Source organism: Epinephelus lanceolatus, chromosome 4, assembly GCF_041903045.1.
Source record: "Epinephelus lanceolatus isolate andai-2023 chromosome 4, ASM4190304v1, whole genome shotgun sequence".
Taxonomy (NCBI): domain Eukaryota; kingdom Metazoa; phylum Chordata; class Actinopteri; order Perciformes; family Serranidae; genus Epinephelus; species Epinephelus lanceolatus.
This window is the reverse complement of record NC_135737.1, coordinates 7,009,898-7,154,076: the sequence shown is the minus strand read 5'-3', so window position 1 is coordinate 7,154,076 and position 144,179 is coordinate 7,009,898.

Below are 144,179 nucleotides of genomic sequence, written 5' to 3'. Positions count from 1 at the left end.
AAATGACAGGTCCACTTGCAATTAGATTACCTGTTACAATAAATCTCAATTGTCCTAGAATAGGCTCTAAAAGAAAAAAGATTTACATACAAAACTTACCATAGTGTGTACATTCCAGTGAAGCAAAAAATATTCAATCTATAAAAACTGCAATTTCATATTTTAGTTTTTTGTCAAACTACTGTTTGCAATGTCAATAATGAACTTCCACACCCAATACAAGAACAGTTTTAAGTTTTTTTGTGTGCGTGCTTTAAATATGCTTTTGATAACATTAGCCACATGCTGCACTCCGCCTCCCCCTTTTTACTGCATTCACCTCCCTACACTGTTGCACAAGCGGTTGCCATGTCCAACCTGTATCCAGGTGTTTTTATACATCCACGGCCCGCACACATGCATGCAGTGACAGGGTTTACTGTTAGCATCACATGACTAATGTAAGCTAATAGTTATTAATAGGTTAAATGACACAGTTGGGCTGCTTGGTTCCCCTGTTTTGGTGTTTGTTTGCTTAGCACTTCAGTGTTGGATGTCAGCCACTGCTGCTGTATTAGCTTGTGCTAACTGGGAGACATTGAACTGACAGCACTGTGACTGACCCTACATTCAATCATGAGTGAGTAATTTGTGCATTACTCACATAGTTTGGAAAGCTGCAATCACGTGACAAGTGAGCTAATGGGGGTAAACAAGAAAGTGGTCCAGAGTGGTCCTGTAAGGAGGCAGGTTGGGGCGGTGGATGGGTCACAAAACCATGGACTTTCCCCTGGGAATTTCCCACAGATACTCATGTTCCGGACCATGCGAACTTTGAGTCATTTGAAGGCACGTCCTCACCATGTTTGTTTTCCTACACCTAACCTCCGTAACTTTACATTAATTTAGTAACTTCATGGTTAGAAGGAAACGTCATTCGTGGGGCACTAATTTGTAGGAGTTCATACAAACCATTGTATAACCATATGTTGCACAAAGATACCACATGATACCAACATTGTTATCCTGCTGGCTCACAAGCCTTTTTAGAACTGAACCTCAGAGATAAACAAAAAATATTCATTCAAAAATGTTTAAATTATTAATTCCTCACAATATTTTATGATTGTTATTATTATTATTAGTGGTAGTATTTTTAGGAAAGGTGATACTTTTATTTCACATCTTTCCAAAATGACTCTGGATTTATTATTATTTTTTTCTATTATTCATCTACATAAAAAAAAAAAAAATATCAAGAAGACCTTTAACCTCTGTCCTCCAACCCTGAACTTCACACAATAACTGGTCTTCTGCAAGCTGCACACTTGAGATGATGAATGCTGGAAATGATAGTGGCCTTTTTAAATGCAAGGAGCAGAAAAGGGCATTCCAGGGACAGAGTTTTTATCTTATTTTATTTTTAAATAAAGCAGGTAAATAATGCCTCCATCCATCAGTCTGTGTCATTGTCCAACTCAGCTCCAACCTTTTCATTTCTAATAGGCCAGAAAAGCCAAGAGACTGACTTCAGTGTCAACAAAGATAAACATATCCCTGTGCAGTATTATATGTTGTACCGCAGCTGTACACATTTGTCAGATTCTCTGGAAGGCTAGGATTTGATTTTTAGAAAAGTTCCTGAGCATAAGAGCAGAGCCCGGTGGAATAAAGTCTGCTGCTCTCCTGCACATGACATTGCACATAAATATTCAATAAATTAGCTGCAGCCGTTTTATAGATTGATCAGTCATCTCGGGCACACTGTGACGGGCAATGCTGGGGCTGAAATATTAATGCTGACAAATTAGGGATTTCTGAGTAAATGATGTCACATTGCACGGCTTCACTCAAATTGACTCCCTGGCATGAGGGCACATTTGCCAGCTCGGTAATATACTCGCCTCCCCAACTTCCCCCCCTTCCCCTTCCCCTTCCCTCCTCTTGTCTCTAACCCCCCCATATCCTCCCTCCCTCTCGCTCCTGCCTCAAAATGACATTCATTATTTTATCGTTAAGCAGGAGTCATTCTTTTCCTGCAGCCCAGGAACTAAGAGAAAGGAGGAGGGGAGAAAATGAAGTACTGAAAGGCCAAATCTTAGCTCAGCCAGGTTTCACGGTGGCAATTGGAGCTCTTCTCTTTGTGACCCGCGACCCCTGGTGAAAATGGCAGTGTGTTGTGCTGCGGAGGCAGGAATGTGACAGACTCTCCAGGGAAATACAGCTGCATGTATGAGGCAGAGCCTGCTGGGTCAGGACAGAGGGAAGGGACTGTCTGTCAAAGTGTCCGCGAGGATTTCAGACAGCTCCAATCATGGACGGCCAGAATCACGCCTCAGCTCACTCATAGATATGTTGGTATGGTTCGCAGTAGAGCTCTGTGCAGGACTGTTTCTTAATCCCACTCCTACCCGCTTCCACTGGATCTCTGACCATTACTGCCAGCACCTGCAATGTGTGAGTCTGCTCTCTCCTGCAGCCCTCCATCGGGTGAGGGGTGGGTGCTCAGGTCGGGTCGGTGAGTAGGGTTGGGTATCATTTGGATTTTAATTATTCTGATTCTGCTTATTGATTCTGGTTCTTAAGGAGTCTTGATTTCAATTCTTTGTCACTGTGTCACATGCTTGTTTTGCAAAATAAATATAAACTTTTACACAAATCATATTCATTCATACTCATATTTGTAATTGTCTTCACATAGCTTATGGAACCTGTAAAATAATTTCATACAGTTTAATTTGAGTGCTGTTATTAAATAGTATTAGGGTTGAGCCAAATACTCAGATGAAACAAGTACCCTTGACAGATAATATGAAAACGATTATTAAGGTGGAGTATGAGTAAAATGTGTCAATATCTGTATTTGTGATGATGGAAAATTCTCATTTGGGTAGCTGTGTTCAATCTCTTACTCTTGTGATCAAACATGATCTGAAGCGTAAATCTGAGATTGTTCTGTAAATACGTTTTAAATAAATAGTAAATATAGCAACTTCTGATCAACCCATATTCATTTCAGGCTTAAAATGACAATGACAATGACAAATGACAATGACTTCTGGTTCGGGTCCACCCACTTCAGATATAAACCCCACCCACTCTGAGTACAGATACCGATACAGATTGTTGGTTAAACAGAACTTTCTTCAACAGATAGAGATGCAGATATAGATAATGGTGTACTTGCTCATGCTTAAATAATATGATCCACTAATAATTTGTTTCATCTGCTTTCGTCTGGCAGAACAGCACCATGGGCAGGATGGGTGTGACATTTTGACACCATGTTTTGCATGTGACCCACAGCAGGAGGTTTAAAAGCTGCTAGTGGCAGTTAGTGGAGGACGAGATCAGCCGCCATATAACAAAGACAGTAAATGACTGTTACTAACATGTTAATACCAGTGTCCTTGTTGATAAAGCACTGCCAATGCCAATGTTACATGTCATACAACAGGCTGACACTGTTTTGTTAAATGTCACAGCTCTTTTGATTTTGCAATGCCTTTCTAAAATCACACACTGGAGCGACATGATGCCACTTTCATTTGGTTCTGTGTAAAAATGCAAAGGAAGCATAAAGAATCTACTTAGTAGTGGCCCTATAGCTCAATCTCTGTGTAAAAAGAGCTTTTGTCTCACAGTCCCTGGAATGTGAGTATAGCACGCTGCCCAAAGACTTGTTACTTCATGAAAGAAATGGAGGTCTGTCCTAAATAGCACAAGCTACAAGTTGAAAGGTGAAAGAACATTCATTGCATCTTGGAGAAAAACATAAGACTGGATTGAAAATGATGACTAGAGTTCTAAGAGTATGGCTTAGTACATAGTGTGCTGTAGGGAGGGTATGGTTGAGCGTGACAGAGCAGGATTGTCAACTTGGTGACTTTATCTCTAGATCTTGCAGATTTTTAGATACTCTTTGTGACTTTTTCTCTGAAAATTCTGAAATTTAGCAACTTTTTAAGACCATCAAGGAAAAAACAAGAAATTTGTTCAAATATATGATATTGTAAATCATTCCCATGCATGCTGCTCAAAGTAGTTGCATTCCATGACTTTGGAGATGCCTCTCTTTGCACTGAGTTCAGTTGTTGTGATTTTCTGTGGTCACATTGGCACTGTCGCTCTCTGGATTGGAGGCACAAGAAAGCTTTCAATCCATTCAGATATTTTGTTGAGCATTTTTCTGTTGAATTTAATTTAGCCAAGTTGTAAAATGCTTCCATTATCCTAAAGGATTGAGTGATGGCACTGTGGGGTTTGCGATGTCACCAATGTGAATCACCACATGACATCATCTGGCAACTTTTAGCGACTTGTAGAGCTGGTGCTAGCTGCTTTCAAAAGAAAAGAGTTGGCAACACTGAGAGAATGTTGCCAACACTCAAGGAACAATAGGTAATAGATGTCAAAGTTATTAGCAACCTGAGACAAGAGATGGCACATAAGTATTGCTTTGCTTTAAATAGGAGATCTCAAAAAGGTTAGGAACCACTGATCTCGACAGAAAATTTTAATGCAACACTATTCAATATTTTCAATGAGCAAACTGGTCAAGTGACAATTTAAAATGTGAAAAGGGTCACTTTTGGAGATGGTACCCTGCAGTCGCCCTGAGCTCTTTTTAGCCCCAACACGCAATGGCAGGGCCCAGTTTCCACCAAACACTTACGGTATAGTACCTCTGGAACTAAAAGTAACCCTTCAGACATGGCACCTAGACCCTAGGTCTGTTAAGCGTTTCCACCGCAAACAGTACTCTAATATGTGGGTGGGATTGTTGTCACTCACTGCTCTGTCCAATACTCGCTGTATTTCCTCATCACCGGTGACACAGACTAAAGTGTGCACCTCATGTATCATCCACAGAACGGGGTTGCACGCCAACATTTTCAGAACAAAACAGAACAGTAAGAGTGAGCATTTCTCTTGATAGGATATTTAAAAATTGCTGGTCTGTGCATTGAGTCCCTCTCAGGAAAGCACAGGGGTTTAACGCTGCTGTAACCCACAGGAATGATGCTCCACAACACTTTTTTTTTCTCCAAGTGAGGATTAGAATATATGCAGTTCACATAATCAGGTTGAAATTAATATATATTTTTAACGCTTGAAGATCCACTCATTACTAAAAGTGCATTTCATCCAAGAGACAATAAAAACTAATGGAACAATCAAAGTTGTTGCCAACCGGCAGTCTGCCCAGTGCATTTAGTTTTGTTTTTTTTGTTGTTGTCTTTTTTTCTCATTCTACAGCTGCTGTGCAGGGCAGCAACACATCCTTTCATTTCATAGTTATAGTTCATTAATATATGTAAAACTGGCCATGGTATGAGCAGGGGTTACTTAAGCCTTAAAACCAGCCACAACTCAGCACTAAGCAAGAGTGACCATCTGCTATTAATCAATCAACAGATCTGTATGCTAAGTACAGAGGGGTGACCAAAAATGAGGATGGTATGGAGTGGTTACATTGGTACCCTCCACAACTTTTTACAGTGGAAACGGAAAAAAGCATACCGAACTGAAATGAACTGTACCATACCAGACTGCTTGGTGGAAATAGGGCTTTACTGCCCTCATCTCTCCAGTAGTAACTTTCTGATAAACCCACTGCACACTACATGCCCAGCACCAAACAGCAAGATGTATAAATTCATAACTGATCGGTAACTTCCTAAGGCTACAATAAAATAAACACGAATTGTTGTTTTTGTGAGGATACAATGTCATATGCTTGTTATTGTGGTTAAGGCAAAAGGTTGAGTTTTACTTACTTTAATGTTTAAAAATGCATAGGTTGATAAATAAAGTCATTAAAATATCAATTAATACTATTTACATAGATATGATTGACTATCCCATGACTCTCTCTAAACCTAAATATAGTAGTATGTTTTTTTTAAACTGATTATTGTTTTTATGTTTTCTGATGGCAAAAAAATCTGGCAAAATACCACCAGCTGCGTCATTATACTGTATATGATCACATGATTATTTTTGCACAAAGTATGTCCCCACCTCACTGAGGGAATGTTGTGTGTTATGTAACGCTGCTGAGTAAGACATACAGCCCACCTTCATATTTACTTATGCATGGCTTCTACAATTTACCCTTGTGGTTTTCCAGACGACAGAGAGAAAGGCCCTGCTCAGCAATAAGCCTCAGCTCATCTGCTGCTAGTCAGCTTGTAATGAATGAGGCCTGTGTCTCAGATCAATACTATCTGTGAGGAATCACCAGCAGGCCGGACAGCCCCACATGAGCTGCTCACTGCTTTCTGTAAGTGTGTGTATATATGTGTGTGTGTGTGTGTGTGTGTGTGGGCTACTCATTTATGGTACCTCTCATGTATGGGATGGCTGTTCCTTGTTTGTGGCTTTTGTCAGCACTGCATATAAACTTGGGTGGGGTGGTCCCACATTATATGGGTGTTCAGTAATCAGAAGAATGTACTGAAGGTCTGACAGACAGATTACTCGTTATTTTGGAGTGGAAACATGATGAGTGGAACAGAACGCTTTTCTCATAGCTATGAATGTAACTGAATACGTTATTTTATATATATATGTATATATCTATACTTATATATATATATATATATATACATATACATATATATATATATATATATATATATATATATATATATACATATATACTTTATTAATCCCCCCTCATGCACAAACAGGACCTATACATGCACAGAGTGAGGGGGCTGCCATGGACAGGCGCCCTGGGTGGTTGGGGGGTTCGGTGCCTTGCTCAAGGGCACCTCGGCAGTGCCCAGGAGGTGCCCCATATGGTCCGGATGGGGACTTGAGCAGACAACCCTCCGGTTCCCAACCCAAGTCCCTATGGACTGAGCTACTGCCGCCCCATTTACTACACATTATTGAAAAGTGATCGCTTTATTCTATATTAACTTCACTGAGTCAGCGCACAGTGGGCAGCTGGCTGAGTGCTGACTATTCCCGACCATCACTCTTGCATCGGGGAGAAGGAGGCATCATGTGCAGAAGTAGTGAAACAAAAGTCTGATGTAGCAGCTGGATTTCTTTTTAACTCCCCGGAAATTATGCATCAACATGGCACTTAGAACCTGTAGATTTTAGCTATAGGCCTATCTGTTAATTTCCTGCATTTAAAAAAAACCCTGTCAAAATATTGAAAAGAAAAAACAACATTTTATGTCATAATATTTCAGTCAATAATTAACCGTTTCGCATGTAACATGCTGTATGTATCATCATGAGGTTTCATGGAATTTTGACTTAGCAACCACTTACACCCTATCGAGTATTTAATGCTTATTTAAAGAGATGGAAATAGAAACAGCTGGGAAATAAATGTGGCATTAGGAAATGAAAGTGTCCTGAATCAGATAAATGTGGAATTATGTAATAGAAGTCTTCTGAAAGAAATGCAAGTAGTCCTTTAAAAAACATCCTTTAAAATTCATTCACTTGTTTTCAATAATCACTTATCCTGTTAGGGGTCGCCTATCCCAGCTGGCGTTGGGTGAGAGGCGGGTACACTCTGGACAGGTCACCAGGCTATCACAGGGCTGACACATAGAGACAGACAACCATTCACACTCACATTCACAGCTATGGGTAATTTTAGAGTCACCAATTAACCTGCATGTCTTTGGACTGTGAGAGGAAGCAAGAGTATTCAGAGAAAACCCACGCTGACACGCAGAGAACATGCAAACATGCGGAGCGTGAACTGGTGGCATGAGAGGTGCTAGTTCACCTCCTGGGCACTGCCGAGGTGCCCTTGAGCAAGGCACCGAACCCTTTGTGCATGTATAGGTCCTGTTTGTACATGTGTGTGTCTCTCAGACCTGTGTGTTAATGACAAAAGGGTGAGAAAACTGAATTTCCACTCAGGGGGATTAATAAAATATAGAAAAAAAAAAAAAAAATTAACACCCACTTCTGGTTTTCTATCGTAATACAGTTACAGAGACAGATAATTTTGTAGGTTGAACAGATACAGATACAGACACAGATACCGATAATAACGTCTCTACATGGCAGTACTACTTTAATCAAAAACTGTTCCTTAAGGCAAATCTAAAAATCTCTCTTTATGCTACAGTTCAAAATTGTGCTAGACTTTCTGTTTCCTTTGCAGTTGTGTAAAGACAAAAAATAACTCTCCCAAAACCCTGATGATGACACACAAAGGCCAGGTAACCAAAAAGGCCTTTTCTTATCAAATGAACATTGCTCCTATTCTTTGAGTGTCTAAAGTCGCTCTTTTTTTGTATTTGAAGATTTCAAACATTTTTCTTCATAGCCACCAGCTTTTAATGAATGCATCCTAAGGCTTTCCCCATTCAGGACACTGCTATTTCTCTGGACTTAACTCACTTGTATTCAATAATAGTGTAGCTCAAAATAAGAAAATATTGCTCTTGTTGTTTTGCATATAAAGTAAGAAGTTATAGTATCAGCCTTCCCAGTACTAGACCCTTGTGGCTGCCTTCACAAGCTCCTGTAATTCAAACGAAATATACCTGCTCAGTAGAGGCTCCAGTCTGTTCTGAAAACTGGCCTGATTGAAAGAATTCCAGGTAGAATTAAATACAGTCTTTGCAGTCTGCACAGCTTTGTTTATCATTAAAGCTTAATGAAGTTTAATGTTTCTAAGGTTGTATCTCTGTGAGTGAGTTTGAATTTGACCAGGGGCATAAATATAGACAGTGCAGGGAATGCGGTTGCATATATAAACATATATATATATATATATACATATATATATACATATATATCATCACTCACATACACGTGATTTCACAACCGTATGATATGAGTTATTCATCCGTATGATGTGAGTTATTCGTGTGTATGAAGGGAGTAAACACAAAATCTAGCGTTTAAAGGCGCTGTATGTAAGAATGTGGCAAAAACGGTTACTGCACTCAAATTCAAAATACTGCCATGAGTCATGTCTGCCCCCCCTCCCCTACAGATTCGAGGTAGATTCGCTGGAGAGTGATTTGTTTGCCCATGGGCGGCTGCCGTGGCAGGGCCGCGTCGCCGCGTCCTTGATCTTCGGTTTTCCAGCGGACCATTCGAGCAAGTCCGGCTTCTCTGCTGCTAATGCTGCTGCCGGGATACAGCTCATGAGGAGCCGGCTGCTAATGCTATGTACCGGGACACTGCTAATGCTGCTTGCCGTGCTGCTATAGACTGAGACTCTTCTGACTGCGTGACTGGTAGACGGCGGTGGGTGGCGCAACAGGCCAAAACACAAATTCAAAACATAAACATGATTTGTGGACCGTAAACATTTTTTTAAAATGTGAATATTCTGGCTGTACTATTGTTGACGGTGAGATCAGTATGTTATATCAACATTATTCCTTAGTCTCTGTGACATATTAGGAGGATTTTACAACTATTTGCTTTAGATTTCTTACATATAGCTCCTTTAATCTTGTGGGAGTAACATAATGCGAAAATTTGCATTGTGTTTGGTGTGAACAAAACATAAAAATAATACCAGTTGACCATTAAAAAAGGACGTTACATGCGGTGGTGCAGTGTATATGGGGTATACCCACCCCTTTTTCTGGGTCTTTACCCAGCCCACCTCTCAGCCAAAAAGCAACATACAGGAGGGTATTCCCACTTCCTCCTTGGTAACCCAACCATTTACCCACCTCACCAGCTACCACTGCATCACTAGTAGTGTGGCTCAAATTGTTAACAAAGACACAAACCCTTCCAAAATTAGGGGTTTAATTCTCGCCTGTTCACCAGTCCTAAAACAATGTATAGAGTAGAACAGTGTGTGGCGATTTTCAGTGGTATTTGTATGTGGAGTGTGTCCTCTGACCCAGCTCTGGCTTCTACAGATGACTTCTACCTCAAAAATGTCAGGAGAAGTTAAAAAGGAAGGGGAAACTGTCTGTGGTCCATCTATCAGCCGTGGTGATGAATAGAAATGGAATATCCCGCCACCTCGATCCCTCAACACACACTTTTCTCTCTCTCCTCCCTGTTCTTAATGCAATCACTTGGCTACACCGCCGTCTGTCCTTTTTTTTTTTTGATGCCAGCCCGTTTTTGTAAGCAAATTACTCCGTCAGAACCCGGTGGCGCCTGTCCATCATGCTGAAGAAGGAGGTGGAATGTTGCTCAGACAGCTGACTGACAAGGAGGCACACACGGGGAAAAACAAGATGAGGTAGAGGATGAACAGAGCGAGGGATGGAGATAGAACTGAGGGAGGAGGAGGAGGAGGAGGGGGAGGAGGAGGAGAGGATAAGAAATGGAAGGACACGATGATGTAGAGGGCAAGAGCACGAGAGATAGGAAACAGGTTGAAGTGAAAGGGGGTAAAGGAGGGGGGAAAAAAGTGGGTCTCCTTTTTTAGTGGAGTGTCCCCTGGGTGTGGCAGTATCAAGTCAATCTGGGGGGCTAATTCGTGTCAGGGTTTGAATCCTATCTCCTTGAGAGGCAAGCAGAAGGTTGATAAAAATTTAAGTGGAATTGAAGTTGGATGCACAAGAGGATAGGGGGCACAACAATGGTGTGGGGGAGGGGAGGAGAGCAGTCTGCTCCCCCTCTGATGGTCTCTCTATCCACTCCCAATACCTCTGACCTTGCCCAAAGTGTCCCTGCCACTCATACTGTAACTTCCTCACTCTTTTAAAGCTGGGGTAAGCAGAAATCTGAAAAAGGACAAAAAATTGCGGAGTTTGAAAACACCCTCCTCCTGCAGCTCTTCCCTGTCTGTCCTTAGGCCCTCCCACCAGGTAATTATGGGCATATGCACATGCCCAGCCCCTTCTTGCCCTGCTTTTCTCTCTTTCTCTCTGTTTAGTACACCACAAACAAGACAAGAATTAGCTAGCTAGCCACCCGACGGTCTCTCCACCTCACTCTCAACTGCTGTGGTCTGCTTCGTTTGGAGGAAAGCAGACAGTCTGAAGACTGTTGGCAGCTATAGCAACTCAAATTTGGCCAGCGCAAGCCCCCCAGTGCCAGGTGTCACAACAGACTGGTGACCAATGGCAGCGCCGGGTCTAAAGTGTGCAACAGCAGTAACAGAAAGTTTGCAGATCTGGCAGGGAGTCAGGGCTGTCTGGTCCTCTGGAGCTGGCTGAATTTTGGTTGCTGTGGCTTCTGACTGCTGCCCTCTCTCCTCTCAATGGGGTGGTCTGTGGTGGCGGGAGGTGAGGTGGAGGACACACTGTGATTCAAGGCTCTAGTTTACGTTACCTATATGAACTTGAAGCTGCAGCTGTGAACCTTTGGCTCTGGTTAGAAGAAGGTTAAATTATTATTCTCAATCTCTGAAACACTTTGACAATAAATGAAAGGCATGTCAATATTGGCAGACTTTCTTTTGATAAGTCCATTTTACCTTTTGGGTTGCTTTGCAGTGTAGGCAGTTGTTTCCAATGCTTGAATAACAACTTCCTCTGGAGGATTAACCACCATTGAAACAGGCCTTCACTAAAGGTATGTCCATATGCATCTGCATTTGTACAACAGCCAGTAGAAATGCCCTCTCTCTGAAATGACCTGTGATTGGCCAGAGTCTCCAGTCAAGGGCTAGATTTTCTAAAGCCTGAAAACAGGGCCAAGAGGAGGTGCAGAAATTTCTTAGTCTAATTGATTTACAATATGCTCAAAGTATATCATGAGTTTTTTACCCCCAAAGAAGTCAAATAAAACAGCCTACCTCAGCTTTAAAGGAAAACTATACTATATTACAACACAGGTTTTTGCAGAGCTGGGGCAGTTCAGTTCCATCTCTATAAACTCACAATAGTAATGTCTGAGATATAGCAATGACAACATTCCTATAACAGTCTGACAGTGCAAGAGTGGTTAGACAAACATTTCAGATTCAAGAGAATTTGAAAACCAAATTGAAATGGTAAACCTTCACAAGAAGTGATATTTTGGATAATCACAAAAACAGACATACTATTCTGGCTAACTTTACAGTATTTCTCATATCCTCTGTGACCACATGGGTAACGCTCCTTTAATTATGGAAACTAAGACATAATGAGTGAGTAGGTGTTTGAAGATAAGACGGCTTTCCCATCTTGTCAGTCCTCAAAGACAGAACCTTTTGTCAGCCAGCTAGTCAGTCTTATGATGTGAAAATGCTGGAGCAAGGGTGAGCTGATATGAATATTGTAGAATTGTAGGGTGAAACAAGTTCTTGCAACCTCAAAAGGGTGATCACTGAGACAGTGTCAATGACATGTCATTGGGCAGAGGATTTGTTAAGTCCAACTTGTCTGAAGCTCTTACGACAGGCTAATTTACCATGCCCACCTACAAAGAGAAGCCACTCATATGTTAGAGCCCTCGTGATTGGAAACAGAGTTACTTGCATGAGCTGTGGTTTTCTTAAGAAGAGCACAGAGATGCCAAACCCCACATCATCACCAGCTGTTGTGCAACATTCATTTGAGAATTCAAGTTAGTTTTGCGTTGTTTGTTGTGACCTTTCAGTATGCATCAGATTAGATGGGTGTAAAACCCACGCTGACACAGGGAGAACTTGCAAACTCTTTTATTATTATGTTATATTTGTGATATGGTCCACATGAAGTCTGAGTTAAGTGTCAGTCATTTATGCTGTATTTATGGGCAGACCCCCCCTGACCCCTCAATGTTGACTCCATGGGTACAGCTTTGGTACAACTGAGTGAATGATCATAAAAGGAAAGACAAAAAAGTGGCAGCTGATCAATAGATGTTGCATGTGGCCCCCACCAGCCAGTCACCAAGCTTAATAAATTATTATGAAATATTAAAAATGATGTCTTGGCCAGGACACTCTTGAAAAAGAGATTTTTAATCTCAAGATTTTTTGTTCTTCTGGTTAAATAAAGGTTAAATAAAGTCAATAGATAAAGTGCACATAAATAAATGAATAAATAAATAAATATGCCAATGAAATATATTCTAAAATAAATAAAGAAAAAAATGTAAATATACATCCCAATATAGTCAGTTTAGTTCAATGAATATTGTTGTTTCAAAGGACTGCTTTTGTTTCTTTTTCTTTTGTTTTTTTTTTTCATAATTTTAAATGTATTTTCTTCAGGGGACTTTATTTCCTTAAGCCACATTTATTTCCCAACTCTTTTTATTTTCGTCTGTTTAATTAACCATCACATACTTTGTGGGGTGTGAATGGATGCTTAGTCAAAATTTCATGGCCTATACATACAGCATATTACATGTTAAACAATTAAATACTGACTGAAATACAAGGTAAAATGTGTTTGTTTTTTCAATATTCTAACTTTTCCCCCCTTTTTTTAATGGAGGAAATAGTCACAGCTAAAATGCACGGGTTTTAAGCGTCATTTTGATGTATAATTTGTGGGGGTTTAAAAGAAATCCAACTGCCACTCTAGGCTTTGTCTTGCTACTCCTGCACATGACTCCTCCTTGTTCTTAATCCAACAGTTTTAGCCTGAATGGCCATCTCTTAGCCCGCTGCCCGTTGTGCGCTGACTTGGTTCGGGGTAACTACAGAAAATAGAGATTACTTTTCAGTTTGTAGTGACTAAAAAAAAGTGAAATCGAAGTCATATGTTGCAACCCAAATGGGCATTTTTATCTTGTGGACATTCACAACATGATCTATTTGAAAACACATAATGACTGATGTACGGACGTATCAATCATGGCTGTTTTTTTTTTTTTTCTAAATACTAACTAGCAACTTAGGATAGAATAATGGGTGTCTTATCTGTCATCTGCTAACAGGTATGGGCTTCCAAAATAACTGTAAGTGATGGCTTTGTCCCAGATCTTATTCCACAAGCTCTACCCTCCATCCTTCCCTCCGTCCCTTTCCTTCCTCTTTTCCCCAAACAACCCCCCACCCTCTGACACTCCTTCTGAGCTGTGTTAATACCGGATTCCGCCTCCAAATCACCTAAAAAAAAAAAGCAGAAAATTAAGCACTTGAATTTGGATTCAGACATGCACAAGACCTGTGAATGGAAAGGATGGGAGGGGCAGATGGGATCTTTTTTAGGGAATTTATGTATATTTTCTAAGGCTTTCAAAAAAGCATAGCAGACATCTACAATGTCTTGTTCACAGTGCTATGATGCCTGACCTGGATTTTCTATAAAGCTCTGGAGGCGCTGTAGTGTTGAGCTGGTGACCAAGAAAAAGCCAAAAACACATCAAGAGATGAAGGTCGGTAGGGCATTGTCCAGACAGACCTTTCACACCTAAATGCTTGACCTTTAGCAGTTCTCAAAAATGGATCAAACTAATTAAGTTAGTCTGTCACTTTCATGCACTCAAATAGAACCCCATCCTCCCACCCCACAAACAGCCATACACATTGTGATTAGCACTGTCTCATTGCAGTTCCCAATACAGAAAATCCACCACACACACACACACACTTTCCATGTCTAAAACCAAAGCTCACACCAATTTGGATCTGGGTGTCACCATAGTAGCATTTGTATTGACAAAATCCTTTTTTAAAATTACGTAATGCAAATACCTCTGTGGTATTTTGCTATTTCCCTCATTTCAGTGCAGATGGGAATGTGTGTGGAAATATCAGACAGTCTCATGTTTTTCTTATTAATAAGGGCAGATTAAGAGATTTGCCATTTGATGCTCAAGCCCACAACTGTCAAAACAGCAGGCAGGAAAAGCGAGTTCTTTTCTCCCCTCTGGAACAGCCCCCACTAAGAATACATGAATACAGATCTGTGTGAGTGGGCATATTTATGAGAGATAAATGCGTTTTTGGGGCGTGTGAGTGTGACTGCATATTTGTATGCATTTTAGGATTAAAATGATGGATATCAGTCAGTGATACAAGACTCATGCTGATTTGGTTAAAAAGAATACGATTTCCCTCCAATTTTTGTTGATTTTCAGATGTTGTGATCAATGTCACAGATCCAACTAGATCCAAGAAGAATACTGATCTGCATGTTTCTACTGAAGGTTCATCTGTGAAGAAGAGCAGCTGTCTGGTGTCTGTCTACACTAAGAAGCGCTAGGAACGCACAACCCGCTTGTCTCGCCACAACCTTTGAACTTCTCCGCTGTACAAATGTCTTCAGCTGCCAATGTCACGTCTGAGGCTGGCAGCATCGGTTTTGTCTCGGACGTCATTCTTTCCCCACTGCCCACGGCAACCCCACCATCCCAACCCCCACATCACCACCTCAACAAAGCCAGACAAATGATTTCGATTTGTCCTCTGCAGTCCGGGGAAGAAGTTATCGATACAATCCGCCAAATGATGTCAAGGATTTGTCAGCAAAGCTTATGAATGACAAAAACAGCCCACCTCCTTCCACTCCCCTCCCTCCCCCGCTCAACCTAAAAACACCTCCACTGCAGGCCAAGAAGATTGAGAGCCAGGAAACTTTATTGATTTCTTCTCCCTGCATCCTCACCCTCACCTTCTTAAATAGAAGCTCAAGCTACAAAGGCCAGAGCAGCAGCTTTTGTGTGCTAAAATGTGGCTAAAAGCTTTCTGGAAGGTTGAGGGAAGGGATTGAATTGGATACTGCATCTAATGCTGCCTCCAGCAGATGGGCTTTACAGCCGACTGAAGGAAGGGGGCCGTGTTTGGATGGCAAGCTGGCTGACTGGTTGTTTGACTGGCTGGCTGACATCTCTGCATCCCCTCCTTCCTTTAGCCTGGGTTGTTTGTGAAAAAGATCAGTCGGATGGTGGGTAAATAGATCAACTTTGTGTTGCTGACAAAAGAGGGTATTGGAAGGGCAGTGGGCTGAGCTGATGCCATTGAGAAGCGGCCTGACAGAAGGGTGTGATGCCAAAGATGGTATGTCTGGCTGGGAGTGGACGTGCTAAATGAAAGCTGTCGGACGGTGCAGAAATGGAGAACAAATAAAATGAGGGAGGAGAGGCGTGGAGCATGTGAATGCCAAAAGTGGACGTATAATGAGAGCAATCAAAGAGAAGAGCAATTCTGTGGTTTACAATAAAAAAAAATAAAAAAAACATACAAAAGATACAAAGATTATTTAGACGTAAGCCCTCAGTATGTTTCAAATGAAGTATGTTAGTAAGTTTATGTGTAGTCCTTTAGGCCCATGGTCACACAAGGAGCTATCAGAGTGTGTTGTCATGATGAAAGGCATGTTGCAATGATTAAACTCAGTTGCATGACAAAAACTGAGCTCTGATGGCCTGTTTGACTCAAAACATGTATATCTGCAATGGAGCCAAGTGTGCAGCAGATGCCTTGATATCTTTTGATTTACACCACATTTGGCTTTGAACACGTTTATGACTTGGAGAAGGATTTTTTTGAGGGAAGCAGCTTGATATTGAAAGCAAAATAAACATTTATTTATGCATTTATTCTTTATCTGTTATCACTTATCCTGTCAAGGGTCAAGGGGGAAAGAAACAAGAAGTTTTTTTCTATTTGGGCCTCTACAGCATGATGGCTAATTCAGAGGCCAACAAATTTAATGTCAAAGAAGTGATGTCACCAGTGTCAAAGCCAATGCAAAAGCGACACAAATTTAAATTTTCATTTAAAATAAATTATAACTCCAAACTTGGTCAGCTTGGTCAGTGGCCCTTCATGTCATACCCCTCCAGCATCAGTTTTATACACTCAGGGACAGCGTGTTAATTTACGCTTTACCATGTGTCTTTTTGAAATAAACTTGTGTTTTCACAGAAAATGTAAAGTTTCTTCTCATTACATGCACAGTCTCTTCTAAAAATAAACTTAGATAATAGGTAAAAAAAAAAAAAAAAAATTATACTTTTTAGGTTCATTTTGTTAGGTTCAGGCAACACATTCTCACCCCGACCTTGTCACATATCGACGTTTGGTCATTGACTTCCCATGTTGAGTGATGATGTACAAGGTACCCTGGGTGTATTGGTTGTCAATGTTCTGGGACACTGTGTCACTGTCTGTTTCAAAATACACTTCAGTTTTCACAGTAAATGTACAGTTTGCATACGATCTCTTTCAAAATAAAGGCACTAGTACAAGTAATACCGACATACTGACTTCTACAAGTTGTAGAAGTTTTTTTTCCTTAAACAACAAATGTACAAGCTTACATTTTGCCGACACCCACGTGGTTGGGTTTAGGCAACAAAAGCACATGGTTGGGTCCAGGAAAAAAGAACACCGGCCTCTCTAGTGAAAGTCGGTTAACTTTAGTTTTTGTCCTGCCACGTTGCCCCCGACGCCGCCAGGTGTCATTAAACAATGGTGGCGACTGGCTGCATATCATGCCAACATGAAAGGACAGCTTTTTTCGTTGGTGTTTAATGCCAGAAGTCACTAACCAAGTGCTGGTTTTCTACGATTTCAAAATGAGACCTGGTTGGTTTACACAACAAAAGCAGGTATCTAGGTTTTGAAAAAAAACCTTATGGTTTGGCTTATAATAAGTATGTTTGTTACTAACATACATCAAAGTAATGTCATGTGACATACATCACTAGTGTAGCATGCTACACATACTAGCAGACCATGTTGTTATTAGAATAACTTGATTGACTTTTTTGTACAGGAAATAAACAACACATTCCTGGATGAAAGTCCAGAGTTTGTCTGACCCATCCACCTACCCTCTCACCCTCTACCCTCTCACCCTACATGGACTTTCTTGCTCTTTATACCATGATAGTTGCTTGGAGCTTCAAAAAATGCTGCCACCCATCTCACACTGCCGCTACAGGGTGTCACTGTGCATTGGTATCTGATGCTGAGGGCCACTGATCAAGTGTAAGTTTTTGATGAGTTAGGAGTGAGACCAGGTTGTGATAATTACTTAAACTGAAATGCCCTTTTCTTTCTTTTTTAAATCGTTAAAGTTTCTGTCATGTTTAGGTCCTCATATGTATTAAAAAGGAACTCCACAGACTTTACACACAAAGTTCAACTTACTAAAAAACACTCAGCCTGTGAAAACAGTTGCATAATAACTGGAGACCACACATGTATAACAGAAGATCAGGATATCTCTGCATCAATTTTCCACTTTCTTTACCCCCCCAAAAATTTATACATCTGTCTCTTATCAGTCCCCTAACTTTAGTGCAACACTAAATTTATTGAGTACCCTTCTGGTAATCCATTAAGTAATCTGTACTTTTATCAACAACAATTAGGTAATTGCATCTTTGATATATATCTGGCCAAGACAATATAAGGGTAGACATAAATCATGACAACAATAAAAAAAGAAAATTCTAGTCTTATTTATCCATCACATCTATATGTTAACATACAAAAGTCTCAGTGGAAAATATTGTTTTGGCATGTCTTTGTGTTTTCAGTTTCCACAGTTTATATCTTTTTTTCCTCTTGCAGCACTGTCCTCCCTCACTGAGATCTGAACTGTGAGAGCTTTGGATGAGGAGTGTTTGTTACAAAATAGAGTACAGAGTTGAAAAGTCAGACAGTTCAGTGGCTGGCCAAGTAATTGTCGAGTCATTGCTATTGATCAACCCTCCCTGAAAGAGCACCTTTAATGCACCTTTAACCTAAAACCAAAGGGGGATCCAAAATCTTGAAAATAAGGGAGAAAATATGTATTGAAGACACACAGTCGTGCCCTCGTTCACCCACCTCCCCACTTGGCCTCGTCCTCTCTGCATCGCAGGAGAACACACAAGGACTCCCATCTCCTGAGGTAAGCTCTTTGGCAAACATAGTGCTGATTAAAACAAACAGGCCGGCGAGCCCCGCTGCTGGGGAGGACAGGGCAAACAAGACTGGTGCAGCAGGAGGCCCGGAGATGGCATGAACCAGACTGCAGCGCAAAGAGCAGAGCAAAGACAAAGCTTCCTGTCAGAGGTGTCAGCACAGAGGCAGAGAGTACAACCTCAGTGCTGCGCGGACTTCACCAACAGCAACACCAATTTTAAGCTGATTTTTGAGTTGGTTTGTCTACCTTCACCCATATACCATGGAGATGAATGCAATTTTATTTATGGTGTATACAGCACTTATTAATATCATCATTACCAAAACTTTAACAGCTGTGTTTCCTTTCATAAACAATGTTCACTTTCAACAATTTTCATTTCTTTATAGAAATAGTCCTTATGATAGCATATTCTGTGAATTATCCAAAGTAACTGAGGGACTGTTTTGAAAGTCACTTTACTAATGAATTAATTTTACTAATGAAAAATGTTTTTAAAGGCTGTGAGCAAAACTAACACATTTCCATTCACCCCCTTTGTATTTTTTCTTTATTTACAAGGAAAGTAAATATGCACAGATGTGTGCATAGTTTGACTGACAGGTGATCTCTGTGATATGCGGGACAAAACTAACACAGCAGTGTAGGCTCAAAAGGGAAAGAAAGAAAAATAAAATTAAGTGACAACCTGTTCTCATTCTGAAGTCGTCAAATACCGCCACTCGGTCAGTGATTTCCGCATCAGACAGCGAAGAGCCATCCTTTTGCAGTGGAATGATTTGCTGCCAAATGGCATCAATTTGAAACACGATTAGAAAAAAAAGTCACAGCTGAAAGTCTCTTATAGGACAGGCAGGAGGGGTGGATGGGTGCAAGAAACATCAGACTTTCACCCAGGAGTCCGGTGTTTGCTTCTTGTATAAATTTTGAGCCAAACCATGATGTTTTTTTCAACACATTCTCACACCAACCTGGTCACATATTGATGTTTGGTCATGGACTTTCCACGTGCAAGGTACCCTGGGTGTGATGGTTGTTGACAGTCTGGGATGTCCTGTCAATGTCAGCCTGTTAAATGCATTGTATGTTTTCACAATACAGTTTTCACAGGAAATGTACAGTTTGCATACAGTCTAAATAAATGCACTACACTGGTACAACACCTTGAATTGATGTTTTTAGCCCTCAGCCTTTATCAAATGCACGTGAGTACATTTACTTCCACAACCTTTACTTCTGTTGTTGTCCCACCATGTTTTCCCTAAACAATATCATGCTGATGTTAAAGGACAGCTTTTTTTTTGGTCAGTGTCTGATGCCGCAAGTTACTGACGAAGCGCTGGTATTTGACAACTTCAGAGTGAGATCAGGTTTTTTTTTCTAAACCTAACCATATGCATTTGTTCCACAATGAAATAACCATAACCACAAGGTGTTTTACTGATGTTGTAAGTTTATTTTAAAAAAGACTGTATCCATCTAAAGAGCAGAAACTGTACATTTTCTGTGAAAACAGAAGTGTATTTTGAAAAGATACAATGCATGTTACAGGTGTAAATTGATGCCACATCTCAGAATGTCAACAACAGATGCACCCAGGATACCTAGCCTGTCATATGTAGACATCAAAAGTCCATGGACTAAACAACAATATGTGATGAAAATATGTTAAATATGAATGTAGCAGCATTTTTATTGTTTTAAAAAAATATCTGATTTCTCTAGTAAGATTGATGAACAACACACTTAACCTGATTTAACTTTTTATAGACTTGTTTAAGACCCCTTGTATAAAGCACCTATTTCCAAACTTTGAAAATTATTGTTTTACTAAATTATCTTAACTCAAGTTCCATTTATTAGATTAAAAAACCCAAATAGTAAGTGAATGTGCAAACTCCATACACCATGTGATCTGGTTGAAAACTCTGGAAAAAGCAAATAAGCGCTCATAGTTTGAGCTGGACCATCACATGTGCCTTTTTTTTTTCTTTTTTTTTGGCTGCTTAATGTTTTGTAAAATAAATCAAATGTCAAAAGATATCAAAATAAAATAAAGTACAATTTGATACGTCACGTTAAATAGTTTGATTATGAGATGCAATATTCATTTACATTTAAGTGAAATTATAGCAAGTCACAGTAACCACAGTCAAGTTTGGGCAGCAGTTGGTCCATGTACAGGGGTCAGCATTATCTAAACACAATTTATTTTATTTTTTTGTCAAACGAAATTGCAGTAAATTAGATATACATCACTCATCACTCACTAAATGTACTAATTGAGAGCAGACTCTGAAGCATGAAAATTAAAAAGTTTCCACTACAATGATATGTACAAAACTATACATTTGAAAAACAGCTCCTTTCCAGACAGCTATATATGCTGTTTGCATGCCAGACAGATGAACTTGGAGTCCATGTTTGGAAAAAGAGGTCGAGTTCCCCTCTCAATGGCTGTAGTTTCTCAGTGTACTCAGTGGTTTAAGTGTCAGCTTAAAAGAGCCCAGAATCCTGCCAAGACTAAGTAACGGATCTCCAGGCATTTAAGAAGCATGTGAAATCTTCCTCCATGTTCTCATTCTGCTCTAATTCAATTAGGCTCTGCTCCAAACAAGCCTGGGACCACAGATTCTTTTCTCACTTTTACTTCTGAAGAGGAGCATCAGGCAGTTGCCGGGGTGTCAGGACTAAACATACACCTCATCACTTCAGCCTCTCCATGTCCTCGCTGCATGCTAACACCCTTATAAGCATCAGATGCTGCAGCGGTCGGCCAGGATCCCATGACATCAGCCAGGCCAAAAAGTCAACAGAGCAGCTCTGCAGTGCTCTGGAGAAACTACTGTTATTGGTTGTCTTTTATCCATGATGATGATGTCATACCATCACCATGTCACCATCAGGACTGTCACAGAGCAGTTGTGGCTACACTGAACTTGAAGGTCCAGTGTGTAGGATCTAGGGGCATCTAGTGGCAGAAATGGTAAATAATATTTATAACAATGTTTTAATTAGTTTATAAAGACCTGAAAATAGGAATTGTTGTGTTTTTGTTAACTTAGAATAAGCTGTTTATATGTATTTATGGAGCCTACCATGGTTTTCTACAGTAGCCCAGAACAGACAAACCAAACACTGGCTCTAGATAGGACCATTTACGTTTTTTGCGTCGGCCGCCATAGTTCTCCTACACACTTGGCACAGGTTTCAGTTGGTTGCAATCTGCAACCTCACTACTAGATCCCACAAAATCCTACACACTGGATCTTTAACATACTGTAACACACAGAAGAGCACAAAATTCTGCAAGTACCAAAAGGCAGTAATTGAACAGCAAGAGAAGAAAGTAAGCTATAAGCTATATTCCCGTAGGTATAAAAATACACATTTTATACCAGAGGAGATGTAATGTGCTTCACAGAAACGAAAAAAAAGAACAATAAACATCTATAGACACAGATATATTAACAGACAAACACAACAAAACAAAACAAAAAACAATAACTAATGAAACCTATCAAATTACTAGGAGAAAATATGTTGCTGTTGTTGTGCTAGGGCACATTTAATTTCAATTCAGTTTTATTTCAGTTTTATTTATAAAGCACAATATCACAAATTACAATTTGCCTCACAGGGCTTTACAGCATACGACATCCCTCTGTCCTTAGGACCCTCACAGCGGATAAGGAAAAACTCCCCAAAAAATCCCTTTAATGGGGAAAACGGTTGAAACCTCACTTTAATGAAGTCTAGTAAAGTATTCCAGCATGTAGGACAATAAACCATGGACCAAAGCTGGACCATGTTGTGGTTCAGTTGGAGACACTTTCTATCTAGGAATTAAATTAATAAAGATGCAGTGAGGGTCTTCTGGATAACTAAACATCTATGAAAATTAAATCTTCATTAGAGCCAACAATAGCAAAAAAAAGCACATAAGGTGGAGGTAGGGTGGTGCAGGAGCAATCGTTAGTGGCGTGTGTATATTAGCAGAGTAATACTAAGAAGTGTCAGGTTGTAAAGGCCACACTGTACACATGCACCGTGCATGTGTACAGTGATGGATGTCACCAGTCAACTGGTAACCAAACAGCTGGTGTACCATGAATGAAGCAGCTGGCGCCAATCAGCTATTGCATGCATGGGCCTGGACTAACAGGAGGCTCTATTCTTACATTTCATTTAAGTAAAAACAAATGAACAAGCAAACAAAAAACAAACAAAATGTCTGTTAGTTATTCCTAAACTGACTCATTTAGAATACAGTGAACTTATTTTCATGTTCAAAAAAACAGTTTGAGATGATCTGAGCTTTGTGACATGCCACATTATCCTGCTGGAAGTAGCCATCAGAAGATGGGTGTACTGTGGTCATAAAGGGTGGACACAGTCAGCAACAATATTCAGGTAGGCTGTGGCTTTTAAACGATATTCAATTGGTACTAATAGGCCCAAAGTGCACCAAGAAAATATGCGCTACCCCATTGTACCACCAGCCTGAACCACTGGAGGCACCACAAGGCAGGATGGATCCATGTTGTTTACGCCAAATTCTGACCCTACCAACTGAATGTTGCAACAGAAAAGAAGAACAAGGTCCGAGCCATCAACACATACGCCCCTCCAGTCATCAGATACCCTGCTGGTATAATAAGCTGGCCAAAGAAGGAGATAGAAGCCACTGATAATCAAGACAAGGAAGCCTCTCACAATGCATGGAGGGTTTCATCCCAAGTCCAGCACCCTGAGACTGTACACTACATGTAGTGAGGGGGGCAGAGGACTGGTGAGCGTCAGAGCCGCTGTCCAAAACGAAACAACCAAGATATAGGAATATATCAGGAAGATGGCCCCCAAAGATGAACTGCTATGTGAATACCTCAGGCAGCAGAAACCCAATAATGCAGATGAGGGGAATAAACCATCATGGAAGGACAAGCCCCTGCACAGCAGGTACAACCGACAGATTGAAGAAGTGGCCAACATCAGGAAATCCTACCAGTGGCTGGAAAAGGCTAGACTTAAAGACAGCACAGAAGCACTGATCATTCCAGCATAGGAACAGGCACTTAGTACAAGATCAAAAGAAGCAGGGGTCTACTACACCAGACAGGACCCCAGGTGCAGGCTGTGCAAAGATTCTCCTGCGACAGTTTAGCACATAATACTTCCAGACTTCCAGATCTAGACTGACAAACTGGTGATGGCTAACCAACCGGAAATCATGTTGATCGACAAACAACAGTAGACGGCAGTGGTGATACATGTAGCAATCCTGAGCAACAGCAACATCAGGAAGAAGGAACACAAGAAGCTGGAAAAATAGCAAGGGATGAAAGAGGAGCTAGAAAAGCTGTGGGGAGTAAAGGCAACAGTGGTGCCAGTGGTAACTGCAGCACTGGGGGCTGCAATTATATATGTGTATATGTATATATATATATATATATATATATATATATATATATATCAAAAGTTGTTTCTAAAAGTCTGTTTATACTGAAGAAGTTATGTGCATAAAGGAAGGAAAAAAACTCTTGCCCTTCAAGTTGCTGCAGAGGATTAATTCCTCTTTAAAGGAAAATTGAAAGTTTATTTCAACCTGTCTCCTATCGTCCTAAATTTGTTTCAAGTGACCAGTGACACAGAAATAATAGTTAGCATGTTAGCCGTTAGCTTAGATACAGCCGAAGCGTCAGACCTGTTAAAACGTAGGTGAACGGGCATCCTTTCAAGTGCAAAGTTAGTCCACTAAACAAGCTTTTTTTCTACAAAGACCGCCTCATATCGTTAGGATAAATGTCAGAGAACATACAGAAAACGACATGTAAACATGTTGTCTTACCTTACCAGTGTGCTGCCATGTTTGTTTATCCCTCTAGCTCTGCTTTCCAAAGCGCGGCTAGCCAATCAGTGAGCCCTGTGAGCCTTAATTGATCAGCCCCTTAGCGCAGGTTCCTGTCACGTCAGTATGACCAGAGATATTGGATAAAGGAGATACCCCACCGTAGGCTTATCCATTGTTAAGAAAATGGTTACTCTTACTGTCTCCTAAGTGGGCGTGGTTAGCTCTCCCTCCAATCAGAGCCTGTTCTGCAGTTTTAGTGTCAGAACGTTGGTAAAATGTGTGGCTTGTGGAAAATGAACCCAATATTTACTTTAGTGACTATAGGGCGAAAGAATTGACCATAAATTGTGATCACATTCATTTTCCTCATTGATGACAATACATTCAGAGCTGCCGCAAGTCTCCTACAGGGGCGTGGCGCTGACATCACTGAATCAGGAAATGAGCTGAGTGGGGTATCTCGCTTTATCCAATATCTCTGGTATGACAACTCCGTTATACGGAAATGAATCCCGTGCTGGCGAGTGTGCCGTTAATCCGATACACAGAGAGACTGAATTTATTATCAGGGTAAGAGATGAAAATGACCTTCTGAACAAAGCTGTATTAATTCTTGATGATGTTAAACAGTTGCTGATCGCTATACTGTTACATTTAAACCTTGTAGAGCAGTGTGAGAGACCAGGTGATTTTTCACTGATCTGCCGAGGTGAAATGCTGTAAACCTCATTCATGCATTGACTCAGCGGTGAGTGAAAACACTGTAAACCTGTTAGGTTGACTCTAAGGCAGCTGACATTCATGTCAGGTTGACTGTAAAGTAGCCGATATTTATGTTAAAAGGTGCTAATGATGCTAGCTACCTGATACTGTGTTTTGTGATGCTAAAGGCCTGTTAGCTTGGGCCTAGCCACTTAGCTGGCATAATTATTTGGTGTTCTGTGAAAGCTACAGAGACACTGACTATTTTGGTTATTTGTTACAAAGGAAGAGGTTATTTTTCTCAACTACTGGTTACTGCAGATGTCAAAAAATATGACTGTGAAACTATTTGATTTATTCATGTTTATTTCATGTTTATGGTAATTAAAGAGGGTAAAATGTAGTGCATTTTCTCACTGTTACAGGTGCAGGGAGAGATAGCTAAGCACGTTGAGCCTTAATGCCTCGTAAGTTACCATGAATGTTCATTGCACTTAATGCAGTTTTGACCAAATTAAAGGGTACGTCATGATATTTTTATTTTGTTGTAAAATGATCTTGTGTTAGTTACTAGTGTAACCACAGTACTGTGAATGCTTGAACATGATTATAAGAAGCACTTTGAATGTATTTATAGTTTCACAACTGCAAATGAACACTTGAGCTAAAGGCATATTTTTGTTGTACAACTAAACCATGATTATTTGAACTGGTTAAAACAAAATAGAGTGTATTTAATTTGTTATAATTCAAGGAAAGATAGAAAATGAACATGATTTATACAGACAGCGTATGAATTTAACGAGCCATTTGGATCTCATCTGACCTGCCTATAGGTCAGGGTTTTTTTTGGTGACGCCATTAAAAGGGGGTTGCTGCCACATCACACCGTCCATTGGAGCACATCCTGCCGGGCTTGTGTGAGGTTTCAGGCCCCCAGATCCAGAGACAATTCCCAGATTCCAGGAATTCCCAGTGTGAACTGGGTGGCGAGCCGAACCAAACCACTGGTACTGAACCTAGAGACGTGTGAAGGACTTCCTGATCCCCCTCCCTCACGGATTGCGTGGTAGGACAAAAATAAACACAGACACACTGACACTGATTGGAAAAGGGCCCCAACTCAAGAAAGACTAACTTGGACACAGAGGGTTTTATTTTGCCGGCTTTATTATTTTAGTTTGGTTTTCCATTCATTGTTTTTTCAACAAGTGTTTTATTTTCATTGTCTTATTAACCTGTAATAACAAGTGGCCACAAAACTAATTGTTGCCTGTGTCATTATTGATGTTCAAAATACTGGCTCTTAAAAGCTTAGTGTCTTCTGATACTGGTCCAGCTATTACTATTGACTATTACCTACCTGTGCTCTATTACTACGTCGTAACAAAGGGTTACATAGGGATGTCCTGGGTATTGGCGCCGATCATGTTATTTCTACAAAATTGGAATCGGTAATAAAGATCGGAGGAATCAAAACAACAATAATGGCCAGGTTTGTATGTATGCGTACGTCCGCAAGCCCTGTGAGCGCAAAGCAGGACTCCGCTCCACGCACCAGTGTCACACAAAAGACTGCTCGGCATGTATTTTTCACATTGTGGTGATTTTTCACGGACATTGTTACAGGAAACTACAACGCGGAAGTGCGCTCAACTATGGAAGCCCGAATGACTGCTGACATTCCTCGCGGAGTCCACTACGCTTATAGTACGCCCGAGTCTGTGAGCACCTGTGTCTGCCTCTTTGCCAAGCGCACAGCGAGTAGGAGAGAGAGGGGGGTGGGGGTGGGGCGGGGACTGAGCTAGGGGGTACGAGTGCGCCTGCGCCGAGGCCTCTACTGTAGCCTGGGAAGTCGATAATGGCAGACAATTTAGTCTTGAAGAAATCAAAGAATGTGCCACTATGGCAACACTTTGGCTTTGAGCCAGACGAAGGAGGCAACCCTTGTTTGCACTAATTGAGTAAGCTGCAAAATGTATTTGTAAGGAATAAAAGAAACAACATGTTACTGTCACTCTGTTGTCCTAAGGTCGTTTCGTATTTTAAATTAGTCAATTGCACCCCCAAGTGGCGAAAATCCGGTATTACCAACTTGATACGGTTTTTCACAAAAACCGGACCTTTTTTTTTTTTTTCTCATATTGACCCAACCCTAATGATTGTTGGTATGTTGTTCACTGTTGCCTCCGCTTTCCAATGTATAAAGTGTGGCGATCCTGTATATTTTAGAAATATATCTTTTTTCTAAGAGAATCAACCGATGGCTTGCTCACCTCCAGACACTGAGGTACCTTTAGACACACCCACCGGTGCTATCGGCCAGTGGGATAGCTCGATCAGCTGAGCCCAGGTAGACCGGCCCCTACATTATGCCTCTCCTGGCAGTATGAGGAGAGTCGCCGGCGAGTGAGAAATGAGCCATTAGTCCTCTGTGTATTCGGCCTACCACGGCATTTTACACCGCTCAAAGTCCACAAAATAGGTGCGCTTCCCTGTGGAATATCATCCATCCGGCCACCGGCTTCACAACAGAGATACCGCCACAGATATTAAGGGACCCTACGGAGCATCCACGCCCGAAAACAACGCCGGATCGTTACGGCATTCATCCACGGTCCTGTGAGTTGGCAAAAGCTGGAGGTTACTTTTCATTTCATTATTCCTTAATTGGAACCTTCGGGCCGGGTTGATTTATTGTTTTGAAACTGAACTGAGTCAGAGCAAACAGTGGATTTCCTTTACCTCCTTGTTTGCGGGAAAACCTGGGGTGGAGTTTTCTTTTGTTTAGCGAATTGTGTGGATTGAACTGAATTGAACTGTGAACTGTGTGTTATTTGGAAATCCCGGAGTGGAGTTTTTTGTTTGAACTGGATTGAACTGACTGAACGGAATGGAACATTTCTTTTCTTTGGTGAAAAAAATATATACTTTCTTGAAACTGATTACTGTTGTATTTGTATTTTTGTATAGTATAGTATAATTCTTTTGTTCTACAGAAACCAGGTAAAAACAATTTAATTTTGGTGTTTTAAGGGACCTGTTTTATGGGTTTTATGGTTTCTTTGTGGGGTTTGACTGAGTAAAAAAGAAATTTGTTTCATGTGTCAAACTGCTACAGAAGATATCTAGGCCTATTTTGTTTGTTGAAGACAAGAAGAAGATATTGAATTTGTTTACATTTTGTGCTGCTGAACCACTGATAAGCTTTTTGGATACTGTCTAAATAAAAAAACAAACCTTATGGGACAACTTGGATGGATTCTTTTTTTGTTTTGTTTTTTTTCTTTCTTAAAGCTTTGCAAAGTATCCGATCAGACTCAGTATCGGACTCGGTTTCAAAATAAAGGACTTGTATCGGATCGGATTCATACTTTTTGAATATATATATTCAAAAAGTATGAATCCGATCCGATACGAGACAGACGTAACCGGGGGTTTGCCATTCAGCAGGTAGTTAATAGTGGAAAAGAAAAGTCTGGGATTGTGTTTATTAATTGATATGAGATTGGCAAAATATGCAGCTCTGGTTTTCTTTATATTGGAGTTAAGGGAAGACAGAAGCTCAGACCAATGCAAATGATGGACCATTAACCGAGTTTTTCGCCAGCAGCATTTAGCCCGCCTACATTCTCTCCGTAGAGTATGGATGTCCTCATTTATCCAAGGGGTAAGGTTTATGGCTGAAGCAGATTTATTTCTAACAAGCAAACTTCATTGAAGTGATTAACCTGATCATCAACGGATTACATTAGCGTGAGATCTTGGCACTGTTCTGTAAAAATTTGTAAGAATTTTACCACTGAATGTTCATTGAATACACGAGAGGGGAAAGTACGCTTGTTAGGTAAAGAATCTGCCAGAAGGACTGTCTCAGAAATAATACAACTATGATCAGAGGTCAAATCTTTTATTGATATGGCACTAGGAGCTATATCCAATGGAAAGACAAGGTCCAGGGTATGGCCACAGTTGTGTGTGGGTCCAGTAACATGCTGAATTAAATTAAGAGAATCAGTAATATTTAAAAATGCCAGTGCAAAGTTATCTGTGGGATCATCCACGTGAATGTTAAAATCACCAACCAAAATAACACGGTCATGACTGATTATAATAGAAGGCATGAAGTCTGAGAATTCTGAGAGAAAATTGTTATCTGGTTTAAGAGGGTGGTATAAAACAGTGCAGCAGACAGGTTTAGAAGAGGCAATGTTAAAAGCAAGGACCTCAAAACTCTTGAATACACCAACCTTAACGTGAAAGCGCTTAAAATCATTTAAGTGAAAGTGACGGTGCGACCGTGCATAGCATGCGTAATGACGGTCCACACAAAGCAGCACATGACATCAATAATACTCGGACATTGCCTCACCGCAGTCGGGTTAGACAGATAGACACAGTTCAGGTGCATATGAAACTGTTCACAACAAGGTCTGTGGAGTAACCCGGTCATGATTTCTGGAAAGACATTGCTGTTGAGTTTGTTTTTTTGTTTGTTTTCGGTGCTTTGAGCACAACAAGCTGAGTGTGATTTGGTTAATTATATTAAAGAGAAGGCAGACATCTCTACAGTCGATATCTCCAACAATCGGCAACTCACACCAAAACAATCTAGATTGATAAATAGCACTACAGGTAAGAGGAAAAATATGTGTTTTTGATTTTGGGGTGAACTGTCCCTTTAAAGAATTAGTAGATTAGTTTAACACTCCTTTTCTCCTTCTGAGATATTTGATTAGTGATGTAATGGCTATTAGGCTGAAATGGTCTTTGTCAAGTCAAGGACTGGAGGCTGTGTGATAGTGAGTCTCAGCAGTAATCCCCACTGGGAGTGACATCCAGAGGAATAGCTACAAAATACTAGAAGCCCCTCTGACCTTAGCTGACACCTTCTGTTGACCTTGGTTTGACTTTAGAGTGAAGTCCCTGAGCTTTCTAACAGGAGCCCAGCTCCATAACACACATTCTCTCATCCATTCCTCTCTCTTTCATTTCACTCTCCTTTCCCCATTAAATACACCCCCCTTCATATTTACAGAGGCTTACGAACAAGGCCAGGGCACATGGCTTCTCCTCCTTGGATACCCAATCTGCCTGCCACTTATCTGAGGGATTACTGCAGTAACGGGGCCAGCTACCGCAGATTAGAGACAAAGGCCAAATTAAAACAGGGCCTATCAACAAACACCGGGACAAGATGACAGGGAGGTGATCCAATTACACTGATAACCCAGCGATCCCCCGCGTGCTGCAGGAGACACTGGAACAAACAGAGGTAAACAGATATACACTCACACACAGCAGCACATGTCGATAGAGATGCATACACATGCATGTGGACACATTGACAAGTGCCGGTCAGTTGACAAACAGAGTAGCATTGCAATACACCTGTAGACAATTACAAGGTTTTGTGTTATCCATTGAAACAAAGTGCTCATTACTGTCACGGTTAACAGTGGGTGTAGCATCACCATTTTCTGAGACAAGGTTTTTGGATTTGGCTGGGTTTGAGAAAGGGAAAAGAATTGTTGGTGGCTGTTGATGGATGACAGTGGTAGACTGGGAGACCTGTCAATCAAAACAATATCTTCTTAAAGAGACTATTTTTCTTGGAATGGCTGCCAAGACTTCCATTAGAGGTGAAGGGAAAACTCCATCTAGTCATGAAGATCATGCCATTGAAAGCTCTAGGACAACTAAGAAATGGACCTTGGGCAAAGATACTGTTCTCAGCCTTTAGGACTGGCTTCAGTTACTTGGTAGAATCCAAGCTCCCAGGAGCAGGGCGGTGTGGTGGCCATGATCAGCATTAAAACCTTTTTTCTTGTACATGAGGACATTATTTTACACCCATGCAAAGTGGTGCATAGCACAGAGCAACTGTCATTGCTAGTTTTAGACAGATACAGTTGTCATTTTCACAGTCTGCAACCAATTCATGTGTACTTGTGCCTATCTGTGCTCCCATGGTCATGGAGGTGTTAAAATGAGGTGTGGTCAGGCAAATTGTTGTTTTATTGCTATTTTGAGGCAACCTAAAGTGATTGTTACAATGACCAACAAAAACCTGTGTAAGTCAGAATGGCGCAGTATTTTCCTGAACATGCAAACCCTCTGCTTGTTATACGCCCAGGGATGTGCAGATGGGTTTCAGGTGGGTGAAATAATACAACATTATTGAGAAAATATTAACATTCTTTAAAATGTGAACATAGCAGAGAGTAGAGCAGAGCTGCTATCTGACTCCCCATTAAGAAAAATTAAAATAGAGCCCATTCATTCATCTTTTCTGTAACCGCTTATCCTGTTGGGGGTCGCGAGGCAGCTGGAGCCTATCCCTGCCGACACTTAGCAAGAGGCAAGGTACACCCTGTACACGTCACTAGACTTCTCAGGGCTAACACAAAGAGACAACCATTCATACTCACATTCACACCTACGGACAATTTAGAGTCACCAAGTAACCTATCCCCAACCTGCTGGTCTTTGGATGGTAAAGGAAAACTGAATACCCTGGAGAAAAGCCACACTGACACAGGGAGAACATGTAAACTCTGCACAGGAGGGCTCCCTGACCCCAAGATTCACACCCCCACCCTGGATTGGAACCGGGAACCCTCTTGCTGTGAGGTGACAATGCGTACCACTGTACCACCGTGCCGCCAACATAGGACATTGGTAAAGTGGCTGTGCTTGAGTGCGAGTGAGAGTCAGAGACATTTGTGATTACATGGTACAAAACAAGCAGCGAGTCTATGAAAGCGGAGAGAAAACATCAGAGTCAAAGAAGTCTACCTGACAGTAAGAACAGCAGAAGACAAGAAGAGGACGGAAGTCCGTTGAACAGTAAAAGCAATAGTAAAAGCATATAGAAAATGCAACAGAATGGACTCAGACTGCAGAGTGCATTTATATCAGACAGTAAGTAAGAAGTGAGTAAAGAAGGAAGAAGCCTCAAAATGTCTCACAAAAAAACAGAATTTGCCATTGACGAGACTTTCCGTTATTTATGACACAACGCTTTTCCGCCATTGACAAGATATTCCGGCAATCCGTGTTTTCACCGTTATAAGATAGGAGATGCTGTTACATATCTTGTGTAATAGAACAGTACTGCCATGTCCAAAAACAAATGAAGAAGAAGATCTGCTGGAAACTGGAAGAAAATGTTTACAGAAATGTAGCAGCCTGTAAAGTGCACGAATATGCTGTGGAGATGTTGATGGACTCAGACAATTCATGTTTTGATCTAAATTCTGAATATAATGTGGATGATGAAGCTAACGAGTTTGGTGGGATGAAACGGTGGCAGTGACACACAGACAGAGGACACCACAGACCACAGAGGAGAGGGGGACAACACAACACCGAATGATCAATGAACGTGGTAACGTGTGCGAATTTGTGTTGGATATAACATGAACCATTGTATGAGTTTACATTGTATGATTAGGCAAAGCTCATATTTTAGCTTAAAATACCCAGTTTTGGTGTCTTGGTAAATCTTTTCATGCCTAAAAAGCTGCTGGAAACACAGCGATAGGTCACTAAATCACAACCAATTGTTGTTTGTTGGTCTCCAACAGTGGCCTGCAGTGGTCTGCAGCTTGCCAGGCATCTAGCTTTGGTGACACGTCATCCACCGTCCCCTCTCCAAATTACAACTTAAGCTAATATATCATAGCACTTTAAAAATGCTGATATGATAGGTATGAACCATGCAACTGAAATGTATTTGTGGTTTGCAGAAGTGTACAATCTTCTGGCCACTAGGACAATTTTTTGTGGATACCAACGATTCCAAGGGCAACACGCTCCAAAGATCTATGCAGTAGTTATTGTTTCAGGAATGTTGTTGTGTTTTTTAAGATTTTTTTGGGGAGGCTTTAATGGACAGGACAATGTCAAAGGGGGAGAGAGAGAGGAGATGACATGCAGGAAAGGGCTGCAGGATGGAGTCAAACCCGAGGGCGGTGCAACAAGGACAATGTCTTTGTACATGGGACGCCTGCTCTATCCACTAAGCCACCGATGCTCCATTTCAGGAATGTAATTGCTTGTAATACAACTCTTACTATAAGACTTTTTCTTTGGAAAATTAATTGGAACACCCTCGCAACTGAGATAACATCCTCAGGAAAAAAAACAAAAACAAAACAAAACAAAACAAAACAAAAAAACAGGAAGCTTGAGTTCTGCTCCAATGGAATCTCAGCATTTCATTACACAACTGTAAGACTCTAGAAAATGCACTTTGAGTCACTGGTGATATCTTAATAAGATACGAAAACACTGACACACAGCGTCATTACATGAGGATACAGAGTGTTCATGGGGGCTAAAAGGCAAATGTGATGAGACGAGGGAAACGACAAGATCAGCAATGATGACGGATAGAAAGGAAACTAAAAATAGCATAAGGTGAGATAATAGATAATACAGTGTCAAATAAGCAAATGACAGTAATTTATAACAAGGAGCTTCTTAAAAATGAAATAAATTGTCTTTGCAGTTTTTTTTCATCACTGCACTGTAATGACAGTGTCATATCTTTGACTCCAGCTCTAATGGAAAAGCCACAATCCAGGAACTAACTATGAAATGAGTGACAAGGAAGTATGAGCTCACCGTGGCCCCGACACTGCCCTCAGCGCCGACAGCAGACAGCCACCAACCTCCAACTCTCCTCTCGGCCAATCGCGGGCTAGCTCATTACTGCCGCAGCCCCATTGTGTTAATTGAAGCCACGCTAACTACACTGTTCCTCCCGCTCTATAAAAGCAGAAGACTCGTCACCCTCTCTGGCTGCTTCTCCCTCCAGCTACACAGGTAATTGAATTGTGGCAGGTCTCTCAGTAAGCTGGCTTGTTTTAATAACTTCACTAGATTATGTTTAATAAGTGTGCCTTAAACGGTCTTTTCGTCAGGCCAGGGAGGATGAGGAAGGTCAAATGTGATAATAGAAATGAGGAAAAGGGCCATTTTCCTGGCCCTGCTCTAGGGACAGATGTAATCACCGCAGCCTATCACCTTGTCTGTACAGTGTGAGGTTCAACTGTGGGCCACAATGCCAGAATGCCAGAGACTGTAGAGTTAAGGTACATCAGCGCCTATACAGAGATGAAGTTACAGGGAAAAAGAAGACACTTATCCTGATTCCACAAGCTGTCCTTGTCTGTATGTCTAGCATCATACTAGCTATCATGCCTGCCATGTGCTAGGTAAGTATCCAGCTCTGCAGGGGAAGTCCAACAGTAAATGCTATGAGAGGGCTCTAAAGGTAAAGTTACAAAAAAATGAAATATTTACGGTTACAATATTGTAACCGTAGTTCTATTAGAACAGGCTCCGCTCTCCTCTGGACTCTATGGGTAACACTCGTCTAATCATGAGCACAAATATTTGCAAACTGAGAAAAGCATAAATGTAGCTGGATAACTAGGACATGCCTACCCTAATACATGAGGACCCCTTGGTATAAAAGAAGGCCGATTCCCACTGTCAGACATCATAAAAAATATAATAAAAATAAAAGACTAATTTAATTTAAACATGTCATTACTGGAATTCAGTGCATTTTTATATACAGTAGAGATAGGGCTTTATGGGGACACTGTTATCTGTTGTTCAGTCCTCAGGTCAGATTGTCAGATCAACACTGAGTTAACTGTGACCTGATGATGATGTCAGAGCAAATGTTGGGAACAGTGATGTGACTACAATTTATTCTATGGGAAACAAGAATTCCTCTGTTGAGATATTTTATTCAAAACCAAGAATGTTAACCTCTGTCTGGAGAGGTAGCAAGGAAATGTCAGATCACCAGAGTTAGTAGGATTCCTCTGGACTGAGAATGTTTGTCAAAAAATCATGTTTAAAAACAAACAACGCATCCTATATTTCAGTCTGGTCCAAAGCGGTGAACCAACAAGGCCTGTCATATTGATGTAAAAAATATAATTTTAATATTAGTGAAAAAAAAAACAAAGTTGCTATGGAAATAACAAAGGCACAGAAAACAATTTTGAGCTCTTTCCTCAAATTCCTTTGACAGTGCAAAATGCTTACATTTCCACAGTACTTACTGTATAGGTACTTTGGGCACAGCTGTTTTAAGTCATTTTCATGTCATACTAACATGTTCTCATTTCCAATTCATCAAATATCGTTGCTTTGTCTGTGGACTTTCACATCTGCATGTGATGCGCTAGGAAACCCTAATGTGTCCACGATGCTGTGTCAATTTACACTTGTTACATGCATTGTGTCTTTTCAAAATGCACTTCTGTTTTCAAGAAATGTACAGTTTCTGCTTGTTAGATGCATACATTATTTTTCAAAATATACTCAACGTCTGTGAAACACCTCATATTTAACATTTATTTCCTTGTGCAACAAAAGTGCGAGGTTAGGTTTAGACAAGAAAAGCATGTGGTTAGGTTTAGAAAAAAATATTATGGTTTGGCTCAACATTCACACTGGAAGCAAACAGCAGGACTCCAGGTGAAAGTCCAGGCTTATTGGACCAATCCACCTCACATCCCACCCGTCCAGCTCCTTATATTATGTTGTTTTGGGTGGAGTTACAAACTGCCACCAACTGGTGCATTTCACAACACTGCCAAAGGTGCCTTTGTGCATCAGTGTCAACAACTGCCACTGCCAGTGCGTATTATGTTGCTGCAATCGGTGCAAATAGGTACCTAACATCTAGATCAGTGACAAAACAGCAGTATTTGACGAGGTTGGAATAAGAACTGGCTGGTCATACAGGAGGTGAGAGGCCACAAAAATGTAAGATACTTTAAGACTGACAGAAAGATAGCCTACAGTATGTAGAAAATGGAATTAGAAACATGTTTTTTTGTTTTGTCTCGTTTTTCTTAAGATTACCCAAAAGTTGCTCCAGCTATGATTGTTTTGACTGGCTCTGTGCATTTTAAGGTCATCTGAAAGTTTAAAGGTTCAAAGAGCAGACTGGGATCAAGTCTTATCAGTCCAGGCTGATGGTTTGGTTTCACTGATAGCTTTGTGGCTGCTTGGCCAGACACAGCTGTATTGGAAGGCGGGACCAGAAGAGGCAGCAATAGGTCAAAGGTCACACTGCTGAACAAATAAAAGATACAGGTTTCCTGTTTCAAGTTGGCTCTAACTTTGAGGTGTTGAAAAATGAGAGATACACTGAGAGATTAAAAAATTGAATTGATTTTGAAAAAAGAAAGCAGCATAGTGTGATGTCTTGGGCAGAGGGGGACAAATGAAGAGACTATTCAGACAGTGAAATAGAATGGGGGAGACAAATCTGCGGTGGGGGAGGCAGGCTACAGACAGAGATGCATAGGGAATGTAAGTGAGCTGATCAGCAGTCAGTGGGGCCGCATGGCCAACACCGACAGCAGCACCACTGTCACACAGACGCCTATTTGCATAATATTGTGTGTTCTCAGACGAGTGACGGATAGTGCAAGTAGTTATCTGTAGGAGCAGGACATACATGTTACCCTGTGTGTGTGTGTGCGTGTGTGTGTGTATGTGTGTGTGTGTGTGTGTGTGTGTGTGTGTGTGTGTCTTTTCTGGCCGCCTCTTCCTGTCACCTCGCTGGACAGGTGGCATCCCCTAGCCCTGTGATTAGCGTGTCAACGTCTTAACATGTCGATGGGAGCACCGCTGCAGTCATCTACATTCATATATAAATGTAAATTCAAACCCTCCCACCTTCACACACCTGCACCGCGTAGTCTGACAGTTCAGGATTGATTTGGCCGCTTCCCATCCGCCGAGACAGCTGCGAAACGGGCGCCAGGATCGCCTCGGACACCGGCAAACAATCACAAGACGCTTCAAATCGTCAACAGGGACGGGGAGCCGGGGAAGGAAATGACAGTCACAAAATGTCCCAATCAAGAAAACTTTGTATGAAAGCCATCCAGGAAACTTTTGACCCCTTATTTCTTCTTTCATATTCTAATGACGTGTCTGTGTGGATGAGTCCTCATCAGGGCTCCAAGGAAAATGACAGGCCTCATCAGATTCTAGGAGTGACCACTTTGTCAATGCACACACACTGATTTGGGATTGGGTTTGGATTGTGGGAAAACACACTTCATGTAGCCATCGCTGATTTTTTTTCTCCGAGTGGTAAAGAGGTTTTAATTTCCTTTTTTTTCCACAGGGAGTTCTCAACTTAGGCTTTCAGCTTTGAATCTGTACTGCCAACACAATCAGGTTGTTCGGATAAAAAATATTCAATTTATTTTCATCACAACTTGGCATATTTAAGTCTTTGTTTAGGTTTAAAAATAGCATCTGATGCAATCAATGCATTAAATGATCCATTAGTATTGACCTAAACAAAACCTATTAATATTTAACATGCAGTAAACTTTACTGTGGTCTTCGATATGAAAAAATAGTCACTGTTTTGGTGAAGGCAAGTACAACAATTGGCCACAGGTTGATGTAGGTGGTGTTAGAGTAAAGGTCTCAAATAATCCAAGTTTCAAAAGTGTTCATCAAGTTTCTAGCACTAATATGCTAAAAGATGCGTGTGGCAGTTATGCAGTTTTTGTACATGTACGGATGTTACAAGCAGAAAGGTTATATGCCACTTGTGACATTTTATCATGTCACTAACCTAATAAAATACAATTTTTTCCAAGATTTATTTAAATCTGATGTTGTGCCCATTGACAGCTATCAGTGACCACAATAAACAATCAAACATCAGAGTTTGTTGGCAGGACTGAGAGGGTTGTTACTTACCTACATACCTTGGAGAGCTAACAAAGCAATGTTAATGTAAAATAGCAAAAGAAAAATAGCCAGGGGGTGCCCACTAACTCAGTGGGTAGAGCGGGCGCCCCATGTACACATGCAATGTCCTTGTCCCAGCGGCCATGGGCTCGATTCCAGCCCACAGCCCTTTGATGCATGTCGTGCCCTCTTGCTTCCCCCTCACACTTCTGCCAGTCCTGTCATGAAAGGCCAAAAAGCCAAAAAATAATTTAAAAAAAAAAGAAAAGAAAAATGGCCAGCAAACTGGCAACAAGCATGCGTGAGATGGATGCAGTATAGGCTGTTGTAAGTCAGCTTACAATAATAACATCTCTGGATCATAGACTGTAGAAAAAGATGGACATCATGACAGCTCCCTAAAGGGAAGCCAAAACATCTCAGTCTCCCCTTGGTGCATGTATAGATCATAAAGCCCACCCCCTCCTCCATAGCAGATGAGACATGGGCAATGGCGGTTTGGCCATCGGGACGTTCGGGACAAATCCCGATGGGCCGGTCACCAAGTAGGCCGGTGTGGGCCGGTGAGGCTGGCCCGGTGGTCAAAGAGACATGGAGAATGAAGAAGAAGAAAAAGACAAGTGAATGTCAAGCTAGTTGCTACCTGTCAGTACTGTAATGCGCGTCCCTCCCGTGTTGTTTGTTTGCAGTGAGAAAATACTACAAGAAAAGGCAGCAAAGTGCTCCAGAATAGCCGCAGCGTTGGTTGACGGGCTGAGGCTGCTGGTGTTGCTAACGACAGAGATAGAGCTGGAGCCAACAGTGCCATTATAGCAGGTGCATTAACGTTAGCCAACGTTAGTGAGTGTGTAATGTGCAAAGTTGACTATGGCAAATTGCGTATTTCTTCTAGCCTACTAGGTATTACATTCAGTCATTATAATTTAAAGCTGTACTAAAAGAAAATATGTGCTTGCTTTTTTCCTGTGGATGCATGTAATTAACATTAGGTGGTGCTCCCAGTCCCAAGGACAATGAAGCTGAGGGACGGACTAACCCCAGTCGTGATGAGGAGGAGGATGAGACCAGAAATATGACAGGTGCAATGTGAAGGCATAGCCTACTATGCATTACATTTTAGCCAGAGGAAAACCTTTTTAGTAGTACTAAGTGGGATTTTTTTTGTTGTAGTAATAAGTTGACTAAAAGTTGTTTATAGGGCCTATTGCCCAATTTATACCTCCTTAGTTCATGGCTGTGAGCCATGGAGATATAAATTGGGCTGGGCAGGGCAGACAGTTATATTGTGCATAAAATTAGATGCATTAGGATAGAGTCATATGCTCTTATCTTACTATATAATGACGAAAACTCTGTTGTCTGTGTGTCTGTTCCACGTTTTTCTCCTCATTGACTTGGTCAATCCATGTGAAATTTGGCGCAGTGGTAGAGGGTCATGGGAGGATGCGAATGAAGCAATGTTACAGCAATTGGCCAAAGGGGGGCGCTATAGCAACTGACTGAAATTGCAAACTTTGAATGGGCATATCTTATGTCCCGTATGTTGTAGAGACATGAAACTTTGCACAGACATGCCTCTCCTCATGAGGAACACATTTGCCTCAAGAACCCATAACTTCCAGTTATATAGATTTTTCGCCATTTAGAATTTTTTGAAAAACGCTTTAAATCAATCTCGAAAGTTTGACCGATCTGCATGAAACTCAGTGAACATAATCTAGGGACCAATATCTAAAGTTCCCTCTTGGCAAAAGTTGGAAAACTTACTAAAACTGAGCTTCTATAAGGCAATGAATATTGCGGAGGGCGTGGCTCATCACATAAAGGTGTATAACATCTCAAGGGTTTCACCGATCATGACGCAACTTTGTAGGCATATGACCACACATAATCTGAGGGGACCCCTCCATTATTGACCCCATCAAACAAAATGGGGGTGCTAGAGAGCTAATTTCTTATCTAGGCCTAACCGCCATATCGATTTTTACTAAACTTGGTAGATATGTAGAACAGGACGCCTCAAGGTGACTGGAGAAATTTAACTCTAATTGGCAACTGGGTGGCGCTACAACAACAGAAAAATGCTTAAAAATGGCTAAAATCCAACCGATCGCTGTGGCTCCCCCTGTGGCCCAATGTTTTTTAAACACTTTGCAATTTCCTATGACCTGTATCCCAAACACACACCATGTGAAACTGTACGTGGGCAACTGTGCACTCAATGAGTATGGACTAGTTTTAAGTTAAATAATAAGCACATAGCCATTTGTGGCCAATTCATTATTGCATTTATTTGATAGTCTGGAATTAAACAATAACTGCTGATTTTCTCATCGAATTGATTCTGAGGACAGCGGTTGTGTGGTGTGTACAAGTATATATAGGATTACAGGTAGAAACGTGGTGGCGAGTGTGTGGGCCGGTGTGCCCGAATGTCCCGGGCTGAATTTGTATCCCAGTCCGCCCCTGGACATGGGCCTTGCTATAAGCTCTAAGCACATGTCAAATACATTTTGCTATGTTTGTCAGTTGGTGTGCTTGCAGTCAATGGCGCTGCTTGGGATAGGGTTGAATGGGTGTTTGGGTGGGAACTCGACCTTGCAGAGATCGCTACTGTACAGACTCTGATTTCAACTCTGATGTCCAAATAAACACAGGCTGGCAGTGGCCATACCTGGGATATTTTGGCTTCATTTTTGTACAGTGGGGGTAAAATGAAGACACACTGTAAATGTATTTGGAGTGCACTTGTATAGCTCCTTTCTAGTCCTCTGACAACTCAGAATGCTTTTTAGACTACATGTCACATTCACCCATTCACACATTCACTCACACAGTCACACACTGTTGGCCAAAGCTACAATACATGGTACCACCTGCTACCCAGTAACCATTCACACGCACACACACCGATGGAACTGCCAACAGGAGCAATCTGGGGTTCAGTATCTTGCCCAAGGATACTTCGAATGTGGGCTGGAGGAGCCGGGGATCGAACAGCTGATGTTCGGATAAGTCGATGACCCGCTCTACCTCTTAGCCGCAGCCCCGCCCTCATCCATCTTTAAATACAGTCAATGCTCTGGATTCTGCATATTTCTTCTATCAATATGAAAAACTTTAAGTTAACTTTTCACGGAAACCACACATTCTTACTCCGTCCTCGTCACATATTGACGTTTATTCATGGACCTTCCATGTCGAGATATGACATGCAAGGTACCTTGGGTGTGTTGGTTGTTAACGTTTTGGGATGCCGTGTCAATTTCAGCTTGTTACATGCATGCATTGCCAGACACTGCTACCACAGTCCATGTGTTGACTAAAAATGATGCTGACTGGATGAATTAGTTAGGACAAAATTGGCTAACATAAGCCCGATGAGAATTCAGTTGTCTAGATATTTCAGTCTGGAGCAAAGTGTTGGACCAGTGACTGACTGACATTGATATTCCTAGTATCCCATCACTACTGTGGCTAAGAACATAAGGATGGCATTCATTTTTAACTGATTGCAGGAGTTTTGGTTTGTATGTGCACTTTCACATAAACGTCAGCAGAGATAGAGGATAAGTCTGAGTGGAGGGAGGCGGTCAGAGGGTCAGTCCAGAGTGATTATGGACGACCTCATGGAGGTTGTGTTAGGGTGGGGGTCGGTGCAAGACAGGAGATGAACCCGGCTTGGCCTCTTCCTGCCACTGACCTGGACGCACATGTTAGTTTAGATGTGATTGCCTCTGGAATTGCAGGCACTTACCAGGTGAACCCTCCACTGCCTCGGTAAGCCCAGGGTGTATTACACACCTACTGGAGATAGAAATACATCGAAAGTCATTGAATGCTGACCTCTTGGGATGTGCATATATATATGTGTGTGTGTGTGTGTGTGTGTGTGTGCGTGCGTGCGTGCGTGTGTGTGCGTGTGGAGGGGGTGGGCAGGTTTGACTTTCACAGCAAAAAGCCAGATGCAGTGATACATTCATCCTGTTGATTGCTATTGAATGTGACTTTGCTGGAAAGCTTTTTTGTTAACTCTGTCTAAATGCATCCGATCTATCAGCCCTGTGGTGGCGTTAAAGGAACAGTCCTGGCACAATGTTTTTTACTGAGTCAACAGACAATATTGATATTTTTCATTTCTTCTTTGTCTTGAACTTAAGAGATACTCCCTGCTTTTCTCCAGTGATTTTCTCAATGCCCCCCTCTCCGTCATCTTTGCACACAGAAATTACCTTAAATGTGTGTTCAGGCTGAACATGAAGCAAATTTTTGGAGTCGTGCACATTTAAAGTAAATGCAAAGACACAAATACATGTATATACATTTGCGCTGGAATAGACAAATTAAAGCAAAGGTGTACGCACATGAGTTGAAAGTGTTTAAATTTGCATGTTTTCCCAGGCTCTGTAACTTATCTGCATGTATCCCCAGGCAAGTCTGAATATACTTGAGCTGTCATACCTCACACACAACACATACGATAGAAAACTGGTACATATTTAAAAGATACCTTATACAACACACTTGATCCTGCAGTTTTTAGAAAAGATTTAACATCTTTATACAATTGGGATACTGCTGTGCTTCACTGGATTTTCACTCAGGTGAAAGACACCATCTTACCTATAGACATGTAAAGATATGTAAGTGTTCAAAAGTATTTTGGGCATTGTCTCATGACACTTCTGTTGGGTAATGTGCAACATTAAAATACATTAAACTCGATTTAAATTGCAGAGGACAAGATTTATGTAGCATAATCATTTTCAAGACATGAAAAAAGTATTGGTCAAGGGTGAATTTGAGAAGGGTAGACTAAAAAAATGTCATCCTTAGGCCACTGTGCTAATAGGGCAGAAAACTGAGCCTACAGTGCATCAAAATGTTTGACTGTAAACAGTACTGTAAACATATACATGCAAATTCTTGCTAAATAAATCTTCAATGTTCATGAAAAAAAAATGACTAAATTCTAGAGTCATGGTAGATGATGTGTAGATTGGATGTGTAGATTGAGGCAGATTTCAGAATTTTATCTCAAAAACTGAATTTTTGACAGCATTTTGAATTTTGCTCTAATGTGAACAAATGGAGTCAGTGTAAAAATGGTAATTTTGAACATCAGTTTTTCACTTATGGAGCAAATCAATCATTGTTACAAACAAATTACCAACATCTCCATGCTGTCTAGATGCAATATGTGTATTTTCAGATTTTTGTCTTAAAGGGATAGTGCACCCAAAAATGAAAATTCAGCCATTATCTACTCACCCATATGCTGATGGAGGCCCTGGTGAAGTTTTAGAGTCCTCACATCCCTTGCAGCGGGGGAGCGGCGCAGCACACCTAATGGTAGACGGCACCCCAGACTAACGTCCAAGAACACAAAACTAAATCCACAAAGTATCTCCATACTGCTACTACTGCTGCATACTGTGATCCAAGTGTGCTGCAGCTCCGACATAAAAAGCTGTTTCAAAAAACGTCATATGAACTCTGTTTTTAGCCTCACTGTAGCCTGTAGCTCTGACTGCTTCTCTGTGCTCCGCGTTCACGTGTGCACGCTCAGGGTGATCGGTGATGCACGGTCTCTGAAGAGCAGCAGTCTCGTCAGTACTGATGTCCAGATTCTCAAGTGCAGGCATCGCCAATTCCCAGTCTGAGCAGCAAAGACTTTCCTCATCCGTTGGCATTGCTTTGTATTGCTCAAACAAATACGGCTCAACAAAGAAATGCTGTTCCTCCTCAATTTCAAAGTCTTCAGACATGTTGGGCTGTCCTTTGCTAAAAGACCGTAGTGCAAATTATCTTTTAGCTACTGTGGTTACTGTTGTCTCCCCCTGCAGTGCACGTGTCACGTGATGTAAACACGGGTGAGCAAAGCTCATGCTTTCGGTGGTCTTGCGCGGGCGCGCACACGTGAACACAGAGCACAGAGAAGCAGTCAGAGCTACAGGCTACAGTGAGGCTAAAAACAGAGTTCATATGACGTTTTTCGAAACAACTTTCGCCGATCTCCGCAAGGGATGTGAGGACTCTAAAACTTCACCAGGGCCTCCATCAGCATATGGGTGAGTAGATAATGGCTGAATTTTTATTTTTGGGTGCACTATCCCTTTAACAACTGAATTTTTCACAGTGGTTTCAAATCTGCCTTTCCATGCACAGATGGCTGCTTTCCTACACAACAGTGAATGGCTTACTCAATTCGTGAAGCCACTGTTGACTTGCTACTTGCCAATTAGCTCAGAGCTGTAGATGACCGTCTTAGGTTCCAGAGGTTGCGAGTTTGAGCCTCAGCTGGTGCAGAATCCACATTGTAATGTAATCATCTTCTTGTGCTCCAGCTTATTGCTTAAAATTGCCTGAGTGTGACTGATCACTGTGCAGCATCTTCAAGTCTTTTTTCTGCTAGAAAATCTGCCTTCTCATGCTTGAAAATAAACCAAACTTTGCACAAAGGTCCAGTGTCAATACTTCAGTGTGAAAAAATCTGAGGCTTCTCACTTTGCACATAGCGCAACTAGTTAAACATCAGTTTTTCACTTATGAAGCAAATCAATCATTGTTACAAACAAATTACCAACATCTCCATGCCGTCTAGATGCAATATGTGTATTTTCAGATTTTTGTTTCGATAACTGAATTTTTTACAATGGTTTGAAATCTGCTTTTCCATGCATGGACGGCTGCTAAACCTGCACGTCTGGCTTAGTCAGTTTGTGAAGCTACACATGAATTGTCACTGACTAATTAGCTCAGTGAGATATAAACTGATTCTTAGTCTCAGAGGTTGTGAGTTTAAGCCTCAGCTGATGCAAAAGGCAGATTGTGTTGCTAAATTCCTAAATGTCTTCCAGTTTTTCTGCTTGTTGCTCAGAATTGCCTAAAAATGCCCGGACCCGACCCATCGCTGCGCACCAGCTATAATTTGTATTGAAGCTGCTGAATTACAATAATTTTTTGTTGAATATCTTTAAATACGAGCACAATAAGTATCCATTGGTATTTTACAGAAATGTATTGTGGTCGGGGACAAAAAGCCTCTCAAGCAGTATTTTACATGAAGAAGGCAGATTGATGCCGTACCTACAGCATAGGCTCTGCCTTGACACCGGGCCTACATAGTAACCTACGCCATAGTCTCACATGCACCTCTAGAGAAATGTAACTACATGTTGTGCAAACATAGACTTCCTGTCTATTTTTTTAAGCTGAAAACCATTTCCCTCAGTGGAAATGTTTTTTTTTTTCACAGATAAGAAACAATGTATTATGAAGATAATAAAGCCCCCACAGAAAAGCATTTTAAGTCTTGTGTGTGATTTATCCTGACTTCTTATGAGTATAGGAAATCTCTGCTAGTTGCAAAGCTAAGTTACACACTTTAAAATGCCATATGCTTGTGCTAATAACATTAGCATGTTGCATTTGTTTGGAAAACGTGTTTAGTATAACAGAGTTGTTTTATTGTTTTTTGGTGAACCTTGTGAGTTGTACTGGAGATGGATTTTGTGACATTACTTTTGTTAATAGTTGCTGTTGAGCCTGGCTTCATATGACTAGAAATCTCAGCCAGTCGCTAAGTTACTTTCTACAATGGAAAATGCCATAGGCTTGTACTAATAACATTAGCATGCTTCATTTGTGAAGAAAATGCGTCCCGCAAAAGACAAGGGCTTTGTATGTGAGTTACTGTGAAGCCAATTTGTGTACTTTTAATTTAAACTGTCGCTATTTAGCCATGTTTAATGGGTGTTTTGGGTGTGTTAGCACAGCCATCGGTGACCCTCTTTACAGAAACCCTGCCACCAACTAGTGTTTTGGGGATGTAACTGCAGAGTGACACAGACACACGTCAGCACAAGTATAAATGCTCACAACAGCGAAGGCCACATGCGTAGGCTCTGCACAGAGCTGATGCGCAAGTGTAAATCTGCCTTTAGCCTTCACAAGTGCATCAATATTCCTTGTGCAAAGTTAACCAGTGGGCTGGACTGGACCCTTTGCTGGTCTGGTTTTGGCATGTGAGCTGTATGTTTGACACCCCTAATCTGCGGTGTTCATGGGGAGTTGGTTTGTTTACATTTTTTTCCGAAAAAGCATAATGAGGAGAAAACTAGTTTCATGCTGTCAGTGATTGCTTGTTTGTTGTTGTTGCTGTTTGTTTGGTTGTTTGTCTTTTTTAGTAACAGCACTTTTTTTACTCACTGACAAGCTGAGGCAATTTACAACTATTACTACACTGTAAATCCCAATTTGCTCACCTAACTTAAAAAGAATTTGCAGCTTGCACTCAAAAATTTAATTTAAGTACCAGAGTTGGGTATAACGCGTTACAAAGTAAGCTTTAGAGTACTTTGATTACTTTTTGCAGTAACGAGTAACCTAACGCATTAGTTTGCTGTTTGAGTAATCAAATACTTGAGTACATTTTCAAACAAGACATCAGTTACTTCCATTACTTTTAGAACGCTGGTCCTTCAGCATCGAAACAGCAACGACTGTGGTTTGGTTCTAATAACAGAGATAACGTTAAACCTATCAGTCTGAAAGAAGCCACGGACCTTGTGGCTCGCTACGTGGTTGAAGAAATGCTGCCATTGTCTATGGTGGAGTCTCAATAGGTGGAGTAGGACTTGCTGACAGACATATTTCAGACTCAGGACTTGCATTATGCCTGGTACACGCTACACGCTGGTACTCACCAATTATCCCCGGTCGTCTTTCACGGCGTGTGTGATGTCATCGGGTTATTCTTGTCCTATTTTTATTTTACTATTATTTGAGTTACTGTGTGTGTTCATGTGCCAGCCGACATGTTGTTGTAGTCACCTAAAAGCGTCAGCAGATGGCAGGAGCTACATTTGAAGCGCCAGACGTAAACTATCAAGCTACTGTATCTTCCACAGGAAGTTCTGACAAATGTTTCAGAATAAAAGCCTATTTAGGAAATGGAGGGATTCTCTAGCCGAGGTTATAAGGGGCTTTTAATTTGAAACAAGTGTTGAGTTTGTGATGGCTGTGATGGGAGAATTGGATCTCAGTGAAGGGCAAGTGGTCCATAACTTTAATTTTGGAGACAAAAAAATGTAGGCTTAGCGCCCTGTGGTCCATTGCCCAATAGGAAATGTAGAATACTCAAAAGTACTTTAAAAGTACTTGAGTTACTTTTCTCAGGGAGTAACACAGTAGAGTAAGTGGTTACTTTTTTAGAAAGTAACGCAGTAACATACTTTGATTACTTTTTAAGTAACCCTTACCCAACACTGCTAACTACAACACAGTAATGTAAAAGTTTTGAGTACACCAGACATAAAATAAATGTGTTACATGACCCATGTCTGACAGGAATTTTATATCCATTTAACATAACGTTTTGTTGATGTTTGAGCATTTTTTTTCTGTCATATGAACATCAAACCATTGAGTACACATTTTAGAACCATATTTTAATTTCACTGAACTATAAAAATATGTCAAGTGCACAATGATAGTGTTGTTAATTGGCCTGAAAGTAATTAAGCTAAGTCAGTATTATGTATTTTAGTCAAATTAACTCAAAACTAAAAAAAAAATGTTGACGTAACATAAAAAAATTACATTAACCTCACAAGGGAGTTTTTATGTCAACTTGAGATAAGATTTATTTATTTTGACAGCCCGGGACGTCTGTGTTGATTTCACATTCATGGATCATGGATGGATTGGGGTTTAAAGTGTGCTACGACTACTACTACTACTACTAATAATAATAAATTAGATTTATATAGCACCTTTCAAGATAACAAACACTACTTCACAGAGTGTAAAAAAATAAGTAAAATAATAAATTGAAAAACTAAAATCAAAACAAGAACAGAAATAATAATAGCAATGATTGTCAGAGATGAGTACTATGCTAGATGCAGCAAGCCTTGAACAAGTGGGTTTTTCAGCATTTTTTGTAATTGTCCAGAGATGAGGCTCTGCAGATCTCATTCAAAACTAAATCAAAACCATACATGTGAAGCATGGAACAATTCAAAATACCCATATTAGAAGCATGCCTTTTCCTAGCCTTCATGTTAAGACTTTTACTGAAATAGAATTTAGACCGTGTAAACCAAATATTTCATGCAAGATATTGCTGCTGTCCAGCAAATACCAATCCATGTTAACACTTCAGTTCAAGGATGACTGACATTTGTCTGTTTCACTGAAGAGCCAAAATTGTGGAGACATGAATTATGGGTGCATGATGCCTATCACACCACATGTGGATGTTTCTTCATTTCTGTTTTCCTCCTTCCATCTCCAGTTGTATGTATAAAAGATTATATTCTACATATATTAAAAACAACCAATAATTTATGGTTTTATGCCATAATTAACAAATTAATATGGTTGTCAGTTTACGGTAAATATAAAAAAGAACCCTCCACACACACACAAACACACACACACACACAAATTTTCACCAAGCAGAATGTGTGTGTGTGTGTGTGTGTGTGTGTATGTGTGTGAGAGAGAGAGCTACTACAGCCACTCCAATTAAAAAACATGGGCAGGGAAGAGGAATGTGCAGGTTTTTCCTTAGAGACCAGAGTCAATACAAACACTGAATGACACGCTGATGCAGGCAAGGAGCTCACTGCACTGATGCACATGCAGCCACACACACACACACACACACACACACACACACACACGAATGAACATGTGCACAAACAAACCAGTCAGCAAAACAAGTTAAAAATACACACAGACCCTATCTCTCAGAAGAGATAGAAAAAGCCCATCAGGCGTGTTTTTTTTTTTTTTTTGTCTCTTTTTTTTTATCTTTTCTTCTGCATCTTGTGACCAGCCTAATTGAGTTGTAAATCATCAAAATAACAAGTTGATTTCATACTGAGATGTCAGAACATTTCTTGACAAAGCCGGGGAAAGGCATAATTACAGAGGAAATTAAAAAGTGTGCCCAAATGTGCTGTTGCAAACAGAAACAACAAACATATTACATTCCCCCTGCAGGCTACATCAACACTAACTGTACAGTACGCTGCATTCAGTAATAATGCATTTAATTAGCTATTCCATTCTTCAGTAGCTTCTTTGAATGGGTTATGAAATGGTTTAATTAGAGAAGAATGTAAAAATACATTTGAATTGTTATTTTTTTCTCCAAACTGTGTGTGCTTTCCAGAGTGAGTATTGATGGGAGCAGATGGTATCGGCAAGCTGCATCAGTGGCCAGCGGTGTGTGTGTGTGTGTGTGTGTGTGTGTGTGTGTGCGTGTGACAGGGCTAGTTTCAATTCATACTCTCCCTGCACCTTTGATAGTCAAGTGGATTACACCTTGTGTTCAAACAGAAAGGGAGGAAAGAAAAGCGGCAGAACACAAAATGGAATTAGGAGGCTGCTTATAGGCCCTGATTCATTTATTGTTAACTCCTTCCAGTTCATTAAGCCTAATCCCTGTTAGGATGGTGAGTAACAGAGGACCTGAATGGGCCCAGGCTGGCTGAGGGGGGGGGGGGGGACATGTGCACCTATTGTGGTCCTCTCTTGGGTTAATCCTAGTCCCTGTGGTGTGTTTGTGTGTTTGTGTGTGTGTGAGATGGGGGAGAGAGAGGGAGTCAGATGGACAAGGGGGTGAGCCCTTTTCTCCCGCTGTACCGCTGTCTGGGTGGGTGTCCAGTCCCACCCTCCACCCTGAGGGGTTTTTTAACCCCCCTGAGTTTTTGTGACAAGCGTGAAGCAGCCCTTTCCTTTTGTGAATCAATCTGGCGGGGCTCTTTGCGCTTCGCCTGGCCAGATACACACACACACACACACACACACAGAGGGTCACCGATGGCCGTGTTAATACAGATGTACATGCCAATAAGGCCTCTTAATCAGTACACAAGAGGGAGAGATTGACTTTTAAAGAAGACATACGGCCACGCTTTCTTTCAACCCCAGTGGAGCCATTCTCTCTGAGCCTTGCTGACTCCTTTAATTTTCCCTGTATGGCTGACTCGGGCCACGCTCTGGCTGAACAGAAACAGAAAGAAAAAACTGAACAGAGGAGACAGAATCTGTAAACACACAGTTTTAGTAATGTTGTAAATTTCAGTCTCAAGTGCTTTACAAATCCTTTTAAAGAAATACAACAGAATGAGACAAACAAAGTGGATTATTTAAGAAAACCATTGGAACTAAACCAAAGTTGAACTCTGTCTTAAAAAAAAAAAAGAACAGTCCACCAGTGCATATGTTGGTATTTTTGCTTATTGGGATGTAATTTCTTGAGGTATCTTCAAATGCTTCATATCCCTAAAATTTGTATAACCTAAGCTAAAAGGTTATGTAAGTCAGTAGTCCATAATAATTGATAAATTATTAATTACAAAAACCGGCGTTGTTTTCATCAAATTAAAAGAAAATACATGAACAAAACATATTGATCCAATATATTTCTAGATGTAGAAATATGATCAAAATATGTCTCAATACTCCATAAGTTATTTGAACTATGTACATTATTTAGTTTCTGAGATATGCTCATTTTTATTAGCAGACTGCAGGGGTGTTTTGGGTTGTTTCATCTGCAGTAGAAATATTTCCCCAGTACCTACAGTGGCATTTTTGTTATTTAGTATCCCTAGAATCTGTACAACCTAAAAGCTGAAAGCTTAGTAGATAAGCCAAGAAACCATAATAATTGATAATAGTATTGAAATTGTGTCAGAAATTGAAAAAAATCCAACAGACACTCATTAACGTGCCTCTCCGCTCCTCTGTTTTCACCCTATGACGGACTGCTTGTAGCATAATGTAATGACGTCATCGCAAGTTGATAACATGATGACACAAAAGACAAAAAAAAAAAAAAAAAATATGACCACTCTAACTGTTATGATTTTTATTTTAGATCAGTTTTAAACAAGATCATGTAAACAACGTTCTCCCGCTGCCATGACACAACAATGCTGTGGTGTCGCCCCATGTTTTCACCATCTTTTGGACCGCTTGTAGTCTTCGCTCTCTGTTGCAAAAATAATGAATGCTGTAGCTCTAGTTAGATTAATTATTAACAGGATCGTGGAAACAACAACTCTTCCTTTTTCGAGAAAACAACACCCTCCTCGAGAGTGAAAATGAGGTAGGCAACAGTGAATATGTAGGTTTTACATGCAGACTTGAACATGTTCAGATGTGGACAGTGCCTCTTGTGGGAGGTTATTCCACTGTAGTAGAAAATTAAGCTTCCCCATGTTTTGTGTAGGAACAGTAAGCAGACCCAAGTCAGAATTATAATTAGGTCCGAGCCTTGTAAATGGTTTGTAGACAAACAGCAGTTTTTAAAAAGCAGTCCTCTGGGGTGTCGGTGGCTTAGTGGATAGAGCAGGTGCCCCATGTACAAGGCTGTTGCCGCAGCGGCTCAGGTTCAACTCCAGCCTGTGGCCCTTTGCTGCATGTCACTCCCTCTTTATGTCCCCCTTTCACACTTGTCTGTCTTATCGATTAAAGGCTGAAATGACCCAAAAAAATATCTTTAAAAAAAAAAAGAAGCAGTCCTCTAAAGGTCCTTAAACATTAAGGGCATTACAAATTAATAAGCACAAAACAGCAAAGCAATTGCTTCCAAAGCTATCATATTTAAATCATTTACATCTAGTATGATTTAAATTTAAAGATAACCACCAGACATGTTTTAATATATATACAGTTCCTCTACCTTGAATTATAATTCTGTGGAATACTATTCTTTGTAGTGTCCTTGTTTAAAACTCTGAAAATGACGTCCACTTCTCCTTCACTGAAAAATCCAGAATCTATAACAATGCAAGTGTGGACATCTACGTGATGGTCAGTCAAGCTATCGGAGCTAGCATGGAGCCCACACTCTAATGTCTCCTACATAACTGAAAAGTCCATTGCAAGTGTGTTTGTGGGATGGAGGTTCCAAGCATCAGTCATTCTTGTGTTAGTTGGATCATGATTGGCTACCAAACTATATGTCACAAATCCTGCAGGTATATCCAGGTGTTAAACAGAGATTTTAGGTGAGCTCAGAAAAACCTGCCTCCTTCAGCAGATGCATGCGGGAACAGCCTTCTGGTATCTGAATGTGCACATCATACTTCCTCTAATTATTTCTATAAACTTTTGCACCACAAAAGGAAAGTTGATGACCAGAAAGATCTAGATATCAAGGAGCCAGTTTGATGAGTTTGATCAGTGGTCTCCATTATGGCATATTAGTGAACTTGTAACCAGTCAGACCCTGTCAGAAGGTCATTTTGCCTTGGCCTGCTTGCATCATTCTTGTCTAATATTAAATTTCAAATAATGTCAGTAGTGGAGCTATTTGCTCTCACCACCCAAAAGCAATATATGCAAAGAGGTACCAGCAAATGTCCAACTTTTTGGACTCAAGTATTTACTTATAAATCCTTATTTGACTGCCAGAATGGTCTAAAGCAACAATATGTGAGTGTGTCTTTATTCTTTATGTTACAGGGCCTGAATATAGAGATTTGAGATAAAAGTGTAATATGTGTTCATATTTATTTGGTCATCTCAAAGCTCCAGCAGTTGCATTTATCTGGCCTTAAGAAAAAAAGTCCTAGTTTTCTGTCTTTCACCATGGCCACCAAAGACAATCACCTCACTCTTGTCTTTATTTAAAATAAAATAATTCATATTCACATCCAGTTGTTAACGTGTCTGATGAACTGACATCATGAGTCAATGGGACCATGGTGGAATAGAAATGTAGTATTAAGTATAATTAGAGCTGGAGCAGAACAAAAACACAGTATAGTGTCAGAGCCCCACAGTGATGCACACTCATCATTTCAATTCAGTACACACAGGAGGTAGTGGTCTCCTGTAGTGGGTGGTCTGTGGGATCTTGTTTTTGAGATTTTCAGACTCTCAAATTGGCCAAAAGGACATTTTTTCCAATACATGTTCTTTTTAGTCAAATGTTGGATTTACATTGTTAGTTGTAATTCTACTTGGTCCAAAAATTAACAAAAATAGAAATAAAAAATAGAAAACAAACAGCAACAAAAATGCCAAGCATCAACAAAAATGTTTTTGTACTTGTATGTAAGAGACAATAAGAAAAAAATGTTGCCCAATATTGACAAAATTAGTTAGCAAACCAACACCAGGGAATAATAAAGTAGATCAAGAGATACTACAAAAAACAGCCATGTATAAGAATCTGTATTTTTTTTCTCAAGATGTGTTCCTCTGAACCTATAAGCTTTATGTGTATACAATAGGCCTTAGTACTTATCACAAAAGTTGTCAAGACATGTTGAACTGTAGCTCAACTTCCTCGTTTTAGTAAAGTTGTTTGTTTGCTGTGTTTGTTAGCATCGTATCATGAAATGAGATAGGTCATTCTGTTACCTGCAGTTAGCATACAAATCTTCAATATACTGTACTTTATCTGTTTGTACTAATAGAAAAATGCTAATCACTGTGTGTTGATGGAGGATCACACTAACTTTGGAACACAGCTGCCTGTTGAATTTTTTTTTCTTTGCCTTTATTTGACAGGGCAGATTCTTAACGCCAGGGCCACACTGCCAACGAAGTGCTACAAAGCGCAGCGCACCGAAATTCTTGCGCGAGCCGGAGCATTTCCGTTCACATCAGACGCACATTTCTCCACGCCGGTCGACAAGCGCTTCTGCTCCCAGCTGTTGCCTCAGTCACATTTGGGGCTGTTTCTCCATCATGGGTAAGTAAATAACCTCATAAAATTATACGCCATGTTTTCCTAACAACTGTATATGTATGTCCACTTCTTAGTAATGAGTATATGTATATAAACACACACACACACACACACACACATATATATACATTGCATTTGTCAAATGGGGTGTGTTATTTTGAAATTTGTTTTATTCTGAAAATTGACTGGATGCTGTTGTTGTTGTTCCTTTGTTTGACTTCCTGCCCGGCTTGACACATTCACTCATGGCTCCCGCAGAAAATAGACCAGACGCGGAAACGATCGCTGCAGGGCCGTGGAGCGTCGAGGCTATTCGTAGCGTTTCCGCGGGCGGTGTGGCCCTGGCGAGCCATGGGTTGAAATGGAATCCACAGCTGCTGTGGCAAGGATACTGCCTTTGTACATGGGACGCCTGCTTTACCTGCTGAGCTACTGGGCACCCCCTATCAAACTTACAATAAAAAAAACAAACACACACACACACACAATCATGCACCAAACAGAGGTTTTCACTTGTTCACTTGTTATGCCAAATTAGAATTTCTTTTCAGGACTGCGTGGGCATGTAAAGGCTGTGCCTAAGTGAAATCTCTCTGACCAACCCATTACTCCAGCACAGCTCCACCCAGCTTCAACCTGAACAGAAGTGTAGTCAGTCAAAGTGGAAACACGTGTAAGTCTACAGGGCCTCAATACATTTTAGCCCAAACTGACGGCACATGGTAAATGTTTGAGTGCAAGAGGCTGCCAGGGCTTCGAAATGGTGTACCTGTGAATATGAATGGAACAGAACTTTGCAACACTGCAACACTTTATTGCCACGAAGTTGACACAATCTAATTTAATGCAAAAATGTTGAGTACCGTTGCCGGAGAGAAGAAACACACACACACACACACACACACACACAGGCACCATAAGAGAACAACAAGTGATCTTTAGTTTTAGCCTCAGACAGACAAACATCATGAGATGCATTGTCCTGGAGTGGTTTACAAAACGACCAGACAGTTGAGAAAAAGGGAGCAGAAGTTCTGTAATCAAAAGTCTTAATTCATTACTTTGCTGGAGAGAACACAATTGCTATGGACACTGAGAAAAAAGTGTCCTGAGGCAAACCAATCAAGACAGAACTATGCTACCACGCTGATACAAATGCCTCTGAATCACCATGAATCAAGTTGGACAATAGGGCCACAATGGTCCCTAGATTAGCGTCTATTACTCGGATGCATTAGTACCTCGCACCCGTAATAAGAGTCCTCGTTTAACACCGTTCAAGGGGCGGACCAGAAATCCCCAAGTTTCTAAATTGGAATTTCATTCCCCCAGGTACTTCTGCTCATATGAGAAAAGTTGGAATGCATTTGATCTGTCCTAATTTCAATTAATTAGCGACAATGGTTGCTCGGGGAGTCCCACAGGGCAGAGGGAAAAATGGGCTGAAGGGAAGCGAGCGTCAGAAAAGTGATGGGAGAAGTGGCATCAATAAACTGTTAGAGACTCATTAGCAGGCTAAATGGCTCTCCCAAAGTCACGACACTTTAACACGGGACCTGGTGCCTAATTACTGGCCCCAGTATCCATTACAGGCCCCTCCTCTGCTCCCCTCCCTACATTCCTCTTTCTTTTTATTCCACCCATCTCAGCCACAGCGGAATCAGCCTGTTAATGATTGCTCTACAGAGCGAGATTAGAGGGCCATTGTAGTGGGGGTGTGAGTGTGGGCAGCCAACATGAGGAAGTGAATGTGTAAGTTGGTGTCTGTGTTGATTGAAGCTCTCAGGGATGTAAAAATACCAAAACTGCCCACTTAAGTTAACCTCTTCAACTCTGCCAGATCCACCTGTGGTCCATCATTACAAACACATGCATGGCTCACCATTGTTCAAACTCACAAAGGGGCATTTTACATTGTAACAAAGATCCTGGATAAATGGCACAAGACCCCTGGAATATTTCAATTTGATGAAATGGTGGAGCCTAAAAATATATATCCAACTTAACATAGTCAACACTGAGCTTCAATAGACTATTAGAAAATATGCCCCAGGTACAACTTTTAGCTCAAAATTTATAAAACCAGCCCGAAAATGAAGGAACTCTGAAATGATTGCATGAGAGTCTATGGAGCACAGCCGTGTTGTTGTCAAACCCTTGTCGGAGCTGGCTGATGGTACGCTGCGATTGGTCAGTCTGTGTTCAAGTGGCGAGACCTAGTAAAGGGCCAATTACAAGGCCTTTATTATTTTTGTTTATATCGTTCTAACATGGTGCATTTTACTAAATAAAACTGTCCTTAATCTAGTCATAAACTTATCATCTAATACATACACAATGTACATATAGAGGTAGGATAGCTCAATGAGCTAACCCAGCCCTTGGTATAAGATGCTACACTCCAACAAGAATGTATCACTCTAGCTTTCAGCTGAGTGTGTTCAAATGTTCAATTATGATCTACATGCTGTTAAAGGCAGATAAATTGTGAATCATTGATTCTTGGGCAATACTTAATATTGGCACAGAGAAATCAGTCCAAAACTCCAATTAAAACATATTACTATCAGTATCATGTGTCAAAAACCATTATCCATCAAGCCCTATAGAAAGGAGCACATACAGGAAAATGCTGACGACAGGAGATAAAAAGGGAGAAGAGGAGGTGAGTTAAGGAAGAAGGCTTTAGAATCAAACCATATCTACAGTAAGGGGGGCATGGTAGTGGTGATGGGGGGGTAACCGATCTCATCTCATGTCCTCTCTCATGCTCACTGAATGGGGTCCTAATTGGTACGACTGTGTGAATAGGCAGCTGGCCGAGGAGTGCCTGTACAAAAGAACACACAGTGAGACGGCGCTGGGGATGAGGCCTTCTTTATTCACCACCAAAAAAAAAGAGCTGAAGAGAGAGAAAGAAAGTGAGGGGATGGCTTGAGTTCAGGGGGTTGGGGGTTGCTGGGGGGGGGGTAGGTCATGTAACAACAGAGAGGAGTGGAGTGGAAATTGACAAAACAGAGAAAGAGAGAGGAAAAGAGATAGAGTGAGCAGATGAGAAATAGAAGGTAATCACAGGAGATTATCTTCTTGTGATGGAGGCAGAGCTTCAAGGATAAGTACGCTATCCTGAGGAGGACGATCCCAAACCAGTCAATAAAGCCCCTCTGTCTGGAGCCCTAATATGGGCGGGTGAGGTGGGGTGGGCTGGTGCTTGAGGGGCAGTTTGGGCAGTAAGGGGCCAAAAGTGGTCCTCATGATATAGGGGCAGTAACATCTCTGGGGGGCCTGTGGGCTCAGATTTCACTGCATGTGTTCCAGTTCCCAAAGAAAAACCCAAGAGGAAGGTGACAAAATACATGCAGCAAGTGTTCATTTTGTGCGCATCTCTAAATGTACAGGACTGTCCTGCCCAGAGCAACGTCAGCATTGTGGTGGTTTGCTCAAACACACAACCTATGTTCATGTTTCCTGAAGAGTGACCTCTTGTGGTTGTGCAAATAATGACTATTGTCTGTCTGAGGCTAAGGCAAAAGTAACATGGCATCACAAAAGCACCACAAACCTCTTATTGGGCAGTCAGACTAAAAATAGCATTGAGGATGAAATAAAAATCCATGATGGCCAAGTTGAGAAATCTATACATAAGTTTGAGGGCTTATAAGATAATCAATCAGCTGTGGTTTCAGTGGTTCAGCAGAATAATTTTATTGCATGTTTTGTAATTAAACTGCCATTGGTTAGAATCCAAATAAAAACTTTATATTTTTTCTATAGAATAGGATTCTGCATGCAAATAAATATTTATGGCTGCACGTGAGCATGTGTATGCAGTTATTTTGTATCTGTTCATATGTTGGTTTTTCTGTTCATTGCTGTTTAAACTATGCAAAAACAGTAATGCTGCATTTCAGCAGGGCTGAAACATCACGTGTGCCATTTGTGGGAAAATAGAGCATTTTGGATGAGGCAGGTTGGAGGAAATGGCACCCAATATGACCTCCATTTTACAGAATGGTCACAGGCATAATGGAAACTCCAGGAGGTAAGGAGGCTGACGGATACAACCTTGGCACACAAATACATTCATACACATACTATACACACACACAAACAGGTCTACAGGTGCTTGGAGAAACATCTACTGATGCAGATGTTTAGACACTGGATGATAGGGACAGATATGGAAGGATTATCGGACTGTGTTGTTGCATAGTTCAGCTTTCACGTGTTTATGTCTGGTCTTCATGCTTGAAACAGTTGAAGAGATTCTTTGTTAATGACCTACCTATTCATTACAGCAAAGGTTTTAAGCGTTTTCTTATCAGCCATCTCTTTTGATAAGGTTGAAAATTGATTTTAGCGACCAAAGATTGCGGGAAATATTGTGGCCATTGTTAAAAAAACATCCATCAATGTGGAGGCAGCAAGCTTAGCAGGGTATTCCAGATGTCCCTCTCCACAGCAGTGTATTTAATCTCTTCTCTGGGAACCCCAGGGTGTTCCCATGCCAGATGAGATATATAATCCATCCAACTCTACCTTGGGGTCACCTACCAGTTGGATTGCCCTGGATACAGCTAATGGGGGGGTGCCCAGGAGGCATCCTGTTCAGATGCCTGAACCACCTTGACTGACACTTTTTAATGCTCAAGAGCAACGCCTCCAAGCTCCTTCTGAATGTCGAAGTTCCTCACCCTATTTCTAAGGCTTAGCCAAGCCACCCTATGGAGGAAGCTCATTGTGACCACTGGTTTCAGCAATCTCATTCTTTGGGTAACTACCCAAAGCTCACAACCATAGCTGAGTGTTGGAGTATATACTGACTGATAATTTGCAAGCTTTGCCTTCTGGCTCAGCTCCCGCTTCACCACAACAGTCTGGTACAACACCCTCATCACTGCTAGCACTTGACTATCTCACACTCCATTTTACTTGGACTCCTTTGTTTGGGGTAGTAACTCATTCCCAACCCAGAGGGAGCAATTTGCCTTGAGGTCCTGACCATGAATATCACAAACAGACTCAGTGGCAAGGGACAACTGTCAACTACTACCGAAAACCAGTTTGACTTTATGCCAAGTACATGGACACAGCACTCACTTTGGTTATACAAGGACAGGGATTGCTTGTAGCAATGACTTCAGTATACTGTATTCCCACAGTACCCTCAGCAAGTACTGCTTAGCTCAGGTACAGAGTTGCAACCCTTCTCCAATTTATATTGACTGGACAGGAATGGCACTCCACAAACTCCGTCCCTGACCTCCATGTGACAACCCACTAATGTCCAGAGCCCTCAGCATCTCAGGGTGAATATCATCCACCCTTGATGTCTTGCCGTTGAGGAATTGTTTTTGTCTTCTAACTCTAAAGATGTGTTGGTCAGGTTCAGGAGTCATTGGAATCAACTGTTTGCCAGAGTTACCATGAGGCCAATAAAAAGTCCTTCTTAATAGCCTCCCAGAATGCATCCCAGACTTTGGTGTTGGCTTTGGTGACCACTGTAGCATCAGCCCTTCTGCCCAACAGCAACCCATCTGCTGCTTCAGGAGATGAACATGCCATTTGACACATTTTATGAGACTGAAGAAGAGGGTCGGGGTTAACAAAGACAGTTGATACACTTACCACCATTGTGATGCCTATGATTTCTGATTTGCTTTGTGGTTTGTTGAACTACCTAACACAAAAAAAGCCTGGCTCTGTCAAACTTGCTTTATGTACACCACACAGGTCTCTCTGGCAGCCTCTTCTGCCATCTGGTCCAGCTCACCACCAGATAGTAAGTTGACAGCTCGTCTCCTCTCTTTAACCAAGTGTCCAAAACATATGGCCACCAATCTGATGATACGACCACAAAGCTGATCACCGATCTTTGGCCCAGGGAATTCTGGTACACAGTCCACTTATGAACCATATTATGTTCAAACATGGTGTTTGCTATGGCCAACCCATGACTAGCACAGAAGTCCATATGACAAAACACCACTCGGGTTCAGATTAGGCAGGCCATTGCTCACAATCAGCCCCCTCCAGGTTTCCCCATCATTGCCTACATGAGTGTTGAAGGCCACCAGTAGAGCTATGAAATTCCCAGACAGTGTTCTTTCCTGAGTGCCAGTGAGACTCCAAGAGGGCCAGGTACTCTGAACTGCTGTTCCATGCACAGGCACAAACAACAATCAGAGACTTCCTATCAGTGATTCACAGTTACATAAAGGCAATCCTCTCATTCCCTGAAGAGAACTCCAGCACATTAAGGTTTAAGTGGGGCCTTGTGACTATCCCCATACCTGCTTCACACCTCTTACCCTGGGCAACTCCAGAAAAGGCAAGAGTCCAGCCTCTCTCCAGGAATTTGGCTCCAGAACCAGTGATATGTGTATATGTAAGCCCAACTATATCTAGTTGGTAGCACTCCACCTCCTGCACCAAGTGTGGTTCTCACAATGTACCTGACCCTAATGCCTTGCCTGCTAGTGGTGGGCACACAGGGTAGCAGCTCCATGTCATTATTTTGAGCTGTGCCCAACCGAGCACCATGGGTAAAGGCCTAACCACCAGATGCTTGTCTGCAAGCTTCCCCTGGATCCAGACTGAGGCCCTGGTTTCCCTTGTCCAGCTGAGGTGCTTTTTGCCAGTTCACGTAGAGTCTGTGAATCACTCTTAGTGTAACTCCTCCCCTGTGACCACTTTGTCTTCATTGACCCTACCAGGAACCACAGCATCACACAAACCTCTCCACCAAAGTAAGGTGGCAGTGGGGGAAAAAAAAAACTACTACTACAACTACTACTACTACTACTACTACTACTAATTATAATAATAATAATAACTTCTAATTACGCTGTTACCTTTTACTCTCCTTTTACCCACCAAAACATTCTACACCACATCTGGGTCTTTGTACCTGAGCTTTACAGGATACACTATGAAACTTGTCTCTCCTTTCTTTGTGACGCTATCTTCTGTTGGTCATAAAGACGTGATAAATGCCAGCAAATAAACCATCTGTTTCCCCACAAACTGTCAATTAGAAGAATCCCACCTTATCCATCACAGCGGGGCTATACTCTCACTGGGAACCATCGAGCAGCTGTAGGCCTCATCTGTGCACTTGCTGCTGCTATAGGCAGCATGACGGGATACCTTTGCGTACAACACAACAGATGTTTATGACTGTGGGTCTGAGCTTGTGTTCATGCGTCAGAGGGTGTGATTTCTGCTTTTGAATTTATATCTTTGTGTGTCTCTCTGAATGTGTAAATATGCATGCGAGTGTGTGCGAGTGAGTGTTTGTGGACAATGCCAGCCGCCCCTCCGCATCTCTTGCCATCTGGATAATTGATCGTTTGCTATCATAAAAAAATAAAAGGAGAGGGAATGTGTCATAATGGGCCACTTCTTAAACGCCCCTGTTTTTTATCTGTTTTCCACGTCTGTTTTATTTGTGTGGGGAGCTGCCAGTTGTCATGATGATTATGAAGAGGGTATTATGGGGAGGGATTATGCATCATCGTGCAATGTTTGAAGATGATCAATGACCTGAGGCTTTTAGTTGCAATTTAAGGGCTCAGCACACAACAACCTACTGCTCTACTTGAGCACAGTATGTCACAGCATGTGTCATGTATTACGGTACTATAAGAGGCGGCTAAACTAAACTGGCAATTTTTTCACAGAAAGACCTGTGCCCTAAATTATCACTCAGACAAAAGATGATGAAGATGCTACACATTCTTTGTAAAGTCTGTATATTTGATGCAGTGCTCCATAATTACAAATCATCATGTTATTTCTGCAATAATACATGCTGCGATGTATATTCAACCAAGCTATTACGTATAAGCATTTAGCTATGCCTTGCTAAGGAGAATACAGTTGCTTTGTAAAGTAAATGCAACCCACACTCAGTTTATTTAAGAAAGACATGTTATATTACCTTTGGGTCTCAGAACCAAAAAAAAAAAAAAAAAAAGAAATGTTTACATTCCCAAAGTCCTCTACTGTCGCCCACCAATGAGCTGATTACTCCATACCACCTGTCCAGGAGCATATGCTTTCTTTCTCACAACACTGGCTGTTAGGTAACTAGCTTAGCCACTGACAGACAGTAAGTTAACAGTTTATTTAAGAAACGTGTTTGTACATACTTACTTTTATATCCGTGACTTATTACAATTTGCAAGTACTTCACTTCAGTATTTTATTTGCATCATTGTATTCCACTCCATTATCTGATGAGTGTAGATACTTAGCAGGTCAACAGTTTCCTTGGATGAAATATGAATAGAATAGAATAGAAAACTTTATTGTCTGGAACCAAAAGGCAACAGAAATTTGTCTTCGACAGGGCTCAACACTAGATTTACACACACACAGAAGACATTTAAAGCACATCCAAGACATTTACAAGATATAAATAAATGTAAATAGAATATAATAAACCCACAGAGTATGATGTATTGTGATTGTTTAATGAAAGTACACAACAGTAAACCAAATGCTTAACTTGAATGCATTTATGTTATTTAAACGATCAAGTGCAAAAATGTACAGTACTAATGTAATGCAGGATCATTGTATTTCATGTATTATCACCAATCAGCAATAACAATATAATCAGGTAGGAAGATATTAAGGAAAGTATTCATCTGACTGATAATGCTTACTGTAGTATGAATGTAGGTCATGAACAGATTTATGTCAGGCTCTCTATTCTGCCAATCACAAGGTGTGGGCTGAGTGGAGGGAGAGTGTTTCTCTGCTGCCTGCAGTTCATTCCCACACCAACAGCAGACAGACGCTCTGTCGTCAGTGTGCCTCAAACTTTGGATTGAAATGAACTAATTGTAACATTACTCTGGCGTGACTGCATGTGCTTCCCCATGGGGAGTATTTATTGTGAGTGTGCAGGCTGTTGGTGGCAGACCGGCTCATGCAAACAGCCTGGTGACTGGCTCAGCAAAGACTGCTGGGAAAATTCTGTGTATGTATGTATGCATATTTTGTGTAGTTGTATGGTGGTGACTTTATGTTAGACTGAGTTAGGTTATGCTGGGCCTGCATGTTTACAAGTTACATAAAGAAATGTATTATGTAATATGAAAAGGCTGCCATACATTTATCATGATATAATCATTAAATTAAGCTACATATGATATGGTATAGATATGTGTGCCAACAAGGAACAAAGACATGTATTTTTATATTAAAGTGGACACTGGCCCCGCAAGACCCAGAATAATAGTACATATGCACATTTTTCTTAGCAAAAAGGGATTCTGTCCACAGAAACAATTTTTATAAGAATTTTATTTTGAAACGGAAAGAGGAAGTGTTGAGTAATTGTTTTTGTTGTTTTTCATGTCTGTGACTGATCTACATATTGAAACTGTAGTAAAAAGTGGTACAATGTCAATATGATCATCAAAAGACCATTTTTATTGTCTATTTTGCTAAAAACTTCATGCGTCACATGGAAAAAATAGACGGGACTCCTGTTGTCTAGATGTTCCATGCCTGAGCAGCACTGCTCACGTGGACAGTCTGGTTGCTTTAACCTGTTTACATAGGCACCACAAAAAACAAAACAAACAAACAAAAAAAAAAAACCCAAGAAGTTACGCAATGCACACGGGCTGCTCACGAAGGCAGTGTGGCCAAGGCATAATAGGGATGTTCAACAACACATTAACATTGTACTTCTACTCATTAAAAACAAAACAAACAAAAAACAAAACTTCACATTGTCAAACCCTTCACCAACTAATTAGGTGGGAATATTTGAAAATGCAGTATTCTTGATATATTTGAGAAATGTGCCCCAGATCTCAACAAATGCATTGGACCTTCCTTGAAGAGACAGTCCTTTTTTCCCCCTCCAACTTGTGAAAGCATAGCATGTCCCAAATCCACTAAGTATGAGACAAGGTGTAGGAGATTTCTACTTTGTCAGGATCAGTCTCCTAGCAAGTAAAGTGGTGAAGGCCATCACATTCTTTGGGGATAAGGAGAAAGAGGGTAACAAGGCTGACACCCCAAAGAAAGCGTTGAAAGGGCAAGGGTCAAACTTTCAGCCCAGTCTTTCAGACAAATTATTAAAAAATTGTCTGCAAGTTAAACAAGGATGGATAGAGCCAAAGCATTATGTAAAAGGTTGGCAGAAGCCTGAAGACATCTGTCACAGCACGGGGAGACATCCTTGTAAACCTTAGATAGGCGAACCTTTGTAAAACAAGTGCAGTACACCACTTTACATTTTAACCAAACCATGCTTCACACAAATAGAGAAGCTGTGTACCCTTCCAAGAATCTAACAGGATATTATAGTATCACGTTATACTTTCACATGTCTGCATATTACACTATTACACAGGTCCAGCACTGTCATTTGGGGGCCCTAAGCAGATCTTAATTGGCCTCCTTTATGAGAAATCAATTCAGATAGAAATATAATAAATTAACACTGTAACACATAAACAAGCTGTTACTTTCTTTATGATGGAAAGTGCAAATACAGCGCTAGAATGAAAAACAGTATATAAATCATAATAAAAATGTATTCTGAACTTGAATAATTAGCATTTTTTACTTAGGAGAGCCCTGTCCTTTTTGTTATTCCTTGGGCTGGTGAAGCTATTACATCTCTCTCAGTGAGACTTTAATTACCCAAAAGGAAAACATTGAATGCAGATATTACATGCAGCACTCATGAATGCATGCATACATATATTGTCATGCAATTACCAATATAGTTCAGATGTAACAAACATTTCCTTACACTTCCTTATTTCCTATCCTTGAAACTCCATCACATACACACACACACACACGTACACACTTGGACACGTCAGGCGAGCCTTTCCCTGGCTTCCAATAAACAGCAACATTTGCCCCCGTCATTTAGCCAACACCATTGTCTATCTAATCCAACTCTGTTCCCAGCAATATCTTTTCATCCAGCCTTCTCTCTCTCTCTCTAACCCCTCCTCGCCCTCCTCTCTTGTTCTCAGATGGCTTCCTCCACCTCTCTCCCTGTGCATTATGTAGATAACCCGGGGACGCCATATATCCCCAGCAGGTCAAACGGAGGTTGCAATCACACACTGTGACAGTGGGACCCAATCCCAGTCCATCATGGAGGAGGGGAGGGGACCGTGGCTCTCTGACTAAATGTGAGCGTGTGTGTGTGTGTGTGTGTGTGTGTGTGTGTGTGTGCGCTTGTGCAGCTGGGTTTAGACAAGGTCTCTGTAGTGAGCCTGTAAGACAATAAGTTGAGTGGGGGCGTTGGACATGGAAGGAGGAGGTTGGGGGTGGAAAAGAAAAGGAAGGGATGGGAAACTTTGATCAGCAGTGGAGGGAAAGAGGGAGAAAATGAGAATGGACAGAGTGTGAGCTGGAGAAGTGACAGGAAAACGGAACTAATATTGAGTGACAGTGAGGAGGGAGAGGCAAGAGGACCCAAACACGCATCACACACAATCTCTACATCGTCATAACAAAAAAAAAATCATTAAATAAATGTTTGCAATTTGAATTTTCTGCCTGGAATTTGAGCAGAAATTGAGTCAGACTGAGATGAAAGAGACAACTCAGATGTATGTGCTTTGCAAATTTTGAAAAAAAAGGGGGAAAAAAAATCAAATCTGAAAAAATGAACCATATAACCTTGATCCCTCTGTCCAGAAGTCCAAAAGTGCTCAGAGAAATAAAAAGTTCAAGAACAACTGAGCAAACTGTCTGCTGACAGAAAAAAAGTGCACCATGAGAACATTTAAGTCCATGGTTCAGATTTAGTGTTATTTATTTTTATTATTTTTTTGGTGAGCAGCTAAATCTTAACATATAAGAGGAATATGAATGACATTAGAAAACAATGTAAATGTAAAGAGTTTTTACTAGCTGTAATCATCCCTCCTGTTCCTACTGACCATTATTGGGATACTTTATCCAATTTTAGTGAAGACAACAAAATTGATTTGTCGATTTGCGTAACTCAAACTACTGGAGTGTCATATTAGCTTCAGATAAACTTTGAAGATTGAAATAGAAAGCACAAATAATGAAAACATTTAAATGTATTTTTAACACAGAATGAGTGCTGTGGCTTTTGGTCCCCATCCCCTTGGCAGGCTAGCCAAATGCCTGTTACAGGATGAATGATTATAGCAAGCAAAAAAGCTTCAAAGTTGATTTGTGCACCTCACTATTGCTCACTATTACCTCACTATTAAAACAGGCATGAAAGCTTGTGAATCTCTCCTTTAAAACAAAAAGCAGGGAGATGGATTCAAACAATTTCTGTTGCAGGCCCACGCCCACTTTGGTGTAAATCATATGGTAGATATTTTTGTGAAATAAAGAGGTGGGCTATAGATATAGAGATAGATATTATAAAACTAGGCAGGAATTTTATGCAGACACCATTTTAAAGAAAGTTACTTTTATTCAAGGTCATATTATAACGGTATGTTGGCACATTTCAGGTTATCACATCAATTCATAAACTTTGGTGCAATAAAGCAAAAATGTGTGAAGTGAGAAGTAAAATGCACTTTTTTCATGTTAATTTGTAACAAAGTATGCCAATAGAAACTGTTTTTATCTGTTTTATATTTTTAGAGATATAAATTACATTTTAACCCTATTGGACACTATGGAGCTCAAGATTTTAAAACACAATTCACAGATGTTAAAAGTCAATACTCCAGGCTCCACTACAAGAGATACTGTTTAAAATTCTTCTTAGTTTTCAAGTTATTCTCATTTTAGTTCATTATCCAGGTAATCCCCTACAGTCTCTAAGATTCAGACACTATTCCAACTTCCATACCTTTTTTTTTTTTAATAAATGTTAGATTCTGGACAGTGAAAAGTGCAGGGGACATGCCCCCTGTAAATTACACCCCTGATCCCGTCTTACAATGCAGAGCTTCAGAGGCTGCGATCAAGGCTGTGTAATCATACCTTCAGTTCTCTGTCCATCCATCAAATAAAAGATCTTTAACAAAACTGCACTCATGCCTTTTCCTGTCTGGCACTGTGGAGAAGTACAGGACTGGAGAGACTGGTTGAGGCTGGAGTGTATGTTGTAAAGTTGTAAACCTGTAAGCAGATAGCCACCTAAATTTGTAGAATGTTATTCAAGCCTTTGTAAATAATTGTACAGTTTCAATATACAAAGACCATAAAGAGGAAGAAAAGACTGGAAAAATCAAGAAACCATTATGAAAAAGAGACCAAATGACTAATACTATCACATGACCAGATGTTTGGTGAAATATGGTTAGTAATTTTATGTTACATATTATAAATAGAAATAACTGACATATAAGGCGTCTAGGGTGAGAGCATATAATACAAAACATAGTTCATAGCCAAGACAGGCCTCCAACATCACCATGCCCAAATATGAAAGCTGAGATTCAGATCAATTAATCTGCAAATTATTTAAATCTCCATGTAAATTACACGTACCAAGCGAAACGCTGTGATGTCTGGTGATGTTGAATTTTTCTTATGGTCACAATTCCCATGAGCAGAGTCAACCCAATAATGACTGAATAAGTATAGTGTATGTACCACAGTCTGATGTTTCTTCTCCCTCTGTGCCATAGAGCTCCATGGTTGTCCAAAAACTAGTAAAAAAACACACCAATAAGCCACACTGTTGCACTGGGTAACATGTTTATTCATTATCATGAACACACACATTGTAGTTTATTTTAACTCAGTCCTAAACACGCCATTCTGCTGCCAGACATAAAGCACCAGATATGGATGAATCCACAGCTGAAAATAGTCCCCAGAAAATGCACAGTTTTGTCCAGTTAAAAGGAATAGTTCCCCCCACAAAATGATCATTTGTTTATCAATTACTCAATCAGAGTTTTGTTGAATTTTGAAGTAAAGTAAGTAACCCTAACCCTTTGTTTGACTTGCATGCCTCTAAATAGGAAAAAATACTTGATTAACTGAAGTCATAGGGGACTGTTTTTAAGAGCAAAACTATACTAAAACATGTTTACAAACTCTCATGCAACTCGTGCAGTATAGTCCAAGTCTCTTTTATCCAGTTGTATGCTCAGAACTTCCCAAACATGTGTGTTTACCAAACTCTACTATTTAAAATGCTTCAGCATAAACTGCGAAGGCATGCTGCTCTAGACTGACCTTAGTGTTTTTAACAGCCTGGGTGTGTGTGCGGGCAGCCAGAGCTGATAAAACAGGTAATACTGTTAGGGTTCATTCAGTGTGCGTGAGTGTGCGTGTGTGTGTGTGTGAGAAGGTTATAAATATGGATTGCATCCATGTGTAAATGTCATCATGGTGCAGATTTATACAGCTTCTGCTCCATGAGGGAAAAATAACAACAAAAAAAACTTTGTTTTAATCCCTCTTTTTAAAGTTATTTTTCTATAATTATTTTTTCTGACAGTGTGCCTTCTTCCCTCTTTTTGTTGTCTTCGTGTTTGTCTTTCAGCTGTTTATTTTTCTTACGGTCCATTCCATGCTTTGTCTTTCCTTTTATTTATTTATTTATTTTTTTCAGATTTGTGTTTGCTTTTCTTTGCTTCAGCTTTCTGGCTCTTTCATGCATTGATTTCTATTTGTTCTTTTTTTTCTTCTTGTTGCTTTGTTGTTTGTATTTAGACCGTTGCTTGGTTATTTCTGTCCTATTACATATGTGTGTCTCTGTCATGCTTTGTCTCTTTTTCTCTTTATCTTGTATCTAGCTTGATGCTTTGTTTATTTGCCATTCTGTCTTTTCTTGTGATATTTCAGACAAAGAAAAGTGAAGCTGCAGGTGTTGTAGCATGTACCTCTGCTGCCCCTTGTGGCATCACAGCAGTGTAGTGTCTCTCACACACTTCTGTGGTGAGAAGAGGAGAAACAGAGGGAGGGAGGGAAAGAAAAGGAGGAGGAGGAGAAAGAGGAAGTGCTCTTACTGGACAGAAATGTTCCTTTTCAGCAGGTGCAGAGTGTTTATAAAAGTGTTGGGATTTTCACCCGATTTTGGAACTGACCTGCATCATATGAGGTGTGTGTTTAGAAAAAGGATTTTGCATCTGCTGTTGCAGTTTTAGGTTAGTTACACCTTACCTAAGGAATGATGGGTGGGGTCAGGAATGTATTCAATATTTTGTAACACAGATGAGATCAAACAGTGAAACCAACAGCTCCAGTTCAGACATCAAAGCTGCATCAAACTTTCCTTTAAAACAGCAAACTGCGTGTGTATTCCAAACAATAATTTATTTAAGTTGGGCTAACTAATGTGACATTGCATTTACTTAATTTATCGTATTTACTTACGCAGCAATCTGATTCACTTGTCAAAAGCATGCAAACCGATCGCCTTAAAAAGACCAAGTAAGTTTTACTTGTATAACATATGTGCTTCAAACATCCATTATACATTATAAAAAAACAGGTTCCATTCTCCTGAAAGAATCCCATTACATCATTATAAACTGAGGTAGTGACACAGTACAGAGGTCAATTATGTTTATTTATTTATTTATTTGTAACAGTAGCAAACTTTGTAGAAGATGCAAAAAAGACTGAAAACAGGGTTGGTCTGCGCAAGCTGACATTCGTTTATATAATTACATCTCAAAAAACCACAAAGCACACATCAGGTCTGTTAACACATTGTGTCAGTTTAAAATCATATTGCACAGGCACAATTTTAAGATACTGTGCAGCTGTTGTCATAGCAAATACCACTTCTGTACAATGCCATTTAAATGGCAGTATAAAAATAAGCCCAACCAATTTGGAATTTTTGGGATCCATACCACAAGTCAAACTAAAAAAAAATCCAGTAATAATAGGCTGGCTGATCTTTTCTTTTTTTTTTTTTTGTAAAAACATTTGATGAAACATGTGACTTATATTTTACAGTGAAACTATTTCAACGTCTACAGAATAACAATCTGAAACACCAACTGACTGAGCTCAGATTGATTCCCCAGAAGAATCAGGAAAAAAATGAGTTAGCACTTTCATATTTACCCTGCAAAAATAATTCCACCAGCATGTTAACATTAATGTGGGAAAGAAAAAAAAAATGGATGTGACTTTGCATTCTCGGTTGATTTCATTTAAAACATGTAAAATATGAAATACACCAAGAGTTTTTTACCACCATCCTATAATATCTGGACATTCACAACTTTTAAATTTCCCCTTTCTTGACTACATGTTTTTTAGATTCATATATGTATCTACATATGATAAAAAACTAAATACATTTTTAAAGAAAAAATAGAAAAGAAAAGAAACTTTAAAAAATGAGCTTGGAATAAAAGCTTGGGTGTGCTAAAGTTAGGCTAAACATGCTCTATAACACACACACACACACACACACACACACACACAATATCAGATGTGATTCATGTGTTTTGATCGACACCATACAGTTTATTTAGTCACACAGTGAGTGCAATTACATGGACATGAATAACCCATTTATGAGGCTTATTCCAGTCATGACCATATTGGGGATATGGTGTTTACATGAGCACCGAGCAAGCGGGCTAGTCATATTCTCCGTATATATCCCGCTGTCTTTCTTTAGAGTACTCCAGCTAACATGTATTGCTTTCTCCTAAACAGAAAATGGTGTATGTAATGGTGTATAAGGTGTGCTCAAACACATAAACAGGGCACTCCAAAATCCTGATCATTAACAGTTTAGTCATGTCCATGTAAACAAACTCGTCAAAGTGAGCACGCTGGTTTGTCGCTGTGATTTTAATTGAATGACTCTTTTTGGACAGATTCCACATAAGTCTGCATGAACAGCTTTTATCTCCAATATCTGGATGAGTGTTTGAAATGATAGGAAGTAAAAGACAGATGAAGGAGGTGGATTGTGTGTGTGTGGATGAATGGGGAGGTAACAATCCCTGTACTGTTTACCCAAAGAGGGGCAGCCACTGTCACCCTGTATGTCGACTCTCCTCTGATTGGAGTCATCCCTGCCACGTATGGATTAATATTTAATGCTGGGGGGGGGGGGGGGGACTGAGAGAGACAGAAAGAGAGAGAGAGAGATGTGCAAAGCTGCTGATGTTTATTTAGGATATTGTGAAAATATGAGGGGAAATTTGCAATTTTATTGGTTTTTCAAAATTGTCAGAGCTGTGTGAGAGCTCCATATATATCTTGTGTGCATGTGTGTTTTGTGCCATGTCTGTATGTATACTCGGCAGCTGTGGTGACCTTCAGCCCTCAGCTCCTGCCTCTCTCTCTCTCTCTCTCTCTCTCTCTCACTCTCTCTCACACACACACACACACACACACACACACACACACACACATCTTCCTCAGCCCATTTGGTTTGTGCTACAGGTCATAAATATACTTATATATAATTAAATTACATAAAAAGTAATATGAAAATATGTTACATAAATCAGTATTAATAAAATGATCTTCAAATATATATTTATATATATGGCTAAGGGGAGTCAGAAAGGTGGGTAGGCTGGACTATGTATTTGACTGACAGCTCAGCTGGCAGTGGCACAGAGACAAATTGATCTTTCAATTGTTACAGTAGCTTAGGATCTAAGACCCCAATCAGACAGAGTGTGTTTTAGCAGCAAGGGGTGGCTTTCAGTATTTGCACGCTCCTTTTGCGTTAGTCAACCTCCGTTCTGTGCGCCTCACGTTTTTGCAGGAGCCATGAACACCTTGCGCTGCGAAACCTTCAGCTCAGAGCAGAGAAGCACATGACGTCATTAGCGTTTCTTTCCATTGTCCAATCGGGTGAATTGACAGGAGGGTCTGTGGTGGCGATGACAACAAGTGGCAGCATACATGGTTTGTGTGAAGCTATTAAAGTAACTCATTTTCAACATCACCCAAAACGCAAGCTACAAGACATGTCTGAACAAATTGTCACCTTTACTACTTTTTAACATTTAACTTATAGTAATTGAGCCACATGACTGACAGCAGGTTATCAAACTGTTCCCACCTCAAATTGAGGCTCCTAGACCAGCTGGTGGTACTCCCTGTGATTCCTCCTCTTTCACTTACTAGGTTTTGAGATACACATGTGTGAATTTACTTCACGGAGAAACAGTGGCTACAGACAGGCTGTCAGTGATTGTTCAATAGCAATTAAAAAAAGAGCTTTGTCTGATTGGGACACACATCAACAAAAAAGGCAATGCAGTGAGTCTTGCATTTTGCAACCTGCAGCGATCAGGGCCTAAAGACAAACAATGTTTTGTTAGCAGTAGTATCAAAGAAGGACCACACAAGTTAGCATAAACTGTCCAGTGAAGACATTTGTAAGTCAATCGTTAAGTTTTCCAGAATTCTACACTAATTAGCCGTCTTGACAATTATATAGTCTTGTCATAATGCAGAAACAAATACACAGTGAGCTGAAGAAAAAGACACAAAGTGTTTATTAACCTTTCACCAAAAATACAACATTTCCTTTATCTTTGCCAAAGTGCTTTTGCTAACCAAACCTAATCACAGATGTGAAAGAATGACTCATTCTCCTGAGCTTTGCAAGCCCACCATCCACCCTAACCACTTCCCTCTGACTCTGTGTGGTGGATAAATATAGTGCTTCCAAAAAAAGGGGCCTCTGAGCATAATCCAGGCAGCAGTTACAGTGATCATAATGTAATTTGAAAAATGTATTTATACAATAATAATAAGAATTAAAGTTGGAAGCTCTGTTTCTCAGGCTGATATTTGTCTGTTACACTAGGTCCATACAAGGGTGTAGTGCAAGTGTAAGCATGAACTGTCCAATGTGGACATTTTTTCATACAATGCTGTTGTTTGTCTGCACATGGCATTACTCATGCAAAATAAAATGATATATATTATTTGTCTACACAGAGAAACATCAGCAGTCTTACGAGTATGTGCACACTGATGCAATCATAAAACATAACATACATTTCTTTTCTTTTGCTTACAGATTATTTACTCAAAAGGGACAACATTACCAATGTAATTTACTGAGCAGATCCATAACCTATAACAGAAATAAATATGCAAGTTAATTTCTGCTGGACTTTGAGGTAGTGTAAAGGATTCATGACACAATAATCTACTTGGTGTCAGCCAGGCATACAAAGCAGGTTTTGGCTGCATTACTTTCCCATGGTGTCCATTTCACTGTGGGATAACTTGACCTGTAACCCCTGAGCTTGTAGCCTCCACAGCTTGAGACGAAATCGCCCACTGAACCGAAGGCGTGTACAGGTCACTGGCGTTTTCTATCCACTCACCGGGATGAAAACAACCCCCACGTGCCTCAGAAGCTGAATGAGAGATATAGAGCCAGCCTGTGAGACGAGGAATCAGGCACAGGGAGGGCAGAGGGAGGCAATTTCACCAACTCTAACTTCCTCCGCAAAATTACGGCTAAATGGAAAAATAATGGAAGTGGCATCATTGGCCTCCTAACATGGCGCTATTAGTATGCCGGTGACATGGAGCGGGGAGACCGACAGCAGTTATGTATTTTTGCAAGTATGCATATAATTTATTGTGGGGAACACAATTTACATGGGTAGTCAATGCCTGTTTTATGGGCTCACAAATAGATGTATGAATTGAAGCATATAATGGTGGGGAGCAGCAGGCACAAATACATTCTAAATCTTCCAAATGTGTTCCACGAACAATGTAACCAAGGAATATAAAACAGATTAATTCTTGCATGTTATATGTATTGGTTTTTGATTTACAAATCTAATCGAGGGAAATTTGCCCTCACTATGTGGCCAGGGTGTGTGGGTGTGTTGGTTGAGATGTGGTACTGTTTCTACATGTACATGCAGTAACAAATATTTAATTCCATATATATAATATATCTTTAACGTTCTGTAAAAACATACACAGGTAGGTAAAGTTGCACTAATTGCACTGTTATATAAAGATAGAAAAATGATCATGTGCTAATGTGAACTATCCCCAGCTCTGCAGTTCCCTTATTAATTGCATGCTTCAAATGACAATTTCTGGTTAAAACCAACCCACTTCAGATTGAAACCCCATCCACTTCCACTATAAACCTGCCCACCCAGATTACAGATGGGGACACAGGTAACTTAGTTGGTTCAACAAATACAGATACAGACATACAGACAATGGTGTACTCACTCAAGCCTAGTGCAGCCTCTTAAGACCCTGTGACATCACTGTTATGTTTGTTTACACATGCTTTAGAGCACACCCAGCACCCACACCCTACACAGGTGACACAGGCCTGAAACTTTCAACCTGCTTTTCAGCCTGGTGTTAAGCTACTCTTTGAGGCCTTTATCATTTGAAGTTGTGCTTTATAGTGCATACTGTCAAATCAAACAAGACTGCAATTTATGAAATACAACAAACAAAGCAAAGTTACTATGGTTACGTGTAAGAGAGGAAACATAGTGATGACGAACCTTAGATGACTTAAACTTCCAGTGTTTTGTGACCCATCCACCACCCCAACAACTGCTGACATTCACTCTGATAGCTAGTATTTGCTTCCCGTAAGCAGAGCCGGCCCAAGGCATAAGCGAACTAAGCACCTGCTTAGGGCCTCATGACCACTAGGGGGCCCCCCAAGAGCAATTAACTTCAAGAAAGAAAAAAAAAAAAAAGTAATTAATTATTTTTTTCCATGTGTGAGTGATGATGATTCATATATTATCAAATGTACGTTCTTGTACAAAAAGACAATATTATGTTAACAGAGTGTAGTTTCCTACGGCCTCTCTGCTCTAAATGTCAGAGCTCCGCTAGTAAGGTGTGCATCCAGCCGTGCAGTGCGCACTGCGCATCCACGGAGCTAGGAGCAGGTGGAAGGCCTAATACTGTCGCAAAAAAGGACATACCCTTCAGGAGTAGACGAAAGAAAAAGGAAGAAAGAGGAGGAGGAGAAAAAACAACAAGATAAAGGTATGTTAGCATGTCTTGGTAATGTAACGTTTGGTGTCACGGAGATTTTGAAAAGTTTCCTCAAATTAGGAAAGTCCCTAATTTTTGCTGATATTTTGTTCCAACTATGTTAGCCTATAATAGCAAATTAGCTAGCTAACGTTAGTTCAAAACTAGAGAAATTTCTCTTTTAACTGGTAGGTTAGATAGCTTACTATTCAAGCTAACGTTTTTGTGTTTGTGTAATACTTTGAATAAGTTGATTCGCGGTGTATATATTCTGGGTCGCTTTTTGGCATCAAAACAACGTTTTTGATCACAACGTTTGATAGCAAATGTTTAATAACAACTAACATTAATTGCAGATGCGATGATGTTTACATGAATATGTTTTTGCATTAATGGATTAACTTAGTTAACTTACAGTTTGAGATATGTTGTTTGCTGCAGAGCATAGTAATTTATGTGAGTAAATAAACATATTCCTTTTACATCAACTCCCTATTATGCTCATAAGTTATATGAAACTTCCCCAGGAGCACTGTTAAAGTATTTTGGAGGAGGCACTGACTCAGCCCAGGGGCAGTGTTACGGCTGTGTATGTGTCCTTGCTGCTGTCCCTTCTCCCTCCTTTGTAGATCTGCCCAGGTGTGCTGCATTACTTAACGAGGTGCAGCACACCTGGCATGGAGGAGGTGCTTAAGAGCTCCTGTGCCAGCAGCAGAGGAGAGAGGCTCTGGTGTGGGGACTGCTGGTCCTGCTGCCTCTCACCGAGGGATTTTTGTTATCTTGTTTGCCTGTTTTAATTCCAATAAGTCCCATGGATTTGATTGTTTTAAAGGTGTTTATGTGGATGTTGTTGGGTCAGTGTTTGGAGTTTTGTTCGCCCCATAGAGCTGCCTAAAGGTGGGGCATAACAAATGGGGCCTCGTCCGGGATCTGAACATCCATGAAGTGATGTAAATGTAAGTTGGGTTTTTTTTTGTGTATTTCATGGCCTTTTCTGTGTAGAGGTAATCTCTTTTGTTAAATCATTTGTGGTTGTTGTTCTGTTTTCAGTTGGAGCTTTAGTTTTGAGCACCCTGACTAGGTAGTCACCAGGCAGGTAATATCTTGCCACTTTGTTATTTTGCCTTTTTTTTATTTTTGGTGGTTCAAGGTGGTGTCCATTTTGTGTTGTGGTAGTGGCAGTTCACTTTTGTTGGATCTTTGTGTTGCTGTTGGTATGGCAGCAACTTTGTAGTTGGTCTACGTGTGATGATCCTTTTGGTATGTGGCTGTTGCACTCCACTTGTGTTGGTCACCTGTGTTACTGTTTTTGGTGTGGGTAAATGCAGTAAATTTGTTTGGCTTTGGGTTTCTTTTCACCTCATGGTCGTAGCCATTTTGCACCAGGTGGGAGTGGCACCCACTGATTTGGCTACCTGTGCAGCTGCTGCTAATTCTTGAACTCAGTGGCAGCAGTTTAGTTGGCCCGGTAACACTTTACAATAAGATACACAAAATTAGAGTAGTTACTGAGGAACGAATGAGGAACGAATGAGTAGTTACTGAGGAACTAATGAGGAACTAATGACTAGTTACTGAGGAACTAAGGTACACAAAATTAAAGTGTTCAGTTTGTCTTCACATACAGCCTCAAAACTTCAAGCAATTTTCAGTTGTTCCACTGGCAGATTGTTTTTTTATTACAAACTCTAGCTATACTATTTTATTTAGAAAATGAGCAGCATAATTTTCAAGTGTAATATGACATCTAACATGACTAGCTTTTGTTGTTGTTTTTCATCTTAGGTCCATCTCCATCCTTTGCTCCATCCACTGTGCCCACTGTTGCAGTTTATTTAAAACAAAAACAAAAAAAAAAAAGACTGTGTTTACAGTAAATGACTGGTTTATTATGTTACTTTTAGTTGGCCTAGATGACATTCGGTATCCCACTTAGTACTATATCACTTTGAATATTAAAGGAGCTATATGTAAGAAATCTAAAGCAAATAGTCGTAAAATCCTCCTAATATGTCACAGAGACTAAGGAATAATGTTGATATAACATACTGATCTCACCGACAACAATAGTACAGCCAGAATATTTGCATCTAAAAAAATTTTTTGCAGTCTGCAAATCATGTTTATGTTTTGAATTTGTGTTTTGGCCTGTTGCGCCACCCACCGCCGTCTACCAGTCACGCATTCAGTAGAGTCTCAGCATCAGTTACAGTTATGACTGAGCTACAGCAGCACGACAAGCAGCATTAACAGTGTCCTGGTACATAGCATTAGCAGCCGGCTTCTCCTCAGCTGTATCCCGGCAGCAGCATTAGCAGCAGAGAAGCCGGACTTGCTTGAACGGTCCGCTGGAAAACCAAAGATCAAGGACGCGGCGACGTATTTTGAATTTAAGTGCAGTAACCGTTTTGGCCACATTCTTACATACAGCGCCTTAAGTGTAAATCAACCCCCGGCTGCTCTTGTAGCTGAATTTGAGGTTTTATGTATTGATTCTTTGGGTGGCCACTAGGGGGAGTTGCTGACTTTGCCAAATATTAATTGAAAGATGTTTCTGCGAGTTTGCAAATCTGTTGTCTCCTTCCATGGCCTTAATCACTGTGGATTATAATCTAACTACAACAAAAAGTTCTCACATCTAGTTTTACAAGTGCATCCGTAATGACAGTAGAACATGAAATAACTTACAGTAGGTGTGTGAATGATCAATAATCAGTATTATTGGCAGTGATAGAGGGCCCCAAAATCAAATTTTGCTTAGGGCCCCATGGAGGCTTGGGCCAGCCCTGCCCGTAAGATTGCAAAGCCAAACCCTGTTCTTTTTTCCTAAACCCAACCACGTGCATGTGCTTGGTAAACTTAACCACGTGTTTGCTGAAGGAAAAAACCATCACTTTGTAGTACTGTACAGATGTACTGCATTTATTTTAAAACAGACTGTACGCAAGCTGTACGTTTCCTGTGAAAACAGACAATGCATGTAACAGGCAAGTTTTATATGGCATCCCAGGATATGTAAAACCAATGCACCTGGGGTATCTTGCACATCATATGTTGATGTGTACTTGGACTTCCGATGTGGAAAGTTCCTGACCAAACTTTGATATGTGTTAAGTGAGAATGTGTTGCATCAGCACGTTAGTCACGGTTGCAGCCTTCCCAAATACGTAGGTTATGCACAAATTACTAGCTAATTATTCTGTGGGATATGTACAAATTTTGGTGCATCACTTTTAGTAGGGAAACATATGAACAGTGCATGAGTACACCCTGAATAGGTTGTGTGCAGATCAGTCAATTTCTTCCCTGGCAAACCGTGTAAACCATTTTTATATGGATCCTGCTTTGCACAAAGGGGCACAAAGGTGGAAGAACAATACTGCCAAAAATATTGTATGCAATAGTTTTGAGATGTTCACTAGGGGGCCTAGCCCAACACAGAGAAAACAGACCCATACCATAGTATGTGAATGTGGGTGTCTACATACTTTTGGACATATTTTTAACCTCTCAACACACAGTCCTAGGAAGGGTGTACCATATGGACAGTGTTTCTGACCAAAGTGACATCCAGCTGCTTTCTGATACCCTCCTATCTACCTTCCACAATGAAAGGCTCCTCTGAGGGTTATGGCTGTCCGTCAGTGACCCAGGAGCAGTTGAAGCCATGATGAATTTGAGATAAGACACCTCTAAGCCCTTACCCTTAACTATCAAAGGAGGGGTGGGGGCATCAAAAGCATCTCAACAGTACAAGAGAGGAAGGCGGGGGTTTGTGGGGCGACAGCGATAGAGTAAGGAGCGCAATTACTTTCACAAAATGATGTCGGGGAAGGGGGTGGTTGGCTGCTGCAGCTGCTTGCAGGGTGTGGACGGGCAGGTTAGGATTTTTAAAAGAGGATATTGTTAATGCATTAGCCTGTTAAGGGTTTACACCACTCACATAAAAAAACAGGGTCACAAACGAGCCCACAACATAAATCCTGCTCAGCAGCAATGTTTGGGAGAAAGGGAGAAAGAGAAGATGAAGGGATTTGTCCTTGGGTAGGAGAGAGAGAGAGAATTTGTGCTCAGTGGTCAATAATAAAGGTTTGATCATACATGGAATAAATAAGGGAAATGGGCATGAGTGGACCCTGAGAATAAGCTAACAGAAACAGTCTTCAGTCATATTTCAAGATCTTATACTGGAGTAATATCTGCTGAACCTGGCACATAGTTATTTAAAATAGTGACTAATGAGAATAGCTACACTGAATGAAAATGAATTACATCAGAATGATTCTTTAGCCCCTGGTTGGCTAGTGGCCCATGCCAACATTAAGCACAAATAATGCCATGACTGACAGCAGGCTCTGTGTGAGCTGTATGTGGGTAGGGTAAATACTCAGATCAATTACTGTATTTAAATCTGCAGAAATCAATAGTTTTGAGTTAACAATGGATGAAATGACTATGTTTAATGTGAAAGGGGTCTTTCATAGTGAAGGACCTATGGAGAATAATTCCCAACTCTGCAGTTACCCTCAGCTCTACAGAGCTTTTAGCATCTTTAAGGTCATTCTTTTGTTTCTGTTGCCTATAAACTCTGCCGTGGCTGGAAGCCTGGTTTCCAGCCACTCTAATAAAGACTGCATTCCAGTTATCTCCAATGTCAGAGGTTGGAGCTGGGAATGATGTCACACCTGAGTTGATCGGGTTCCAGTACAAGAAATCGGAAAATCAAGATGTTGTTAGCAATACCAGGTCAAGCAAGGTTAGCCATTATTAGCAATACTAGTTGATAACAACACATAACGCTACATTTTGTGCATACGAACACCCTAGCAACATGTCCACAGATAGAAGTTGGACAGTACTGTGTATACGACTGTTTTAATGAGGCACAAATAAAACAGAAGTGCAAATAACAGTGTATTACTACAGCTCTCACTACTGTTGCTGTTTAAAGAAGCCATATTGGATTTTGTGGATTTTGTAACCCAAATGCCCAGCACCAAGAGTACAAGCATTTGGCTCAGCACTTGGCAACATCTTAGTAGTACAAAATGGTGAACTGCAGGTACTTCGTACAGTAATTTACAGTTGTTGCTTTTTAATGACTGGACTATACTGACTGACAAAGTGAGTACTATAAGTAACAAAAAAAGAATACTAAAAAAGTAACACTCCAATGCTACTTTTCCTTTTTCCATTGAAGCTACACGCAGTAGCTATATTTTATAAAAAATAATCTTTTTTTTGTCACATTTGCTTAAATTGACAGACAGCAGTACATAAGACTATCTATTGAAAAAAATCTGGTTTCAAAGTCAAAAGTCAAAGTCAGCTTTATTGTCAATTTCTCCACATGTACCAGACATCTAGAGGAATCAAGAAGACGTTTCTCACTATCCCATGGTGACAGAATAAAATGCACAAGCACAACAGATAAAGACAACACTAACACTAAAGTAAACAATAAAGTGCACAACAGATTAATGTGTTCCTAATGACATTTGCAAAAAACCACTGCACCTGAATAAAAATGGCTAATCAGAGCCAGGAGTGTCTAAGACATCAAAAAGCTTGTTTTTACCTTTACTAAAGAGCACCAACAGTCCTCTTCTGTTTACTTGTCTTTGCTGTGTAGGCTGATGCTGCCAAAAGAGGGACGGGCTAGTTTTTCATTGCTGGTTGTCTCTCAGCCCTTGTGTTTGCAAAGCTCCCCCCTGAAGCTGTGTGCTGAAGATGTTAAGCTTGATTGAGAGAGAGCATGTGCAGGGGAGGGGGGCTGCACAACTTGTGTACGAGTAGTAAGGGCATGATTACACATGAGCAAAATTAACACCGGCAAATATTCACTTCCTGTTCACTTTCATTAAATGTGAGCAGAGGGCTGAATAAAACATCTGCTTTTGGTGGCAAAGCAAATTTGTATCTTTGCATTACGTGGAGTTCAACTTTGGTGAACTTTGACCAGCACAGTTGCAGCCTTAACCAATAGCAAAGAAGTATTTTATGGTATTGGCCATGAAGAATGCAAACTGCCCTACATAAGAGATGTTGCATGGCAGACAGTGACTCTGGAGGAAAATGGAAAATGTACCAATAACATCATATTTCATTGTATTTATTAGCTGACTAGCTAACATTACTTAGCAAGCTAGCTTTCTGTGTCCATCATGACAGATGCTACCCACCCTCAGCATAAATATCACTTCAGCAGGCTATGGTCACTTGCCTTCAGTTGCTCATGTATAATCCCTAAGAACGTAAGGCCTAATTTACATGTGTGAGAGACTCTTCCTGGCTCCGATTGGTTGTTTTTGTTCATTCAAAAGTGAATAGATATATAAAGTACAGAGGTTCCATCCACCCATCCATTCAATTCACAGATGCACATGTCTGGAAAACTTCTAAAAGAAGCTGTCCAAGGGGCTCCTTAATCAGATGTCCAGCCCACCCAAACTGGCACCTTTTGACTCGAAGAGGCAGTCATGCTACTCCTCTGAGCTTCTTCCAGATGTCATATACTGTATAGCTCTTATCCATATATTTGGAGTTGAGACCAGACACCCTGAAGGAAGCACACTAATTCTGTAGGCTTGTATCTGTGATTGCATTTTTGAGGCCACTTCCCAAAGCTGATGACCACAGGTGAGGGTTGTAACACAGATCCAGATTCCTCTCTTAAGCCCCCTTTATTATTTCATGGCTGTCCCCTAAGATGCTTGCATGACTGCTGATGCTGCTGACGTCCTCCTCCTCCATTACGGTCAACCCAGCCGGCCACGTCCTCCCTCTCTCCTCCATCCTCTCTCTCTTTCTGTCTGCATGGCTGATCTTGTTCTTTCTCTCCCTCTCTCCGGGCTGACACCTGGCAAGGCTCAGGCGATCAATACCAGGAACGGCCCTGCAGGAGAACCCTGTCAGCTGCTACTCCAGATTCTTGGTGCTCCGGCCACTGCTGCACTATCACTCAAACTCCTACCACACATACAAGATGGATAGACCCACATGCACATAGATACTACATGTGCTAACACAGAGAATAATAGGAAACATAAGTTTAAACTGTTAAATTATGTTTACTAAATATAGCTTCAAAACATGTTCAGAGAAATAATTAAATCCATCTGTCCAATCGATCTGACTGTGTGTACAGCTGTCTGTCCATCCATCCATTCCATTCTCACAAAGAGTGCCTCAAGCTAATTTCTTTAAATTTGGCACAAACATCCACTTGGACTCAAGGATGAAGTGATTCGTTTTTGGTGGTCAAAGGTCAAGGTCACTGTGACCTTGCAGCCATCTCATTCTCATGGACGTGAATTTCTGTGTTTACTCTGACTCAGTGATGAACTGATTAGATTCTGGAGGTAAAAGGCCAAGGTTACTGTGATCTTGCATGCGTCTCATTCTTGTGAATGCAATATTTCCAGAAAACCTTGAGGGAGTTTCTTCAAATTTGGGAAAAAAAAAACCCAAAGATGTGAAGAATGAACTGATTAGAATTTGGTGGGCGACGGTCAAAGGTCAAGATCACTGTGACCTCACAAAACTTTTTTTTTTTGCACATAACTCAAGAATTCATGTGCTAATTATAACACAATTTCACACAAATGTCTAATATGATGAAATGGTGACATTCTATATACAAAAAGTCAAAGGTCAGCTTCACTGTGACATCATTATGTTCTGCAGAAACACCTCTCTGGCCATTACTCAATGTCATTTCTCAGGAACAGAAGGAGAGATATTTGGTCACATTCTGAATTGGTGACAATAATCTTGGGTGCTAGCTTTGACACTGTCCTGATTGTATAGATCTTCTGTGTTACCAGGGGAAAAATGTGAGTGAAGCATCCATGTTTTCACAGACAAGGGTGTAAGCCATGAGTGCAACTTCACTGGTGTGAGAAGGTATACATCTGTGAGGCGGTAATTCTAGTTTATTTGTGGGTAAACTGTCCCTTTAAGATAGTTACAGACTCTCAAGCAATGAATGTTTTCACGTGCTGAAAGGCACAAGTATGCACACATATACGCACAGGACATATGAGTGTACACATACACATACTGAGTATGAGGGGTCAAACGTTTCACGCAACCACACTACAACGCGTCACTTGTGCCTACTTAGGACACATCAGATCTAATCAAACCACGTGAGCGCACACCTACATTTTACATAGGGTTACTATAGAGACACCCACTACATGACGCGCAGGCGTTGTTCGCTCCACTCACATGACGTGCTCACACGTCTTTTCAGTGTGCGTGCACAGCACGTTACAAATGCCACACATACACTACACCTGCGTGTGCGTATGAATCTCGCACACACACAGTGCATGTACACATCCATAACACCTGAACGCGTCAAATTACTTTGGCAAACTGTCTCCATAGTCTACACGTGCAGGCAGGCGTGTGTGTGTGTGCTTCACAAGAGTGGACTGAATGAATGAATCAAGGCGCTGCAGACATACGCCTGCATATACACACAAAAATATTTCGTACTCGTACTTGTACTTGTACTTGTACTCGTCGTCCTCCGCTTATCCGGGTCCGGGTCGCGGGGGCAGCAGCCTCAGCAAAGCAGCCCAGACAGTCCTCTCCCCAGCCACTTTCGTCAGCTCTTCTGAGGGGACCCCGAGGCGTTCCCAGGCCAGCCGGGTGATGTAATCCCTCCAGCGTGTCCTGGGGTGGCCCCAAGGTCTCCTCCCAGTTGGACATGCCCAAAACACCTCCCAAGGGAGGCATCCGGGAGGCATCCTTACCAGATGCCCGAACCACCTCAACTGGCTCCAGTGGCGTATCCAGGACATTTTTACTGGGGTGGCCAAGATGGGACACAAAGCTAGTGTGGGGTGGCCATGGCATAGCGAAGTATAATGCCATGCACGCAGCCAACCCCAGTTCGAATCCTGGCCGGAGGACCTTTGCTGCATGTCACATCCCCTCTCTCTCCCGTGATTTCCTGTCTCGTAACTGTCAAATAAAGGTGTCTATGCAGGTAAAAAAATATTTGAAAAAAAAAGTCATTTTTTTTAAATTCCATTTCCACCTATCACAGTCCTCAGGAATCTCTGGTTATTTTAACATGTTAATTTTTAATCAGTAATTATGTTCAGGATAGGGTACAAATTTTCTAAGAGCCATTTCCTTATAGTGGATTAAAGTCCTCATCTCTTCACAAGTTAGATTAGGGTAGCAATATTCAACTGCTCTTAACTCATCCTATAGAATAACATTAATCAGTCACCAGCTCATCATCTGTGTCACCTGTATTGTTACCTGTGTTTGCTCTACTAATTGAGGCGTCATCTTGTGGTTACATAAAAACATAGCAATCCAGGCAACAGAACAAACCAAAAAATTCAAATCAAAGCTTAACACTTAAAGATAGGCCTTATTAAAAATTTTATCTGTAAGCAAAAGATAAAATACGCTTGTAAGGAAAAAAGGAATATTTGTTATTCTTTACATGCTTAGTTCATGGTATTATTTAGCTTAGATATAATTTGTTGGAGATACTGGAATTTGATTTTTTTGGTTTGTTCTTTGCCAGGTGTGTTTTTATTTAACCACAAGATGGGGCCTAAATTAGTAAAGCAAACATAGGTAACAATACAGGTGACACAGGTGAAGGCCTGATGACTGAATAATGTCATTATATAGGATGCCTTATGATGTACGAAATGGGGTCTGCCCATTTTTCCGACAGCCCATTGGTCCGACATCCCATTGTTCCGACCATATTAAACCCATTGGTCCGAAGTCCCATTGTTCTGAAATCATCATGATGCCCTGTGGTTAAGGTCTGGTTAGGTTTAGGCACAAAAAACACCTGGTTAGGGTTAGGAAAAGATCATGGTGTGGGTTAAAATGAAAAACAAAGTGGCAAACACATAAGCTATGAGCCTGCTTCGCCTCAAGCCTTTCCCAGGTGACCCAGAGTGCACCATCAAGGTAGATATACGCCTGCCGGGAGCCGTTCAGCACCACGGAAAGCTCCCCACACAACCCGGACCCCAGAGTTAATAACAGGAGGTTATGGTGTTTCATTCTCTCCTCTCTATGACACTTGTATCTCGACCAGTAGCCTACTTTTGTTGTGTTGCTGATCCTCTATGGTACACAAACACAGTAATAATCACATATCGGAACAAAGGGACGTCGGACTAACCAGAGATCGGAACAATGAGAGGTCAAAACAATGCTACGGCACCGTATGAAAGTGTGCAAAAAGTGGTTTTCAACCCAGACAGTATTCGTCCAGGGCCCTGATGAAGGCGTAAATTGAAACGTGGCTTTGATTCAGCGTGCCGTTTTTATCCAGCAGTTCGGAAGTTGACGTTGTCACTGTGACCGTCCTCCTGTTTCATTAGCAGCAGCAGCAGCAGATGCGGCATGCTCATCTCATGGCTGATGGCTCACCTATCAGACCTGCATGGCCATTGGCCAAACATCCACTGAGCAGAAATCAGCTCTCACAGCCTCAGTACGACCATTACGGTGTAAAACTGGCTCTAAATCAGCTGATTACCTGTCATCATTGATTGGCAGCATTTCTCTTGTTTCTTTTGTTGACGGACTTGACCAACTACCTATCAGATCTGGGGTAGCCACAGGGGTGGCCAATGAGTTTTCAGGGGTTGCCCCGGCCACCCCAGGCCACCCCTCAAAATCGCCATTGACTGGCTCCTCTCGATGTGGAGGAGCAGCGGCTCTACTCCGAGTCCCTCCTGGATGTCCGAGCTCCTCACCCTATCTCTAAGGCTGAGCCCAGCCACCCTGCGGACGAAACTCATTTCGGCCGCTTGTACTCGCGATCTCGTTCTTTCAGTCACTGCCCAGAGCTCGCGACCATAGGTGAGGGTTGGAACATAGATCGACCGGTAAATCGAGAGCTTCGCTTTCTGGCTAAGCTCCCTCTTCACCACAACGGACCAGTTAAGTGCCCGCATCACTGCTGACGCCACCCCAATCCGCCTGTCAATCTCCAGCTCCATCCTACCCCCACTTGTGAACAAGATCCCAAGATACTTAAACTCCTCCACCTGAGGCAGGACCTCCCCCCTGACCTAGAGTGGGCAATCCACCCTTTTCCGGCGGAGGACCATGGCCTCAGACTTGGAGGTGCTGATTCTCATCCCAGCCGCTTCACACTCTGCTGCGAACCGTCCCAGCAAGAGCTTGTAACAGTCGAATATATGAAATGTGCCTTTAACATGATGTATACTGTGTTGCTTAACAGCAACGTCATCACGCAGCGCTTGTTAAGATTTCTGTCTGTAGAAAGTGCACCCAAACGCTGGTCGGACTACACCCATGTGCTCCCGCTTTCCTTTATGTCTCTCAACACAACAGTAATGGTTGTAAGTACGTGTGGCAACTATTGTGTTCATGTGTGGAATTGTAGTAGCCGTACAACCGGGCTTGGTAAGGTTGGAGTGTTTTAAGTGGACGTAAAAATAAGCGACGAGCATTTGTGAAATCCCACACGTGTGTGAAAGTGAGTTTCTGCCTGTCCTCTAACTCCAAAGAGCTACACGGACCCAGAACCATTACAAGCTGGAGGTCACTGTTCAATGAAGCTAGGAGGACGACATTATCTGCAAAGAGCAGGGACGAGATCCTCCCGTCACCAAACCTGACACCCTCCACCACTTTGCTGCACCTAGAAATTCTGTCCATGAAAGTTATGAACAGAACCGGTGACAAAGAGCAGCCCTGGCAGAGTCCAACCCTCACCGGGAACAGGTCCGACTTACTGCCGGCCACGCAAACCAGACTCGTGCTCCTTCGGTACAGGGACTGGATGGCCCTTAGCAAAAGGCCACCAACCCCATACTCCTGGAGCACCCCCCACAGGATGCCCCTGGGGACACGGTCATAAGCCTTCTCCAAATCCACAAAACACATGTGGACTGGTTGGGCGAACTCCCATGCCCCCTCCAGCACCCTGGCGAGGGTAAAGAGCTGGTCCACGGTTCCGCGTCCGGGACGAAAACCACATTGCTCCTCCTCAATCCAAGGTTCAACTATCGACCGGACCCTCTTCTCCAGCACCCTGGCATAGACCTTACCGGGTAGGCTAAGGAGTGTGATCCCCCTGTAGTTGGAACACACCTTCTGGTGCCCTTTCTTGAAGATGGGGACCACCACCCTGGTCTGCCACTCCAGAGGCACTGATGTCCACGCAATGTTGCAGAGGCGTGTCAGCCAGGACAGCCCTACAACATCCAGAGCCTTGAGATATCCAGGGCGAATCTCGTCCACCCCCGGGGCTCCGCCGCTGCGTAGTTGCTTCACTACCTCTGCGACTTCTGCCCCAGAAATTGGACGACCCCCGGCTCTGTTTCCTCACTGGAATACGTGTTGGTGGGATTGAAGAGCTCCTCAAAGTATTCCTTCCACTGCCCGACAATGTCCCCAGTTGACGTTAGCAGCTCGCTGCCCCCACTGTAAACAATGTGAGCAAGTTGCCGCCTTCCCCCCCTGAGGCGCCGGACGGTTTGGAGCCTCTTTGGAGCCAATCAACAGTCTTTCTCCATGCCCTCACCGAACTCCTCTCACGCCCGAGTTTTTGCCTCCGTGACTCCCGCTGCTGCGCTCCGCTTGGCCCGCTGGTACCTGTCAGCTGCTTCTGGAGACCCACAGACCACCCATGCCCTGTAGGCCTCCTTCTTCAGCCTGACGGCTTGCCCCCGCGGCCTTGCAGCCACAGCTCGCAACAGCCGCCTCGACAATGGCAGAGCGGAACAAGGCCCATTCAGACTCAATGTCCCCCTCTGCCCTCAGGATGCGGTCGAAGCTCTCCCGGAGGTGGGAGTTGAAGATCATCTTGACAGGTTCTTCTGCCAGGCGTTCCCAGCAGACCCTCACTGCTCGTTTGGGCCTGCCAGGTCTGCGCGGCGTCCTCCCCTGCCACCTGATCCAACTCACCACCAGGTGGTGATCAGTTGACAGCTCTGCTCCTCTCTTCACCCGAGTGTCCAGAACATATGATCGCAGGTCAAATGATACAACTACAAAGTCAATCATTGACCTGCTACCTAGGCTGCCCTGGTGCCACGTGCAACGATGGACATCCTTATGCTCGAACATGGTGTTAGTTATGGCCAAACTGCGACCCGCACAGAAGTCCAGTAACTGAACACCACTTGGGTTCAGACCGGGCAGGCCGTTCCTCCCAATCACCTCCCTGCTGTCATTGCCCACGTGAGTGTTGAAGTCCCCCAGCAGAACAAAATATTTAACTAAGATAATATATAGGCTACAACAGCCTAATTGTGAATATATAGCCTATTATTGAATTGGATCCTAAATGCTGCAAACCTCCATCTGTATGTTTTTAATCAATAGTTGTGTTTTCATAAACATTTTTTTCGCATTTTGCCCTTTTGCGAATTTGACTGTTTATGGAAACAGCTTTTCAGACATCCTTAAATGGGTTTAAATGGGTTAAATTCACTCAGACTTTCGCTGCCAGGTTGAGAGTGGGGAACACTCAGCGCTGTTCATGTATCATGTAATCTAGATTTATATTTTATTCCTGTTTGCTGTAAAAAGCCTATATGCCTGAGGGACATTCAGTTTTGGGATGACGTAAAGTAGGCTAGAGATATTCCGGATATCCACGGATTTGGGTCATTCAATTTTAATTATTAGGCTAATTAATAGCGTAATAGGGTACGGGCGGATTAAAACCAGCAGACTTCTGTGTTATACTTTCCCAAACTATAGGCTTTATTGTGTGTAGAACCACTTTCTACAGGTGGCGGCTGGCTTAACTCACCAATAATGTGCTGAGAAAAATGTTTGAAGTCCATAAAAAGTAATTTATTACCAAAAAAGTCAACAAAATAGGTTTCAAAACTCAAATTATATTTTGTTCAAACGAAATCTTCAATATGACACCTTATCTTTGGTTACTTTTCTTTCAAACATTTTTTTAAAGATGTGCACTCCACAGACAGAAAGCACCGCACGGAGCGAGGTTTTTGAGCGCGCTCGGCTTTCAGTTATGACTGACAGGACTGCAAATATAGCACAAACACTTAAGATGTCATACTTTCAAACAAACTCTTAACTGGCCAGATCAACGAGACCCTCCCCCGGGGTCTAGGCTTGTGGCGCTGGTCCGACCCGGCCGTATGCAGTGGAGGTTCCAGCGCTGGAACACTGAGTGACTGACAGCGTGACAGATGCTCGCACACCCAAAGCTGGAAAGCGGGAGGACACTCCTAATTCCCCGATCCTTAACTAAACTCCATCCTACCCCCGGAACTTCTCCACCTACGCTGGCTTTCTTCGCCCCCCCTCCCGGCCGTGAATGCAATAAAGGTGGCTTCGTCGGGCACTTTACAGCAGCTCCGCTTCCCAGAGCCAAACTGTCACTTGCTCGGATCTCCTTTCTCAGTTCGTGCCCGGCAATCAAGTCCAGCTGTGTATGATCAGTCCAGAGTCTCTGTCAGATCCACAGGTGAACGCACTGTCTTTGATTACTTGCCACCATGGCAGCCGGTCCACTCAACCCCAGTTCATTAGCCTGCAATATGAATAAATATTGGACGGTGTTTAGAAATTCCTCCAACATGGTGCAGGGGAACTATTTTTCAGATCGACCCAGGAGAGAGAGACTAGGAATTTTTTCCCCTTGATATAAAGCTGCGAGTATCCTATTATTATAACAAATGATCTGATGTAGAAGTGTTAAAAATAGTGCCTGAACAAGGAAAGAAAATAAAAAGATAGATAGATAGATACTGTGTAAAAATATATATACACTACCACCTAGTTAGCATAGTGATGCTACGTGTCACACGTCCATCACACGACGCGTTGTTGCTTCAAGAGCTGACACTTTTGACCCCTGTGATCACATGACGTGTTACGCACGCACGTCTGATTAGCAGAGTTAGCATAGCAAGCTAGTTAGCATAGCGATGCTACGTGTCACACGTCCATAACACGAAGCGTTGTTGCTTCAAGAGCTGACACTTTTGACCTCTGTGATCACATGACTTGTCTTTGCACGCACGTCTGATTAGCAAAGTTTGCATAGCAATGCTACGTGTCGCACGTCCATCACACGATGCGTTGTTGCTTCAAGAGCTGACACTTTTGACCCCTGTGATCACATGACATGTCTACGCATGCACGTCTGATTAGCAGAGTTAGCATAGCAAGCTAGTTAGCATAGCGATGCTACGTGTCTCCCGTCCGTAACATGAAGTGTTGTTGCTTCAAGAGCTGACACTTTTGACCCCTGCGATCACATGATGTGTCAACGCATGCACATCTAATAACCACACGTCTAGGCGTGTGCAGGCATTGCACGCTCACTGCATGTGTAACAAGTACACGGTGAATGCATGCGCAGTGCACGCAAAGCAAGTACACGGTGATGGTTGCACACGCACGTATCAAGTATGCAGTGAATGCACTGTGTGTGTGTTCGCTGTTGCATTTCATCCCTCATACAGTGAGGTACACGCGCGCGCACACACACACACACACACACACACACACACACACACACACACACCAGCAAAATGAAAACCGACGCACAAAGGCCCAGCTCTTATCAATCTTTAACCAGGCAATTTCTCTTAATGCTATAGTGAGCCCAGTAAAACAAACTGGGTAAACAATTAATAAAGGTCTTTGAGATAAATAATATACTGGAGCGTGATGTCAGGCCAAGCATTGTTTTTATTTTTAGTTATTGCTTTCGTCATGTTGACTGGAGGGTTTTCCTCACAGTGAGGCAGAATTCTGTTTATTGGTTCTTTCATATCAGGTCTTCCCCGTTCCTTCTCCACAGCTCTTAATTTGATTAGAGATAAATTAATTTAATGAACTGCTGCCTGTTTGCGGTGTCATCACATATTATAATTATTTTAAAAAATGGCTTTAGATGTCAAGACTCACACAGACCACTACAACAAGTTAGCAGAGGTAATGGCTTACCTAGGGATTTTGACCTTGTTAGCTTTTACTCTCTTTCTCTTAGACCCCATCTCTTTGAACCTGAAATTATTGTGAGCAGTAGAGCTGCAGAGTCACAACAGGACAGATGTCAAAGCTGCTGTAGTCACCCCAAATTCATTGAACCATAGTTACCTACATAACTCTTGTTTTAATGTGTACATCAACAGCATAATGTTTGTTTCACTCATGGGGACCATAGCATCTTTTCTACTGGTTAAAAGCAGTGAAAGTAACTTCACTCCCCTGAGTCTCCTTCTTCACACTGAAGGCCAATATGGTGGTTCAAAGCTGTTTGAACTACAAGCTTAGCTTAGCTTATTTAAGGGCGGCTTCAGCAAGTTCAACAGGAGAGAGGATCCACACCTGCTTCAAATACTAAGATCTTAAGCACTGTAAATTTATACCTTATTTACTCCACTGCTATTGCCACTTTTACCACTTTCCAAGCTCTTCATCTGTTGATCTTTTCACAAACTGTACCTCCTAACTCAGCAGGTGAGTTCTGTTTTTCTCAGTTAATTTTGTTCACAAAAACTATGATAAAAATGTATCGTCAGCAACCTTTTTCCATAACAAAAACAATACGATGATGAGCTAAAAACAGATCTTGATAATAAAAAGTAAGACAAAATATACTTTTCATTTTCATTGATGAGACAAGACGTTACAAAAATGTTAATGGTGGACGATCGGGCATTGAAAGCCAAGAACAGCTGTGTTTACCATTATCTTCAAATGTCACATGAGCAACAGGCTGGTAAACTCCAGTAAAAAAGCAGCACCAGGATGTTTCGCTAGCCAGCAAAACCTCGCACGCTGGACGAGTGCAAGTTGTGAGCTGTAATTAAGCAGCAAATAATAACCTGTGTGTCTCACTGTGGATGGTGGAGCTGTTTAATAGATTTGTGGAGTTTGTGAGCTTTAGCAGTGGCTATTAGCAGTCAGCTCAGTTCGTTGCCACTGAATGGCAATGGAACCGGATTTCATCCCGGCAGGACTCCACTCAGATCGATGGCTGTTTGACATGCAGGTGGGAGGCTTGGTTATCTTTGAGTGTAGCTGTGCTGTAAGTAAACAGTCTGACAAACCTAAAAATCATGTTTCAGGCTTTAAGTTATTTTCCTGCTTTGTAACAGTGAGATCAATAAGTCAGAGTTTACAGTGAACCTGGGTACAAGTTGTCTCAGATTAGTTATCTGTGATGTCAAGGTTTTTGAGAGATGTTGAGCTTTTCAAATGACGATCAGTAAATGTCTGCTCGTAAATCTGCTGGAGAAATGACAGTTTGTAAAGTGCAACACACACCACCGCGATACGCCGTGTGTCAAAACGCCCGCCTCCATTATATTCTATGAACAAACTCTCTCTGCTTCAGCCCACTGATCTATATCCAGCGCGGCCAGCGGCCAGCGCTGTGAAAAAAAGCCTTTTATGTATGTCTCGGCCGCCATAGTATCAACTCCGGTTGCAGCTTTCAAAGGGGTATCTGGATGCTTAACATTATTAAGTTTTTCAAATTTTTAATGAGATGATTTTGATAAGAAACTCACCTGTGAAATCCAAATTGTTGTTGCCTCAAACTTTTTCCTCTTCTTCTTCCTTTACTAGCAGTTGGCAACCGTTGGCACTTAGTGTAGGTACAGCCACCTAGCGGGCTGGGGTGGGAAATACACTTTAGTGTTGACGGGCCGCTGTGCACCGCTGCCAATGTGTGTTGGGGGGGCGACCCTTGACGGCCACAGCGTTGCGCCGGCGGCAGTGTGTGTTGCACTTAAGTGTGTAGAAATTGTTTATAGTTGTAGAGCAAAATTGTCTAAATGAAATTTTTATACAACCTGTCACCTTGATTCTAATACCTGATATATGAATTAACCAAACTGGATTCGTTTAAAGATTAAAAAAACATACAGAAAACATATTGACTAAAAGTTGACTAAAATGTCATGGATTTTTGTTGACTAAAATTAAACTAAAACTATGAAGGATAAAAATGATTAAAATTAGACTAAAACTAATAAGCATTTTCAGCTCAAGACTAAGACTAGGACTGAATCTAAAATAGCTGTTGAAATTAACACTGTTTTTTTTTTTGTTTTTCTTTTAGTCTACAGGGCACAATTACTGAATTTGGGAAAGGGCAAAGAATTACCATTACAATGAACAGTGTAGATTGGAACCAGAATAAAAAAAGTGAATGTAAGTACAATGTACTCACAATTCACCTTTTCCTTACTTAAACCATGTAGTTTTTTTAACCCAGACCCTGATATTTCCATAGTTTCTGTGCTTCCGTAGTTTCTTCCGTAGTTTCTGTGCTTAAACACAACCAAGCTTTAACCATAGCAGTGGTAAATCAGAAGTAGTGAGTCAGAGGGATAAAACATTGATCAACCACTGTAGGCTGTCCTCATGGACTGTTCCAGTTTACCTATAAAAATATATGCACCACAATTTGTACAAAACAAACAGAATTATGAGTCAGTCATCTGTGTATAACCTATGTGATAGGGAAGGTTGCAATCACGTGACCAATGTACAGAAGTAAAGAGGGAAGTAGTATAAAGAGCGAAAGTCTGCAGGACACAGGTTGGGGGGTCGGCTGGCTCAAAAAAACACACAATGTTCATTCAGGAGACTGCTGGTTGGGACTGTTTGCAACTAACTGAATTTTGAGTTATTTCAAGGTACATCATCACCATGTTTCTTTTCCTAAACCTAACCTATATAACATAGTACGTAACATGACGATCCCATTTGTGAGGCGCAATTTTTTTAGATATCATATGGACCATTGTACGCATTTTGTCATAAGACAGCTGTATGAGGTTACACTGACCACTAACAATAAAACACTGTTAGTTTATCTGTAATAATACACAGGTGATAGTCATGTCCACATGCTCACATTCCATGGGTTAAACCTCTATCTATCCAAAGTCTAGAGGAAGTGTAGCATCCTTGTTCTGGTGCTGGCATGATCTGGTTTATAATGTACAGCAATGAGCTTATATGAAGAGGTACACAGATAAATCAAACATGGATTCACAGTCTGATCCTTAGTAGGTCACTGCTTTACCCACCACCACCCCTCCACTTCTGCTATTATGGCAAAATAGGAAGTGCTTGGTTGTGGTGAAGGGGGCAAGGTGGATGAGACATGCAGCCTGAGGGAGAGGGAGGTGGAGTGTGTGATCTGAACCTGGGGTGGGGCATGGTGAAATGACCATCTGCAAAATGAAAACAAATGGGTTGTCATCCCCCAAGAGGAAATCTATCTCCATCTATTTTTAGTCATGAAGTCTATGAACTGGTTTGCTATGTGGAGTGTGTGCATTTCACTCATACTGCTTTTTGAAGTCGGATACTTTTTCCATCATTTTCAGAATAACGTTGCCAGTATCTGCATTATCTGCTGTCCAGTTTATCTTAAGGTCATTTTTGGCCATGAGTCAGTATATGTGTCAAACTAATCTCAACTCAGTGTCCATTTGCTAGCTTTTTCAGAGCTTTAAATTATAGTTTTTCAGCCACTGAAGCTGGCTCATCCGGTGGTTGTGCTGAGTGTTGGATAAGGTGGTATCCCCTGTCTCTGTTTAAAGATGTGGAATTTAATGTGACTGTCCTCCTTGATGTGTTTTCTGTTGGTCCACTGACTCCTGCTCAATGACTTTTGACCTCTTCACAGTGAATTCTGTGAGGAGTTTGCTCTGGTGTTCACAGACAGCTGACATTGTCTATTTCCACTCTTCATTCACTCTCTTGTCCATGGTTTGCTGTTTCTCTGATGTAATGCTCCCAACAGCAGTCACATATGATGTCATGATGATGTCATACACCTCTGCAGTCTTAATTTTAGAGATGTCCTGTCTGTCGGGTAGCCCAGCAGAAACTAGGGTAGCCCAGTTGACTCCTTGTGACTTGAAGAGTCTGTGTTTTGGCATCCTGCTTCTGGTGATTGGAGTACTGCAATGGTTTAGCATTGAATTCCTATAACACTAAAAGATCAAAATCAGTGCAGCGGAACCAGAGATATTAGGCCATGCAAGAGCATTTTCATACTTTTATCCTAAACCTCTCATATGTTTTTTTTTTTCTGTGAGGATTGCTCGTACAATTGTTCCATATCAGAATCACCAAACCCTATTAACTGCACAAACTTGTCATAATCCGCTTGTATCAGTCTGATGAATGCCACCTGTTCAGACGGGGTCTGGATTCATGAGATTTCATCCTTTGCATAATCAACACCCCTTAATTGCTGTATGAAGCTGCCTGTTCTGTTCCATTTGTGAGCAAGTTTCACTCACAAAAATGTTACCAAAGAATGAAAATAAAAGTTTCAAACCACTGAGCTTCCAGTCCTGCTGACAGTTAGAACATTGATCAAACACTGATTGTAAAATAATGTTAGTTTATGAGTGATAATACACATGGTGTGTCAAGTACCAGTTTTGTCAACATGCTCACACTGTTGTCAAAAAACTAGCAGAGAAAAGATGCAACAAATGTGTCGGTTGTGGTGTTAGAGGACCCAAAACAATTACAAAATATTAATAGTAGAACTGCAGAACTGCCCTGTGACAGAAATAAAGAGTGAGCGCTCTGGTGTGAAAATGATGCAGAAATGTCTTTGCAAATCAGAGCTGTTCCTGGCTAATATGAGAGGCGGTATGAGATATTAGACTAGAGAATATTATAGCCTACATTGAGTAATGCTACACTGTCAGGTACAACAGGAGATGATCCAGGACAGAGACCTGCAGACCAGTCAGAGTGAGATAATTTTACAACAACTACTGAAATGTACAAGTTCCCAAAATATGCCAATTTAGTCATGCAATCTAAAAATCAAATCAAACCTCTCAGTATTTGGCAGCCATGATGATGTGGTTTATTAATTATTATTATTAACAAACCAGATTATTAATTTTGCATCAGGTGTTTTTTCGTTATGTATTATAACAAATATTTAACTATTAATTCTTAGTTAATTAATTAATTACTATGATTTTGTCAACCTGTCTCAACCTGTCTCTTAAACCCCATGGGGATGGAGGCTTAAAGAAGTTTTACCCTTACTTCTTTGCAAGATATGATTAATCTGTCTTTATAAACAGGCCATGTCCCACAGTCCTTAAAAGTAATTGTGATCAAATCTCGTTAAAAAGCCCACTCTTTATCCAGGTGTTTTAGCCAACTGCAGACACATATTCAATCTTCCCTTTCTCTCCAAGCTCCTTGTGACAATAGTCACCAAACACTACTAGTTTATTTAATGATTTTCATTCAGGTTTAAGAGTGCATCAGAGCACAGAGACAACACTGGTAAAAGTTACATTCTGATTGCTTTGGACAAAGGGCTTGTCTCTAGGGATGCACCCATATGGATTTTTTTCAACCGATATCGATAAGCGATGATTACCTGCTTCTCATGGCTGATAACCAATAGAATAACCGATAATTTCACATTTTTGTATTTTCAAAATAAGTGTATAACCTGTAGGTTATATACACCTGAAAATACGAAAGGCTAAGGTATAGTGAGAAAATATGGATGATTTAATATTCCATAGCCGCATCCTAACCAAATCTAACTGACATCACTATTACTGACACAATAAATAACAAAGAACAGTTCTCACTCTACCATACTTGCCAACATTATGCAGTGGAAAAATAGGGAGATTTTGTGGGGTATTGTCAAATGGCCTATCCTCAATGCCCCTGCTCCATATAACCCTACACTACAAATTAACATTATAAATACAAGGATGTGAAAGTAAAGTGACCTTTAATTAGTATTAAACTTAAAATCAATGGTAAGAGAGAGGGAAATTATGAAGCCCAGAATTACTGTGTAATTATCTGGTGTATCAGTAAAGTGTATAAACTACACTGCAGAGTGGAGTCTCTATTAACAGAGACAAACAGTGACAGCTGACTCATGAACAGGTTGAATGCGCAACAGCAGGTCTGTGTTTGTGGTGTATGAAATGTTTATATCATCACGCTACATTTTTATAAACACACTCCGGCACTGTCTCATTGTCCCAACAAAGACTAGCCCACAACTACCAAGTAGAATAGCGATGCTCTATGGATCCACCTCACACATTAACACTCAACTCAGACAAACACACGGCTGTGTCCCACACACACACACACAGATATCTAGAGAGTCATGCTTCAGACTGGGTTGCCAGATCCAAATAATCACTAACTGTCGCTTCACATGGCCAGCAGTTATTAATAAGTTTAACAACAGGGTCCAGTTGTTGGATGTAAGCCGCTGCTGCTAATTAGCTTGTGCTAACACTCTGGAGACATTCCTTCAGCGCTGTCTAACCTGTTTGATCAGGCCCAGACCCTTTGTGCAATCCTGTTGTCTTCCTCTGGAACTGTGAAAGTCCACACCACCACATGTTTTGCCCAACAGCGAGCTGCCGTTGTTGTTTTTCTTCTTCTGTGTTTATTGGCGGCTCACAAACCAAGTTTAAAGTTACATGTACCATCACCCACTGTGTCGGGTGTGTAGATGCTGCCCTTGCTCAGTTGAATTATCAGAATAATGCATGATTATTAAAATCTCCCATTATCAGCCTGATATATATCGTGCATCCCTACTTGTCTCTGTACTTGTCTTGTTAGCTCTCAGTGCTGCACTGAATACCACGACAATTACGTCCTGTTTCAGGGACTGGAACATTTACTTGGCATCAAAGGAACTGCACTAAGGTGGTATAAGTCTTATGTAGCCTATCAGATCAGTCTCAGTTTGTACATGTTAAGGACAAATCCTCCATGCACACCAAAGTCAGTCATGGAGTTCCACAAGGTTCTGTGTTTGGACCAATTCTATTGACCTTGTGTCTTCTTTAGGCAATATTATTGCCATGTGTCAACTTCAGACCATCTTCAAGACAGTCTAAAGTCGAAACTCGTTAGTTACCCTAATGAAGACTGTCTAAAGTCCATACATGTTGGTCTATCACATGTGAATAAAGGTTTTTTTTACTATAATCAGAGTGCCTCGGATACCTTTTTAGACTGCCAGCCCACACCATGTACTTCTACACTGAGTAAGCTGGGACAGTCATTGTTTTTAACCATATGCCCATTTGCCTTATCCTTGATGAGTACATAAATTTTTTTGGTCTTTATGCCATCACATCTCCAGCTCTGTTCTTGAGTAAACTGATCTTAAAAAAACTGAATAAGTATATTTCCCAAAGAGTTGAACAAGAACTTTTTATTACTCCAAGAGACTATGGTAAAACAAAGAGAAGCAGCCACAGTGAGCTGGTTTGATGAAAATTTCCAGGGAACAGGCACTTTGGTTTAAAGTTGAAACTTTCAGCCCATCACAAACACAGTGCACTTTCCCTCATTTAGTACTTTCCTCCAATAATAGCAGCTCCAAGTGCACTACCTTGCCCATATACCAATGTGATGGAAATTCACCTGATACACAGGACTGGATTTGTTTAGACTGAAATATCTAACCTGACAGGATGACAGGTTACACTAACTGCCCCATATCCAAAATACTGACCATTCTGAGCACAACAAAGCATGGCACTGAGACAAGAGAGAGATAGGGTGATGAGTGGGGCTGGAAAAGCACATTTACATTTATCATGATTCTCACAGACTTCCAGCATAATGGCTACAGTCCTACAATAGGCCATAAAGTATAACAACTGCTCCTTCAAAATGATGCCAGACAATGGGGAATGACACATCTCCCCATTATTTATTTATTTCAGTGTGAGTGTGTGTGCCTGAGTGTGTGTGCGCGTCAGAGAGTATAAGCATCAGAGAAAGCTCATCAAGTCACCAAGGTAATTAATGAATATTTTAAATGTCATGATGATGGGAACCACTTGACAAGAGGACCAAAGACTGACTGGGGGATGATTAAGAACTCTTCCCCATCGCCTGTCCATCTAACCCATCCCTCATTTCACACACACACACACACACACACATACACATACACTCACTCACTCTCCACAGAGGCCAGACAACCCAGGGCTCAAACTTAATTCCAAATGTGTCGCCTCCCTCTCACCCTTAACAACATCCGCTGCCATCCGCTGAAGCCACTGTGGGAGACAATACAAAACCATCATCCCTCCCCCAGCTGTGCTCTCTCCTCCCTTTTCTACACCACCCTCCTCCTCTGACCTCCTCCTAAAATATGTGATGAACATGCACAGCCATTGTATTCTAGTTAGGACCTGTGTGAGTGCATGGTAATTAGGTGTCTTCACCCACTGGGAGGACTGAGAGAGAGATAGGAGGGAAGGGGAGGCAGGTAACAATAAGAGAAGCTGTGGATCAGTGAAAGGTGTTACAGAGCTGCATTCCAGAAAAGCACGGCACTGTGGTCCACTGTGGCTGTAATCATTAAGATAACATGAGTAAAGCAATGTGATCATCATCTCCTTATGTCATATGCATCACTTGTAACCATGGAGAATATTTAATGCTTTGGTTTGTTTTTGGTGCCTTAAAATCCAGCCTCACCTACACGTCAAAAAACAAGTGCTAACTGACGATTTTTAAAAATTAAAAAAATATATATATATATATATATTAGTGTGATACATATGACCAAAAAACAGATTTACACAGATTGTGCGGTAAGGCTGCTATGAAGTTCCTTTCTTATGCCACTTTTGCTTTTTTTTACACAGTACCAAACAACGGCGGCATCATGTCACTTCCGTGTGTTATTTTAGACAGCATACCGGCATTACGGAAACAAAAAGAGGTGTGATGGGCGCGATGTGTGTCAAAACAGTGTCGGCCTCTAGTGTATTATATAGCATATGTGTCAGCAGCACTTTCTAAGAACAACAGTATAAGATGGCAACAACAATCATTTATCCTACCTGTTAGATGACTGCTGATCCTGTCCTCTGCCTGAAGGGTAAGGAGCTCCTGGACCTCACTGTCTTCCCAATTTGTGAACATTTTTGACTGCTGATCTCTCTCTTTGAGCTAGCTGCTAACTACTACAGCTGCTTTTTAAATCTCCTGGTGGTGGGTCGCACACATGTCGTCAAAATGCCACACCCGTTTTGTCCTGCCAGCTGTCTCTTTAACACAAATATTGATTTGGTGCTGTTACTATTTCCACTGCCAGCTTAAAGGCAAGACAACTCTGTCCCTCCCATTCCATGATTGTACCTTTTATAAGGGACAGCTAGGCGGAATTATCCCGTCTTGAACAGCTAATGTAAGAGTGGCCATTGTCACATACTTTGTTGAACCTCCCATGTAGACTGGCCTCCCTCTTGAGGCTGTGTTCAACACAGGATCATCAGGCAAATAGTTGATTCTGGCTCAAATTTTGCTGCAATGCAATATCGTCTGGCAATGCAGTGGCCAATCAAATCAGCACATCTCTGGTAGATTAACTTATAACAAGAACACTGTATTTCTGTTGTTTACCTGAATATTTGCTACCCTAATGAACTTTCCAGAGTTTATTAAGTTTGTAAAGTTAGGCAATCCTGTCTCAGAGTATTATAAACCGTTGTGTGAGTTGTATTTCATGACTCAGTATTACATAAAAACAAGGAGCCCCCAGCGTTGCAGGGCTAATTTCAGCCCGAACTCCTACTAGTGAACAATCCAAAGTGTTAAAGAAGACTTCATGACGTCTGTCATTTGCCAGTGTCACAGAACAGATATGCTTTCATTTTATTAAATGTATCAATCCACCTGCGTCACCTCAGGATATGCGTCACCCGCATTTTCTTTCCTCTGGCCACAGATAAGTGTTTGAATCACAGAAGTCTCCTGCTGCTTTTATGTTGAGAAGTTTTAAACAGTATCTGCAATGACTGATCGAGTCTCCCAGTTTCTGTTTCCCTGTGGGCAGACTCCTCTGCTCACTAGTCAATGGGCTCTAGTTTCGCAGACCGGGCACGGCGGAGGCGCAGCGCACCTGCGCTTCGCCAACTGGGTGTGGCCAGGCAGGTTTTGTAAGTTTGGCACACCGTGTGCCCTGACGCAGGTACTCCTCTTTCCCACCTCCATCCCTCCTACCGGTGCAAGTCAGAAAGAGGGAGGAGAGAAGGCGTGGCGTGGGTTTTACACACATCACACCAATCAAATGAGCTCCTCTCCTCGCCCTTAAATGCGACGCGCAAAGGCGTAATGAGAGTTTACTGAATTCGCCATGGCAGAAGAGAGCAGCAGTGTCAGACAGCCAAACTTCTCCCAGGAGGAAACTGATGTTTTGGTCTGGGAGCTCCAAGCTCGCAGTGTCCGAATATACGGAACTGCGAGCAGACCTCCACGGGCTGATGATACAAAGGTAGCCTGGGAGGAGGTCACCACAATTGTAAATCAATGTTGTGTTTCTCTCGTGCGCGCACTCTCTCTTTCTCTCTCACAGTCTCACTCTGTTTCTTTTCTTTTGACTTTTCTAAGATGACAGATGCTGAATATATACTCCCTATCTGATGATGTGGCTGTTTGTGGTTGGCTGAGAGGGATGTGAACTCATTAGTTTGCAACTGTGTTAATCAAATCAGGTTGGGTTTCCATTATGCGTGCCAAACGTGCCAAATGGTGCCAATCCCCTTTGATCTGACATCAGATGTGACGGGACAGTCGATATAGAGATACATTTATGTGCTGATTGCAGATAGTTGCATTGAATAGTGGTTTTTGTGGCTATTTATTGCATCGTTAATGTGCCTGACATTCTGGAAACCTGCCTGTGAGGTTTTGGTGACATGTGCGCACTGTCCGCCGGTCAGCCAAACTTCGGCTTACACCGCCTGCGCTCCGCCTGCGCTGAGAGTAGACCTGGTTTCATCTGGCGAGCTTTTAGCGCACCTTTGGCGAAGCCTTTTGGCACGAAACTGTCACTGTGCCAAGCTGGATCTGTCGACACCTCCCTCTGCTGCGCTGCCACACCCATCTCAGCGCACCTCGGTCTGCCAAACTACCAAACTGAGCGCGCCTCGGGTTGCGCTGCTCGAAACTAGCTACTACCAAACTGAGCGTGCCTCGGGTTGCGCTGCTCGAAACTAGCTCTGCGTGGGGTTCGCCACCCTGCGCCACCCTGTGCTGTGCCGGGAAACTAGAGCCCATAGAGTCAATGAAGAAAACTTGATTCCTTCCTTCCTCATGCAGCCTACTTGAAAACTATCTCTAATCAGTACATTTCTGTAGGCCAGCATCTGACAGATAGACAGCTGCTTCTGATGATAGAGACAGCTGCATTGAGGCTGGACTCAGTGTGGATTAAACGGGCCAAACACTTTAGTGGTTACGCACTGCTCACATTTTGCTCTTAATGCAGATTTCCAGTCATAAAGTTTTCTCCTGAGGTAAAACGAACACATTTGCACAAAAGAAGGTAAACTGAGCATGAGTTTTTTCAGCATTTGAACAAGTGCCTGTGCTGTGAATCTGTGAGGACAACTCCACACCATAATCAGGCTGTTCTCATAATTTTTTTGTATGTCTTCCTACAAAAATAATGCACTCAACTGTATACATATCCCATGTATTTTGAAAGGTTGCGATCACGTAACCAATGCACTGACGGCATTCTTAAACTTCAACTCAAATCTTTGATTTTTGGATACCAGAATTAAATCCTACTTTCTTAATTATATAGTATAATTGTAATGTAAATACTATGTTTGTGTCAAATTTTACAAATCTTACATATATCACATAAAATAGTATAAAAACCGAATCATTTGATGCCCAAATGTATATAAATAAATAAATAAATAAATAATAAAAATATAAAATATAAAAATAACTGTGCATCAAAAGACAACCATAAGTATTACCACTTCTTCATAAAGACATGGGTTTTATTTTTTGTAGTTTTTCCATTGTTTCTATTGGGTTTCTGGGAACACTGTGGCATCATTACAACTACATCAGACAGTCGGTTTAGTCTGTAGTCAAACTGAAAGCAAGGACCCCCGAAATGTCTGAAGCTCTTTCCAACTGACAAGAAGACTGTGTGCGCTTTTGACTGAATCTGGCGTATTTACACCACATTGATGTTCATATTTGTTTGCATATTTATTAATGTATGTACTGATGTGAATAACCCTGTGAGCTGTTAATCTATATACCTTTCAGTTAGGATTGTTTAGCTGGGTGTTCTCCTCAAGTAAAGTCCTCTAACAGCATCATCAATGAACACATGTGGACATGATGGGAAAAAAGTATCTTTTTTTGTTTTTTAGCTTTTGTTCAAGGCACTGCAACACACTGATAAATGTACAATGGGGGATGAGGCAGTACAATGGAGTTTTGTCAGGGCAGGCTTAATCACCACTTGCTACATAGAACCATCAAACACTACCTGCACGCCCCCCCCCCCCAACTACATCTGTGGAAATGTCACAGAACAAACTGTGGCCATGTAGGGACATGACAGCAGTGCTCTTGACAGAGCTGGCCCTTTAAATACCCCCCACCTCTTTATTCAAAGCAGGGGCCTGATTTCTCGCGCCGGGGCCGATAAGAGGTTTGAAAAACAGGAACCCAATTCCCATTATCTGCCTCGCTTATTGTCTGTATTAACCTTCCCCCATGGTAACTTGTTCGCCCCGTAATGCTACACTTGTCTGGCCACAACACTACGCCGCCGAGAGCCAATTGCACCATGCAAATGAAGGCGCAGACTCTATTGTGAAGGGGGAGGCAAGAGAGCAAGAAAGAGAAAGAGAGAAGGCAGGGGAGAGAGAAACAGAGGGAGAAAGGTGGTTTATCAGGGAGACATGGGCTCTGCCAGCTGATGATTGTCTTGTCCACACACACGTGCATGCACACACACACTCTCTAAAAGTGCACCATGCGTCAGTGTGTCGGTATATGTTCAGCCTGCTTGCACATGCTTGTGTGTCAGCAGAGATGATGGAGAGGTGGAGGGGTCTGGTAAAAGTGGAAGAAAGCATTGTTTTTGTTTTTCTTTTAGCTTTTCCCAAGGCTGGCTGCATTTTCCCTTGTTTTCACCATGTCCCTGAACAGCACAGGAGAGAAAGAGACCCAGGGACAGAGTGTGAGCAGGGACACAACCAGATGTATCAATATTCAGACAGGCGAGCTGCCATCCCCCACAGTACACCACTTCAGGCCAGATTGAACTCTTAGCCTCTGACTTGACAACTGGTTTGGAGATTACCTGTTTGATATGTAAACCTCGATGAACACAGACTGAGGCTGCAGCCCTCTGTAATCAGACAAAACACATGTCACTGGGGATTCAGATGGACATTATGATGATGAAGGGGGAGGGCCTACTGGGCACTTTCTGTTTTAACCACCTTAAAACAATATTTTTCACCCTGTGCTACACCAAAAAATTTTAATCAGCTGCTCCGCTTGAATGGTTCATTAATATTGTCATTCAGAGCCAGTGGACACTCTACAATCAACACCCGAAAGCAAAATGCCAAAAGCATGCAAAAGCATAAAAAGTTCAGGTCAGACTGGAACTTCAGGCTTCTGTTCCAAGGCAAGAAAACCTCATTTAAAATCCCATGGACAAATAAAGATCCAGCTTTGAAACGTAGCATTATTTAACATTAAACTGTGTGCAACAAACATAATGATCTATCTAATGTTAGTCGCCTTCAACCCTATGGGCACGAACGACCCATAGTGTGTCCAAATTCACACCTGTTCTTCTTTATGGATTTTTCGACTGTTTCTCATAGTGAGAAGCCACGCATATCACGTGAAACAGCGGAACCTTACCTTTCCGACAAGAGCAAGCACTTGTCGGTAGTCCAATGTTTTCACAGTGAAAAACAATGATAAATTTACACTAAAATAATGTATAACAAAGCTTTCATACAGTTTTGCACACACATTACTCTTGGATGGATTACTCACGAATGCAGGCTTGCACAGAAATGCCACGCATATCACATGAAAGCGCAGGACCAGAGCTTTCCAGTGATACCACACACATCATTGTGCTGTCATCCCATCATGCTATAAATACAGATCAATTGTCTTCAAAATGAAAGCCTGACGAATTTCTTTACAATCCATTATATAGATCTTGTTATCAGTCACTTCATATAGTGAGGAATATCGTATCTTACCACATCTTAGGCTTGGTGTGTTTCTCCCTGTCTATCCACATTTGTAGTCTGGCTTTCAAGATGCAAATATCTCCATAGTGTCCAGTTGACACTTTGTATGACAAGACCAACAGTAATGTTTTTACCACCCAAGAGGGCAGTTTATCATGTTTTAACCAGCCAAGAGGGCAGTTTAGTGTGTTTTTTGGCTCCAAAGAGGGCACTTTAGCACGCGTTTTGGCTCCCAGGAGGGCATTTTGGCTGCCAAGAGGGCACTTTAGTGTGCGTTTTGGCTCCCAGGAGGGCATTTTAGCTCGCGTTTTGGCTCCCAAGAGGGCACTTTAGCACGCGTTTTTCAACAATTGGGCCACTGCCCCCCCCCCCCCGTGCACACCACTGCAATTGGGCCACTGACCCCCCCCCCCGTGCACACCACTGCAAATAATGTTAGGTAAGGTGTAGGAAAAGAAGCATGATACGATATAACTGAGAATATGGGATTTAACTCTGGTATCCAAGACCAATGATTTTTTTTTTTTTTTTTTTATTTCTGGGCTTTTTGCCTTTAATTGACAGGACAGTGTGTGAAATGAGGAGACAGAGAGAATGGGGACTGACATGCAGCAAAGGGTTGCAGTCCGAACTCGAACCCGTGACCACTGCAGTGAGGCAATGCCTCTGTACATGGGGCACCGGTACTATCCACTATGCTACCGACGCCCCCAAGACCAATGATTTGAGTTGAAGTTTAAGAAGGTAGCCGAGCCTTGAATGCTGTGTTGACTAAAATTGTGGTTCTGCTGTATAATTACAGCAAGCATCAAGCATCAAGCAGCAGCAAGCATATCCTATGTTTGTTTTAGAGGTTTCTGTGGACATTTTAACACAATTTCACATTCTCTTAGCTGACACCAGATGTCCATGGAATAAACTGCAACTGCTGTGAACCCAAGCCAACTATAGCAACTGTCCTCCACAAAAGAGCAAAGTAAACTTTAAATGCAACCACCTCATAAAGGTTACAGGGCTTTTAAAAAGTAACAATATAGAAATAAATAATATAGAGTTTGTTTTATTAAACTTGTAACATATAGAACAACAGTAACATATTCAGGGGAAGAACCAGTGAAGGGAACTTTTTGCCCCAAAGCAGGCATGATTGTGTAATACCAAACAAAAAGCTTCACAAATAAAAGGCATCAGGCTTTAGATTGGGCATCACCAAATGGCAGAGCGTGGTCCAGACTCAGAACAAGTGATTGTTTTATCCATACCTGTGACCAGTTTCTGACAGTGAGAATAATGAAAATAAATATTAATCCTCAGAGAGCTTTTTTTTTTTTTCTAGACACAGCTAATCTAGATGCTATGCCATTGTTCTAATGGTCCATTATTTCAATGCCCCAAGAGTCTGAAAAATGTTCCATTGGACCAAAAGCCCATTATCAATAAAACAACGCCTGTTGCTCTTAAAGTACAAAGTCTCCCTGCAGTTAGAAAGATTTGCGATCAATTGGCCCTGCCTCCTATTGTTTCACAGCCTCTTTTACCCCATTTGATTGGAAGTATCTGTGAATATGTTTGGCTGTTGGAACTATCCTCCATTAAACTTGCCATCTACACCACTTTTTTCTCTGAGAACGTAAGATCCAGATGCTCAAGAGGTTTTTATCAGGGTTTACCCACAGAAGTTCCTCTCCAAAACAAATGGATTTGATTATTCAAACCAGTAAAAACAGTAAAATAAAACCATTTAACATTAAAATAATAATAATAAAAATTTCTGTTGTCCTGACGCTTTTGGCACAAAGGGCTTGCGAACTACAACGACCAATGAAAAAACAGGAAAACTTGAATGGCCCTCTCTAGAGCCAATGTTTGGTTTGTCCATTCTCGGCCACTGTAGCAATATGGCAGTGAAATATGGTGATCTCCATGGAGGAGGGCCTGCTCCCTACATGGATAAAAATGCCTCATCCTAAGGTAAGAAAATCAAATTATTTCCATTTCAGGTAATAATACACTAATAAAAACATACTATATTCAATTTCTGCCAATATATCCTCCTAAATCCTTCACAGCATCAACATCACCTAATGACAGAATCATTCTAAAAAATGACAACATGATGTACAGGAGTAGATGTAAAATGAAGTCTTTAAAGGTACACCAGTTCATATTTTTATATTGATTATGGGTCAATGTTAAACTACCCCTGCACTTCCCCATAGCTTTATGAAACACTGTTTTTGTTAACCACTTTCATTAACATTGTTTCTACAGCAGTTTTCTAGAATGTAATGGGGCACAAAGGTAGACATTTTTTCTCAGGAGTAGGTTTGTTAACACATCAGCCATACCAAATTTACAAGGCCAAAAAATATGAAATGTATGATTTGTAGTTTGTTGTAGAGTTCTGCCCCCAGGTGGCCAAAAAAAATCATCTGATGGTATGATGAATAGTGGAACCGCATCTTCAAGAGGAAAGGCCAAAGAGAAGTTTAGACCCAGAAAGAAACTTAAAATGGACATTAATAAAGTCTGCACACAGCCCCATCAACTGGTCACTCAATTGCTTGTTGGTATACACACATCATGTTCCTCCTCCATTCTGTGATCAGAGCTCAGTCAGACTGAAGCCAGACTTAGAGGAGAGGCTACTCCACAGTGTCCTCTCCTGCATGCCCCACCCCTCTGCTTCACTGTCATTTACAAAACTCCTCCTCTTCCTCATCCCCCCCCCACTCCCTCCACTTCCTTGCTGTGGGTGCATTTTAATTTATGCCCGGCATAGGAACCACTCAATACAGCCCAGTGTCTGCAGTGCAGTAGATAGCTGTTAATGAGAAGAGCCCCCCCTCCTCTTTATCTCTTTTCTTCTGCCCCCCATTATCTGGGTGCAGTCTATAAGCGTGCAGTTACCTTACTAGGTCCGATAACGCCCCAATAGGCAACCAGCACTGATGAGCTTTCTATACAGTGTGCGGCGCACAATGCCACTATCAGGAGAGCAGACCTCTGGTTTAAAAAAAGAGAGAGATGGATGCAGTCACACAAGCAGGGCTAGCTCGCTCTGAATATCCTGCAAATTTACAACGGCGGCCCCCATCGAAACACGACTTCTCACGCCTGCTTCTCTCTCGCTCTCTCTCTCTCTCTCTCTCTCTCTCTCTCTCTGTCGGCTGCAGCAGTTTCTTATCTCCCCCTCTTCCCTCTTCTTCCTGAGAGATAACAGTAATTCTTCTCCAAGCTGTACCCCCCCCCCACACACACACACACACACACACACACACGGACACACACATCCCATAGTCCGTCCGTCTCTCATCAAGCTTTCCAACCCAGCACATACTAACACGTAGCCTACACACACATATAACTAGCACGTGGTCGCACACACTTATGTCCACACACAAACACACACTCAAAAGCTCTCACACACACACACTCTCCACTCTCCCCCCCCAAGCCCAACACAGACAGAGATGCTGCAATGTCTTTCTGCTCAGTCAAGATAAAGGGTTAAGACTGCACTCGGACGGCCCTCCTTTGTGAGACTGGGGGGGGGGGTGACGAGAATGGGCAGGGGGGATGATGAGGAAAAAAATGAAATCAAGTATTCAAGAGCAGATTATTTTATCAGTTTTACAGTGTAAAGAAAACTGTACCCCCCCCCCCCCCCCCCCCCCCCCATTCACTTCTTTTTTCTCAGTTTCTTCCTCAATCCCTCTTTCTTCTTCTTCTTCTTCTTGGTCTTCCTCTTTATATAAATATATATATGTTTTTTTTTTTTTTTTTTTTGAATGTGGCTGAAGCCCGGAGTGTTGCAGCAGATAAAAGAATTAGTGGTTGCACACAGGGACCCGGGCGCTAAGTACAGCCGCGAATTAGAATGTCTATCTCTGTCGCTCTTGGCTCATCCGCTCGAGCTAGCCGCGCTTCGCACTCGTAAACAATTTAATCTTTTCACTACAGTTTGGAAAAGAGAGAAGAAGGAATGAATGTGAGAGAGAGAGAGAAGGGGAGAAAACGAGGAGGAGTCGTGGACATTACCCCCCCCCCCCCCCCCCCCCCCACTTTTCTCTTTTTCTCTTCCTCCACATCCTCTCACCGACCTCTCCTTTTAAACAAGAAACCTGACGCAAACACTTGTAAGGTGCTTGAAGATTGAATCAGCTCGCTTTCATTTTCCTCCCCTCGCCGCCGTTCTTTTGGGCCTTTCTCTCCCTCTAACCCCCCAGCCCCCCACCCCCCCTCGCTCTTCCTCCTCTCTCCACCATTTTGAAATTGAAGATGTGTAGAGGCTTGGGCTTTGGGGCCAGAGTCTATTTTGGAGCTGTAATAAAATTCATAGCCTGACATACACACACACACACACCACACACACACACACCTGGTCAAGGGAATCACACTACAGTATATAGTGGTCTCTTGCTGTATTACCTTTAAACCATCCTTCATATGTGCAGCGCTTCAGCAGCCACACCATATTTTGTAACACTCCAACAGTGTACTGTCTTTATTCATAGTAAACTATCAATCCACTGCAACTATATACTTCAGTCAGCTGTGGGGATAGACTGTAGCTGAGGTAAGAAGAAAGGCTTTTTGCTGCCATGGCTGTGGCACAATTTTTATTTTCTACTCTAACATCGGAAGCAGCTTGAATAAAGTTATTAACTCATCTGACTACCTGATGTAAAATCTTGATGAGGGCATCACGAGCGGTACTCTGGATTGATACATTGAGGACAATTAAGTCTGAAACATGCACTGAAACAATTTGTGAAGACAACAGCATGTGTGCAGGTATATGACAATATGATAGTTTAACACAAATTAAGAAAACACATTTCAAAGGTCCAGTGTGTAGGATTTAGGGAGGTATACAATATAAAAAGTAGGTTTTCATTAGTGCAAAATCACCTGAAAATAAGAATCAATGTGTTTTGGAGAAGATAAATGTGCCATTTATATCTACATATGGAGCAGGTTCTTGTCTATGGAGATTGCCATGTTGCACCATCATGTTTCTACAGTAGCTCAGAACAGTCAAACCAAACACTGGCTCCAGATAGGTTCATTCATGTTTTAGTGAAGTCCACTGTAGTTAGAAGCCCATCTGATTGATTTGTAACGTGAAACTGCTTAATTTCAGTGGTTTCAGCAGTTTAAATCACTGGGTCAGTTTGAGGTGGAGACAAAGAGACCTCTGCAGATAATTTGTGTCCCAGCAAAAACCTCATGAACAACTGGATCTTAAGTTATCAGAGAAGAAAGATGAGCACACAATAGCATGAAGTGGGTGAACTGTCTGTCTCTGAAATACCACACAGTGTCGGAAAAAACATTGATTTGTGATGTAAAACCGCGTTATCAGTATTTCTACTGGTGGTTTGGAGAGATGGAGACCTCTGTGGATAATTCAGCTCCCAGTAAAAATCCTCCTTAACTACGAACACTGAAGGAATTCTAATCTGGAGAAGTTTCAGCTAGTTGAAATCTGCCATCCTGACTGCCAAATGGCACTAAATCCCGTTAAATCTTACAGTGAACCTCTAGGAAAACAATTTCTCAGACGCTGGTGGTGGTAGTAAGGAGTTGGCTTAAGATCTGATCATGTGGGGTTAGATAACCACATGATTCCTGAGCGCGGCACCGCTGCTGCTCACCGCTCCCTCAGGGGATGGGTCAAATGTGGAGAATAAATTTCACACACTCAGGTGTGTGATAATCAGTGGGACTTTATCTTTAATTTAACTTTAGGAGTGAGACATCCTGGCATAATTTTAGCTCCAGAGATGTCCAATCTGGGCTGGAGATAAGAGTGGGTCCAGACATAGAGGCAACGAATATATTAGCAGCCCAATATTAATGAAAATAAAGATTCAAAAAAATAAAAATGAAATAAAATTACATATTTATAATAGTAAATAATAATAATAATTAACAGTAAAATCTGAACTGATGGAGTAATAGCTGATAACAGTGTGACTGTATATCTGCTGTTAACCTAGTGTTAGACTTTTGCTTATTATTGGCCTGCTAATTCAAATGTTATATTAGCTGGATGCAGTTAGTTTAAGAACTGTCACCAAGTAACATTCAAGAACAAAAACGAGTTGCATATGTTTAAATTGGTAGAAATGAGATGTGTGTGTGCGTGTGTATATGTGGGTTGTATCTGCCTTTGACTTTGTGTTGGGGGTGGGGCATCCTTTCTCTCAGTGTGACTGATTAATAGTGAAAGACACCTGCTGGATCTCTTTCTCTCTCTCTTTCTCACACACACAGGTCTTCAATTAGGGCATGATATGACACCATAAACCATATGGACCAAGACTGAGGGTGAGAGAGCAGAGGACAGAACAGGACAGAAGCAGAGAGAGAGAGAGAGAGGGGGGTGGGGTGGGGGGGGGGGGGGGGGGGGGGGTGGGGGGGGGGAGGGGGGGGGGGGAGAGAGGTGGTGAGGCAACAGGAGCTAAAATCAGGCTTTCATTTAGAAACTTACAGCTGTCCTGCAGAGAAATATATTTTTGCGATAATGAATTGAAATACTAATTTATGTAAATGAAATCCTACTGTGCATACTGTATATAAATCATGCTCACGATTGCATAAAATATACATGTAGGTTAATATATAGAGCCCCAATGAAGGGGCAGGGACTGGAGGTAGTCTGAGCAAACTAGATAAAGTAGAAATACTTTAATGAAGGTGAAATAACTGCATTCAAGATTTTACCTAAATCTAAACATGTTAGCAACAGGAATGAGCAGATGTAGAAGATGGATGGATGGATGGATGGATGGATGGATGGGAATACCATTAGTTCTGCAGGTTTTTGATCAGAAAATATTGGACAAGTTACAATTTCGACCTGATGACACTAGATGGGAGGTTTTGTAGATATACAGTCAGGTCCATAATTATTTGGACAATGATACAGTTGTCATCATTTTGGCTCTGTACACCACCACAATGGGTTTTAAATGAAACAATGAATACCTGCTTAAAGTGCAGACTCTCAGCTTTCATTTAAGGCTTTTTCAAAAATGTAGTATGAACCGTGTAGGAATGACAACCATTTCTTCACACAGTCCCCCGACTTTAAGGGCTCATAAGTATTTGGACAAACTAACATAATCATCAATTAAACAGTCAGTTTTAATACTTGGTTGCAAATCCTTTACAGTCAATGACTGCCTGAAGTGTTGGACACATAGGCATCATCAGATGCTGGGTTTCTTCAGGATGAATTCTGAAGTGTTTGGGGCTACATTATCTGCTCAGATTCAACCAAATGCTTCAAAACTCATTGGACGATGCTTCACAGTGCAGTTGGACATTGACCTGAAGCATACTGCAAAAGCAACCAAAGACATTTTTAAGGCAAAGAAGTGGAATGTTCTGCAATGGCCAAGTCATATCATCTGACCTGAATCCAACTGAGCATGCGTTTCTCTTGCTGAAGCCAAAACTGAGGGCAAAACCCAAAACACAAGCAGGAAGTGCAGACGGCTGCAGTAAAGGGCTGGCAGAGCATCACCAGGGAAGAACCCCAGCATCTGATGATGCCTATGTGTCCAACACTTCAGGCAGTCATTCACTGTAAAGGATTTGCAACCAAGTATTAAAACTGACTGTTTAATTGATGATTATGTTAGTTTGTCCAAATACTTATGAGCCCTTAAAGTCGGGGGACTGTGTGAAGAAATGGTTGTCATTCCTACACGGTTCATACTACAGTTTTGAAAAAAGCCTTAAATGAAAGCTGAGAGTCTGCACTTTAAGCACGTATTCATTGTTTCATTTAAAACCCATTGCGGTGGTGTACAGAGCCAAAATGATGACAACTGTATCATTGTCCAAATAATTATGGACCTGACTGTACATCACTTTATAACAATATCTCCTGACTTGGACATGAATGTCTGTATCAAATTTCACATTAATAGCTGTGTAGATATTTTTTTTTTTAAAAACTAAAAAGGCAACCTCAGGTTTGCACTGGACCATCAAAGTCAGTAGGATTCAGCCTGTTGATCATGAACTGCGATCCATCTACCGGCTGAAGAGATATTTCAGTCTGAACCAAAGTGGTGAACCCAATGATCGACACTGACATCTACTAAAGCCATGTCGTTAACAGATTGAACACACCACAGTGAGTGCTGTGTTCAACCAATCATGCCATCACTTCTGTCAATCAGCTGTCAATCTTCTGTTGTGCAGCCCAGTTGAAATTACATCTGTTCCAAGCAAATCCCTATTGAGCCATTTCAAACCACAATGAAAGAAACAAAACTCGTAGGCTGGCTTTGCCTAAGGTACAGAACAATTCAAAGTAAACTGGACATGTTAGGATGTTCCAAAGTTTCGCTGCTGGTGCACAAAAAAAAAAACATACTTACTTATTTTCAAAAAACAAAAAACAAAAACAAAAAAATCCTAGGCACTCTACTATAAGGCAGATTTGGCCCCAGGATGTAAGTTCTGTATCACTGACGTGTTTAACTGAGTCTAAAGGCAGACACACTTAACTAAAATGGTGGATATTGGATGTAGTGCACTATGGGGACCAATTGAGATTGATTTTTATAAAGCCTCCATGTAACTATCCATGGCTCCATTTCATTTCACATGGAAGAAAATTAAAGTGATGAGAAACAACTCATACATACCAGGAAAAACAACTGAACCTGCATTTTCTTATGTTAACGATATACTATGTAGGGTTTTCCTAAAAAAACAAACAAACACCAAAAAAACAAAACATATAGGGCTCTAGTTTCCCGGCGCAGCGCAGGGTGGCACAGGGTGGCGAACCCCGCGCAGAGCTAGTTTCGAGCAGCGCAACCCGAGGCGCGCTCGGTTTGGTAGTTTGGCAGACCGAGGTGCGCTGAGATTGGTGTGGCGGCGCAGCAGGGGGAGGTGTCGACAGATCCAGCTTGGCGCAGTGACAGTTTCGTGCCAAAAGGCTTCGATGAAGGTGCGCTAAAAGCTCGCCAGCTGAAACCAGGTCTACTGTCAACGCAGGCGGAGCGCAGCCGGTGTAAGCCGAAGTTTGGCTGACCGGCGGACAGTACGCACACGTCACCAAAACCTCACAGGCAGGTTTCCAGAATGTCAGGCACATTAACGATGAAATAAATACCCAAAAACCACTATTCAATGCAACTATCTGCAATCAGCACATAAATGTATCTCTATATCGACTGTCCCGTCACATCTGATGTCACATCAAAGAGGATTGGCACCGTTTGGCACGCGTAATGGAAACCCAACCTGATTTGATTAACATAGCTGCAAACTAATGAGTTCACATCCCTCTCAGCCAACCACAAACAGCCACAGCATCAGATAGGGAGTATATATTCAGCATCTGTCATCTTAGAAAAGTCAAAAGAAAAGAAACAGAGTGAGACTACGAGAGAGAAAGAGAGAGTGCGTGCACGCACGAGAGAAACACGACATTGATTTACAATTGTGGTGACCTCCTCCCAGGCTACCTTTGCATCATCAGCCTGTGGAGGTCTGCTCGCAGTTCCGTATATTCGGACACTGTGAGCTTGGACCTCCTGGACCAAAACATCAGTTTCCTCCTGGGAGGAGTTTGGCCATCTGATGCTGCTGCTCTCTTCTGCCATGGCAAATTGAGTAAACTCTCATTACGCCTTCGCATGGCGCGTTTAAGGGCGAGGAGAGGGGCTCATTTGATTGGTGTGATGTGTGTAAAACCCACTCCACGCCTTCTCTCCTCCCTCTTTCTGATTTGCGCAGGTAGGAGGGATGGAAGTGGGAAAGAGGATTAGCCGCGCAAGCGCGCACGGTGTGCCAAACTTGCAAAATCCACCTGGCCACACCCAGTTGGCAAAGCGTAGGTGCGCTGCGCCTCCACCTCACCCGGTCTGCGAAACTAGAGGCCAAAGACTCATACAGAAGTAATTTCTCTCAACCGTCCTTTATGACCCACTCTCAGTGGTGTTGTATTTTTGAAGAGACTCTGCCCTCAGCATGGATTTTCTGATTTTCTGTGTTCGGGACATTTATGGGCGTGTACCCCCACAGCACTCAGGTGAGGTTTGGGCTCTATAAAAAGGTAGCAGCCAGGTACCACACTGTAAGCAGCACACATCCAGGAGACACAGTGCCAAAAAAACACAAATATAGTGAAACAAAAAACCAAACCAGAATTAATATTAGGTTGGCTTTTACATGTTTACTAACAGTTGAGTAACAATTCTGCATAGTTCAACTTTACCCTTTATTAAGAGTGGGGAGAAAATCGACACACCATAGTATCAAAATGCCAAGTATAATTTTTTTTAATTCTAAAAACTATTAATAATACAAATATAAATAAAACTTTTGGTAGCCTATTAGAATAATAAAATTGATTGCTATGTCAGTCCACTAGATTCAATAACAATGTCATATCGCGGAGCCTCTGGTGATTCCTACCTTTACCCTTTAGGGTGTGTACATGCCATAAGTGGTTTTCTAATGGCACACTTACTGTTGTTGGTCACCTTGGTGACACATTGGAGCTTTGTCCAAATTTCAGTAAACACCTGCTTCACGCATTGTTCTGCTAGGGGACTTCAACGCTCACGTGGGCAATGACAGCGGGACCTGGAGGGGCGTGATTGGGAGGAACGGCCTGCCCGATCTGAACCCGAGTGGTGTTCAGTTATTGGACTTCTGTGCGGGTCGCAGTTTGGCCATAACTAACACCATAATCAAACATAAGGATGTCCATCGGTGCACGTGGCACCAGGACAGCCTAGGTCGCAGGTCAATGATCGACTTTGTAGTCATATCATTTGATCTGCGGCCATATGTTCTGGACACTCGGGTGAAGAGAGGAGCAGAGTTGTTAACTGATCGCCACCTGGTGGTGAGTTGGATCAGATGGTGGGGGAAGACGCTGCGCAGACCTGGCAGGCCTAAACGAACAGTGAGGGTCTGCTGGGAACGCCTGGTGGAAGAACCTGTCCAGATGATCTTCAACTCCCACCTCCGGGAGAGCTTCGACCGTGTCCCAAGGGCAGAGGGGGACATTGAGTCCGAATGGGCCTTGTTCCGCTCTGCCATTGTCGAGGCGGCGGTTGCGAGCTGTGGCCGCAAGGCTGCTGGGGCCAGTCGCGGCGGTAATCCCCGAACCTGCTGGTGGACACCAGAGGTGAGGGGAGCCGTCAGGCTGAAGAAGGAGGCCTACAGGGCATGGTTGGTCTGTGGGTCTCCGGAAGCAGCTGACGGGTACCGGCGGTCCAAGCGGAACGCAGCGGCGGCAGTCGTGGAGGCAAAAATTCGGGGCTTGGGAGGAGTTCGGTGAGGGCATGGAGGAAGACTATCGATCGGCTCCAAAGAGGTTCTGGCAAACCGTCCGGCACCTCAGGGGGGGAAGGCGGCAACTTGCTCACACTGTTTACAGTGGGGGCGGGGAGCTGCTGACGTCAACTGGGGACATTATCGAGCGGTGGAAGGAATACTTTGAGGAGCTCCTCAATCCCACCAACACGTATTCCAGTGAGGAAACAGAACCAGGGGTCTCGGGGGCGGGTCGTCCAATTTCGGGGGCAGATGTCGCCGAGGTAGTGAAGGAACTACGCGGCGGCGGAGCCCCGGGGGTGGATGAGATTCGCCCTGGATATCTCAAGGCTCTGGATGTTGTAGGGCTGTCCTGGCTGACACGCCTCTGCAACATTGCGTGGACATCGGGGGCAGTGCCTCTGGAGTGGCAGACCGGGGTGGTGGTCCCCATTTTCAAGAAAGGGGACCAGAGGGTGTGTTCCAACTACAGGGGGATCACACTCCTTAGCCTACCCGGTAAGGTCTACTCCAGAGTGCTGGAGAAGAGGGTCCGGTCGATAGCTGAACCTCAGATTGAGGAGGAGCAATGTGGTTTTTGTCCCGGACGCGGAACCATGGACCAGCTCTTTACCCTCGCCAGGGTGCTGGAGGGGGCATGGGAGTTTGTCCAACCAGTCCACATGTGTTTTGTGGATTTGGAGAAGGCTTATGACCGTGTCCCCAGGGGCATCCTGTGGGGGGTGCTCCGGGAGTATGGGGTTGGTGGCCTTTTGCTAAGGGCCATCCAGTCCCTGTACCGAAGGAGCATGAGTCTGGTTCGCGTGGCTGGCAGTAAGTCGGACCTGTTCCCGGTGAGGGTTGGACTCCGCCAGGGCTGCCCTTTGTCACCGGTTCTGTTCATTACTTCTATGGACAGAATTTCTAGGCGCAGCCGAGTGGTGGAGGGTGTCGGGTTCGGTGATGGGAGGATCTCGTCCCTGCTTTTTGCGGATGACGTGGTCCTCCTAGCTCCATCGAACAGTGACCTCCAGCTCTCACTGGGACGGTTCGCAGCCGAGTGTGAAGCGGCTGGGTTGAGAATCAGCACCTCCAAGTCTGAGGCCACGGTCCTCAGCCGGAAAAGGGTGGATTGCCCACTCCAGGTCGGGGGGGAGGTCCTTCCTCAGGTGGAGGAGTTTAAGTATCTCAGGATCATGTTCACGAGTGAGGGTAGGATGGAGCGGGAGACTGACAGGCGGATTGGGGCGGCGTCAGCAGTGATGCAGGCACTTAACCGGTCCGTTGTGGTGAAGAGGGAGCTTAGCCAGAAAGCGAAGCTCTCGATTTACCGGTCGATCTACGTTCCAACCCTCACTTATGGTCACGAGCTCTGGGTAGTGACCGAAAGAATGAGATCGCGAGTACAAGCGGCCGAAATGAGTTTCCTCTGCAGGGTGGCTAGGCTCAGCCTTAGGGATAGGGTGAGGAGCTCAGACATCCAGGAGGGACTCGGAGTAGAGCCGCTGCTCCTCCACATCGAGAGGAGCCAGTTGAGGTGGTTCGGGCATCTGGTAAGGATGCCTTCCGGACGCCTCCCTTGGGAAGTGTTTCAGGCGTGTCCACCCGGGAGGAGACCTCGGGGCCGCCCCAGAACACGCTGGAGGGACTACATCACCCGGCTGGCCTGGGAATGCATCGGGGTTCCCGCGGAAGAGCTGATGGAAGTGGCTGGGGAGAGGACTGTCTGGGCTTCTTTGCTGAGGCTGCTGCCCCCGTGACCCGGACCCGGATAAGTGGAGGACGACGACGACGACGACGACGATGACCTGCTTCACGCAATTCTTCATCTCGTCACTGAAGTGTACCTACTTCATGTTCTGCCATTTCTCTGCTTCTCTACCAGCTATCAGGCTCCTCCTCTCTGGAAGCATCTTCCTTTTTCAGTTTCATTGTTACTCTTGGCTGCGCTGAGTAAAGCCATGCTGCACCAATATGTGCTTCTAATGTCAGTTTAGATGTGCCCTGCCACACCAAGCCGTGCTGGAAAGGGACCTTCTCAGGAGTAGGTCCAAAAGCCTGGCTGTCCGCTCTTAAGCAGGTAGTGGTGATGTCTTGCCAACCGCAGCCAACTCCTGATGACCCCCATTCTCACCCCCAAACAAGCGTGTGCATTGCGAGACTACTCACCTCTGTCTGCAGGAGACCAGAGAGAAAGGCATTTTTTAAAGTCTCAGTGTGTTCAGCTCTCAGTACTTCTGTAGCTTCTAACTGAATCTCTGTGGTTTTGAGTTTAGTTTCTCTCCTGTGTCCTGTTTTTACTTTAGATATCTCTTTTTACCGTTTCATGTTTGCTATCCACCGTATTACAAGTTGTGTGAAGTTCCTGCTCGAAAACTCAAAATTTCCTTAGTCTGGTGCTTCACAATAAAAATATCACACATGACAAAAATAACAGGGTTTTTATTGTAACTAATCCATAGGAAATTAAATGTGTTATCACTGGATTAGCGTAACCTTTTTAGCTGCTTTTCTTCAATCAAGGCAAGTCTAATAATACAGCAGGGAGGAAAGTGAAAGCAGAAACAGCCACAGTGAGACGTTAGGTGATGAGCTGCAGACAACAGACTCCAATTGCAAACAGCTCACCTCCAACAGGTAAACTTCTTTTACCTGCCCTGCTGTGGAAAACCACATGCAGCAAAAATAACAGAGCCCTATTTCAGAAAGCAGGCTCAACTAATTCTGAGCCTAATCCCGGTCTCTGAGTTGACTGAGCCTGAGCTGGGAAACTGAGTTTTTGGAGCAGCTGATCAGAATAAGCTCAGTCATCTCAGAGTACGTTCAGCCTGAGGGAAGCGCATTCATGGTGAGCACCAAAAATCAGAAAATATAGAAACATTTTTATATATTAACAGTGTTAATATATATCTTAATATAATTTCACTAGCAAGGACCACACCACAACAATATGTTGTTTAAATGTTTACTGTAATTCAGGAAGTGTTAGTTGTTGAGAAATGGTGAATGAATCAAGGTGGGGGTGAAGGTGGAGGAGGGATGTCTTTTGTTAGGACGGTCTGGGAGACTCAGCGTGGGGCTCCCGTCTCAGGCATTTTTCCTACCCGAGCTGATTACAGACCCCCCAGATGGTACCTATAAAGAGACATGGGAGAGGTATGCACCAGACTGAATAAGGAGAGATGATGGAAGAAGGGAAGAGGAGATGAAGGAATCTTGGTAGGGATGATGGATGAAGGGAAGGTAAAGGGAGGGTGGGTCAAGAAATCTGAGACAAACAGAGCATGATGGGTTGACCAGGTACAAGTAGGCTTGCCAGGTAATCAGGGGTGTGGTTGAGGCATAGCCCTGCTAGTGAAATGAAGTTAATTTGTTAACTTAGGTTCGGGGGCAGGGCCATGCCTCAACCACATCCCTGATTACCTGTGGAGCCTACTTGTACCTGGTCAACCAGAAGAAGATGAAGAATGTAGGGGAGTCTGTAATTGTTGATCAGGATCCAGCACAGGCCTTCTGAAAGTGAGTCGGAGATCTTGGGACTGTTTTTGCAGCTGAAGGTAAGGCACACAGAAAAGTAATAAGCTCCCTTCCAGCAAATCCTGAAAAGATGCCAGAAGTCTGGATGAATTGTAAGACTCTGAATGCCCTTGTGATGTCTGCTTTAGAAAGCCAGGCTCCATGGCCTGCCAAATGGATGAGGGTGATGGCGTGGTCGATTGTTGCGTATTGCATAGAGAAGTCTGGGCTGGGGATAGATGCTATCGATGCTTGGAATTTGTGAGCCATGTGGGGAAGACAGGTCTATGATGAGTCTCTTTTTCCCAGAGTATTTTCTGGTGGCAATGCCTATCAGACTAATGTGAAACACTGGGAAAGCAGGACTGTTGAATAGGCCTATCATGAATCCATCTTTAACTACTTTAGCTAATTGGGTATCTATGGTGTTAGGCTCTGAGAGGGCAGACTACAGGTTATGGCAGACGTGGGAAGTGCTGGGGAGTACTACTAGACCTGGATGGAAACTGTAAGTGAAGCTATTGATAATAAAGTCTGCAGGTATGTGGTTGGATTGTGGGGACCGGTGCTCCTGGCATGAGATCCTCCCTTTGGCATGGGAACATTAATTGTGGGGTGTATTTCTGCAGGCCTAGGGATGATTGGAGGTGGGGGTGCAGCGGGTGATAGACGGTCAAAGACTGAGGCATTGCATGAGGAAGAGAGGCGTGAGCGTGGTGGTGGAACAGTGACTGTGCATGCTGTGGCAGGGTGGGAGTGGGCTCCACATAGCTTGCAAGAGAGAGATGTTCAGGCTGCAAAGATGCGGCATTAAAGCTCGGAGTCGAGAGCACCCCAGTACGTTCCCTGGTTGAATTGCTGTATGCGGCCTGTTGCCTGATTGGAGAAATAAAAGTGATAACTATAGAATCCTGTGCCTCCTCACTAGCATTATGGTCAAGTAATCATCTAGGTAATGGTTGCCAGAGCTGCACTGATCTGAGATTAGTCTGCATTTCCCTGGGTTGGCTAGTGTCAATAATGGATGGATGGAGAAGCTGGGCTAAATCTACATAATTACTGGATAGGATTTACTGATGTAATGCTGGAGAGACAGAAGAAGGGCGGTGAACTGATGAAGCTGGCTGAGTGAGTGGTGCTGCTGTGGCTAGAGTGTAGTGATTCACACAAGAAGAAGAAACATTTGGGTGCTGGGGAAGGGAGGGGGTGGGGAGGAGGATGATGGGGGCAAAGGATAGACTCATTGGAAATGGAGGGGGTAGCTGACAACTGCCAACTTGGTTAGCCTGTAGTGGGGCCCCTTTAGTTACTGGACGGGGCTCTTGTGCTTAGGTGTTGGCAATTATGGAAAAGGAAGGAGCAGGAGCCGTGTTATTGTATGCAGCTGAAGAAAGTGATTGGCTGGACGTGCAGGAGGCTCGGAGATAGTTGCTGCCGGAGTTCTGATGGAAGCTGAGTAGAGTTTGAACAAAGCTGATTTGTTGTCGATGTGGTGGAAGGGAATGCCTTTTCCCTTCAGTCCATTCTCTGATGCCGAGCTCTGTTTGTGGACGTGGAGACGGCTGCATTGAGGAGGAGTGCACGCCACTGAGGGACTGGGACACAGCCTTCAGGTCTGGAAACATGGAATTATACAGCATTGACAGATCCAGCCTGACCCCTGGCGTGTCTGGCAGGGTATCCTGCACCTCACAAACTTCAAGGGAACCAAAGATCCAGCCACTAGCAGTAACCTGGCCCGAGAAGCTCAACCATTTTTTGCATGTTTTGAGGTGACTGAGACAGAGACTGGGTCCACACCACCACCTCCCACAAACAACATGGCACTCACTGTGAGTACGGAGTAGGTCAGGAGAGTGTTCCATGGGGTGAACCCCAGGAAGGCTGCTGGTCCCGATGGTATTCCAGGGAGAGTACTGAGGGACTGCGCCGACCACCTGACTAAGGTATTTACTTCCATCTTCAACCTCTCTCTGTCCACCTGCACTGTCCCCCAGTGCTTCAAATCTGCCACCATTGTGCCCATCCCTAAGAAACCATCTATCAGCAGCCTCAATGACTACAGACCTGTGGCTCTTACCTCCACTGTCATGAAGTGCTTTGAAAGGCTGGTGTTAAAGCACATTAACTCCTCACTCCCTCCCTGCTTGGACCAGCACCAGTTTACATACAGAGCCAATAGGTCGACAGGAGATGCCATCAACACAGCCCTCCACGCTGTGTTAACAACCTGGCTCATATGCAATGTTTGTGGATTTCAGTTCTGCGTTCAACACCATCCTTCCCGGCAGAATGGTGTCCAAACTCCACAGTCTGGGTTTCAGCCACCACACTTGCAGATGGATCAGGGCTGGGGTCCCATCACTCCTCTGTCCTGACCCTCAGCGCTGGGGCCCCCCAGGGCTGTGTACTGAGTCATCGACTATACACCCTATACACCCATGACTGTACACCAATCCATGACAGCAACATCATTATCAAGTTTGCGGACGACACTACTGGACTACAGGACTGATTCATGACAACGACCAGTCTGCTTACAGAGATGAGGTCAAAAAACTGACTGCTTGGTGCTCTGTCAACAATCTGGCACTCATCCTCTAAAACAAAGGAGTTGGTGACAGACTTCAGGAGGAAGAGGGAGGAACCTGCCCCTCTTTACATCAAAGGGAACATCGTGGAGAGGGTCAGTGACTTTAAATTCCTAGGAACATACATCTCTCAGGACCTCACATGAACTGTCAACACCACTGCCCTTGTGAAAAAAGCACAGCAGCGACTGTACTTTTTGAGGTCACTGAGGAAAGTCAACCTGTCCCAGGAACTGCTGCTGTCCTTCTACAAACTTTCTGTGGAGAGCATCATCACCCACAACATCTTGGTGTGGTTTAAAAGCTGCACCGTGGCTGACAAAAAAGCTCTGGATAGAGTTAGGAAGTCAGCACAGGACATCATAAGGTCACAGCTTCCCTCACTGTCTGACATATACAGCTCCAGATGCCTGCGCCATGCAGAAAACATAATCCAGGACTGTTCTGTTTGCACTGCTGCCTTCTGGGAGGCCCTACAGGTCCATTCCGGCCCGCACCTCTAGATTTACAAACAGTTTTTATCCGAGTGCCATAAAAGAACTGAACTCATAATCTTGCAGGGGGGTGCAGACGGGTGTGTGTGCAATACATTGTTGTTGTTTTTTTACAGCTTTTATTTATTACTGCTGCTTATTTATTTATTTAACTCTTGCTGTTATTATGTCAAGTTGCGTGTTGTGTGTTGTCTTTTTTTTTTTTTTACCACAAGGGAGTTGCACTTGACTTTCGTTGTACAGCTGTGCAATGACAATAAAGGCATCTGACTGACTTGAGTGCACCGTGGTGGATAGCCAGGGGCTGTGCCGGAGGAGGACTGCTGGTGTTGCCGGCGTTGGTGCCGGCCCCTTCGTTTGTGTGGGCCACTATGCTTGGCCATTGTGGAAGGAGAAAAGGAGCCTGGAGATTGATCGGGAGTTGGAGAGATCTCATTTGGCGACACTGGCTGGAGAAGCTGGCTTGGCCTTGGCATGGTTACCACCAAGCACGGGCGGCTCTGCTGACAGGCTTGGCTGTGGTCTGCTTGTTCCGTCATGGCTGGAGGATAATCTGTTTCGAACAGATCATTGTACAAATCATCCTCTGTATCAGGTGGGTTGATGTGTAATTCGGGGTCCATAGTTGATTCTTTTGAAATCTAAGTTTCAGCGTTTTTTTTTTTAAGTTTGATAATGCCTCAGACATGAAGCACGGTCTGTTCTCGAGAAATCTGAGACAAATGGAGCAGGATGGGTTGACCAGGTATAAGTAGGCTAGACAGGTAATCAGGGGAGTGGCTGAGGCGTGGCCCTGCCCCGAACCTGAGTTAACAAATTAATTTCATTGTTATATTTTCTTATTCAGCTGTATGGGGCCCAAACGTGCTTGGCAGCAACTCAAAATCAAAGTATTGTAAAGACTGATAAAGAATTTTGCTTATACTTACTTCATTCTTGGATAATTTTATTCTTGGAGCTATGATGGGGATATGAGTCCCATAAATGCAGCCTATTGCACTGTGGAATCTTTAAATATATGAAAAATATTTATAAATAATTGCATAATGTATCCACATAGATTAATTTCGGTAACGCTTTAGATTACAGCCTGCAATTTACACCGTAACTATCGGGTAGTTATGATGTAATCTGTTGTACTAATAGTGTAACAGTGTAGTACCTACCAATACATATATGTAGGTACAGGGGAACAAGATGTTAAGTCATGGAGTAAGGGGCTAACAATTCGTGAATTTACAGAGAATTTATATTGTAGGGTTTTTTTAACTACTGGGTACCTATTCTATTATAACAGGGTATGTGCAACCTACTGATCAATAATATGCAAGTTTGGGGGGAATTTAGAGAGAACTTATACAGTAGGTATTTTTAACTACTGGGTACCTATTCTATTATTACAGAGTAGCCTACAGTATGACAATAAAACTGAAAAATCGGAGGGAAGATGGAGTGATCACTTCTGCAGCAAGTAATAAATCAGATGTGATTTTATTTCAAAATGACCTAATTACAAACAAACAGGCAATCTACATTGTTCCTTTATATTTTCAGCGGGTAGCCTATACAACTACAGGGTACATCTGTGCGTTTACTTCGGAACAAAAGTCAGGTGACAGTATGTTGTCATGGATACTGTTGGCATCTGAAGACCATCTCAGCTGTCGCTCACCTCACCAGCATTACATTACTGGACACTCGTTTATGGCTTCATGACTCTGCTTGTTGTCAGCAGACAGAATTCACCCACCCTGGATGTGACTCACTTGTGTTTTGGTGTTAACACGTTGACAATTTTGAAGTCATTAAAATGTTGAAGGTCTTCTCCCTGGCAATTGTGTTTGTCTGACATTACGCCTTTTTCCAGCTCTGTGCTCGCTTTCCTTTCATCCCAGGAAATACATACAATTATAGCAAGATAAAACACAACACATGCTTGATATGCTTTACTGATAGCTTACTGTGCAGTTAAATTAGTTTGTTCTTCCATGTTTTGAGGCAAGTAAAATCAAAACAAACATCTCACATTGTTCTCTGTAGCCAATAGTTCCCCCGTGCTTACATTTAGTTACAGAGTAAGTACAGGGTATGCGGGCTGTATTCTAAAGCACTAATAGTCCCCCTGTAGTTACATTTAGTTACAGGGTAAGTACAGGGTATGCTGGCTGTAATATTAAATGTAAATTGTATATTGTACATCATATGAAAAACAAAATATTACATCCTTAACTTAAAGCCTTTAGTTAACATACTTCTTATTTCAAAATAAGTAAACTTAATTTTGTCCTTCTTTTTCATCTTCCTTTCCATTCCTGATGAAGATGACAGGGTTGAGGTTGAGATGAGGGGAAAGAAGCTGGTGCACCTTGGCCATATGTTGAACCTATAGAGAAAAACTGTTAGTTTCAGTCTGACCATAATTTATAGTCTGAGATATCTGGATTTCTGACAGCCATGATGTCTCCCAGTTGGTGAGAAGCCATCAAACTGTTGGCCACACAGCCGCAAAGCCATCATCACTGGCACTCTAGATGTGAATAAATACAATATTAATGGTCTACGTAAGGCTATACAAGAAATACTGTATAGCTAACTAAAATCAGCATCTAGTTTGTCAACAGACCATTACAAATATGTAGCACATTAATAATGGAAAAGTTGCAGGTAATTTCAAAATTATCGTGTGAAACAAGCTTGCAACAACAGTAGTCATCTAACAATAAGGCATGAAACCAGAAGCATGAGTAACTTTATTTTATTTTACTGACAAAACCTAAATAGCATAGGATATGTTTGATATGCTGCTAATTGGCAGCAAAGCAATTATAAGTTTATATAAGCTCAAAGGAGGATGCGTTGAAAGTTTAGTCAGCGCAGTAACAACACTAAAGTTAGCTTCTGCTTTGTAGCTTCCATTTCCCAGTTAAGTGAAAGTTATGGGAAACATTATTAATGGTTCATTCTCCTGTTTTGCACCACTTACACTTATTAAAAAGTGTTACACATCATAGCAAAAGCCTTAAAACACAGTTTCAGAGTCATGAAACCTTTATTTTGCTTATGAAAACAGAAAAACCTTTTGAAATACGATCACACAATATCTCTTTAGAATACATTGTCAAATCTGTTTAATGTGGTCTGGGTAGGAAAAAAGCAGTGAATTTTTTTTTCAGTTTTCCCCAAAAGAATAAAGGTTTCACAAATGTTAAACTGTGTTTTAATGAGTGTCTGGAGTCTCCTTGTTAGTCTAGTCCAAATTTGCCAAGTGTAAGTATAGTAGTTTTTAATCTGGATTTGGCCTAATGAGGTTTAGAAGTAACTTTGATCATTGAAATTGCCCTTTGTTTGGTTTTCACAAATAGGTTTCACAAATCTGAAACTGTGTTTTAGTGATTCTCAGTGTGTCCTTAGTAATTTGGTCTAGATTTGACAAGTCTAAGTATAACGTTAGTGGTTTTTGATTTATAAATATCAGTGAAATCACCCTTTTCCATAAGCAAAAGAAAGGTTTCAGAATTCTTAATCTGTGTTTAACGGTGTTAAGACCTTTGCTATGATGTCTAACACTAACACTTTAATAAGTATATGTGGTGCAAAAATGGAGAATCTGCAGCTAAATATCATTATATATGTTCCCCTAAACTTTTCCTGTCATCCTGAATTGGATGCGATGATTCGCAAGCTAACTTCAGCGTTGTAGTGCATGACAGGACAGTAACATTAGCAGATTAGCTTACTGAAAGTTGCTATGTGAATAAAATCACCTGAACATATTTCTGCATCTGTAAGACACAAACCCACATGCATTATATTCTATTGCATTGAATGTAATGACACTGGACTGGACGCACAGGGTTAGCTTGGATGTGAACGTCCGGTAGCTAACAAATGATTAGCGAGCTAACACTCCAACAACACCTTTCATTTGTTCAGTTAACGCTACAGTTGACATGAGCCACAAACCAGACTGTTTTGTGCCAGAAAATATATTCAAGTTATTACCCACCGTATGTTTGCTGTAAAGTAGGTTAACAGCAGTGCCATCTACATCTCTCTGGTCAGCAGGAAACAGGTTAGGTACATTGCCTCATCTCACCAGCGTACGCCAAAGTGTGGGCGAGCAGAGAGCTTCTTCTATCTCTTTATACACAACATCACGTCTTCGTCTGGCCAGGGAACGCCTTGGGGTCCCCCAGGAGGAGCTGGGAGGTGTTGCCGGGGAGAGGGATGTCTGGGGTGCTTTGCTTGGCCTGCTGCCCCTGCGACCTGGCCCCGGATAAGCGGATGAAAATGGATGGATGGATGGATGGACAACACTGTCGCCACCTGCTGTCACTTGATATTTATGAAGCGTACCCATTCAAATCGTACTGAACTTTGATGACACTGATGTGAAAGGTTATAGGTCACAATTTTAATTTAAAAAACAACAACGTAGTACTACATCCATGAGTACTTTGCCTTATTATTATTATGTATTATGCCTTATTGGCATTGCATTTATCGTTTTTTATAACCAAATCTGTGTCACTTATTTTTTTAATACTTTATTTTATTGTCATCATGGCATTTCATACATTTAACCCATGTTATATAGCCTATGTAACGATGACAAAACATTTTTGACATACATAAATACCGTGTGTAGGTGTGTCACCCAGTGATACATCATACAATAAATTATACAATAAATTAAAATAAATAAATAAATAATGACAATATTTGCAGTACAGATTTAAATTATACAATGTTGTAATAATTCTGAATTAATAGAAAAATGTCCCAAAACAAAACACTTTGTCACTTATTTGATTGATACTTTTTGGTCATTGGTATTTGTTTTCATATTATGTGTATGTATGTATTTTATCTCCCATTGGCATTATGTTCCCACGTTATAATTTATGACTAGGCCTACATTATTAAAGTATGGAAAACATGGAAGAACAAACTAATTTAACTGCACAGTAAGCTAACAGTAAAGCAAATCAAGCATATGTGTTGTGTTTTATCTTGCTATAATTGTATGTATTTCCTGGGATGAAAGGAGAGCGAGCACAGAGCTGGAAAAAGGCGTAATGTCGGACGAACACAATTGCCAGGGAGAAGACCTTCAACATTTTAATGACTTCAAAATTGTCAGCATGTTTACACCAAAACACAAGTGAGTCACATCCAGGGTGGGTGAATTCTGTCTGCTGACAACAAGCAGAGTCATGAAGCCATAAACGAGTGTCCAGTAATGTAATGCTGGTGAGGTGAGCGACAGCTGAGATGGTCTTCAGATGCCAACAGTATCCATGACAACATACTGTCACCTGACTTTTGTTCCGAAGTAAACGCACAGATGTACCCTGTAGTTGTATAGGCTACCCGCTGAAAATATAAAGGAACAATGTAGATTGCCTGTTTGTTTGTAATTAGGTCATTTTGAAATAAAATCACATCTGATTTATTACTTGCTGCAGAAGTGATCACTCCATCTTCCCTCCGATTTTTCAGTTTTATTGTCATACTGTAGGCTACTCTGTAATAATAGAATAAGTATCCTTTAATTAAAAATACTTACTGTATAAGTTTTCTCTAAATTCCCCCAAACTTGCATATTATTGATCAGTAGATCGCACATACCCTGTTATAATAGAATAGGTACCAGTGTTGGGTAAATCTGCGTTCACACCAAATGCGAATTCGCAAATTTGTGCGTCAAGATTACATACAAAGTCAATGCAAAGACGCGATTAGACGCGAATTTGTGCCGGGCAGCGCGACGGACGCGTGTAGCGCGACGGACACGTGTAGCACGACGCGATAGAGGCGCCTAGTGTAGCGCGATAGATAGAAAGACGCGTCCAAGGCCTCATTGCTCGAATTGAAAATACTGAACTTTTGAGGTAAATTCGCCAGTGACATCGGGAGAATCTCACAACAGTAAACTGCTACTCACTGGAGACAGATGGACAGATGCTCCGCAGCTGAAATGGAGCGCCTGTAGTTGGTGTCCTGCCGGGAGATCCTGGCGCCAACCCTCGCCAACAGGTCCTCAAACTGGGCCCCAGTCAGCCTGAAGTATCGCTGAAAGCGGCTATCATCCAGACGGAGTTCCTGGAGGAGGTGGTGAAACTCGCCGAGCTGGATGCGCTTCTGCAGGATAGGGTGAACCCAAAAACAACGGCATTTGGCCCTCCGATGCATCTGGGACTTCCAGAGCAGGTACAAAGCAGCGATGATGGTTACCTCAGCCATGGTCGTCAGTGGCTACCCGGAGCTATATGATACTACGTGTCTACTCTACAAAGACCGCAACAAAAAGGAGCAGGCTTGGGTGAAAGTCACCGAGGAGACTGGTCTACTTGGTAAGTTCTGTAAATATGTGTCTTTAATTAGTTTGCAGAATGGTTGTACTATGAACGTTAGCACTAGCTTAGCTCCAGTTAGCACAGCTGGCTTTCCCGCTACTCGCGCGAATGACGCGATAACGCGAATTAACAAAATGGTCAGGCGTCTAAACTCAGGCGTTACTCGCGCCCGGTGTGAACGCAGCTTAAGGCTTACTTTAAAAGTAATCAAAGTATGTTACTGCCTTACTTTTTAAAAAAGTAACCAGTTACTTTACTGCTTTACTCCCTGAGTAAAGTAACTCAATTACTTTAAAAGTACTTCCAACGTTACTCCCTGAGAAAAGTAACTCAAGCACTTTTAAAGTACTTTTGAGTATTCTACATTTCCTATTGGGCAATGGACCTACATTTTTTTGTCTCCAAAATTAATGCTATGGACCACTTGCCCTTCACTGAGATCCAATTCTCCCATCACAGCCGTCACTTTGACCAGTAGAAACACACAACGATCTGCTGCCATAGACAACTGTATGACAACAAGCAGCAACCAGCATTTTTAATATTTCCTCTAGGGATGTTACCACACAGAGTAAAAGGGGGAAATGATGGTGTGAAACAGCAGAGGCACTTTGTCAACCCGCTGAGTTAACGTTACTGTCATTAGCATCAAGCTAGCAAACAATGGTACATCCTCACGGTCGGACATAAAGTAATAACATTAACAAATAGCGGCGGGGCTTTTACTCACCACAACTGCAGAGGCTCCCAGCTTCATTTGAAACAGACTACATTATAGACGGTCTGTTATTTATTAATCCCTCTGTGTGTTTATATATTTACCTTTTATCCGCTCAGTTGTCTTTGTAAAGTTAACATATCGCACTGTCATTTCAAACTCAACATTTGTTTCAAATTAAAAGCCCCTTATAACCTCGGCTAGAGAATCCCTCCATTTCCTAAATAGGCTTTTATTCTGAAACATTTGTCAGAACTTCCTGTGGAAGATACAGTAGCTTGACAGTTTACATATGGCGTTTCAAATGGAGCCCCTGCCATCTGCTGACGCTTTTAGGTGACTACAACAACATGTCGGCTGGCACATGAACAGACACACAGTGACTCAAATAATAGTAAAAGTTATTAAAAATAGGACAAGAATAACCCGATGACATCACACACGCCGTGAAAGGCGACCGGGGATAATTGGTGAGTACCAGCGTGTAGCGTGTACCAGGCATAATGCAAGTCCTGAGTCTGAAATATGTCTGTCAGCGAGTCCTACTCCACCTATTTAGACTCCACCGTAGACAACGGCAGCATTTCTCCGACCATGTAACGAGCCACAAGCTCTGTGGCTTCTTTCAGACTGATAGGTTTAACGTTATCTCTGTTATTAGAACCAAACCACAGCCGTTGCTGTTTCGGAGCTGAAGGACCAGCGTTCTAAAAGTAACGGAAGTAACTGATGTCTTGTTTGAAAATGTACTTAAGTATTTGATTACTCAAACAGCAAACTAACGCGTTAGGTTACTCGTTACTGCAAAAAGTAATCAAAGTACTCTAACGCGTTACTACTTACCCTAACCCTTTGTAACGCGTTATACCCAAGTCTGATAGGTAGCCAGTAGTTAAAAAAAACCTACAATAAATTCTCTGTAAATTCACAAATTGTTAGCCCCTTACTCCATAACTTAACATCTTGTTCCCCTGTACCTACATATATGTATTGGTACGTAGCTACTACACTGGTACACTGTTAGTACAACAGATTACACTGGTGTAAATTGCGGGCTGTAATCTGAAGCATTACCTTAATTTCTTATTAACACTGACAATCCAGCAAATCTCCTCTTAGATGGTCCTTTCTGATTTATGCCCAGGGAAACACAAAAACCGGCAAAACTCTTCAGAGCCGGAGTCACTTTTCTTATGGACTGACAAACTGTTATCTTGCTGATGTGTTCAGTATCTCTGATGTTATAAAAAAGAAAACACAGAGACACACTTTCAAGAAGGTAGCCCTGTTGTAATGGAAATGCAAATCCCTGCTGTGTTGGGCTGATGGCCCAAACCAAGCCAAGCCAGCCCATGACTGTCTAAAAGGGGTAACTGTCTCCACATTTAAAAGCAGACTTAAGACTTGCCATTTTGATAAAGCTTATAGTTAGGGCTGGTTCAGGCTTGCCTTGAACCAGCCCCTAGTTAGGTTGATATAGGCTTAGTCTGTCGAGGGGACCTCTTATGCTAAAACATGCATGTCTGCCCATCCTGGAAGAGGGATCACTCCTTAGTTCCTCCTTCTGCGGTTTAAAACTTTTTTTTTTTTTTTTTTTCCTATTTAGGTTTTTTGGGGGGAAGAGTTTTTCCCTATCTACTGTGAGGGTCCAAGGACAGAGGGGTGTCATATGCTGTAAAGCCCACTGAGGCAAATTGTGAATTGTGATATTGGGCTTTATAAATAATTTTGAATTGAATTGAATTGCTGCAATATTCAAAATGAATCTGCCAACAAAAGGCCAAGAAAAATCTCTAAAGCTTGGTGTGGGATATGTAAACATTGCAGCCTCTAGGGGTCACTTGCCAGGACTTGTTTGTGTTGTTTATTTTGTAAGCAGTTGGGAGTGGAATGGCACTGCATTATTTGTTTACTCAACCAAAATGATGATTGTAAAAAAGAAAAAGAGATTTAACTGGTAGACAGTCAAAATGGTTTAGAAACTTGATCTTCACAGTTTTGTAAGTTGGTACTGAGGGGGGAGTGCATCATGGGTAGCAGACATGTTTACGGTTGAATTTCATAATAATATTTCCTTCTATTTTCCCAATCTCTTCCCCAACTTCTCAACCAACTTGCGTGTTTTCAAGCACCCGCCATCACCACCACACACATTATTACAGCTCTCCCCAACTTCCCCTCTCTCTCCATGTCTCACTTGATTCCTTCCTCTCAGCCTCCCTCTTTCCTCCTCTCAGTTCTTTTGTACACCCCATCTCCCTCTCTCTCTCTCTCTCTCTCTCTGAGCTGTTACTGTGGGACCCAGTGAGATTCAGGTCAGAATCGGGGAGGCGAAGAGAATTTGATTCCAGCCCCCCCGCTGTCCAGACATGTAGTGGGTGACAGATTTAAAGGGAGGAAAGTGATGGGGGAGGAGGAGGGATGGCAACAATGAAAAAAAAACCTCATCATTTCTCTGCCAGCCCCCAACCCTTATCCTCACTGCCTTGTCATTTTGGATCTGCTTCAGACACAAACATGAGAGATGGAAATGATGCCAGTTGAGGAGTCATAAATAGATATTGTGTATTAATGGAAATAACGTAAGTTGAGAAATCATCAATAAATGAATAGTAATACACGTTAAACAAAGATGGGGGAATCCATATGTGCCAACACAATGTGTGTGTTGTATCTCAGCTAGTGTGTCTTCTGGAGGTTTTCTTCTCAAAGAAGGAAAAATCCCACACCTGCAAACTTGAGGTTTTAGCTAAAGGGACAGCATGTGTAGTTTGAGAAAAGGAAGACACCAACAATAACAAGAATGCAAATTGTCACCTTAAGTGTTTTGTCGCCTTCTACAGTAGGTAAAAAAAAATGCATTAAACAACACACTATCACCTCTTTCCTCTCAGATGTCAATACTTGAAGTTGAGGGATGGAATGATCCACACTATTCACAGTTCAAGTTGGTACGTCACAGTGGTGTCACAGTTCTGTACATTTTGGATACAGCAAAAAAGTAGAAATGCCAAAGGAAATTCCTTTATCTGTCACATTTTTAATTTGTTAAAACATCAAAGTAAAATGTTTTTTGACTTCAAACAATGATGGAGCTATACCTGAGTGACCCATCTGCTGGAGTATCTTGTTAGCAGCATATAAAACAGAACAGCTCCTTATAATATATAAAATGTAGTATTGTAGTGATAAACAAATACAAATAAGCAATTCTGTTTCTGAAATGTCAGAGAAATGTCCTTCTTTTTAATGTAATTATTATTTTTAAATGTTTTAAAACTAACATCATAATTGTCTTTTGTTGATTGTGTACAGCAGATCTGGCTGAAATGGTCTCATAAAGGAATATTGTAATGGGGCTATATGTTGTCCACAGCAGCGTCGGGTCTCATGTCCGCAGGCAGGGGTGTAAATATAGACAGTGCAGTTGCACTGGGGCACATGGGGTGGAGGGGCCTGTAAAGAGAGCAAGTCCTTGCAAGTGATTCAGATTGCCACCTTGAATATATACCTGTGTTTATAGAGGAATAATTAAAAAAAAGAATGTTCCTAATTTAAAAACAGTGCCATTTGCTCTATGTCTTCAAAAAGGCAACCTGTCTATGTCGTGGTTTATTTATTTATTTATTTATTAAATAGTCAGTAGCTATCTAAACAAAATGATATTCCTTTTTGATATAAGATGATTAATTTCTTTGCTATTTTTCTCAGATGATGTATCTGAGATAATGGGTACGGTTACATGATGGCTTCTCATTCAGAATGAAATAAATCTGAATGAAATAATTCGGAATTAAAGTCTTTCCAGGTAGTTTACATGGGAAATATTCATTCTGAATGAGGGTTTACATGGGAGATCAGTTTAATCGTCTTTATTTGGGTTTGGGGCAGGGAAGGTTTCTGATTGGATAGGGGGCGGGGCGGATGTTACGTGTTTACATTTACCGGAAGAAAACACTGTAGTCCTCGCTCCGGATAACAAGATGCTTGACGACGCCATTCTTAAGCCTACTTTACATGACATGGTTCAAGTGACCCAATTCCGATTTTTTCCTCTCAAGTGGCACAGATGGGATCTGTAACATTAACGTGTTAACAGGAAAAATGCATGATATCTGATATTGTCAGATCAGTTTCAGTTTTATGTGGAAATATATCGGATATGAATCAGATATCTGCCAATAGGTCTGTAATCTAAACAGACAGATCGGATATTTCCTGGCAATCCACGTCGTACATCATGAATAATGCGACAACAGCGCATTTTGATGACGTGTTCATGAGCGAGGGAAAGGAAGAAAAGCCGAATAAATCGCATGTTAATCAAAAACTATTAACCAAAAAAGCACAATCTATCCCGAGTTAGACAAACTGCTTGATCCCCGTCTCCAGTGCACCAGCAGTGAACCTGCAGAACCGAATCAGCGAAAAAACACACCAGGCTACACAGCCTCTCTACCTGAGCAGCTGAAGCTGCAGCTCGCACCCTCGACACACAGACACACAGACGGTGCTTCTGCTTGCCAGCCAAATGTGTGCGCAACTGTGAGAAATAAATATGTGTGGTGTACGCTGCTTTTCTATCTTTTTTTATTTTACTTTCTTTTTTTCTGTCAGCGACATACACTCCTAACACAGGACGGGTTGTTTTTATTGACTGAGTTGATTATTAAGCTATAGTGATGCGCGGATCGGCTCTGATAGCACCTGAATCAGCATGCACCTATCAATCATCCAGCCGCAACCGTCTGCAGCTGCACGGACATTTCCACCGCTCTGTGTAGGCTAAGTTACCTTTTAAATTATGTGGAGCTGCGCCAGCTTTCCAGGTGATTTATTCTTTAACGATTAACTTCAAATATTTAAAGTTAGTCCTTAAAATTCCTTTCAGTAATGTAAACATTTCCATGTGCGCAGTAATGTCACTGTAGCAAATACCGTGGGACATTTACACAGTGGTCAAGAGTGCTGGACCGGAAGTGTCGCACAAAAAAAACAGAAGCTGGCTGCGTTCTGTTTTGCCTCCATGTGTCCGTGAAAAATAAGTTGAATAGAACATGTAAACAGCAGTCAGGAAAAATCAGATATAGGCAACAAATTGGAATTGGGCATCAAGACATGGTAGTGTAAAGGCAACCTTAGTACCTTTTTAGGGCTTGTTTTGCTTATATTCTTGAAGCAACTGTACATTTTGCAACTGTAATAGAAAAGTTCAAACATTGTTTGGTTTGTAATGCATACCAAACAAAAGCCTCCTACTGAATGGTTCAGTACAAATATGTGTATTGTTACACCCCTAATTATATAAATTTAAAAGGTTTTGGCACATTTATTCTTAGCATGAATCAAATTAATTAGTTTGACTGGTAAATGAGGTACTCCAGTGATTATATTGTACTTCCAGACAAATACACTCGAGGGACACCAAGATAAAACTAACTAAACTAAACTTCCTACCAGGAAAACACTTACATCTTTCAAAATCCATGCACCCACTTGGTAACACAGGATTTATGCTGTAAATTTGTAGTCTCCAAACCCAATCCAAGACAACTCTGATGATGTTGTCAAAGATGATATTATGCAACTGTTTTCATAGTCTCAGTAGCACTAACCATGACTTATGAAGTGATTCTGACATCTAAAGCGCTAGCTTAAGTGACTATCTTCGATATTTTTATAATAACCAGGTATCAAATGTGGGAGGGGTCAGTTGTGGCAATGTAACAAATTATTAGTTTAATCGCCATCCATCCATCCATCCATCCATCCATCCATCCTTCCCTCATTCATCCATCGACCTACCTATCCATCCATCCACCCATCCGTCCATACATCCATCCATCCATCCACATTGTGCTGCCTGGGTCACACACAGTATGTAAACATCCACACCATCCACCCAAGACACACACCCATACACACAGATGCTTAGTGTTTTCAGCCATCTGTCAGCTTGCCTCTTCAAGCAGTAAAAGATAGGTGCTGAAGGTTGCACATATACCTCACAACTAACAGACAGGTCCGGCTTGTGACCTAACCCCTCACATCAAAGCAAACAAACTCACTGAAATCCAGGCTTGTCTGGCTCGTCTCGGTCACCTTAAAATGTGCCTCACCCTCAACAAAACACATTTATTACGATCTCTCACAGCCAATATCCCTCGTCTAACTAGCCTGAGGAGCCGAGGTTAAGCACGTGCCATCATCGCCATCCGTCCTGGCCTGGTAACAGCCAACACCACAGGGCAGGTGCCATCAGCTCGTCCCATCTCGCAGGTCAGCACCCCCCTTCGCCGACTAATCCAGCTCAAATGCTGAGGACAGCAAGGTTTATGGAAAAGGGTCGCAGATGAGGAGAGTAAGGGAGGTGGTGGATGGTGTGGGGTGGAAAGGTTGCCGAGTTGGAGAGGAGAAAGAGAGAAAGAGGGAGAGAGAACCGTGATGGCAATGGTGGATAAGACTCAATTTGAAAAAGCGTGTAGTGGGAAATAACTGTTTTTTGCCCCATCATGTCATACAGCAAGGGCACCTACGTGCCAGCCCACTGGCTATAGACTGGAAGGGAGGAGTGTGTGTTTGTGTAAGTGTGTGTGTGTGTGTGTGTGTGTGTGTGTGGGGCTAACCCACTTTTTTTTTTTTTTTTTTTCATGTGGGATTTACTTGGTCTGCAGTTAATAGGTGATATAGTTCAAGGGGGAGGGAAGGGTGGTGGGATTAAAGATGGAGTGTCGTTAGAGTAGGGTGGGGATGTTGGGGTGAGGAGAGACTGTTTATCCACCCACTGACAGGCAGACAGACAGGCAGACAGACAGGCATGAGTTCAGTGGTGTTAATGCTGGGCCCTCTGCTGGCCAGAGATCAGCCATGATAGGTCGAGGTAATGAAACAAATGTCTCTGTTCCTCTGACTGCCTTTCTCAGTCAGTTATTATATTGGTCTTTAGGTGTCATTTCCTTTTTAAATTGGAAATGAACTACACAGAGTCCTCAAACATCCATTGGTTTGGTGATGGGCTGCTGACATCACTGATTTTAGGCTGTTCTAATGCTGTTTGTACATTTTTCTACAAAAAGTAATGCTCCAAAATATTCCACATAATCGTGATGCAGTAATTTGGGAATAATCCATGTATTTTGGAAGGCTGTAATCCCATGACTAATGCGTTGACAGGAATAAATAAGGGAGCGGTACCAAGTGGTCCGATTAGGAAAAAGGTTGGGGCGGTGGATGCGTAACAAAACACAGGACTTTCCCCCAGTAGACAGGTGTATTGAACCATGACACTTTTATTTTCATTTTAAGGTATATCCTCACCATGTTTCTTTTACTAATCCTAACTGCAGTAACTTTACTTGCCTGAACCTAACCTCCAAAACTGTATGTTAATAACGCAACTTTATCATAAAAGTTGTTTTATATGGACATGTTGCTGAATTACATTGATTTATTGTCAAATTTTAGTAATGTGGCAATAGTGCCATCACCCTCCTTGTGATAAATACAAATAGAACATGGTCACCTTTTGAAGTTCTGAAAAGTCCACAGGTGAATCTCTGCTGTTTGGCATCTTTCAAATGATTACAGAAAAATAAATGCCTGATATCCACAGTTAGAAATGTACAGTAGCATTTCAATGTACTATGATATCTGTGTTATTAACATTTTATATTTTGAGTGCACAAGTGCGCTAAGTGCGTTCACACCTCATAGTATGAGAAAATGCAGTGTACTACTAGCGCACTCAAAACCGTCCAAAAGTTGAGAGTGGAATGATGAACTCTTCTCGCCCTTGTCATCTTGGCTTATATATATATATGTGTGTGTATATATGTCTGTATGTGTATATGTGTGTGTATATATATATATATATATATATATATATATATGTATACAATATAAACAACACAACACTCTAATTGGATGGTAGAAATCAGATAACTCTCCTCGCGATAGGAAGGTTGGGTCTGCTATGCACATCAACCAAAAAAACGTCTGTGGGAGACAGAAGAAGAGGGCAGCTAATCTAACACCACAAGCATGCACTACAATCTTAACATCTATTTATCTAATCTTTTATCACAATAAAATACCATGCAGTGTCACGATTAAGTATACACACCACTACAAAGTACCACCAGTGCAGTCCCACCACAGAAGGGAGACAGTGTGACACCACGGACCCGGCCTTTCACAGAGTCAAGCTGCAGGTACAAAAGAGAGGACAGAAACGTTACATGACATCACCATCCAAAGAAATAATGTCATACATCAAACATAATATAAACGTGTACAATAAATGCCTCAAGCCTACAATATAGCCTGGCCTACGAACCTATTCTGTTTCAATAGGAGAGCATAGGACATAGCCAGCAACCAGTCTGAGAGGACTTAAAATCAGATTAAAAAAATAGGCACAAAAAAGTACATTAACTGTAGAAAACAGTGGCTGGCCTGGTCCTTTAAAGAAAACACAAAATACATTAGTTGCCAGCCCAATGTTCAATGTATTGCACATATTTAAAAAGAACACTAAAAGGAAATAAAATATAAGCCTACTTTGCAAAGGTACACAAACTCCCGTAATCTGATAATGCAGAAGCAGAGGGAGGAATCCAGCGCATCAACGCTATCTTTGGGTCTCTAGCCCGGCAGCTCGGCAGCAGTCATGGCAATCCTGGACCAAAACATAAATAAATGCACTATAACTTTTAGGTAACGTTACTGCTTCCACACAGGTTACAAAATACTATAAATACAAGGAGCATCTGCAGCACACAGACAGGTGGTTACACAGGTGAAACACAAACAAAAGGATAGCACAAGCCTGAGTTGCTCAATGCTGAGCAATGTTTACACTGCTGAGCATTACCGTCAGTTTTGCTCAGCTTGACTCCGTGACGGACAGGATGCTCGCGTCTGGCTATTACCCTAGCAGAATTTAAAGAGGCAACAGATAGCATCTTTTCCTAAATACATCATTATGAAAATAATGTGGGTTGTACAGGGTAGTGGTCACAGTAAAATCAGACTATCAGCGTTTCCATAGGTTACTTAGCGGCTTTGCAATAAGCTTCTGCCACTGGTGCCGAAATTTCACGGAAAAAATCTTCCTGCTTTACGGCAGGAAATGTTAGCTAGACGGGAGAGGACTGTACTGTACTGGCTCCTAGATAACTCCTAGCTGGCCAGCATCACAAATCGCCACAACCAGGGACCGGGTAGCGAATGTTGGTCGGCTGACATCCTTGTTGCCATTCTACGGCAGCCCTCGGACAGCGATACCCCCCTCCCTTCCTTCTGTTCTCTTCTCACAGAGGCAGCTATTGACGGACATTGCCCAGCTAAGTTACACCCAGCTAAGTGAACACTGAACTTTGTTTCCCATTCAATTTGAGCTCCAACCGGCCGCATCATTTCCATACGGTACCGTTTATTCTAGAATCAGGACTGTTTACATGCATATTGGTATAATTCCACTGTGTCTACTGTTGTTTGAACTGATACTGTACATATTGGTATAATTTACTGTGAGTTGTTTGTACTGGTACTGTGCATTCTGGTATAATTATTTGCATTACTGTTTGTTTTTTCTTCAGATAAATCGGTCTCTTTACTCATTTATTTAGTATAGTGTCCACACACCTTCTCATTCTACATATACATAGAGGTATACTGGTGACTTTACAGCCTACATTTTATTTAATTTAGAGAGTCTAATAGAATCATATTACTGATTATCTCTGATCCCCACAGTCAATTTGGTCGTTGCGACTGTGCGACACAACACCACTGACGCTAGGTGGCGCCAAGCTAAAAAATCAAACCAATCCTATCTGTTGCCTCATTAAAATCACAAATTCTACCTTTGCTGCGCTCATTAAAACAACATTAAAATGCGTTTGCATACCTGTGTGAGAGGGAGAGTCGAGCATACACAGGTGCTGCAGCCAAGTCAAAGGGCTCTCTACTGAGACCGGCAGTGATTTATCACTTCCTGATTGACACATGGTCACATGACCCCAGGCAATCTGTGACAGTGACAAGTGCTACATTTTGTCAAATTCCCATGTATATATATATATATAGATGCTCTCCATCAATTTTCTGCCCCTGTAAAAAGCTGAGGTAGGTATGAATAGTGTGTGCAGTATACATAATAGCGTTTGCTGTGTATACTGTATGTAGTAGGGGCCCCCTATTGTCTGAAATTGAGTTGCATTTGACGTAATTATCTGATTATTTTTTGGTCTTCCCTTGTTTGCACTTGCCTGTAGCTGCTAAGTTAGCAGCAGTTGTAGCATGGCTAGGTGTATTACCCTTGCCCTCTGCAGTTTCACTGGTGGTTTCTGAAGGGGACGGTGTGTCAGAGTCTCTTTTGCTCACAATGTAAAAAAATATCCATTGTAGCTCACAAGAATACAGAAAACAGCTTATTGGCCAATGTGTTTCAATAGTATGTAAAAGTTCACCTCAACGTTATGAATAAGTGCCACATAGTGATTTAGCATTAGCTAGCTCACATGATTGCACAAGCATTTATGGTAACATTTAGCCTTCCATTAATGTTGTATACTGTAAATGAATTGAATTTTAATGTATAGTGTATAGGAATATCTTTCTTAATAATATGTTGGATTCATGTGTATGTGTCCACAAACAACTGAAATTAAAACTTAAATAGGCTACTGAAACAATCAGTTGGCAGTAACAGTATCTCTGAGTACCACCTGCGGAACACAGACGCCCTGTTGAGGACCTAGACATTATGATATAGCTAAATATGTACCAGTAAAAAAAAGGTTGTGATCGTGTGACCAATGCATTGATGGCAGTAAACAAGGAGGCAGTCCAGAATGCTTGTAAGAAGGTAGGTTGGGGAGGTGTATGGGTCACAAAAAACAGACTTTCACCTGGACATTTCCTCTGGAGTTGCCTGTTCAGATCCACGTGAACTTTGAGTCATTTTAAGGTACGTCCTCGCCATGTTTCTTTTCCGACACTTAACCTCAGTAACTTTTATTGCCATTAATACATAACTGTATGTCGAGGCCACAACATCACTTGTGGGGCTTAAATTCGTATAATATCATACAAACTGTTGTGCATGCATTTTTTGTAGGATATCATACATGCATTCGAGCAAAACAGTACGGTAAAAACAAAGTGAGAGGTTTGTTACTTGGACTGAAGACCGACTGGAATGTGGATGAAAAGTTTATTGATTATCTGAGCCAGTCCTAAACTGACAAACTGATGATCGTTGATTTCCAGTTGTGTTATCCCTCTGCATTACCTCCTCCCCACAACTGAATTCAGTGACTGTTTATCATCCATTCTGTCTTTACTCTGTCCACTTTCAGTTCTGACGCCTTCATTTGTACCTCCCATCACCCTGAAGTCCCCCCTCTTCTTTTCCTCTCCCATTCCCATCACATCCCCTCTAACTCCTGATGTCTCTCAGTCCACCTCCTTCTACTCTTGTGTGTTCTGGGCACATGCTGCAGGCACAGGGTCGTGTCTCTGGGTGTCACAGCAGACTGCTGGGTGCTGTGATGGGTGGACGTGCCGGGCAGCCCACTATTGCTGCTACCGATTCTCTCTGCTGGTGATGATACCTGCGTGTCATCAGTCCTGGCACCCTCTGCAAACTTCGCAGGGAGGCTGAAAATTAAACAGGGACTCCCTTCCCTGTCTGTGGCCCAGGGAAATGTGTGTGTGTGTGTGTGTGTGTGTGTGTATGTGTGTGTGTGTGTGTGTGTGTGCCTGCGTGCGTGTGTGCATGTGTGTGTCTGTGTGTCTGTGTGTCTGTGTTTGTTGTGGCGTACAGGAGTGCTTTTATACTGGCCGTGGAAGATACAAGTTTATGTTTGAGAGTGTAAAGATCCAGTTTCGGCCCTGAGCTTTCACTTCAGTCTTCAGTGTGACTTTTTACTCATTTCTGTGGCATCATACAATAGTTGCATGTATTCATGTGGCCTTGTAAGTTGTGAACTGATGTGTGTGCTAAACAAACAGAAGCCCCCCTTCTTTCTTCCACTTGGCTTCTCTGACCTCCAACACTTCTCTGCAGACAGCAAAAACACCACCAAGTTGTCAAAGAACACTGGTGCTGAAAACACAAATACACATGCATGTCAGTGAGTACACACACACACACGCACACACAGCAGGCTTTTAGCTAGCCAGGACAACAAGCCAAAGCCACACTTCACACCTGGGCTGGCTGGCGTTTATTGGGTAAGCTCCTACCCGGTGGGAGGGGAGGGAAGAACAACACCTCGCCACTGCTAAAACAATCTCACAGCACCGTGACCGAGGGAAACAAAGGCAGCGGAGCAAAAAGTCAAGAAATGGCAGCCATTTGCCAAATTGTGACTGGTTAACAGAAAATTGGGCTGAAAATGTAAACACAGTGCCACACAATCGAATCACTTCACTGGGTTATAATGGTCAAGGAATCAATGTAACTTTTCAAGTGTGTTTGTTCCCTCAAGTGAAGACGTCCAAACTCTTTATAAACATTGACAATACACCTCTAATTTTGCCTGCACTTAAATACATTATACATGAACAATAGATGCACTGACTGAGTGAAGCGTAAGAAGATGCAAAATGACAAACTTACAGGAATGCTGACATTGTACATTTCTATAAAACCATAGATACTGTACATTTCCATGTTTTTATGTGGGGCATACAATGACATTTTATACATGTCGTGAGGTTTAGACACAAAGAAAAACCACTTGGTTGTGGTTAGGAAAATATCATGTTTTGGCTTAAAATACCCAGTTTGGGGGGCATAATCCCTGCTGGATGTCTTGGTAAAAAAACTGCCTCTTTTCATGGCGCTATCCTTGATGGAAAAACAGCGACAGGTCGCTAAAAAATATCCACATATGGGGGCTAAAAATTCAGAGGAAACACAGCAACAGGTCTCTAAAAACACCCACATTTAGGGGCTAAAAAGCCACTGAATAAAATAGCAGTCACTTCCTAATACACATCCAGTTTTATTGTTTGGGGTTTTAAACAGTGGTCTGGAGCTAGGTGATTCACCACCCACCATCCCTTCCTCCTCCAGATGAAAAAATCAGCTCACATACATCTACATGTCATTTTAGAATCATTGATGTGATTATGTATGAAACATGTAAAAGTAACATTTGCCATTTGTAGAAATGGAAAATGCAAACATTTTCTTTTGGCAACAGGACTCAAATGTGACTCATAATGACAAACCCACAGAGAATTTTCCAGCTCTACATGGTATTTCAGCATCTTTCTTGTAGTTTTCTGGACCGAAACTTTATTGTTTTACTGTAAACCTGCTGTACATCTCTGTACTGGACACTACCTGCTTAGCACCAAAGAGCAAACAGACGCAGTAAGAGAGTAAAAGTAAAAGCTGGTGAACACTGTGCATTTAACACTTAAAGAGTAAGATAGAGAGCTAAAAAGAGAGAGAATACCGGACTTATGAATCTTGTGAGAACAGAAACACTGCAAAATTAATGTTAACCTTGCTAATGTATAGATAGGCAACTGTTTCCTAATATATTAGCCCGTGCAACTTATGGCAATATTGTATTTATAATATTGTGTTCTTCCCCAAGTGGACAAAAAAAATAAATAAATGGAAATTACTAAGTTTATTAAGACTTTTATCATATTTTTGTAATTTTACCCATCATGTCTATTGGCGATACAACAAATCCTTGCGCAATGGTTTGTATGATATCCTTCAAATTAGCACCCCGCGAATGACGTTACTTACCTTATACAAAGTTACTTATTATTTTTTTCCCCTAGGGGAAATTCAATTTTTCACTCTGTTTGTCAATTACACACAGGTCCGAACACACACATGCACAAACTGGACCTATACATGCACTAAGTGGAGAGATGTCAGAGTGGGCTGCTCATGACAGGCGCTCTGAGCGGTTGGGGGGTTCGGTGCCTTGCTCAGGGGCACCTCGGCAGTGCCCAGGAGGTGAACTGGCACCTCTCCAGCTACCAGTCCATGCTCCATATTTTGGTCTGGATGGGGACTTGAACAGGCGACCCTCCAGTTCCCAACCCAAGTCCCTATGGACTGAGCTACTGATGTTAGATTAAGGCAAGTAAAGTTACTGTGGTTAGGTTTAGCAAACAAACATGGTAAGTACTTTAAAATTAGTCATAGTTCACATGGTTCCAAACACACATTTCCTGGAAAAATTCCTGGGGAAAGTTCCGTCAAACATACTCAGTATCAAAAGGTAACACATTAAAAGCTGTGCTAGTGTTGTGAAATGTTACACTCTCTCCCTTCTTCTCTTCTCTCCCACATGTCCCCCACTTCCTTTGGAAGTGCTGTTAACATTGTGTGAATTGATGAAAGTAGATTCAAAACAATAAAACACTATATACAATATAAATTCAATGTTTGCTCCTATTTTTGCCGCTCATCTGCTAGCTTAATGTCAACCCAGTACAACAT